The sequence below is a fragment of the Schistocerca cancellata genome, chromosome 3 (assembly GCF_023864275.1).
Source record: "Schistocerca cancellata isolate TAMUIC-IGC-003103 chromosome 3, iqSchCanc2.1, whole genome shotgun sequence".
NCBI lineage: Eukaryota > Metazoa > Arthropoda > Insecta > Orthoptera > Acrididae > Schistocerca > Schistocerca cancellata.
In genome coordinates, this window is record NC_064628.1 from 36,260,757 (window position 1) to 36,368,533 (window position 107,777).

At 39.6% G+C, this 107,777-nt stretch overlaps 1 protein-coding gene across 1 annotated transcript; it reads left to right on the plus strand.

The window, feature by feature from the left end:
• The first annotated feature begins 230 nt into the window (after positions 1-230).
• On the plus strand, positions 231-90,341 carry LOC126176855 (coiled-coil domain-containing protein 18-like). Its single transcript, XM_049924040.1, has 5 exons — positions 231-523; positions 1,144-1,296; positions 36,632-36,771; positions 70,732-70,981; positions 90,100-90,341. Exons 1-5 carry the CDS (start codon positions 455-457, stop codon positions 90,247-90,249), a joined length of 762 nt encoding a protein of 253 aa, XP_049779997.1. The 5' UTR covers positions 231-454; the 3' UTR covers positions 90,250-90,341.
• Positions 90,342-107,777: the final 17,436 nt, after the last annotated feature.

Here is a 107,777-nt window from a genome sequence, read left to right on the forward strand (position 1 = left end):
CAGTAAGTTTTTATTGTTTTTTATGTGCCTGTCAATGACTCAATTCTTCTACTATTTGGTGAGTAGTCTCCTTTATTCCTAAATTATTTACCTTCTATCAGTATTGCCCTTACCATCTTTGCTTATTTTACAAACCATCTGAGTAGTTGTATTCTGTGGCTACTAATCCTTGTTATTTTTGGGGTAAATAGTTTAAATGCTAAACTAAGCACCAGTTCTTAAATACTGAGTTAACTAATAGTGATTGAAAATGCCTTAGATCGTTACTCTATTGCTTAACTAACTGTGGCTATATTACTTCATTGTTTAAACTCATACACAATACAAATTAATTTATGTGACTTATTTTATTTCATATCCTGATCTGAAGTTGCTATATATTTTATTTCATATCCTGTCTCTAATATTGCAGTATCTGAAGACTCAACAGGCTGCTGATGACTTAAGAAGACAAATGGAAGTAAAAGAAACAGAAAGCAACCATATTCACAGTCAAGTTAGCATGGAAATATCACTTGTGCAGGTTTCTGAGCTCTAACATCAACAAACTTTAGATAATCTAAGCTAGCTAAATATACTTAGCTGTTTAGTTAATGATATGAATATAATAGAGGGAAACATTCCATGTGGGAAAAATATTCTAAAAACAAAGAGGATGTGACTTACCAAATGAAAGCGCTGGCACGTCGATAGACACACAAACATACACACAAAATTCTAGCTTTCGCAACCAACGGTTGCTTTGTAAGGAGAGAGGGAAGGAGAGGGAAAGACAAAAGGATGTGGGTTTTAAGGGAGAGGGTAAGGAGTCATTCCAATTCCGGGAGTGGAAAGACTTACCTTGGGGGGAAAAAAGGAGTGTATACCCGTCCTTTTTTCCCCCCAAGGTAAGTCTTTCCACTCCCGGAATTGGAATGACTCCTTACCCTCTCCCTTAAAACCCACATCCTTTCGTCTTTCCCTCTCCTTCCCTCTTTCCTGATGAAGCAACCATTGGTTGCGAAAGCTAGAATTTTGTGTGTATGTTTGTGTTTGTTTGTGTGTCTATCGACGTGCCAGCGCTTTCATTTGGTAAGTCACATCATCTTTGTTTTTAGAATATAGCTGTTTAGTAAGTATGATAACTTCACTTATGTCTTTCAGAATCAATTTCAAGAACAACTGCAGTTATTGTCATCGATACCAGATGCAGTCAACAAACTACAGCTTCAAGTGCAGGAAGAAGAGCAGCAGTGGTGTATGGCCGAATTTCGACGCAGGGAGCTGATGCATGAGCTTTATGATGCTAAACAGCAGGTTAGTATTTTCCTGTAAGCGTTCAGTTTCAGTAATGCAGTTGTAACATTCCCTGGCCTTGTACTAAAAGTGAAAACAAAAATATTAATTGGAATTGCTTCAGAATGCTTGCAAAAATTTTGCAGCATTAGTGTCTTCAAGCAGCAATGTTGCCTTGTATGGAACAATATTTATAGTAACTTATACGTCATGTTGTTTAACAAATTAAGTGGCATTCTGCTTGCCACTTTTGACTGGTTAATCTTTAAATAAAAACTCATACACTTCAGATACGTTTGTTTGCTGATTTAAGTAACTTCCTGACTGTTTTTCTATGAAATAAAAATTACGAATACATGTACTTTACTGGTAGCAGTTCTAAACTGCCATGTACTGTACTCCAATTGATTGCTTTATTCTCTTCCACAACTTACTGGTTCAGTAAGTGCAGCTCCCTGAGCAGAAATATTTTTTAACAATGTGAACCAGCACATGTATTATTGACAGTAAAATTGTAACTTAGTTATAATTACAAATAGTAATTAAAAAATTATCCAAATAAACCATGGTGTACTTATCTCACTATAATTTCCATATCTGGAAACAATAAACTGCATTCCTACACATCAAAACTCATACATCATAAGTGTCTTTAAAAATTAAAATTATGATGTCTTTATTATGGATACGCTTCCTTTTTGCTATCATTTATATCCTAACTCTTTATTATATATTGTCATATTGTGTGTATTACTCTACTTCAAATTACAAAAAAAGACTAAGAATATAGCATTTATTTGTACCATAAACAATGATTTCTGTTTAAAAAATTTGGTGAAGATATTAATAATTAACTTTCCATATCACATAATGAATAATAATCAGAGTCATCAAAAAATAAGAATATTTTCATGAACGTTTACATGCACTACAAGAAGTATAATGGTTTGTTTCTTAAATACATGTATCATGTAGCACTATAAAGGAATCTTAATCTATTTCAGAAGACAGTGCAACAAAGGAACAGGGTACAAATTTGACAAAGATTGAGAATGCTTGCACAGTTTCATCTGATATGCAAACATTTGTTTCCATAGATTTTGCTGATATTTTCTTTTTCTGTACATGTGTACCCTGTAATCCACTGTAACACCTGTAATAATGTGAACATAATATGCCACCATCATTTTCTTTCTACTGATTCCATTTGTAGCCCATAAACAACACATTTGACTGTCACTTTGCTCCATATAAGTGCAAATTTCTTTAATTTTACTGTCATAGGGGTTATGTGAGACTAATGTGGAGGAAGTAATATGTTACTTTACGTGTCTTTCAACATCCACAGTCAGATTTTAAAGGGTAAGTCTTCCTGTGCTATGAAATGGCTTTCTCACAAAGTGGATTCTGCTGAATATTTATAATGCTCTGGCACAGGTTAAAATGAAATAAACTTATAATGAATCATACAACCCTTCGCTAAATCAATCTCTTTTTCTTCTGTTAATCAAACTGCTAGGTGTCTCAGAGTGATGAAAAACGCTCAAGAATCACCTGGATGTCAGTTTTATAATTAACTTACTTCATGGATTGATAACTAAAAATAACATGAACTTCTTCCATAGCAAGACAGATGCAGTGAAATGGCTTATAAATAATAGTGTGTCAAGTACTCCAGGCTTAAAAATACCTAGTACTTGAAAACAAGAGCTACATAAAGAAATGAAACATAATAAAAACCCTGAATTTGTTAACTTGGTTAGATGTTATGAAGTTGTATTTAAAAGTGCTGTTAAAGCTGCCAAAAGAATGTCAAATGGTAAGTTCATTGTAGAACATAAGAATAAATCTAAAGCACTATGGTTATGTGATTAAATCACAATTAAGTACGACAGTTAACCTCCAGGAAATCTCAAAAATCAAACAAAACAACTGTACTATTTCAAACCTTGCTCATAAATAGCTCAATGTTTTAATATGTTTCTCATAAATGTAACAAAATCTGATGTAAATGTGACTACTTATCAAAACAGTGTGATTTCTTTGGCCTGGACCAGAATGGCGACCCCTTGTGACACTTAGTAAAGTTCAGCTGAAGATGTAAAATATACTATTTGGTCCTTAAAAAACTAAAATGCTGCAGGGTGGGATCAAATACCCATCAAAGTAATTAAATTTGTATATGATAAAATAGCATACCCTCTGTCCTTAATAATCAATCAGTCATTTGAGCAAGCCAACTTCCCTGATGTACTTAAGTATGCAGAGGTAAAACCACTACACCAAAAAGGATCAAGAGAGGATATGGGAAGTTTCTGCCCAATCTCTATCCTCCCAGTGCAATCCAAAGTATTTGAAAAAATAGCTGCAGTCCAGATAACAAATTTTATTGTGAGACATAGTGTTATTGTTAAAAACCGATATGGGTTCCAAAAAGGGAAAAGCACAGTGAGTGCTATAATGAATTCAGTGAAAAAATCTGCTCATCACTGGACAGAAGCAACAAAGTAGCAGGTATCTTTGGCAACCTTACAAAGGCATTCAATTCTATGAATCACTCTATGCTGCTTCATAAACTAGACAGGTATGGCTTCAGACATAATGCTCTGCAGTGGCTCACATCTTATATCAGGGTGTATACGACCCGGGGCAACCAGGAGATCTGGGAAAAACCCGGGAATTTTTTCATCCGGGAGAAAACCGAGAAAAACCCGGGATATTTTTAGAATTCCCGGAATTTTTCATTGTTTTAGTTTTCAGTGAATTTTTTTTTTTTTTTTTTACTTTTGACGGGTAAGAACTGATACTCTAAGAAAGGATATTACTGTATCCCACTACTGCAGAATAATACTTCAACAATAAAACATAAACGAGAGGGAAAAAAAAAAACTAAAATAACTTAATTTGCAAAGAAAATGCACCATATACAACAACGACACACAGTGCTCATGCAAGTGTCTGCCAATTAAAAATGTGTCAAAGGCTTTAGGAAGACTATGCAGTGCTTCAGAAGAACAAATTGCCTCCAATGAGCGTGAAGTCGCAACTGTTTACAGTTGATTTGTTTTAGCAGATATGCGCGGGCTCATGCACATGCGCAGTTGAGTCACGTTTGAGTAGTAGATTCTCCCGCTTCTGGCAACAGGAATGTGGCTGTTGGCTGTGCAAGCAACAAGCAGCTAGATGCTACCGGGAAAAGGGGGCGCCAAATTCATATTCTTGAGGAAAAAAACTTGTTTCACAAAGCACCTAGCATCCAGCGCACGTTTGCCTACCGATTATTCATATGATTTTGAAACGCTTCCCTGTTGGTTTTTGAACATTTTTGAACACATTTTGAGTTGATTTCTGAGTGAATCATAAGTTGACTTTTGAATGCATGCATAGTGTACGTGATGTCTCTGTCAGGAGAATCCTCATCGCATCTAGAAATGAACTTTCCGCAGACAAAAGGGGATGGGGCTATACGAGCTGAGGGAGTAAAGCCGAACGGATAAATGCCAATCGCTGCCTGATTATATAGTTGATTGGGTTTGCGAATGATCAGCATTGTTATAATTACGAGCGAAATCCATAGCTTCAGACCACCAGAATGGAAATAAACAATTGACAGGAATAACAGGTGAGAAATATTATGTATTATCTTCTCGGTGTATCCAAGAAAACGAAATTTTGACAGAAAATTTTTGGCCAGATCGCTACACTAGTAAGGACCAGTAGTACAGTCCCTGTCAAGCAGCCACGTAAGTTCTATTCTGGAAGTAACGCAGAAAACGTGTTGTTCGAACACGTAATAACGCCTAACCAGAAAATAATCGCGGGACAAATAAACCTGTGATTCTGGCAGGCTTAGTGAAGTTAATCGGCAAACTAATTTTGACAGTGGCAACAGTAGCTTTAGAATTTGTGATGACAAGAGTGAGTGTTAGAATGAGGAAGAAGAAGAAACGGGAACTTCACACAAATTACGCAAGAATAAGACGATCCCAAATTTATATAAAAATTTCGTAATACTACTTTTCGATCTCATGCTTGAGAAGCTGGTGCGTATGAATGAAATGTGAAACTATTTCCTAACATAATGCTTTTTGCTTGTAGTAGGCCCAATAGGCATTTGATATTGGTACTTATTGGATTATATTCTGTCGTGTTATAAAAATTTATATTTGTGCCAAAACAGTCTCGTATATTTGGTGTGTTACAAAATTGCTGCCATATTAGAAAGCCCTATTTTGTTTTATCTAGCAGACAGCGACAAAATAGACGTAATCAGATCAAGAAACCACACCAGTCTTGGGTATTATTTGTATTAACAGCTTTTTCAGTATTAGATATTGACATTTCGATTTTTCATGTAGCAAAACGTTTGACAAACTTTGATGAGGTAATAGATTCTTTCGCAGAAAGGAAAGCACGCCATGTAAAGCTGTAGCAAGATTAGAGGGAAAAAAATGCTAGGAGAAGAGATGTGTAATTTCTTGTTTATCTCTTGTCAGTATTGGTTTTATATATCCTATTTTTAATTTTATGTCACACAAAACAGCAAGTTATTAACTAATAGGCAATAAAGAGTTCAGATTTTCTGAAGAGTTCTTGTTCTCTTGATTACAAATAATCCCATCCACTATTAATTGCGAGATTTTTTTTTAAAGAGGGGCGGGCTGTAAAACCGGCCAACTGGGAGCAGGAGAGGCACCACAGGACATTTCAATTTCCACTCTCCTGAATATAGTTTGGACGTGCAGTAGAAAAATGGTTTATGAAGAGGTGTGGTGGCACTGCACTTTGGCTTACTTAAGACCAAATAATATGTCTTACATTTCCTTGAATACATATGTTTTATGTTTCAGACTTTTCAGAAAGATGTGCGCTACAAGATGAACCTATTTTGAAAATTCAATTTTTTTTTAGTATTGACCCGGTTTTCAAATGTTGTAGATTCGGGACTGATGCGCAGAGCAGTCTGAGTTATAGTGGGTAGTCTCCATGTGACCCGTATTTACATTTAGTGATTTTATTGTTTCCCCTTCGTTTACTCTCACGTCAAATGAAAACAAAATGGATAATTGTGGCCGGGAGCTATCAAGTGAATTAAAACAAATCAAATAATTACGGAAGGCTGAAATACATCATTAGTTTCAGATTTTATTTCATTTCCACCTTTCTGACAGTCGAGCATTAATCGCCTTGCGGAACAGTGAAGTTATTTTTGTCTGCTAAAGAAATTTGACTTTTGTTAACCTTTTCCGCAGAGGCAGTCAATGTATTTGAAACGAAATGTTTAATTCCACAGTACTGGCTAGTTTCAACTGTTCGCTTCTTTTCAAGTGCACGTTTTCATTTTCTAGCACATATGGCATTATACCATAATAAAGAACCAAACATGATATAATACAGTATTGGTGCTCCAAGAAAATTTACATCCAGGAAACCGCACTGAAAAGCTTAATATCAGGTCGAGGTCTACTTAATTGGGAATCTGGACATAGGAATGTGCCCTTTATCTATGCACTTTAAATGTGCACATTTTAATACGGTTCACGAAATTCCGATGCTCTTGCAGTATCCTCTGATGTCTTCTTTCTTTTATGACATAATTTATGATCTTTCAATGTTTTACACGTACGTACATACGGGCTTCCTACATCATGGTAGCTACCCAAGCGCGGTGTCGCCTGTTATCTGCGCTCTCTGGCAACTGCTAAAACGAACCTGTTTCTAACAGGTCGCAGGAAAATATTGCGAATGGTGATTTGAAAAGCGGTACTTTCAAAGTAAATATCCTTTTACGTAAGTAGAGCTATGTGCAAGAATGTACCATGAATTTATTAAATCACAGAGCATTTGACTCTTATTTAAAAATCAACTCTTTGATGACGAGCCATTTAGAAGAATTTCCAACCCTGAAGATCAGACATTCATGACATCATTAAAAATTTTACTGGCACATTTGTGTGATATATCTTAAAGTCTAACACGTGCAAAAAAGATCAACAGTATATGCGAAAGCTTAGCTCCTCTTGCAGCTGGAGCCTAATATTATATGTGAAAGCTTTTCTTTTCTTGTAGCAACACTATGTATATTAATTTAAACCATTAACTTTCCCTGTTTGTGCGTTCATGCTACTTAACAGTGATGTTGCTGTTGGCTGACTACATCACGTGTCCTATGCTTTGAATATCCGCTGTCGTCGGCTGGCGAGATCACCTGACATGAGCTACGAACGGCTTACAAAAGTGCATTGAAATCTCGATTTCAATGATTCGGAAAGTAACATGCGGTGTTTGGTGGAATTCCAATGTATGCTTTCATAATACGAAAATACGCAGCGTACATGTTGCTGCCCAACAAAGATATTTCCAAAACGTGTCTTTTTCCCCGAGTTTCATTCTCTAAAGTGCCGGGAAATTGTACGCCTGTGTATAAAACCATAACCATTCAAAGGATTGATAAGGGAAAATATACTGTCACCCAGGAGAAAGCGTATTTTTAACTGTGAAATCCGGGATTTTTTTTTTCCTTGTCCACCTATACACCCTGTATATGACAAACAGGAAGCAAAGGGTAATCACAACATCTAACACCACAAATTATGCATCTCAGTTGTATACAATATCACAAGGAGTCCCTGAAGGCTCAATCTTAGGGCCAATATTGTTTCTCTTTTACATAAATGATTTACCTCTTAATGTCAATGCCCAGTCCGTCATGTTTGCTGATAAGTCAGCCCCGGCCAGGGTGGCCGTGCGGTTCTAGACGCTACAGTCTGGAACCGCGTGACCGCTACGGTTGTAGGTTCGAATCCTGCCTCGGGCATGGATGTGTGTGATGTCCTTAGGTTAGCTAGGTTTAAGTAGTTCTAAGTTCTAGGGGACTGATGACCTCAGAAGTTAAGTCCCATAGTGCTCAGAGCCATTTGAACCATTTTGATAAGTCAGCACTCCTTGAAAAAATAAATGAGGAAGAAATTTCGGATGGTGCTATAAACACACTAAGCAACCTAGATACATGGTTTCAACAAAATGGCCTTAAACTTAACTTTTCAAATACCTTGTTTACACAATTTAGAACCAAACAATAAAAAATCAGTGACATCAGTAATTTACATAAAAATCAAGTTATGGATGAAGCTCAGTCCATTAAATTCTTGGGATTAAACTGGGAATAAAATCTAAGCCAGCAAACACATATAGATTATTTAACTACAAAATTAAACAGCCTTTCCTTTGCAATGGATATTCTATCTGGTAAAACATACATAAACTGCAGAAAAGTGGTGTACCACAGCTACTTTGAATCCATAATTAGATATGGTTTAATTTCTTGGGGAAATTCAAACTATATTTCATGAATAATGCTACTTCAAAAAAGAATTATTAGGCAAATGTGTGCTGCCCCTCCAATAACTTCCTGCCAGCCATTATTCAAGAGCCTAAAAATATTACCTATCCCTGCATTGTACGTATTTGAAATTATCTTTTTTTTTACGTAGTAATCCGGAGCTAACGGAAGAAAACCATTTCAAACAAATGTATAACACTAGATACAAAGAAAATTTCATCCTTCCACATCACTTAAAACTCTACCAACAGACACACCAGTACATGGGAATGAAAATTTACAATAAACTCAAGGGTAGGGGTGAACTGAGCATGGAGATAGGTTCACTGAAGAGAAAACTATATGATCGCCTGGTGGAAAAATACTACTATTCAATTAAGGAATTTATGAAGGATGAAGTCATCATTTGAATAGTGTGACTGTTTAATATTATAGCATTTTGTATAATACTGTATTCATATAAATGATTAATGGAAAATCTCATATAAAGATGTGAAACAAATACTAACAAAGAGATAGAGGGGCTGGCCAGTACTTACCTCAGCTCAGTACAGCCGATAGATAAAAAAAACAGAACCGAAAATTTACGTTCCTAGCTTTCGGAAAAAATCTTCCTTCATCAGGGAGGAGAGAGGGGAAAGAAAGGGAAGAAGGGAAAGTGGATTCAGTTACTCAAGACCCAGGTTATGAAGCAACAGGGAAAGGAAAACAGGGAGGGTAGTAAGGATGGAGGCATGGTTGTCAGAGGGAAGCCAAAGATATTCTACTGTAAGTACTGTGCCAGCTTCAAACCAAAGAGGATGCATACAGAAGTAAAGAGGTATATAGTATAAAAATAAACACAACTATGTAGGATGAAAAGATGCGTGAATGGCTAAGGAGGAAAGGGAAAGAGGAGAAGACTGAAGAGTAAATGGGAGTGAGGTTGTTTAACGTAGGTTCAGTCCAGGGGGATTGCGGGATGAAAGGCTGTGTTGGAGTGCAAGTTCCCATCTCCACAGTTCAGAGGGACTGGTGTTGGGTGGGAGAAGCCAAATGGCACATACGGTGTATCAGGTTCCTAGGTCCCTAGAATTATGCTGGAGGGCATGCTCCGCTACTGGGTATTGGGCATCTCCTAGGCGGACAGTTTGTCTGTGTCCATTCATGCGCTCAGCCAGTTTAGTTGTTGTCATACCAATGTAAAAGGCTGTGCAGTGCAGGCATGTCAGCTGATAAATGACGTGTAGTTTCACACATGGCCCTGCCTTGAATTGTGTATGTTTTACCAGTAGCAGGGCGGGAGTAGGTGGTTGTGGGGGGATGCATGGGGCAGGTTTTGCAGCGGATTGGGTAACAGGGGTAGGAACCGCTGGGTAGAGAGGGTAGTCTGGGAATATTGTAGGGTTTAACAAGGAGTTTACGCAGGTTAGGGGGGGACGAAAGGCAACTCTGGGTGGTGTGGGGAGAATTTTGTCAAGGGATGATCTCATTTCAGGGGTTGACTCGAGAAATTCATATCCCTGGTGGAGTAATTTGTTGATGTATTTGAGGCCAGGATAATATTGGGTGACAAGGGGGATGCTTCTGTGTGGTCTGGGGGTAGGAACATTGTTGTTGGACGGGGAGGAATGTATTGCTCGGGAGATCTGTTTATGGTCGAGGTCTGCAGGATAGTTGCGGGAGAGGAAAGCACTGGTCAGGTTATTGGTGTAATTGTTGAGGGATTCGTCACTGGAGCAGAGACGTTTGCCACGAATACCTAGGCTGTAGGGAAGGGAGCGTTTGATGTGGAATGGATGGCAGCTATCAAAGTGAAGGTACTGTTTTTTGTTTGTGGGTTTGATATTGACAGAGGTGTGGATGTGAGCTTCAACAAGATGAAGGTCAACATCCAGGAAGGTAGCTTGGGTTTTGGAGAAGGACCAGGTGAAATTCAGATTCGAAAAAGAGTTGAGGTTATGGAGGAAATTGAGGAGTGTTTCTTTACCATGAGTCCAGACCACAAAGGTGTCATCTATAAACCTATACCAGGCCAGGGGAAGCAGCTGTTGGGTCTTCAGGAAAGCCTCCTCCATGCGGCCCATGAAGAGGTTGGCAAAGGACGGAGCCAACCTGGTTCCCATGGCCGTTCCCCTGATTTGTTTGTAGGTCTGGCCTTCAAAAGTGAAGTAATTATGGGTGAGGATGAATTTGGTAAGTGTGATAAGGAACGAGGTTTGTGGAAGGTCTTCGAGTGGGCGTTAGGAGAGGTAGTGCTCAAGGGCAGAGAGACCATGGGTATGTGGGATGTTTGTGTAAAGGGATGTAGCATCTATGGTGACAAGAAAGGTTTCAGGTGGGAGAGGAGTGGGAATGGATTTGAGGCGTTCTAGGAAGTGGTTTGTGTCTTTGATGTAGGGTGGGAGTCTGCGGGTGATAGGTTGGAGGTGTTGGTCTACCAGAGCTGAGATACGTTCTGTTGGGACTTTGAAGCCTGCTAAATTGGGACAGCCAGGATGGTTCTCTTTGTGGATTTTGGGTAATAGGTAGAAGGTAGGGGTATGTGGCTCAGGTGGAGTGAGTAAGTCTATGGAAGCCGTTGTGAGACCTTGTGAGGGACCTTGGATGTTTAGGATTTTCTGCAGCTCAGTCTGGATGGAGGGAATGGGATCCTGGGTAACAGCTTTGTAGGTTGAGGTGTCGGAGAGTTGACACAGTCCTTCTGCCACATACTCCACACGGTCAAGTACCACAGTTGTGGAGCCTTTATCCGCTGGGAGGATGACAATAGAGCGGTCTGTTTTCAGCTCCTTAATGGCACGGGATTCAGCTGGGGTGATGTTGGGGGTTGTCGGGATGTTCTTCAAGAAGGACTGGGAGGCAACACTGGATGTGAGGAATTCCTGAAATGTCTGCAAAGGATGGTTTTGGGGGAGGGGAGGAGGATCCCTTTGAGAAGGCGGTCGGAACTGTTCTAGTCAGGGTTCAACACTGGGTCTAGTATTTGGGGGCTGTGTTTGGGTAGTGAAGTGATATTTCCAGTTGAGGTTTCGGGTGAATGAGAGGAGATCTTTAACCAGGGCAGTGTGGTTGAATTTAGGCGTGGGGCTAAAGGTTAAGCCTTGTGATAGAACAGATGTCTCTGGAGGAGAGAGGGATCTGGATGAGAGGTTTAGAACTGAATTGGGACTGGTGATGTGTGGCATTTGACTGTGGTTATAGTTGAGATTTGGTCTGTGTGGGGTATGTGCTGGGATGGGGAGATTGAGTAGGGTGGCTAGGCTAGGTTTGTTGGCTATGATGGGGGTTTGTTGAAGGTTCTGTTGTGGTTGGTGTTTATGAGGGATAGGGAGAGGGACCCCACTTCTTAGGGGTTGCACTAGCACTGTGGATAGTTTTTTCAGGTGGTGTGTGGCATGGAACTCAAGTTTGCAGCTGGCTTCTAGGATGATGTTCCTGAGTGTGTTCTCCAAGCAAGGGTTTGAGAGGTGGAGGACTTTGAAGAGATATAGGAGCTGTTGGGAGTGGTGGTTACATGAAGTAGTGTAGAGATTCAGGACAAGTTGGGTAAGGGCTAAGAATTGAAGGTTCTGGAAGTCCAGGAGAGACTGGTGGAAGGAGGAATTGCACCCAGAGATGGGAACTTTTAAGGTAAGTCCTTTAGGGGTAATTCCAAAGGTTAAGCAGGACCGGAGGAAAAGTATGTGGGATTGCAGTTTGGCTACGGTGAATGCATGTTTCCGGAATGAATGTAAATAATGTGGTATAGGATTAGGGTACATAGTGGGTAACTGGTGGGTAGGGAAATTAAATAACTTAAGTTAAAATAGTAATCATAAGAAGGAATAAAACACAGAGGGAAGGATGAGAAAGAATGAAATTTTGTTGGTAATGTTCAATACCAAAGGAAGATCACTAAATAAGAAAAATACGGAAAAGGTTGACCAGACCAAGCAAGTATGTCCAGATCAGGGGAAAAGAACACACGTTGCTCAAAAACAGAGATAGCGAGTGGCGAAAAAAAGATCGCGCATCCCGCAAAAAAGATCATGTTTGCCGCAAAAAAGATCGCAGGTGGCGCAGAAATGTCGCAAAATAATTTTTCTGTGGCAGAGCAAGATAGCCAATGGCCCAAAAATATCGCCAGAAACCCGAAATCGACGGAAATGGATGATACTGGTAAGTGTGGAAGAGATTGTTGGCAGTGATTGTTGGCTGGAAAACAGCGAATAACGAACGTTAAAACTATGGAATGTTGAATAAATAAATCAATAAATAGAAAAAGAGAAGTGGACTACAAACGGAACAAGATAATAGGAGGAAAATATTTATTTATGTATATATAAAACACTGAAGAAGAGAGTGTTTAGATGACAGATGTAGTGATAGCTAACAAAAGGGACAAAACAATGAAAGATGTGGACCATATAGGTGATCTAAATGATTAATGTAAAATCTCATATAAAGATGTGAAACAAATACTAACAAAGAGATAGAGGGGCTGGTCAGTACTTACCTCAGTCAGTACAGCCGATAGATAAAAAAAAAAAAAAAAAAAAAAAAACAGTACCGAAAATTTACATTCCTAGCTTTCGGAACAAATGTTCCTTCATCAGGGAGGAGAGAGAGTAGAAAGAAAGGGAAGAAGGGAAAGTGGATTCAGTTACTCAAAACCCAGGTTATGAAGCACCAGGGAATGGAAAACAGGGAAGGTAGCAAGGATGGAGGCATGGTTGTCAGAGGGAAGCCAAAGATATTCTACTGTAAGTACTGTGCCAGCTTCAAACAAAGAGGATGCATACAGAAGTAAAGAGGTATATAGTATAAAGATAAACACAACTATGTAGGATGAAAAGATGCGTGAATGGCTAAGGAGGAAAGGGAAAGAGGAGGAGACTGAAGAGTAAATGGGAGTGAGGTTGTTTAACGTAGGTTCAGCCCAGGGGGATTGCGGGATGAAAGGATATGTTGGAGTGCAAGTTCCCATCTCCGCATTTCAGAGGGACTGGTGTTGGGTGGGAGAAGCCAAATGGCACATACGGTGTATCAGGTTCCTAGGTCCCCAGAATATGCTGGAGGGCATGCTCCACTACTAGGCGGGCAGTTTTTCTGTGTCCGTTCATGCGCTCAGCCAGTTTAGTTGTTGTCATACCGATGTAAAAGGCTGTGCAGTGCAGGCATGTCAGCTGATAAATGACGTGTAGTTTCACACGTGGCCCTGCCTTGAATTGTGTATGTTTTACCAGTAGCGGGGCTGGAGTAGGTGGTATATAAATATAATGTACTGTTACATCTAAAGAAAAACAATTTAATAATAATACTATGGCTATCATGTGAATAATGTGACTGTTTAATATTATAGCATTGTGTATAATATTGTATTCATATACAAAGATAATGTACTGTTACATCACAAGAAAATCAATGTGGTATATAAGGTGGTATATAAAGATAATGTATTGTTACATAATAAGAAATGCAATTTAATAATAAAACTATGGCTATCACGTGAATAATGTGACTGTTTAATATTATAGCAGTGTGTATAATATTGTATTCATATACAAAGATAATGTACTGTTACATCACAAGAAAATCAATTTAATAACATTACTATGTCCAATGTCATCCTGTACTGGTAAAAAGTAGTGTTAGGGAATTATGTGATTATGTATATCATAAGGCCAAAATTGACATGTCTCTTGTAGAGCATGATCTGTAAAGGGATGTTATGAGACAAATAAAATAGAATACAAATACAAAGCTATTCCACAATATTCTTCCTGTGAATCTGAGTCTTGCACATTCCATCCCCACAATTCAATGTATGTGCTACCTCCTATACTCTCCTCCACCGTAAGTTGATGCCTCAGTGTGTGTCCAATCAACTGGTTCCTTCTTTTAGTGAAGTCATGTTATAAGTTTCTTTTCTCCCCAGTTTGATTCAGAACCTCTTCATTAGTTATCAAATCTACCCATGTAACCTTCAACATTCTTCTGTAGAACCACATTCTGAATATTTCTATTTTCTACTTGTATGTAATGTTTATCGTGTATGTTTCATTTCATTATAAGGTTCATGAATGTTGTTATTTACATTTACTTGTTGGATTTTAGATTGCTCATATTTTCAAAACCCAAATAAATTCATCCCACAAGTAAATACTATCAATTTGACCTCATATTTTAAAAAGGAAAAACCACATTTGCAAGATATCAGCCCCATCAATTGATCCCATTCAAAAATTTTGACCATAATTTGAATAGTGAGCAGTTATGACCTTCTGAAAGCATAACTTTTAAATTGTGTAACTCTACCCCACTGCAGCTGCTTAATGCCAAAGTGCGAAGTATTGTACAGTGGAATGACAGCCACAGCACTCTTATTATTCTTTTTCAAGAAAACACTTTATTCTACATGAAAAATAGTAAATAATAAAAGTATGTAATATGTAAATCTTCTGCACATATATTTTCAATATTACTTTTAAAATTTTTCTCGTATTGATTCTGCAGTTCTCTCCCTCTCTGTATATATATCCTCAAAATCAAAATGAATAAACTTAAGCAACAGAAGAATTGAAGTTAACGAATTTCAATCTACAATTTAATATTGTCATTTGTGTTGAGGAATAACATATCTCCTGCAAATCAACTTCACATTAATGGTGCCAGCTTCAAAATCCAACAAAAATAATGCACAACAGTGATGTTAATAATAAAATAGCACTATACTGTGTATTTAGTGATACACTCCTTCATTTCAGTCACTTATGCTTCATTTGTGAATCACTACATAAAAATGTTCAAAGCAAAGAGATCTTTCGAACTAGGTGCAGGTTGGACACTGTGCATTTTGACATAATAAACAAAGCATGTTACCAATATCAACACAGTATTTCACAAACCTCTTCCTCACACCACTGTACAGCACTTTGAATTCAAGCACTAAGCGGTTTTGCAGTGGGGTGGATTGAGTGACAAACATCCAATGTGTGCGATAATTTAAAAGATGTAGTTTTGGAAGGTCATAACTGCATGCTGTCAAAGTTATGGCACAAATTTTTAAGTGGGATTGATTGCTGAGGGTGATACCTTGGAAATGTGCATTTTTTTGTCGTTAAAATATGAGGCCAAGTTTTTGATGTTTCCTTGTCAGCCAGCTAAGAAGTTGAACAATTTATCTATATATAATCTCTGTTTTGATCAAGCTCACTTCTATTCAGTATGTAAATCATTGGATCAAAAATTAATTTCGAAAATACTGTTGCAGGTGCACTTGTATCATTTAACTCAATTGATCACCACATTGCACCAAAGAGATTACACATATATTTCCAAAAAGCACAATAAATAAAATCCTTTATTCACCTAAAAATATACTCCAACATTTCAAAAAACATCACTCTCTGTTAAAAATATTCTGTGTAAACTTCCTCTGACTTCATACCTCACAAAATTAAAGTATATCATTAAAAAAATTATCATTGTTACATCAATTAGCAGTCCATTACTCTCAGATATTATTTAACCTCACATCAAAGAGCATCACCAACTTCTGCTCAAAATTAACATACATTAACGTCGAAGTTAATCAAACAGATTGTCCTCCTCCCTCTCTCTCTATCCATTTCTTCCTCTTTCCTTCCTCTGTCCATCGACTCCTCCCCCCCTCTGTCTGTCCCCCTCCTCCTCTTCCCTTTCTCTGTTCATTTCCACCTCCCCTCTGTCTTTCCAGCTCTTCCTCCCCCTCACTATGCCCCTCTCTTCCTCCCCCTGTATCTGTCCATCTGCCATTACCCCTTTCTCTATCTATCTCACCCCCCCCCCCCCAAATGTGTTGCCAATCCCTTCTTCCACCTCATTCTCACTGTCTGCCCAATTCCTCCTCCCATCTTTTGTCTCAACGTTATCACCTCCACCCCAGTAAGAGGCTGGCAGCTCCTACCCCCTTCCCCCTCCCCAGTATTTCTTTCAATATTGTAACTGGTGTATGTACCACATTTGGTAGCAACTGTTCCAGGAGTTTAGGACATGTTAAATATATTTCACATACATTTAATATTTTCCACAGTATTTGTACCCTTATTTCACCTGTATCTCTAGCGAATTTCACTCTCCAGTTTCATTTTCACACAGCTCAATTTTTATGGTCCTATGTCTCCTGAACTACATGTCGTACAATGATATAACTTCGCAGATACATCGAGGTGTATATGTGGCTACCATCTGTGAAATTTGTTGTGAGTAGAGTTAATAGTTATGAGGTAACAAATCAAAACATCATGTGTAATGCAGCAATTTTTCATGCGGCTCAATGTTTATGACATCATAGCAGGTGGTTATAATTAAAGTGTAGCTACACATGGAGATAAAGTGTGGGCTGCAATTATTGTATGATACCAAAAGTTGGTAGAGATGCTAATACGTTAATGCAGAATCAATTTACACTGAAAAAAAGTAATTCTAATTTTAACTACCAGCTGCAAATCTGGCTCTGTACAGCACTTCGTCAACATCTCCGGTGCTCTTATTGAACAAAATCATTACACCTGTCTCACTTTTTTACCATTTCTGCCTTTGTCTCATTCCTAATCCATTATATGTGAAAACATTGCATTCACAGTTCCAGATTTGCTCCTAGTGGCCAAAAGTGGAACTAACTTCTTCCCAGAGTAAATCAGTTCAACATTAACTCATTAGAATATCTACCAAGTTTCATTGCCATATGATTATTATAGCCTATGATGGACATCTGTGAGTAGCTGCACTTTCATTATAACCACCTGGTATAAGAGTGTGGTTCAGTTGTTCCAGCCCAAGGTGTTACTGAGTGATGAAGTGATTTCTCCTTTGTAGTTGGTTCTTGGGGGTGGTGAGAGGATTGTAAGTGTGTGGGGAAATGACACAGGAGACTTGTTTGCAGATGGGGTCTGGAGGTAATGCCTGCCTGTGAAGGCCTTATTGAGACCCTCAGGCAAGGGAGTTCTTCTCACTGCAGGTATGCAAAGCACCACTATCCAGCCCCTATCCTACCCACAGCTCTTCCTCCATGTCAACTGCTTGTAGCTCACAGACCCTGCCTAGCTGACATTTTCAATTTGCCACATTCCCCAAAAACTCCCTATCAACACTCCACCAAATCCATAGCTGAAACATTTCTGTAACACTGTTGTTAACCTTTCCACCAAAACCCTCAAAAGTTTCAGTCCTGTCAAAAGGCCTCACTTTTAGCCCTACACCCAAATTTATCCATGTTGGACTGGTCTAAGACCTACTTTCTTTCTCTCAATCCCTGCAATGGAAACATTTCTTTGCTACCAATCTCTCCAATCAAAGCCAACCTAATTCCAATCTTGAACTCTCTCTCCCATTCATACCACCATCCAACCATGATCCTTCTATCCCTCTCACCTATCCACCCCCTTGTCACTTTCCAGGAATTCCTTACCTCCTACTTGGCCTTACCATATTCAGAATACCAATCTTTCAGCAGTGGAAGAAGGGACAGCCATATACAATCCCAAAACAAATCCTAAACTAATTGTCTTACCTGCAGACAAAGGTTCCATCACTGTCATTATGAATTGCACTGACTACCTGGCAGAAGGCCTCTGCTAATTATCTGATTACTCCACTGATAAACTCTGCCACCCTGATCTCATTCCAGAAGTCCAGCATAGCCTTGAATCCCTGCTTAAAGCCTTACCCCCTTCACAGAACCTCTCCCCTGAATCAATTTCCCTCCTCACTGCTATGATACCCTACACACCAACCTTCTACATCCTCCACAAAATCCTCAAACCAAACAATCTTGGATGCCCCATTTTCCCTGGTTATTTTGCCCTCACTGAAAGAATTTTGGTCCTCATTGATGAGCACTTCCAACTAATTGCCCATAATCTAGCCTTCCACATCAGAGATATCAACCTCTTCCTTCAAAAACTCTTCACCATTCCCACACCTATACCTCCTGGACCCCTACCCATCACTGTTGATGCCACTTCCGTATGCACCATTCTACCCCATGCAAATGGTCTCACTGCTTTTGAACACTACCTTTCCCAACCTCCTTCGGACTCCAAACCCAGTACTTCATTCCTCATGCACCTTACTAACTGTATCCTAAATTACAACAGCTTCTCCTTTGAAGGGAATATATACAAACAAATCCATAATATGGCACCCTCCTATGTCAACCTATTTATGGGCCATCTAGAGGAGACTTAGCCTCACAAAATGCCAAACCCCTAAGCTAGTTCAGGTTCAATGATGCTATCTGCATAATCCGAACTCATTCCTTCACAACATCGACGTCTTCTCCCTCATCGACTTTATGTCGTCCTCCTCAGCCCAGTGTCATCTTTGTAAATGTTAACCTCCTCGTCTCTGATCGCTCCATCCATGACTCTGTCCACATCAAACCCACCAACATAATCTGCATTTTGACAGCTGTCATTCCTTCCATGCCAAAAGATCTCTCCCATACAGCCTAGCCACCCGAGGATGGCATATCTGCAGCGACAAGCCTCCCAGTATGCTGAGGGTCTCACTAAGGCCTTCACAGAAGGCACTATGCCCTAGACCTAATCCACAGACAGGTCTCCTGCCATTTCACATACAACCTCAACCCTCCTATGACCCCCAAGTAGCAGCTACATAAGAGTAGCCCCTTCGCATGCAATACCACCCTGGTCTGGAACAACTGAACCACATCCTTCCTCAGGGCTTCAATTATCTGTCATCATGCCCTGAAATGAGGGACATCCTACCCAAGATGCTTCCCACCCCTCCTAAAGTAGTTTTCAGTCACCTACCCAACATCCAGAATATCCTTGTCCATCCCTATGCCAATCCCAATCCCAACCACTTGCCACTGGAATCATATGCTCGTGAAGAAGCAAGTGGAAGACTTGCACAATTCATCCACCCAGCACTTCTTATTCCAGTACTGTCACAGGTTTATCCTACCTCTTCAGAGGCCAGGCCACCGGTGAAAGCAGCCATGTCATACACCAGTTCTGCTACAATCATTGCACAGCCTTTTATATTCTTATTACTACCAACTAGCTGTGAACAGGATGAATGGCTATTACCAAACTGTGCCCAGGAACAAAGTGGACCACCCTGTGGCACAATATGCAGCTGAACATTACATGGTTTATTTCAATGTCTGCTTCACAACCAGACCATCTTGTTTCTCCCCTCCACCACCAGCATTTCTGAACTGCACAAATGGGAATTATCCATACAACACATTATCACAGCCTCAGACTATGGTAACCTACTGCCCCATACCATCTACACAATAGTTTCTGTCCCCTCTGTCCTATCGCCTCCTTCCTATTGTCATTCCCTCACCCTCTTTGTTTACCAATATCTGCCAATGCACCCACCCATCTTTCTCCTTCCCTGTTACGCTCTTATTATGCTCCCTGTGTCCCTCCCTCCCCCCCCTCCCCACCTCCATGCCCCACAGTCTCTTGATGCTGTGTCTGTTGGCAGTTTAGTTGCTGCACACTCTGCCAGACAGTGCCATTCTCTCTCCCCACTTGTATCCTGCTATCCCTTCCCCTTCCCCACTCCCTTCAGATTCCTACTTCTATGTGACAGTTGCGTTCCAGTCCAAGCTGCTGATATGGTGGCCACGTGTCCATAAGATGTGCTTGCTTGTTTGATTGAATGTGTTTATTTCCTTCTCTGAAGGAGGTTTTGGCTGAAAGCTAAATATGTAACTGTCTTTCCATTGTGCCTGTCTGCAACTCAATGTGTCATCTGTATGGTGAACAGAAATCTATCTTTTCCTTATATTGTTGATATTCCAACCTGGAGTTTCCATTGTTTCATCGTTTGATAATTTTTTTCCCCATGATTCATTAATTTCATTGCACATTTTCATCTTGCTAATCGGGAAACTCTTTTGGACAAGTTGCTATTTTTTTTTTTCAAAGTGAGTCAGTAAATAACTCTTCTCCAACATTATCCAAACTGTGCACAAAACACTCCTACTGCTAACTTCCAGATTTGCAACTGAAGGTTAGAAAATTCACTTACAGTTTTGTTCCGTACATTTTCAGTGACTCAGTGTGAGAATCATTAGTACATATAGTAGATTCTGATATTTCATTTGCAACTCCTTTTACTTTTGAACTTCCCTCTGACAACTTAATGAATAACAAGGAACCATCTTCCTCCTCATCCAAAGAAACCATCTTTCAATCCAACAAAATTTACCAACATTTTCATTTTCATTTCTCTTAATTTCACAGTCATCAATAAAATCAATTACATTACAAATACTAATTACATCTTCATCTACTACATGTTTCTCACCCTGCTCTCGTTCCACCACTTCGCTCTCAGAAAATATCTCATTTCAGTTATCATCACTAGTCTATTAAAAATCATCACTAGCCCATTAAAATTTTTCCCCATATTGACATTGTGAATTTTTTTCCAGGTCTCCTTCCTGCAACTCATAATTAAAATTTGTTGTTCTTCTTTTATTGTGGTCTCTAACCCAGTCTTGCCGGAAATTACTCCAAAACTCTTGATCCACACTAATTTTATTAATTTGGTGTCCTTGCGTATTTACCCTTCTCTTGTAGCAACCATTCTGTGTTTGATATCAGTGGCCATTATTGGTCCATAAATTAAATTTATTACTCTTCGCTCTCATATTGTGGACCTTCAACAGAGTTACCATAAGCTTACCAGCTTAGTAATTTTAGTGCCCTGACAGAAATACTGAGGTGGATGTTGACTATGAATCCAGTTACTTTGTTCATATTCCCTGTCACATTGTCTCCCTCTTGTATCAAATTCTCTTGGTGGACCTATTTTGTGGTTTCTGTGATTATTACCTCCATTTCTCCCATGATAATTATTATTTTCTCAGCTCCCATTGTAAACAACCCATACTTTGTCATTTCTGTAAAAATCTCTATACAACTTACCTACCTATTTAAGGAACTGTACAACCAATTTGTCAGGCCCATACACCAACTCTCATTGAACATTCTCAGGTAACCTTCTCATCAGTTCATCAATTTGTGTCAGTTTATCAAAAAGTTGTTTAGATGAACAATACTAACCCTTGTCCTCCATAACCTGGTCCATTGAGGAATTTGCTTTTCATTGTAGCATTTTCTGACTGTGGTCAACATTTATTAAAGAAGCACTTTTAAAAATCTTGATATGTTAAATCCCATGTACAAGTCTAATTTCCCCAAGATAGCGCCTTTACATCCAAATGTCCTTTTGCAAATTAACTCTTAACAGTCAGGTCTGGAATGAAATTGTCTTTATATTATTTCAATAAATGAACAGGATGCAACCTGTCATCCCCAGTAAAACTTTTAATTGACATATTAGACAAAACAAAACGTTACAACCTATGTTTAAAAATTTTTTGCTGCTACACCTTCATGTAAATGATGTCACTGTTTTTGAACCTCAAACAAATTATTCTCCAAGTGTGACACACTATTCTTACATTCACTGTCTCTGTCAAAAATGGTCTTTTCAACACTAACAGCTTTTTCATTTATGTTACAAAATTTCAGCAGTATGATTGTTTGTTTGAGTTATTTTCCTGCCTATAATGTCACTGTTTCTAGCTATTCCACTTCCTAAACCATTTTTAGACTCAGTACTAATATCATCATGTCATTCATAAATTGTTCTGATAATGGTTTGTCTGTTGCCTCTACTGAGTATTCCATATTCTGATTTTGAAGTCCTGAACCTTAATCATCCTCCTCAAATAACGCCTGAACTGAACCATTTATCTCTCTTCTTGGGACCATTTTCAAAGTTTGAACAATAATAGAAGTCTACAAAATTATGTTTCACATGCAGAGGAGAGTTATAACTAATAATGTTTTGTCACTGCACTCTACCTGATAAGATAATTAGATAAGAAAGCTGAAAAAATCTAATTAACTTCCACTGTTGTGTTTCAGTTGCATCCTCTTTCTTATTCAGTCCTATTGTTCACAGATGTTAATTGCCTTTCCATTTTGTGTCCATTCTGTTGACTTTTGCATTCATTATAATTTTTTTCACTTTTAGATTATCTGTTGAATATGTCAGTTATTAATATTTTTTCGTACAAAATTGTTATCCCAGGATGAGGCATCCATGTTTAATGTGCTGATTCAATACTGTATATACAATGATTTGTTCATGGAATGGATGTTTCTCATTGTTCTGAATGGAATTGCATTAAGGTTACATTCACTTTACTGACATATAGTTTTAACTGATTACCTTGAAGATGGCTTTTTTTGTATTCCTTTAGAGGTGTGATAAAGCCACAGGTTTGCTTTGTACAAACAAAACCCACTGATAGAAGGATTCTGAATGTGTGGTGAATCTCTGTCTACTAAATGTAATAAATATCTTTGAGTAATTGTATTTTAATTCTTCAAACATTGGAATAATAGAATGTAATAATCATTAGCTTCTAAGAGCTATCAGTTAAAACTGTATGTCTGTTTTCTATCTTGTCCAAGATGGGGAGTCAGTCACTTTTCTCATCTTTATTCAATGTTTTTAACAGTGTCACTTTTTTAAACTTTTGTCCCTTGCCTTTTTTGCTCCTTTAGGAAAAAATAAGTTATTTACATTTGTTTCCCAGTTCCTGTATACTGTTTGTTCATTAACAATTTGGGATGCCCCAGTAATCAAAGTAGATAAAATCTAAACTGAAATTTGAGATAGATTGTGGCCTTTTTATATTTTGCAATAAATTCCTCTACTAGTTGATAAAACCAGCTTTGCCTGGGTATTCAGTCTGCCAGTTTTCTTTTAGAAACAAAAACAACAATTAGTTGTGTTTGTAGTGTAATATGAGAAAAATTACATTTCCATGTATTTATGAAAACACCTTTGAAATTGTAAAACAGTCATACAAAAAATATGCATAATGTACAACTGTATTAAGTGCAGTACCCAAGTTAAGAAACATAGTATGCAAAATACAATTTCTCTGTAATATTTATTTCTGTATGTTGGGCTCAACTGCTTCACGTGTGCACAACACAATTTTGTAAACATCTCTATGACAACACCTCTTCATAGTGCTATAGATATCTATTGTTTTTGCCAATAGCCATTTGCACTTCACAGTTGAAACCTGTCAAAAGCACTGCCAAGTGTCAGGGATTTCCTTAAGTTGACTTGACTGTAGGAGTGTCTTAGTAGCAGACAACAGATGTATTAAAACTTCATGCTTGATGCAGCATTTTATCATGCAGCTCAGTGTCAGTGACATCATATTGCTTGAACTATGATATATTTATGTGGGTAATTCAGTAGCACATGTAGATACTGCCTCCGAAATGTGTTGTGAATAGAGTTAATAACTAAGAAGTAATAAATTTAAACGTCATGCACAATGTGGAAATTTTTTACCCACCTCAGTGTTCATGATGACATATCTCCTGAACTATGCATGATATAATTTTATAGGTGCATTTAGTGGCATTTGTGGATATTTTCCATGATATTTATTGTGAATAGAGTTAATAACACAGAGATAACAAATTTAAATGTCATGCATGATGTAGCATTTTTTTACAAATCTAATTGTTGATGGCATCATACCTTGTTAGCTGTGGTAGGCAGGTGGTTTTTTTCCCAACAGCAATTATTGCCTGACAGGAATGGATACCAAGTTTGGTTGAAATTGGTCTACTGTTTTAGGAGGAGATGTGGAACATATACACATATGCGCATCCATTTTTATAACGTGTGGGTTACAACTGCTTCTATTTTTGTTCCAGATTCTAATTTTTCTGTAGTAACAAAACTGCTGTAGTGATACTTCATTCGATATTGAGAATAGACTTTTTGAGATGGGAAAATGCAAGTTCCTTAGTGACTGGCTTGAAAAGATATAGTTTTAAATGCAGAGCTGCTGCACGGGAAAAATTTAGTCAAAGAGAAATGTTTTGCAGTGTGTGTTCTTGCTCTATAAGATCAGTACGTGCATAAACAATACATACATTAAATATCAAGGATAGTTCCACCACTGTTGAATTGATTTGCTCAATGAATTCATTGATTACCAAGTACCCTATGGATTCATCAAATGATACTATAACATTCTTAAGATGATGTTCCGTTGGTAGTGTTCCTGAAAAGCTTTCACTCTCATCTAAGAAAATGAGGTACCTAATAACTGATGGACAGTACCATACTTCCAGAAACATATATTAGAAGAAACATGTTCATCATGTTACATATTGAGTTATGGTGAAGCAGCCAATTTTAAAGCTAAAAAAGCATATCAGCAAAGTGAATGATGAAACGTTACATCAGAAATTATGTGAAGCACTTTCTGAAGCCAACTTGTCCCTAAATAAATGCCTTATGCTGGGATTAGACAAACCTAATCTAAATTAAAAATGTTTAGCCCTTTAGATAGTGATGTCCAGGAGGCCCGAGGTAGAGAACTTATAAGCATTGGAGCGTGCAACATCCAATCGATGCTTAATGCCAGTGTAAAGGCTACAGAGTTTGTAAGTGAAGAAGCACCTGAATTTCTAATCAATATTTACCCTGTTCACTGGGAAGAATTTGAAGGAGTTCAGTCTTAACATTCCACATCACAAGTTGTATAGGCATACAGCCAAAAGGTGGCTTGCTTTAGGACCTTCAGCCAACAGGATTTTGGAACAGTGGGATGGCATTCAGTACTACTTTCTTAAGCATATACCTCTAAAAAAATTCTTTTGCAGTCCAAATCCTACAACATCATTATGAATGCTTTAATAAAACTTCAGTCAAAGCAGAACTTAATTTCATAATTTCTTTCTGAAGTTCTCCATAATGAACTCTTGACACTGGACAGTCTGCTTCGTCTTGATCAATGAGTTATTAGCAGGCAAGTAAAAGAAAAGCTTAATAAACTGGAAGAGTGTGACAAGGTGTGGTTTCTGAATAATGCCCCAAAACATTATGTCACAGCTTGCAAACAAGTGATGGAAGAGACATGTCTATCAAGAGTGCCATTGAAAAGTTTTAGGTTTTTAGATCCCAAAGAAAGAACAAAGAGCAAAAGTTACAGTGAGATTTTAAAGACTGAAAAAATAATCACACCTGATGTCAAGTAATATTACTTATTAAATGAATGAAATGTTCTACAGTTTGAAAAAGATGATAACAAAGGTTTTGACAATTACTGGTACAGCAGCACATCTCAAAAAGAGACTCACCTTTCATAGAGTTAAAGGATCCAAATGTTATAAAATTTGTTGAGGCTTCTCAAACATTGTGCCACAGAAATGCAAACATAGAGAGAAGGTATTCCATTTTGAAGCACATATTAGGAGAAATAAGGCATTGAAGACTGAAACATTTTTAAATTGTGTTTTGACTGTGTGGGATGCTTTTGGATAATACACCCTTTTTCTTCTCTGTCTATTGACTCACAGATCGTTAGGTATGGACAGCAAGCTTTTGCAAATTATACTGCTTACAGGGAAGACTGTGAAAGGGAAAGGAACTGGAATTAGAAGGGAAACAAAAAGAGGAATAAAACTAAAGTCATCTTGAAGAGGAGATTTGAAAGATGAAGGATGTGAAAAATTCAGTTGACAATGAGGCAGTTGCTCTCAAAGGAAAAAACCGGCAACTATCTATCAAGATACGAGAACATTTCTCTCAAGCTTCATCTAAATTGAAGGAAGCACTTAAAGAAAATGATTTAAAGGAGGCAAATTGACACAGAGCATGTTTGAGGGTGCACAAATCATGAAACTGGAAGAAAGAGTGCAAAAGTGGAGGTGGAAACCATTCAAAAAAATGTTGATACAAGGAAGTATAGTATGATTCCTCTATTCCTGCCAATATTAAAAAAAAAAAAAAACAGTTATATAAAAATATTTTGTTGATGTTTTCCTAATATTGAGGTGTAGAATATCAATAGTTGTAAAGATATGATTTATATTTTGTTTGTAAATTACAGCTACCAATTACAAATACCAAATTACCAGTGTACCTCCGTATAATAATAAATTTGTATGAAGGAAAACATGGCAATACCTCACCCAGGCTCTTAATAGATACATTTGTTATGGTTGTAACTGTGCTTTTTGGCATGGGTTATCACAAATGAAAACAAGGCATTTGTGCCATATCCATTTAATGAAATAATTTGTCACCTTTTAATCACTTGTATAAAATACTTTTATCACCTTTCAATCATCTATTTCAAATATTTTGTCACCTTTCTCAAATCCATTACTCACAACTTCCTGCAAGTGTTCACAAAGAAGAAGTGCAAAGCTAACATTTGAAGCAAAGGGGTTTGAATCATTGTCAAAGACATTATCTGACAGCTATTTAGCAAAACTTGGTAGATTATAAATAAGATTTCTGTCTTAAATCCTCAAAAGTTGGTGGGGAGGCTTGCGTGCCTCAACAATACAGATAGCCATACCGTAGGTGCAACCACAACAGAGAGGTATCTGTTGGGAGGCCAGACAAATGTGTGGTTCCTGAAGAGGGGCAGCAGCCTTTTCAGTAGTTGCAGGGGCAGCAGTCTGGATGATTGACTGATCTGGCCTTGTAACACTAAACAAAATGGTCTTGTTGTGCTGGTACTGCGAACAGCTGAAAGCAAGGGGAAACTACAGCCGTACTTTTTCCCGAGGGCATGCAGATTTACTGTATGGTTAAATGATGATGGCGTCCTCTTGGGTAAAATATTCTGGAGGTAAAATGGTCCCCTATTCGGATCTCCGGGCGGGGACTACTCAGGAGGACGTTGTTATCAGCAGAAAGAAAACTGGCATTCTACGGGTCAGAGCGTGGAATGTCAGGTCCCTCAATTGGGCAGGTGGGTTAGAAAATTTAAAAAGGGAAATGGATAGGTTAAAGTTAGATATAGTGGGAATTAGAGAAGTTCAGTGGCAGGAGGAACAAGACTTCTGGTCAGGTGAATACAGGGCTATAAATACAAAATCAAATAGGGGTAATGCCGGGGTAGGTATAATAATGAATAATAAACCTAAAAACAAAGATGATTTGACTTACCAAATGAAAGTGCTGGCAGGACGACAGACACACAAATAAAATAGAAATGCAGGTAAGCTACTATAAACAGCATAGTGAACGCATTATTGTGGCCAAGATAGATACAAAACCCATGCCTACCACAGTAGTAAAAGTTTATATGCCAACTAGCTCTGCAGATGATGAAGAGATTGCTGAAATGTATGATGAGATAAAAGAAATTATTCAGATAGTGAAGGGAAATGAAAATTTAATAGTCATGGGTGACTGGAATTCGATAGTAGGAAAAGGAAGAGAAGGAAACGTAGTAGGTGAATATGGAATGGGGGTGAGGAATGAAAGAGGAAGCCGCCTGGTAGATTTGCACAGAGCATAACTTAATCATAGTTAACACTTGGTTCAAGAATCATAAAAGAAGGTTGTACACATGGAAGAAGCCTGGAGATACTGACAGGTTTCAGATAGATTATATAATGGTCAGACAGAGATTTAGGAACCAGGTTTTAAATTGTAAGACATTTCCAGGGGCAGATGTGGACTCTGACCACAATCTATTGGTTATGAACTGTAGATTAAAACTAAAGAAACTGCAAAAAGGTGGGAATTTGAGAAGACGGGACCTGGATAAGCTGACAGAACCAGAGTTTGTAGAGAGTTTCAGGGAGAGCATTAGGGAACGATTGACAAGAATGGGGGAAAGAAATACAATAGAAGAAGAATGGGTAGCTTTGAGAGATGAAATAGTGACCGCAGCAGTGGATCAAGTAGGTGAAAAGACAAGGGCTAATAGAAATCCTTGGGTAACAGAAGACATACTGAATTTAATTGATGAAAGGAGAAAATATAAAAATGCAGTAAATGAAGCAAGCAAAAAGGAATGCGAACGTCTCAAAAATGAGATTGACAGGAAGTGCAAAATGGCTAAGCAAGGATGGCTAGAGGACAAATGTAAGGATGTAGGGGCATATATCACTAGGGGTAAGATAGATACTGCCTACAGGAAAATTAAAGAGACCTTTGGAGAAAAGAGGACGACTTGCATGAATATCAAGAGCACAGATGGAAACCCAGTTCTAAGCAAAGAAGGGAAAGCAGAAAGGTGGAAGGAGTATATAGAGGGTCTATACAAGGGTGATGTACTTGAGGACAAGATTATGGAAGTGGAATAGGATGTAGATGAAGATGAAATGGGAGATATGATACTGTGTGAAGAGTTTGACAGAGCACTGAAAGACCTAAGTCAAAACTAGGCCCCGGGAGTAGACAGCATTCCATTAGAAGTTCTGATAGTCTTGGGAGAGCCAACCCTGACAAAACTCTACCATCTGGTGAGCAAGATGTATGAGACAGGCGAAATGCCCTCAGACTTCAAAAAGAATATAATAATTCCAATCCCAAAGAAAGCAGGGGTTGACAGATGTGAAAATTACAGAACTATCAGTTTAATAAGCCATGACTGCAAAATACTAACTGGAATTCCTTATAGACAAATGGAAAAACTGGTAGAAGCTGACCTCGGGGAAGATCAGTTTGGACTCCGTAGAAATGTTGGAACATGTGAGGCAATATTGACCCTACGACTTATCTTAGAAAATAGATTAAGGAATGGCAAACCTACATTTCTAGCATTTGTAGACTTAGAGAAAGCTTTTGACAATGTTGACTGGAATGCTCTCCTTCAAATTCTGAAGGTGACAGGTGTAAAATACAGGGAGTGAAAGGCTATTTACAATTTGTACAGAAACCAGATGGCAGTTCTAAGAGACAAGGAGCATGAAATGGAAGCAGTGGTTGGGAAGGGAGTGAGACAGGGTTGTGGCCTCTCCCCGATGTTATTCAATCTGTATATTGAGCAAGCAGTAAAGGAAACAAAAGAAAATTTTGGTGTAGGAATTAAAATCCATGGAGAAGAAATAAAAACTTTGAGGTTCGCTGATGACATTGTAATTCCGTCAGAGGCAGCAAAGGACCTGGCAGAGCAGTTGAACGGAATGGACAGTGTCTTGAAAGGAGGGTACAAGATGAACATCAACAAAAACAAAATGAGGATAATGGAATGTAGTAGAATTAAGTCGGGTGATGCTGAGGGTATTAGATTAGGAAATGAGACACTTCAAGTAGTAAAGGAGTTTTGCTATTTGGGGAGCAAAATAACTGATGATGGTCAAAGTAGAGATGATATAAAATGTAGACTGACAATGGCAAGGAAAGTGTTTCTGAAGAAGAGAAATTTGTTAACATCGAGTATAGATTTAAGTGTCAGGAAGTCGTTTCTGAAAGTATTTGTATGGAGTATAGCCATGTATGGAAGTGAAACATGGACGATAAATAGTTTAGACAAAAAGAGAATAGAAGCTTTCGAAATGTGGTGCTACAGAAGAATGCTGAAAGTTAGAGGGGTAGATCACATAACTAATGAGGAGGTATTGAACAGAATTGGAGAGAAAAGAAATTTGTGGCCCAACTTGACTAGAAGAAGGGATCAGTTGGTAGAAAATATTCTGAGGCATTAAGGGATCACCAATTTAGTATTGGAGGGCAGCACAGAGGGTAAAAATCATAGAGGGAGACCAATAGATGAATACACTAAACAGATTCAGAAGGATGTAGGTTGCAGTAGGTACTGGGAGATGAAGAAGCTTGCACAGGATAGAGTAGCATGGAGAGCTGCATCAAACCAGCCAACAATTTCATAAGAACATTTGAATTGAATTGATGAAATGAAATTCCTGATACCAATAGTATCGAAGTGTGAATATGTCTCTGGTTTGATTACATTACATCACAGCATGCACATGCATCCACACACACACACACACACACACACACACACACACACACACACACACACACAAACAAACAAACAGATTGTCAATGTGATGGCACGTGTGTGTACAAAAACAAACAAACACACACACATATTGTCAACATAATGGCACGTGTGTGTGTGTGTGTGTGTGTGTGTGTGTGTGTGTGTGTGTGTGTGTGTGTCTGTTTGTTTTTGTACTTTAGGTTGACAAAGGCTTTATTCTGAAAGCTAGCAAGTATCTTTCTCTTTTGTGTGCACTTGTCAATGACTCAATGCATCTGCCATTTGGTGAGTGGTCTCAGTTACTCCTAAGGTACTTTCATTCAGCCAGAACTTTCCTTATCATATGAATTTGTAACCAGTTTAAGTAACAAAGAACATCAAGCATATACAGAGAAGGAGTATGGAATGTTTCACTAGTGAGAGACTTACAGAAATGCTGCAAAATTCCTACTGGCAGACAAACTAAGAAAGACACTTCATATCCCATGCTCGCTCATAAAATTCCAAGAATCTGCTTTCAGGAAGATTTCTACAAGCATTCTTCAGCCCCTACAATTTGCTTGTACAGATCTTAAAGATAAAAGTAGATTAATAATAGCGTGCATAGAGGAATCCAAGGTGGCATACTTGGCACAATTCATTCTGTGGGTGAAATGGGAAAAAACTGCAAAGTATGCCACCATAACAGTGCCCTCTGCTACTTGTTTTATAGTCATCCATGGAGTATAGATGCTCACCCTGAGAATCATCCCAATAAATAGTAGCCTGGCATTTGTTTTCCACATGTAAGACTGCTGCACTGAGGCACACTCAGTTACATTTGCTTACAATGATTGTGATGATGATGATGATGATGATATGTAATTCTACATCAAAATGCAGGTACCTGACAAGCAGTTAGACACTTGTATGATTACTTATTTAATGAGCACATGATATATTAATTAAGCAAAGAATGGAACTAGACCCTTTGTGTTTTTCAGGTCTTAAAACATGACATTCATTCTATGTACAGCCTCCTGCATCGTATGAATACAGACATTTCATGGTTGTGTTTGCTGAATTCCACACTGATGTAGGATCGGATCCAACTATTCATGATTTTTGTGTTACAAAACGTACCATAGAATTTTTGCAGCAGACTGATGTGAAAGAGGTAAAAGTCATTATTCTTCCTGAAAGCAAGACACATTTATGAAAAAGCCTGTTGTACAGCCACCTACAGTAATGCCAGGATAGCAATGATGGAATCATGTACCCTCACTGAAAATGGCTGAAAAACCATCTATGATGAAAAAGGTATTGCTCTCTCATCTGGCTTCTTTAATCCCATGTTTTCCTAGGAAATAAGGGCAAAGCTGTAATTTCTATTAGGGCAGATTTGGTCCTCCAGGTTTCTCTCTTCAAATTGAGAAATTCACCTGTCATATGAAACTAAAAAGGACATTGATTCCCCCATCTATTTATATGAGCATAATAACAGATTGTAATGAACCTCACATTTTGGATGCAGCCATATGTTATCTCATATTAACTTTGAGAAAAAATACACAGTGTTGCTTTACATTACATAAAGCAACAATCCTGTGGCCTACAATCATACACAAATAGTGCACTACAACTCATTTATTTACAATGATGTCACAATTTACAAATATTTAAAAAGTTTCACTTTTTGTTAATTTTTTTACATAATTTTTCCTTAATGACTATTCACTGTAACAGTAAATACAGTAGCCAAAAATAAGCACTGATTCTTTGAAAGATTTGCAAAGAATCACTTTCACATCATTTTCTGCACTCTGGTCGCACCTGATCAAAGTGTTCCATTGGAAAGAAATTTGAGAGTTTGAATTGTACCTGCAGAGCAATGTAAGTTCTCTGCTTCAAGACTTATTAAAATGGACCTTTGTGGTACATCAGGCAGCTCTAATTCCATACCAGACCAGCCTTGCATCCATTCAATTGTCTGCCTCCTGTCCCATCAGAAGTAGGACTACCTGTGAAAGCAGTCATGTGATCTACAAACTAAGCTGCAATCACTGTGCTGTTTTCTATATGGACATGACAACTAAAAAACTGTCTGTCCCCATAAATGGCCACTGACAAATTGTGACCAAGAGACAGCTGGACCACCCAATTGCTAAATATGCTCTCAACACAACATGCTTCACTTCAGTGATTGCTTTATAACCTCCACCATTTGGATCATTTCTACAAACACCAGCTTTTTTTAATTGTGTGGGTTGGAACTTTCCTTGTGATATATTCTACATTGCCCTAACACCCCTCCCCCCTCTACCCCCCACCCCACCCCCACACCCCCTGGCATCAATCTTTGCAAGTCCCTGACCTCCATTTACCTATCCCATTACCTGCTCCCACATCAGTACAACATAGACTTCCATTCCACCAATGCACCTAGTAGTCTTTTGTCCTTTCAATATCTCTCCTCCCATCCCCCAAACATCCTGACTGCATCTAACAGCCCTACCCTGTCACTAGCATGTCCCTGCACACCGCCATAAACTGTACTATACATTCTCCAACCCACCATGCTATCCCTTCCACCTCCCCACCCCATGCCTCCACCTTGCCCTCACCACCTGATTGCTACAGTTACAACTCAGTTCAGCCATAGCGGCCAGATACAGTGGTCATATGTGTGGGTAGTGCTTGGGTGAATGTGTTGTGTGCTTTATACTTCAGAAGACCTTTTGGCTGAAAGCTAAATTGCATAGCAGTCTTTTTTTTGTGTCTGTCTGCAACTCAACGGCTCCTCTATGTGGTGAGTAGTGATATGTCCATTTCATAATATTGTCACTAGTATCAGTGTATTTTAATTATGTGTTCTGGTGTCAGCAATTTTTTACTCCATTTTTTATAATCTACATTTTTTTTTAGCTAAATAATATCCTCACTGAGAACTTTATAGTGGTGTTACTTTTTTCTTTATAGTATGTATGCATGATATCTCATTTTGTACTGTATCAATAAGTGTGTGCTCCGTGTGTTTACTAAAACATGTCCAGTTGGCAGTTGGTCTATGGAAATTATGTCTGTTCACCACCTCACCACTGTTGCCTTGTCCAGTGGAAATGTTTGGTATGGTTCAGTATGGGCATTTGTATCTTATACTTGTGTCATCAGCAGCAATTGCAGTATATGAATAGTCCTTTTCTACTTTTCAAATATCATAATCAGCAACAGAAATAGTTTGAGTATCATACATCATTTTTTATCATATTTTACATTCTCGTGTTTTACTTTCCCTAGCCTGGGAATGAATTATTCATGGCTCATTCTTTCTTTTGTAATTATTTTCCTGTCCCTATAATAATTATCTGTCCAGTCACTTTCTGTGTTCTATTCTCTGGCCCGCTGTAGACATTCATCCACATTTGCTTATTTTCCGTTAATAAGTTCTGAAAGCTGAATTTTTCTTTGTTTTGGAGGTCGTCATCTATTATACTCATCTTATCTAAGTTTTCCTTCATATTATTGATTCAAATATTTTTCTACTTTTAGTCACTGGAATTATGGAAAATTTGTTTGGTTAATCCACATACTCCAGTTTGTTTCACATCAAGTGGAATGGATACATTCAGTAATTGTTACTATAGCTGAGTTGTGTAAGAAGATCTCTGATAGCTGGCAGCACTCTTGCAAGCATTCAACTATGAAATGTAAACAGCTCCACTTGAAAACTATAGTAGTCTGTGGAATTGCAACAACACTGAGACATTCCCATAGAGTCATTTACAAAACTATGTTATGTGAAGGGTTAAGGTAAGCACACAAAGCTGCCATACCCATCAAACCATAACTGTTAGGGATCTACTAACCTCAACTCGACTATAGACTTCATATATGGCAATGAGACACTGTCTTTTAAGATGGAAACATTTTAAAACTGAAGACCAAAGAGTGATGTTGGAAACTGCACAAATGGATCAGAGGAAAGATTAGAATGAAAGACATAATTGTGACCTTAATGAGGCACATAGCCAGACAAATAGATGGTATATGGACTGATGAAGTTCTTTACTGGATTCCAAAAACTAAAAAGGATCAAGATAACAATGAAATAGAAATCAGGCATTTGATACTTGAAACACTGGTGCACACAGCTGTGTAGACAGCACTGTTTGTAGTCACATTAAAATTTGGGACCATTAGCTTCAATATTTCATGATTCCTGTATCAACTATTACCAGAGAACTGAATCTTCTCTGTCAAGCAGAGCTCTCTCTCATTAGCATGGCCGGCCAGTATGGCCGAGCAGTTCTAGGCACTTCAGTCTGGAACCGCATGACCGCAACGGTCGCAGGTTCGAATCCTGCCTCGGGCATGGATGTGTGTCATGTCTTTAGGTTAGTTAGGTTTAAGTAGTTCTAGGTTCTAGGGGACTGATGACCTCAGCTGTTAAGTCCCATAGTGCTCAGAGCCATTTGAACCATTCATTAGCATGAGAGACTTTACCCCATGTTTTTCTTTTTGTTCCTGTTCAATTTTATTTTGGTTTCTCATTGGAGAAAACAGTAAGATATATGAGTTCTGTTCAAAAAATTCTGGAACTGTGTCCACAGAATTTTTCTGCACTTACCTTTTGCTGATTGTGCATGGTCTCCTTTGAAATTCTCTCCTTTACATTTGATACATTGCTCTCTACACCGTTTCCATTTCTGGAAGCATTCTTGGTATGCCTCTTGCTGGATAGTGTGAAGCACTGTCTTCAATTTTTCTTTTATCTCATCTGTCATTGCAAATCTATGTCCATTAAAGGCGGTTTTCAGTTTTGGATGTAAAAAGAAGTCTGCAGTGGCCATGTCTGGAGAGTACAGAGGATGTCTGGGGAGTAAAGAGGATGACGCATCACAGTGATTTTGTTTTTTGTGCAATAGTCACACATTAACAGAGATGAATATGCAGGTGCATTATCTTGATGCAAGAGACATGAATTTTCTCACTACATTTACATTAATTGTCTCACCACATTTCAGGCTGTCTCCACCTTACATTTTCTTGCAGGCATCACAACATGTCCCAGTTTGACCCAGTGGCACGAATTCACGATGAACTAACATTCAAAGTCAAAGAAAACTATCAGCATAGCTATGGCATTTGACCTTACCTGACAAGCTATTTTTGGTCTTGGAGAACCTTTCCCAAACTATTGTGAAGATTGAACCTTGGTCTCAACATCATAACCATAATCACCAGTTATGATTATTTCAAGGAACATCTCATTCTCATTTGTGTGATCCAAAAGCTCTTCACAGATTGCAAGGTGGAGGACTTTCTGTCCTTGACTCATGAGCCATGGGACGAAAGTAGTGGCCACGATGAATTCCAAGATGCTTTGTCAGGATTTCATGACATGATTCAAATGAAATGTTACATTCTTCTGCAATCTCTTGGACAGTCAGTCCTCAATTGGCACACACAATTTTGTTGATGTTACTGATATGAGTGTCATCGGTAGATGTCGAAGGGCATCGTGAACGAGGGTCAACTCTTAACTTCCATCTGGCCATTTTTAAACTGAACTTCTATCTGGCCATTTTCAAACTGTGTGAACCATATGTAACACCGAGTATGGCTTAAGCACTCATCACTGTAGTTTTCATGCATCATTTGGTGTGTCTCTGTAAAGGTTTTCTAGAGTGTTACGCAAAATTTAATGCAGACGTATTGCTACTCGAACTCTGCCATCTCGAAATTCACAAACTGTGTGACACAATGTTCCCCTCAGTACTGCACTGAACAATGTCTAACAGACATACAACAATGAAACTTCTGCCAGTTACACATTAAATGCTGGTGTGTGCAGGGATACCTACCACATTTTGCTCCAAAACACCATTCGCATGAAATTTCGAATGTTCCAGAAGTTTTTGAACAGAACAGATATACAAAACTACATTTCAGAAAATATTAAATTTATCTTCTGCTTCATTAATATTCAGTGTTCATATTTTAATGGGTAAATATTAACACAGACACAAAACAAAGCATTACGTCACAGGTCAGTAACAGTTAATAGATGAGATCCTGCAATAAAATTTGTGTGTAAAGAATTGCACATTTGATTAACAGTCTGTACTACTAACCATTTCACTTAAATCAAGATTAAAGTACAACAAGCACACTATATATATAGCCTACCAGCTTAAATGTATGAATTATGTAAACTTCATTCATTCTTACTGTTGCAGATGGATTGCTATACAAAAGAAATAAATGAAATTCAAGTAAGGCTACAGGAAAGTAAAGATGAGCAGAAGGAGTTACATAAACAACTAAAGAATTGTGAGAAGGAAAACGAGGAGTTACAAAATGAAGTCTCAGCATTAAAGTAATGTTATTTTTCAGTTTTTGCTCCCATTGTTGTGAAACCCTGATGAATAAGGACTTTTAAGAGATGGAAATTATTTATTTTTTATTTTTAGATGTTTCTTGTTTATATGGTCCATCTTCAGCAATTCTCTTGTACTTGAATGTATTTCTTGTATTACTTCTGCCATTTATTGTTCAGAAACTATTTGTTTTAATGCTTTTTAAAATTTTTTTGCATTTATCTAATGCCATTCAGAGACTGGATACTTTAATATACAGCATGTACATTAAGTCTGGGAACACTTTCGATTATTTATTGCACTAGAACCAAACATTGTACAGATATTATACATATGTCATTTTGAAGAGAAACCCTGAAAGTTTTTTTTCATCTATACCACCACAGCATAGTTTGGTAATTTGCCAATAGTCAGCACTAGTCGCAAACATGGTGAGTTCAGGTGTGGAGTGAGCTTTCTGTGTGTTGGAGTTCAACAAAAACAAGTGTGCTACAGCTGTTCAATGGATGTTTAGAACCAAGTATGGTAAAAAGCCATCAACAAGGAAGGCAATTTATGACTGGCACAACAAATTCGTTACGATGGGTTGCTTGTGCCCAGCAAAGAGAAGTGGATGTCCCAGTGTGAGTGAAGTGAATGTGGAGGGCATATGAGAACATTTATAAGGAATCCAAAGAAATTGGTGTCACTCATGGTTCGCATATTGAATGTTTGTAAAAAATACTTTCAGAGTTTCTCTTCAAAATGCAATATGTATGGCATCTGTACAATGTTTAGTTTTTGTGCAATAAATAATTGAAAGTGTTCCTGGACTTTCTGTACACTGTTTATTAACAATAGAGAGTTAACAGTGTAAATTAGAATTTGAGCACATATTATTTTACAATAGAAACTCATATATGTATAAAAATTAAAACATACACAAAACAAAACTTTATTATTAATTTAATTTACTAGGTGTAGGCACCAGATTTCACTTTCTGTAGCAATGTCTGAGTTTTGATCAAACATAAAAAAGAAAGACTTGTGTACTTTTTGGTTTCACTGTATACATAGTAACTACATTTCTCATGATTTTGTCTTAGTGCTACTATTTCTTTCAGTTTATTGTCCCAAAATATTCCTTAGCAATGTACAAACATGCTGTTTTCATGTACTCTCTTAGTTTTGTTTGGAAGACTGGTAGTGTTTTACATTTTTTTAAATGGCCTGACAGTCATTGTATAATAAGCATCCAGCTGTAGCAGGGCCTTTATCAACCAGCTATAGTTGGATGTTGTTGGTGTCATAATTGTGTTTGACTCCTGTGCTTTACTTGTTGAATTCTCCATGTAGCCTCAATGATCAGTTTAATTTGAGATACATTATAATTTCACGGACATTCATAGAGGGAACTATCAAAATCTTAAAATGTTTCCACAGTACTGTTTACCTTGTATTTTAATTCTACACATTCATCCAGGGAAACATCAAAAATTTTTAAATAATTTTCACAATATTGTTTACCTTGTATTTTAATTCTACACTTTGTTGTCTCTTTTCTGCAAACAATTTTATAGACTGGTTGCATTCAACCTGATACCATATCTATGCAGTTTATCTAACAAATTCGATTGAAAGTTTGCAAAGTAATATTTCAGAGCTAGATCAGAAATGTAAGGACTATGGTATGAAGATTAGCATCTCCAAAACGAAAGTAATGTCAGTGGGAAAGAAATATAAACGGATTGAGTGCCAAATAGGAGGAACAAAGTTAGAACAGGTGGACGGTTTCAAGTACTTAGGATGCATATTCTCACAGTATGGCAACATAGTGAAAGAACTGGAAGCGAGGTGTAGCAAAGCTAATGCAGTGAGCGCTCAGCTATGATCTACTCTCTTCTGCAAGAAGGAAGTCAGTACCAAGACTAAGTTATCTGTGCACCGTTCAATCTTTCGACCAACTTTGTTGTATGGGAGCGAAAGCTGGGTGGATTCAGGTTACCTTATCAACAAGGTTGAGGTTACGGATATGAAAGTAATTAGGATGATTGCAGGTACTAGTAGATGGGAACAATGGCAGGAGGGTGTCCACAATGAGGAAATCAAAGAAAAACTGGGAATGAACTCTATAGATGTAGCAGTCAGGGCGAACAGGCTTAGATGGTGGGGTCATGTTACACGCATGGGAGAAGCAAGGTTACCCAAGAGACTCATAGATTCAGCAGTAGAGGGTAGGAGGAGTCGGGGCAGACCGAGGAGAAGGTAACTGGATTCGGTTAAGAATGATTTTGAAGTAATAGGTATAACATCAGAAGAGGCACCAATGTTAGCACTGAATTAGGGGGTCATGGAGGAACTGTATAAGGGGGGCTATGCTCCAGACTGAACGCTGAAAGGCATAATCAGTCTTAAATGATGATGATGATGATGATATAGTGTAGCACACACAATCAAAGGCTTTTGACAAGTCCAGGAATATGTTACAAAATTTTCATTTTCTTCTAATGCTCTGATTATGTGTGTCTTGAAGCTTGTTTCTGCTGTGTTTGCAGACTTCCCTTTTCTAAATCTGTGGTGTGCTTCAACCAGGGTGTTTTTTTTATGTGAATTTTATAAATCTGTTGTTAATAGTGATTTAATCTGTGAGAAGGTGAGTCAAATCATTATTAGGCCTGTATTTACTTGAATGCCTTTTACCACCAACTTCATAATTTGGTTCTACTTTTCTCTTTTTTAGACATGGTGGGAACAGTTACCATTACCAGTTTACTAGGAATATCTGAGGTATTGCCAGATAGTGTGATGAGTGTTTGATTATAGAACGAAGGCTTTCACGACCGGTTGACATGGCTGTTGACACACTTTCCGGGATGTGAGGTCGTGGTCCAAGAACTTTTCTGCTCCTTACGTTTCGTCCAGGACTGCGCTGGACTTCCTCAGAGGCGCTGCTCCGCTGAGTCTTGCCAACTGACTGGTCGTGGTCAGGTGACACATGATGAGCAGTGATAACCCATAGCAAAGATAAGGTTGACTATCGATTACCACCTTGTCAAAGATAAAAATTGTTAGCAATTTTGTAGAGCCACTGTCCATATATCGCTAAGTTTCATAGCCTCCTCTTTCCTATTAAAATTATTGTGATGTTTATAAATTTCGATAGCTTCTCTATAAAGCCGTGGATAGTAATTCAACGTTGTAGATAAAACTTTGGTATCCGAAAACTTCACTTGGTGGTTGCCTGGTTGAAGAGCATGTTCCGCTACAGCTGACTTTTCTATTTTTCCAAGTCGACAAAGACTTTTATGCTCTTTCAGTCACGTGTTTACACTTCTTTTGGTACCACAGGTACATGGAATTTTATACACACCACATGTCGACAGGGGAGGGCGTTTATCCTTCACAGATCGTAGTACTTGACTTATTTTCTTTGTTGGTTTAAAGATCGGTTTTATGTCATGTTTTCGTAAAATCTTACCGATCCGATCTGATACTTTTTTAATAAAAGGGAGAACTACTGTCGTTGTGGTTCATTCTTATCTTTTGGGTTTCTGTTCCTTGACAAGGTGGTAATCGATAGTCAACCTTATCTTTGCTATGGGTTATCACTGCTCATCACGTGTCACCTGAACCATGCCCCCCTTTCTCACAGTATATAAGTCGCTCTCAGACACCCGACCAGTCAGTCGGCAAGACTCAGCGGAGCAGCGCCTCTGAGGAAGTCCAGCCCAGTCCTGGACGAAACGTAAGGAGCAGAAAAGTTCTTGGACCATGACCTCACATCCCGGAAAGTGTATCAACAGTGTTTGATTACTTTTGCAGATATTCTATTTATGTCATCTGTATTTTTCTTCGAATGGTCTGATTATATTTGTCATTTATGTTTCATTTGATGGAAAAAAGAATAAGCATATTGTTATTTCTGGTACAGTTGTACTCTTTTTACCCCCTTTTCTTCCCATCAGTCTTCTGACTGGCTTGATGCGGCCCGCCACAAATTCCTCTCCTGTGATAACCTCTTCTTCTCAGAGTAGCACTTGCAACCTACATCCTTTATTATTTGCTGCATATATTCCCCTCTTCTTCTCAGAGTAGCACTTGCAACCTACGTCCTTTATTATTTGATGCATATATTCATATCTCTGTTTTCCTCTGCAGTTTTTGACTTCTACAGCTCCCTCTAGTACTGTGGAAGTCATTCCCTGATGTCTTAACAGATGTCCTATCAATCTGTCCCTTCTCCTTATCAGTGTTTTCCATATATTCCTTTCCTCTCTGATTCTGCACAGAACTTCCTCATTCCTTACCTTATCAGTCCACCTAATTTTCAACATTCGTCTATAGCACCACATCTCAGATGCTTCGATTCTCTTCTGTTCCAGTTTTCCCACATCCATGTTTCACCGCTATACAATGCTGTACTCCAGACATACATTCTCAGAAATTTCTTCCTCAAATTAAGGATGATATTCAAAATTAGTAGACTTCTCTTGGCTGGGAATCTCCTTTTTGCCATTGCTAGTCTGCTTTTGATGTACTCCTTGCTCTGTCCATCACTCGTTATTTTACTGCCTAGGTAGAAGAATTCCTTAACTTCATCTACTTTGTGACTATCGATCCTAATGTTAAGTTTCTCACTGTTCTTATTTCTACAACCTCTCATTACCTTCATATTTCACAGCATTTCACTCACAAATTAATAGAACATTATTATTAGAAAATATCACTCGAGTTGCTGCCAATATATGTCACAGATTTAGATTTATGTCACAGCATGCATTACCCACTATTTACTCTCAGTCTATACTCTATACTTATTAGACTGTTCATTCCATTCAGCAGATCATGTAATTCTTCTTAACTTTCACCAAACACTTTTTCCAGGTCGACAAATCCTAGGAACATGTCTTGGTTTTTCTTTAGTCTTGCTTCCATTATTAACCACAATGTCAGAATTGCCTCTTACCTTTCCTCTTACCTTTCCTAAAGCCAAACTGATCGTCATCTAGCGCATCCTCAATTTTCCTTTCCATTCTTCTGCATGTTATTCTTGTCAGCAACTTGGATGCATGAGATGTTAAGCTGATTGTGTGATAATTCTTGCACCTGTCAGCTTTTGCCATCTTTGGAATTGTGTGGTTGATGTTTTTCCAAAAGTCAGATAGTATGTCACCAGACTCATACATTCTACACACCAACATGAATAGTCATTTTGTTGCCACTAACCCCAATGATTTTAGAAATTATGAGGAAATGTTACCTATCCCTTCTGCGTTATTTGATCTTAAGTCCTCCAAAGCTCTTTTAAATTCTGATTCTAATACCGGGTACCCTATCTCTTCTAAATCAACTCTTGTTTCTTCTTCTATCATATCAGCCAAATCTTCTCCCTCATAGAGGCTTTCAATGTATTCCTTCCACCTATCTGCTCTCTTGCCTGCATTTAACAGTGTAATTCCCATTGCACTCTTAATGTTATCAACTTTGCTTTTAATGTCACCAATGGTTGTTTTGATTTTCCTATATGCCGACCATCATTGCTTTTTCGATTTCTTCACATTTTTCATGCAGCCATTTCATCTTAGTTTTCCTCAGTGACTTGTATTTCTGTATTCCTGAGTCTCCTGGAACATTTTTGTACTTCCTCCTTTCATCAATCAATTGAAGTATTTCTTCTGTCACCTGTGGTTTCTTCCCAGTTACCTTCTTGGTACCAATGTTTTCCCAACTTCTGTTATCCCCCTTTTTAGGGATGTCCATTCCTCTTCAACTGTACTGCCTACTGAGCTATTCCTTATTGCTGTATCTATAGCCTTAGAGAACTTCAAGCATATCTCATCATTCCTTAGTGCTTCCATATCCCATTTCTTTGCGTATTGATTCTTCCTGACTAATGTCTTAAACTTTAGCCTACTCTTCATCACTACTATGTTGTGATCTGAGTTTATTTCAGCTCCTAGGTATGCCATACAATCTAGTATCTGATTTCAGAATATCTGTCTGACCCTGATGTAATCTAACTAAAATCTTCCTGTATCATGTGGCCTTTTCCAAGTATACATTCTCTACTTGTGATTCTTGAACAGAGCATCACTATTACTAGCTGACGTTTATTACAGAACTCAATCTTTCTCCTCTCTCATTCCTTGTCCCAAGCCCATATTCTCCTGTAACCTTTTCTTCTACTCCCTTCCCTTACAACTGCATTCCAGTCCCCCATGACTATGAGATTTTCATCTCCCTTTACATACTGTATTATCTTCTCAATATCCCCATACACTTTCTCTATCTCTTCATCTGCAGCTTACGACATCGGCATGTATACCTGATCTATCATTGTCAGTGTTGGTTTGCTGTCAATTCTGATAAGAACAACCCTATCATTGAACTGTTCACAGTAACACACTCTCTGCCCTACCTTCCTATTCATAACAAATTCTACTCACATTACAAGATTTTCTGCTGCTGTTGATATTACCCTATACTTATCTGACCAGACATCCTGTTTTCTTTCCACTTTACCTTACTGACCCCTAGTATATCTAGATTGGGCTTTTGCATTTCCATTTTTCAGGTTATCTAGTTTCCCTACCAGATTCAAACTTCTGACATACCATGCCCCGACTCATAGAATATTATTATTTTCTTGATTATTCAATCTTTTTTTTGGCAGTCCCTTCTCAGAGATTCGAATGGGGTTTATTCCTGAATCTTTTACTAAAGGAGAGATCATCATGACACTTCAATGACAGGCCACATGTCCTGTGGATACACATTACGTGTCTTTAATGCAGTGGTTTCCATTGCCTTCTGAATCCTCATGCCATTGATCATTGCTGATTCTTCTGCCTTTAGGGGCAGCTTCCCACCCCTAGGACAAGAGAGTACCCTGGACCTCTGTCCACTCCTACGCCCTCTTTGTCAAGGTCGTTGGCAGAATGAGGGTGATTTCTTATGCTGGAAGTCTTTGGCTACCAATGCTGATTATTAATCAAAATTTAAACCATGGCAGGATTCGAACCCGGGTCCAAAGACATTTTGATTATGAGTCAAAGATGCTACCCCAAGACCAAAGGTGCCTTTTTGCCCTATGCTTCATTTGTTTCTGTACTGTGTTTACATAATATCAGTTTAAAGTGGAACACATTTCATGTAAGTCAGTTAGTTCTTTCTGTTGTGCAGTAAGTACTGTGTTCCCATTTTGTCTCTTAGTTGATTAATCCCAGTTTGTATTTATGTGTGACCAGACTGTCTTAGAAACATTTGATGAGGTTCTGATTGACATGTATAATATGTAGATTTGCTTCCTTTATCATCATGCTATATTCTTCCTTCTTTTGTCTGTACTTACCACATTCTAATTGACTATTACATTTCTACTATCTTTCATACAAATCTCTTAAATCTTCTCTAGCATTCATAATCTGTGTGATGATCTATTTCTACTATGTCTTAAATTTATCTTTCTACCTAATTTTGGAAATATATGTTTAAGTCTCTGTATGTCTATCCCTTTAAAAATAATCGTGGGACTTGGCTGTTCGATAGAGGATGTCAAATTAAGTACCTTTCAGCCATCAATTTTCAACCTTATTTTATTTGGCAACCAGTTTCAGCATTTCACTACACCATCTTCAGGCCCCGGACCGACGTGCAGGAAGAATTTACCTCAGTTGTGTTTATGTGGGGACATAAGCTTGAACTGAAAGTTTCCCAGCTTTCTTCCACATCAGTATGTTCAGATTTCTATCATTTGCCAGCTTCCACTCTACAATTACGTTTCGAGTTTGAGTTTTCTTATTCTGTGGCTCAGTTAACTGACCATGGTGATCTGAAACGACTGCATTAATTGCATGTATTTTCAGATTATTTAAAGGTACGTTTGTCTGATGATTCAGTGCTACTGCTGGGCTATTTATATGAAGCTTCATATTATATGTTTTTACAATATTATGAAAACATTTTTGTACCGCCACTCTGCTTCAGTATGTTTATATTTAGATCACCAGATACTGTTGAATATGGAAATTATTTAATAGCTTTGTCAAGTAGTACTTCAAGTTCTGTTGGGAAATCTTTTATCCTTGAGCTTTGAGGCCAATATATCCCTAAAACTAGACATTTGCTCTCCTCAAAATTTGTTTGTACTTTTATTTTCTAAATACATATATGACCTGGCAGGCAGGGTGAGCATCAATCTGCACCTGTTTGCTGATGGTGCTGCGGTGTATAAGGAGGTGAAAATTTCTAGTTGGTGTGATGAATGGCAGGTAGCTCCAAATGTAGAAAAAATGTAAGCTAATGCAGATTATTAGGGAAAAAAGTCCCATAATGTTTGAACACAGCATTAGCACTGTGCTGATTGACAGCTACAGTGATTAAATAATTAGGAATAATGTTGCAAAGCGATATGAAATGGAACGTGGTTGTAAGGATTGTTTAAGGAAAGACAAATGGTCAATTTAAGTTTATTGAAGGAATTTTTGGAAAGAGTAGTTTGTATGAAGAGGAAACCATGTATGGACCATTAGTATGACCCATTCTTGAGTACTGCTCAAGTGTTTGGAATCCCTCTAAGCTCGGATTAAAGGAAGGCATCAAAGCAATTCAGAGGTGGGCTGCTAGGTTCATTACTGGTAGGTTTGAACAACATGCGTGTATGATGGAGATGCTTTGATAGCTCAAATGGGAAACGCTACATGGAAGGTGACATTCTTTTTGAGGAACACTACTGAGAACTTTTAGAGAACCAGCATTTGAACCTGATTGCAGAGTGGATTCTACTGCTCCCAAGGTACTTTTCACATAAGGACACAAGAGAGAAGGTTAGTACAGAGGCACATAGACAGTTTTTTTCCCTCACTCTATTTTGAGTGGAACAGATAAGGAAATGACTAGTAGTGGTACAGGGTACCCTCTGTCATGCACTGTGCAGTTGCTTGTGGAATATTTATGTAGACACAGATGTAAATGTGATGTGATCTCTCAGGTTTCCTTGGCATGATTTACTAATGGTGTTCTTCCAGGTGTTCTGCTGAGTATTTTGATGATTGACTCCGTCATCTCTCAGGTGCTGCAAGTTTTGCTGTTACTTGTACTTGCTGTCTGTACTTGACCAGACTGTGAGCTGTTGTTATAGCCGAGTTCCACTCACAGTACTTGCTGTGCCGTTTGATGCTCAGTCCTAAAGACTCTGGTTCACAGAGATCAAATACTTTCACAAAAGGAGAGCTTTACTGAAGAATTACAACACCAACAAATAGTGTTCCATAGTAATGTATACTTAGCTTTTACTGTGGTGGGACACTAGACACTTTAGAAGAAAGACAAGTGAATGTCAGAATGTATTATTTATGTTTCTGCCACTTGTATTTCCAAAAAAATATGTAACTGAAAGACAGTTCTGAAGATAGCACAGCAAGCTCACACCATTAATTTCTCAATTATATGCCTTCAGTGTCATCCAGATAGCATAGCAAGCTCACACTGTCAATTTCTCGATTATACATCTTCAGTGTCATCCTTAACTTTTTTCAGGAATGTGCATAGCCTATGATATAAGCTGGTGAAGTTTGAAACATTGCTTATCTCCCTAAATTATGTGCATGCCACGTATACATGACAGACTTCATATGCAGCAATGTCAATGTTCCTTTTTCCTTACATGTTTTTCTGAAACCAGATATGTAGTCACTCAAAGAAATAGTTCCTTTTTTTGTTTTCAATTAGGTACTTACTTCATCCTGGACATTAACCTCACTATTTATGTTTCAGTATAAGACCAGTACATGGGCAGAATACTTGTAAATGATTGTTTTTAGCATTTAGTGGAAGATTATTTAGAGAAGAAGAATGATTTCTGTGTTTAAGGATGAAATTGACATCCAGAATTTGTCTGTAGATTCAGAAGAGCACAAGTATAATACATGGAAAGTAAAATACAAGAAAAGTCACATACTACACTCAAAATGTGTCAATGGACCTCATGAAGACAATAAAAATAAATGCTTGTTGTGCATTTACAACAATGAAGTAGAGCTTCCACATTTACCTGACATGGTGTTCCCCAAGAATGTGATGGTGCTACAGAACGATTATGGTTGTGGAATAGAGTTCAATGCCTTGGATGCTCTGTGAAGAGTCAGTAACGGAAATTTATCTGTGAAAGTTGCCTGTTCTGAGGAATGGAAGGAATCAAGACAGGAGCATACTCAGATCGTCTAATTGAGCAAACAATGCAGTCAGAATCATGAACACCTAAAATACAGATTGAGACTGAGACTGAGGATGAGAAGCCAAAATTACTTATCTACCTTGTGCTGGCCCAGTATCTGGAGAGTTTGGTAGACTCGTAGGGAAACAGGTCATCCAGTGTATTTCATCCTCTTCAAGTGAACTAAAAAGTTTACTTTATAATGTTGAAGATGATCTAGGTGTCCAAAACATGAGTGTGATCACAGTCCATGCAAATGTGGCATGTCATATGTAAGGCAGACTGTCAAAACAGTCCAGGAAAGATGCAAGAAACAACAGTTACATGCTCAAACAACACAACCAACCAAATCAGCTGTTGCCGTCACTGTCTCGAATAAATCATGAAATAATATATGTATTTCACGTGGGAAAAATATATCTAAAAACAAAGATGATGTAACTTACCAAACGAAAGCGTTGGTATGTTGATAGACACACAAATAAACACACACACAAAATTCAAGCTTTCGCAACCCACGGTTGCTTCATCAGGAGAGAGGGAAGGAGAGGGAAAGACAAAAGGATGTGGGTTTTAAGGGAGAGGGTAAGGAGTCATTCCAATCCCGGGAGTGGAAAGACTTACCTTAGGGGAAAAAAGGACAGGTATACACTCGCACACACACACCTATCCATCCGCACATATACAGACACAAGCAGCCATTTGTAAAGGCAAAGAGTTTGGGCAGAGATGTCAGTCAAGGTGGAAGTACAGAGGCAAAGATGTTGTTGAATGACAGGTGAGGTATGAGTGGCGGCAACTTGAAATCAGCGGAAGTTGAGGCCTGGTGGGTAACGGGAAGAGAGGAATTACTGAAGGGCAAGTTCCCATCTCCGGAGTTCTGACAGGTTGGTGTTAGTGGGAAGTATCCAGATCACCCAGATGGTGTAACACTGTGCCAAGATGTGCTGGCCGTGCACCAAGGCATGTTTAGCCACAGGGTGATCCTCATTACCAACAAACACTGTCTGCCTGTGTCCGTTCATGCGAATGGACAGTTTGTTGCTGGTCATTCCCACATAGAAGGCTTCACAGTATAGGCAGGTCAGTTGGTAAATCACGTGGGTGCTTTCACACGTGGCTCTGCCTTTGATCGTGTACACCTTCTGGGTTACAGGACTGGAGTAGGTGGTGGTGGGAGGGTGCATGGGACAGGTTTTACACTGGGGGCAGTTACAAGGGTAGGAGGCAGAGGGTAGAGAAGGTGGTTTGGGGATTTCATAGGGATGAACCAAGAGGTTACGAAGGTTAGGTGGACAGCGGAAAGACACTCTTGGTGGAGTGGGGAGGATTTCATGAAGGATGGATCTCATTTCAGGGCAGGATTTGAGGAGGTTGTATCCCTGCTGGAGATCCACATTCAGAGTCTGATCCAGTCCCGGAAAGTATCCTGTCACAAGTGGGGCACTTTTGTGGTTCTTCTGTGGGAGGTTCTGGGCTTGAGAGGATGAGGAAGTGGCTCTGGTTATTTGCTTCTGTACCAGGTCGGGAGGGTAGTTGCAGGATGCGAAAGCTGTTTTCAGGTTGTTGGTGTAATGGTTCAGGGATTCGGGACTGGAGCAGATTCGTTTGCCACGAAGACCTAAGCTGTAGGGAAGGGACTGTTTGATATGGAATGGGTGGGCAGCTGGCATTATGGAGGTACTGTTGCTTGTTGGTGGGTTTGATGTGGACGGACGTGTGAAGCTGGCCATTGGACAGATGGAGGAGGAAGGTGGCATGGGATTTGGAGTAGGTCCTGGTGAACCTGATGGATCCAAAGGAGTTGAGGTTGGAGAGGAAATTCTGGAGTTCTTCTTCTCTGTGAGTCCAGATCATGAAGATATCATTAATAAATCTGTACCAAACTTTGCAGGCCTGGGTAACCAAGAAGGCTTCCTCTAAGCGACCCATGAATAGGTTGGCGTACGAGGGGGCCATCCTGGTACCCATGGCTGTTCCCTTTAATTGTTGGTATGTCTGGCCTTCAAAAGTGAAGAAGTTGTGAGTTAGGATGAAGCTGGCTAAGGTAATGAGGAAAGAGGTTTTAGGTAGGGTGGTAGGTGATCGACATGAAAGGAAGTGCTCCATCACAGCAAGACCCTGGACGTGTGGGATATTTGTGTATAGGGAAGTGGCATCAATGGTTACAAGGATGGTTTCTGGGGGTAACAGATTGGGTAAGGATTCCAGGCATTAGAGAAAGTGGTTGGTGTCTTTGATGAAGGATGGGAGACGGCATCTAATGTGTTGGAGGTGTTGATCTATGTAGGCAGAGATACGTTCTGTGGGGGCTTGGTAACCAGCTACAATGGGGCGGCCGGGATGTTTGGGTTTGTGAATTTTAGGAAGTAGGTAGAGGGTAGGAGTGTGGGGTGTCGCTGGGGTCAGGAGGTTGAAGGAGTCAGGTGAAAGGTTTTGTAGGGGGCCTAAGGTTCTGAAGATTCCTTGAAGCTCCACCTGGACATGAGGAATGGGATTACCTTGGCAAACTTTGTATGTAGTGCTGTCTCAAAGCTGACGCAGTCCCTCAGCTCTCTCCCTTAAAACCCACATCCTTTTGTCTTTCCCTCTCCTTCCCTCTTTCCTGATGCAGCAACCTTGGGTTGCGAAAGCTTGAAATTTGTGTGTGGTATGTGTGTTTTTTATTGTGTCTACCTACCAGCACTTTCCCGTCACAGCATCTTTGTTTTTTATATATATTTTTCCTACGTGGAATTTTTCCCAAAATTTAGCTGTCTAAATTATAACCATCATTTATTTCTTCTAAAAAATTTTTTGTTCTTTAATCATAAAAAACATTTCTGATTAAATTATAAAATTGTCAGCAGTGAAGGTAGCATGAAGCTACTTCACTGAAAAAATGAAGTGCTGCAGTTTTTGTAGAATTTTTGCCATGATGACTGATATCTACTAATAATTTTAATTTCGTGTATTAAAATCTCAGAAAGCCTTTAAGTGACTGGAATGGGGGACAAAAGTTTGTCAGCAAAACCTATGACACGGATGTGGCCCAGCTCCTTTGACCTAAGAGGAAATGCTCTTTATATTGTTACAGATTGGGTACTGTCACCTAATGCATAAATTACTTTTCCAGTAAGATGTCCACCAGTGCATGATGCAGCTATCTGCATGCCACCCCAAGAAGAGTTTTCTCATGAAATGGAAGTCCAGGCAATCACTGCATTTTGCTGGAAGTTGAAGACTTTGTGGTTTTCCCCATCTACAACTGCGCTATACATTTACAGACTCACAGAGCTTTCGACATTATCCACTAGGTCATTTATACGTATTGTGGACAATAATGTCCCTATAACACTCCCTTGCAACACCCTTAAAGCTATGTTCACATCTGTAATTTCACTCAGTAATGAACAAATGCTGAATTCTGTCTGCATGGCCTATTATAGATTTGGTCTCATGAACAGTATTCTCATATTTTTCAGTAAAAAAAACTTTGCAGAACTGTATAGGATACCTTCTGAAAGTCAAGGAAGATGGCAGCAATGTGATAGCCAATGTGTACACAGCTCTGGTTTTCATGGTTGAACTAAGTGAGTTGAGTTCCGCAAGGTGTCTGTGGTATCCATGTCTGTCTTTAATACAGATGCTTTTTGTTCTCCAAATGGGTCAAAATGCATGAGTATCAAACATGCTCCATAGTTCCAACAGATTGGCTTCACTGATACAGTCATGTAATTATGGACATCTGTTGGATGACCCTTATTGAAAATGAGAATAATCTGCATTTTTTTCCCAATCACTTCACACTCTTCATTCCTTCAGCTATCTACAATAATCTGGCGCTAGAAGGACAACAAGTTCTTTTACATAACCTCTACTAAATTTGGCCCACATGCCTTTACATTAGTGAATGATACAGCTGATTTCTATTCTGTGCTCATTAATCTCAATACCTGCCAAGTTGACATTTGTGCAGTGACTGAAGGGAGGAACGATACGACAATCTTCTGCACTGAAACAATTTTGGAAGACCAAATTCAGTATATCATTCTGCTCTCCTGTCATCTTTCACTTTGGTGCCAGAATGGTCACTGAGCAACTGAACAGATGATCTTGATCAGCATGCTTACTTTATGTAAGACCAGCACTTCTTAAAATTCTGCAATAGATCAGTTTTACTTTCACATTCATTGAATGACTCTCACATTGCTCTCCTTATTTTCATTTTCACTTTGTTCAGATTTTTGTCTGTAAACAATGTTTGGACTTAATTTACAAATGTGATGATGCACTTTGCTTTTATGGCATTTTTGTAATATGGCTACTGAACAATGGCCCATCTCTCAAAGCCTTGCTCAGCACATAACTGTCGAAAGGATATTGTATGACACTTTCGAATTTTATCCATTGATACCTTGCATTTTCCTCATTTTTTGATGTTGACTTGTCAGGTAATCTGCTGGTTGTTCCCTATCCCACTTCAGACTTCATAAGACTATATCTTCTACATTTATGCAGATAGAAAGCTGAGATAAATTTTAACGTACCCATCAAACTTAAAAATTTATGTCGGCATCAATTATAAGCTGTAATGCCTAATGTGCATTGAGTTGAGACCGTGGTATCACAACAATGAAAGACATTTCGCATTCTCTGTACAGCAGGTGCAATTTAATTACAGCTTTGTGGCATGATTTTCATCAAGAGTATGGTACTGCACTTCGACAGATCAAAGCAATCAACAATACCATTAGCAGTTTCCAAACACTGCTTATGTATGTGAATGTAAATCCACAGGGCACCCCTGTGTGCTTGTTGGAGACATGGAGTGCAATCAACAGAGTTTTCATCCAGTCCACAGAAGTTTACTCATCAAGACGGCCAATAATTAGCCATAAGTTGTGTCTGATGTTTTCAGGGCTAAAATCTCTGTTTCAAACCATACAGTACGCTGCAGTAGCTGCAGCTGGTATGTTACATCACAGCTGTTCAAGAGACACTTGATGTTATGTTGATTATTTTTAAGCTCAGCCACAAAACTGAATTTTAACAATGTAAATAACAAACATATGTTTTGACTGTGACCCAAATGTACACTTTTGACAAGATGTACCAGATAATTGAAAATGGGTAAACAATTAAAACTCCACTGTAGTGAAAAAGACAAAAGGATATTCTGAACTGTGACAGTCAGTGTTGCAGTTATTATAATTCAAAAAATCAGGATTCAGTCACTACAAATGCTTCTTGATGGAGATGGCAACTAGGTATAGAGTGGAACTGGGGATACAACCTGCCCGCTTGGCAGCTCACAGTCTGTGTGGGCAGGCCCATGTCTATGAGAGCGCAGCTTGCATGTAGCCAGTCAGTGTCATGGGAATAGCTTCCTATCAATTACAGCTGTCTTGTTTATTACAAGTGGAAAACATATATCTGTGTCAGCCTACAGATTTAGACCACTCAGTTTTGAAACATTTTTAATAGATTGGTGGTCACAAATAACTCATACACACAATGTAATAAGCAAAGAACATACAAATATTTCATATACTCTAAAACAGAAGTGCAAAAGGGTGGAGTAGGTTTATGTCTAAAAAAGAAAGAAACATTATTTTTCAGCATTCAACATTTTTTTTAAATATCAGAAAATGAAGATAAGTGAGGCTACTCCCAAGCTTTGATTTTATTACTGAAAAATGCTTTCTCAAATGTATTTTTTTGTATTGTATTTATTTATTTATCCTGTGGATCACATACTGTACAAAGTACACATGATATAGGACAAGTCATTTTTCTTAACAAATATCATTTAAAAAAATGTACACAAAATTGTTCATTGATGAATATAGTAACTTCACATACAGAGAATACAGACAATTTACATGGGGAACTAAGAAACATGTAGGCAATGTAGTGCTACTTTAAATTTACACAAATAATCACTGAGATTACAGAATAGTGAAAATGTCAACTGGAAACACATCAGAAGGACAATGTCATTTAAAAACTACATTAAACATGAAATTAACATTGAGATTTCACAGACAATTAAGTTTTAATACTAATAGAATGTGTACTTGTATATTCAAAAAGCGAGTTGAAAAATTTTGGGAAGTGAAACTGAAACATAGTTGTGTATAGTAGAAATTAGGTTATTATTTTGCCTACAGAATGTTTTACTCTAATCACAGTATTTTACAAAGGAACTTTATAATTTTTCATTTCCAGGAATTCTTGTACTGAATAGAAACAGTGCTTTGTCAGAAATGCCTTTCGTTTATTTTTAAATATTGGATCTGGAACAGTTTTTATTTGTTCTGGAATTTTATTGTGTAATACGACACCCAGATGAGTTACATATTTTTGGTATGGTGATGTCCTTGAAAAAAATTGATGGATATTAGATTTCCCTCTGGTATAATGAGCGTGTATATCATTGTTTTGGATTAATTTGCCTGTTCTTGAGAGGTATTCCCTGGTGAATAGGATTGTTTCTTGAATGAATAGGGATGGGATGCTTAGAACATTAAGTTTTATAAATTGACATTTACAGGATTCCAGCTTTTTGAGGCCACAGATTTTCCTCAGTGCTCTTTTTTGTAGTTTAAATATATTTGTGCTGTGAGTTGAATTTCCCCAAAAGATGATTCCATAGCGGAGCAATGAGTGGAACTGCGCATGGTATGCTTGCATTAGTGTGTATTTACTTTTAGTAGATTTTAGTATTCTTAGTCCATAGCACAATGATGAGAGTTTCTTTGATAAGTTGATTATATGTGTGTCCCATTTTAAATTTTGTTGGACCCATAGACCCAAAAATTTTGTTGCATTTACATTTTCAATTTTATCATTATTTAACTTTACTTGGATAGTTTTTTGACTGGATGTGGGAATTAGATGGAAGTTGATACATACAGTTTTCCCACTATTAACAATTAGGCCATTTTTGTTAAACCACTCAGAAAGTTTTTTCATAGAGTTATCAGATATTGTCTGAAGGGATTCAGGGCTAGATCCAGTCAACACTATGCTTGTATCATCAGCAAACAGGATAGTTTTTTGTGGGCTCATACGTTCAACAAGATCATCTATGTAAATGAGGAAAAGTAATGGCTCTAGAACAGAACCCTGGGGAACACCATATCTTATTGTTCTTTCCTCCGAGAGGAAAACTGTGTTATTTATTTTATTCTGTACATTAATATCGTATTGAAGTGATACCTTCTGTCTGCGGTTTTGTAGGTAAGAGCATATTATGTTGGTCACTTGATTTCGGTATGCGGTCCAACAGTTCAAAAATTGCTGTCTGGGTGGATAAAGATTAACTAAAACCATGTTGTTGAATGCTGATTGGTGCGTGGTTTTTTATGAAATTTATAAGCCTGTCATAAAAAAGTTTTTCCAGGATTTTTGAAAAGATGCTTAATATGGATAATGGTCTATAATTGGATACTAAATCAGGGGAACCTTTCTTTAGTAATGGTGAGACTTTAGCTATTTTGAGAGCATCTGGAAAAATGCCAGTTTTTAATGATTGGTTGTAGATGGTTGATAATGGCTTTACTATATGGGGAGCACACACCTTTAATATGAGGTCAGGTACTTCATCATAGCCACTAGGAATTTTATTGCGTAACAATTTTATTATGTTCATAATTTCATCAGGGTTTGTTTCATAAACAAACATTGTAGCATTAGTGCTGTTTGACGTATTGGTGGAATTGAAGAAAGATGCCTTGCAGTTTGCCTGAATGAGATCTTCTGCTAGTGAGGTGAAATATTCATTGAACTTGTTTACAATTGTGTATGGATCTGTGACCTTAGAGTCATTAAGTGTTAGAGAAATGTTTTCCTTTTTAGGTGTTGAACTACAAGTTTCTTTTTTAATAACTTTCCACATAGCTTTCATTTTGTTTGAAGAGTTTCTTATGAATTGTCATTCCATAAAAGTTTTGCCTGTCTAATCACTCTAAGATAAGTTTTTTTGTAGGCTTTACAATAGTCAGAAAATTCTTCAGTGACTCTGTATTTTTTGGAGCAATATTGGAGAAATCTGTTTCTCTCACTAGAAATTTTGATTCCTTTTGTTACCCACGACTTTCTATTTTGATTGCTTGAAGTTTTTGTTTCAAAAGGAAATGCTGTATTAAAGTAATAAAGGAAGGTGTTATGGAAGCTTAAGAACATATTATCAACAGTTGTTTGCATGTAAACACTGTCCCAATTTTCCTTAGCTAATAGGAAGTTAAAAATCCTAATATTGCCATCTGAAAAGTTTCTTCTTTGAAATACTTTTTTGGGGCTGATTTTACTATTTTCCATGTCAACGCTCAGTAGCTGAGCATCATGGTCACTGTATCCCATGCTCAGTACTTCACCAGTGAATTTGTAACAAGTATCAGTTATGAAGATTTGATCAATTATTGAATCAGTATGCTCTGTTGATCTTGTTGGAGAGTGTATTGTGGGGATCATATTAAAGGATTTGGTCATGTTTAACAAATCAAGTTTAGCATTACTGTTTTTTGATAAATCAATGTTAAAATCGCCACAAAGTATTATTCTCATATTTAATGAGCTGACACTATTCAGCAGAACTTCTAATTTGGTCATAAAATTTGGAATATTACTACTTGGTGCTCTGTATACATTTATAATTATATAGTTTAGTTCAGGCAGCTTAACCATAGAAAGCTCAAATTCCTTATCTTCAGATAATGCAATCTGTTCATTTAGGCCTACCTCACTGAATTTTATCTGGTCCTTTATAAATATAGCAGTACCGCCATGTGTGGAGAAATTCCTACAATAGAAGCTTGTTAATGAGTCCCTTGGAATAGAGGTTGACTGAATTTCTTCTTTGGACAGCCAGTGTTCGGTAATACATATTACATCTGGATTTATTTGAGACTGAAGTAACACTTCCAGCATTTGAATCTTATTTCTGAATGACTGGACATTATGGTGTAATACAAGAAATGATGGACTTTGTGACTTTTCAGTTAAGGGTTTAATTGATTTCTTTTCTAAAGGTATTTCTGACACAGCACTTACCCTAAAAAATTTGCCGAGATTTTATTTTTGTGTGTGGCTTCTTGCACGCTATTTTCAGTAGCAGAGATGGTTTTGAGTGGTTGACACAGTTCTGCTTCCATCAAAGCTTCTGTTTTTGGCCTAAACCATTTTGTAATTTGTGGTTGTTTGGCGATCTCGATACTTGGGGCTGATTTCTTCAGGATATGATTTCGGAGTTTTTCTACTATTTGGTCTTTTCCTAACATATTTAAATGTAGTCCATGAGTTGTATGAAATCTTCTTCCTAAATTGTATGTATCAATCATCTCTATGTTATGAAATGTAGAACATATTTCTGATATCAGTTTGTTTGCAATGCAAATTTCTTGGTTGACACAGGACGAGGAAGGCAAATCATAACGATGAGGAATGTTAACGAGTACATTTGTATGTAATAGGTTGTTTAAGCATTCCTTCATTTCTTTTGCAAACCCTTTTGTTTCATTCATATATATATATCATTTGAACCACCTAGAAGCACGACAAAATCACAATTACTTAAGTGAGATACATCAGTAGAGTTTGTTAGTTTATTTACCTCACAAAACTGCGCTCCTGGCTTCACAAATCCTGTTACCATTAAATTACATTTATCTTTCAATAGTGCTGAAATTCCACGTCCATGACTGTCACAAAGCACACAAATTTTTTTGTTCATCACAGTTTTGGGGCTAGAAGGTTTTGAAACGTGTTTTTGCTGTGTAGATATATTCTGTTTTTGCACATTCAGTAACCTTTTTTTGATAACTATGAACCTGTGTTAACTTTGCAGTCTTGGGAGAAAATTTATTGTATGCAGCAGAAGTTTGTTTTTCACAATGACCATCGTTTTGTAGTAGGATATCGAATTTGTTTTTTTGAGCTATTACTGAAGAAGAAACACTATTTATGATATCTGCACACTTTATTTTACACGGACTCTGTTGTGTAGGTTCCACATTTTGCTTAATAACAGGCTTTTCTTTCAGATGGTGCACAATTTGATCTTTTGTAGATAGGCCTACCGTTTTTTGGAGCGCGGCAGGAGAATTTATTACTAAAGACGACGAAATGATTGCGCTATGGTTAGCGTTACCGGTACACCCAGAATGTGTTGGAAAACTTGAAATGGCGATGGAATCATCGGTTACTGTGTACACTTTATTTCTGTCGAATTCACTTACGCCCTGCTCAGCGGTTTTTAGTTTTCCATTATCATTTTCAAGACATTTGAGTCTATCAGCTAACACTCTGTTTTCTGCCAAGGATCTGTGCACAATTTCTTGCAATGAATTAATAGTTTCAGCTAGTTTTGCTTTGTCAGGATGGACTTCACATGTTACACACTTACATTTTGATTTGGATGATTTTTCACTGCAGGTTTTTTGCGTGGCACTAGACTTGAAACTTTGCGAAGCACTTTTGTTGATCATCTTCTTGCTATTGATGCTGGATAACATTTGAAAATTCGAAATAACTGGAGGCACAAATTCACTAAACTTGTATTTCATTCTGAACATACTAGAGAATTGAGTAGCTATTTTTAAAAACTGCAGAAGATGTGTATGAGGAGATTCTCATAAAAGATTTCCAGATTTTTTGCAGTGTGAAATATTTTCCTTTCCAAATGACTGCAGTGAAAGTCAGTGAGATGCAATAGTATTTCAGAAGACACCTTTCCAATTTTCACTGAAAAATTAGGTGCAAGAACATCACTATCAAATTCAAACTGATTTAACTTGCTAAGTCCAATGTCATAGTTTTCTCGCACTCCCTGTTGCACTGTAATGAGTCCATAAAAAATTTTTTTCAGCATCTGTCACCATATCTTTTTTCTGTTTACAATTAGTTTGTCAAGACTGGTTTGATGCAGCTGCCCATGCTAGCTAATTTAGTGCGAGCCTCCTCATCTCTATATAGCTACCACAACCTACATCCATTTGAACCAGCTTACTGTATTCAGCTTGGTCTCCCTCTACAATTTTTAACCTCATCCACCACCTCTTCCTTCAATTTGCAGATTGATGATTCCTTCACACCTCAGGAAGTGTCCTACCAACTGATTCATTTTTTTGAACTTTAAATTTGTTTTTACCCCAATTCAGTTCAGGACCTCCTCATTTGTTATTCAGTCCACATATCTAGTCTTCAACATTATTCTGTATCACTCCATTTCAAAAGCTTTTCTTCTTTGTGAACTGCTTACTGTCCACCATTCAGTCCCATACAAGACTGCACTCACGACAGATACCTTGGGGAAAAACATCCTAACACCTAAGTTTATGTTTAATGTTAAAAAATTTAACTTCTTCTGAAATGCTTTTCCTGCTGTTCCCTGTCTACTTTTTATATCCTCCCAATCTTGTCTGTCATCACTTATTTTGCTGTTCAGGTAGCAAAACCAGTTTAAACTTAATAGCAAAATTCATCTACTACTATTAGTGTCTCATTTCTTAAAAAATTCCCTCAAAAATAAAATGCAGATTGAATAACATCAGAGGTAGACTACATCCTCTCTCACTCTTTTCTCAAGCATTGCTTCAATTTCATGTACTTTGACTCTTATAACTACAGTCTTGTTATTGTACAAGTTTTAAATAACTTTGCCACTTTCAAAATTTCAAAAAGTGCATTCCAGTCAACATCACCAAAATTTTTCTCTAAATCTACAGATGCTATATATGTAGGTTTGATTTTCTTCGGCATTAATATTGCCATACATATGTCTACAATTGTCCATAACACAGACTGATCTTCCCCAAGGTCAGCTTCTACCAGTTATTCCATTCCTCTGTATATTATTGGTGTCAATATTTTGGAACCATGACTTACATATTAAACTGTGAATTCAGTATATTCTTATCTGTCAACATCTGCCTTCTTTCAAATTGGAATTATTATATTCTTTCTGATGTTTTATGGTATTTCCTATGTCTCATATATCTTGCACACCAGGTGGAATAATTTTGTTATGGCTGTTTTTGCCCAAGATCCCAATAATTCTAAGGGAATGTCATCTACTCTAGGGGCCTTGTTTCCACTTATGTTTTTTAATGCTGTGTCGAGGAGATAATGGGACCAGAGGGCTGGGGGAACCGAAATAGAGAAGGAAAATTGTTGCTGGAATTCTGCAAGAGGAATGGGCTGACGATCGCAAATTCCTGGTACAAGAAGAGAAGTAGTCACAAAATAACTTGGTACAGTGGGGACTGGTCCCAAACTTCAGTAGTAGACTATGTACTAGTGGATAGGCAGATGATGAGCAGCCTCACAGATGTTAAGGTCGTTCCATCTGAGGCCTTAGACAGTGACCATCGGCTGTTGGTAGCCACCCTGAGAGAGAAAAAAGATAGGAGGGCAACAGATATACAGGAGAAAAGGTTGAAGACATGGATGCTGAAAGAGGATGAACGGAGGACCCAGTACCAGACACTGATCAGGAAGAAGCTGCCAAAGGAAGATCAGAGAACAGTGGAAGAAGAATGGGGAGATTTTAAGAGGGCCCTAGTTGAGGCAGCTGAGATTGTGTGCGGAAGAACTAGCTCAAAGAGGGGAAGTAAGGAAACCCCATGGTGGAACAACATATGTAAAGAGGCAGTACTTCGAAAGAACAAAGCCTTCAGAGAATGGTTCCAGACCCGAACAGAGGAAGCTAGGGTAAAATATAAGGAAAGCAAGAAAGCGGCACAGACCATAGTAAGGGCGGAGAAGAAGAAGTGGATGGAAAAATGGACAAGAATGTTAGAAGAGGACAGTGAAGGGAACAAAAAAGTACTTTACACCATGGTAAGAAATAAGAGGAAGGACAGAAGCGAGTGCCTGAGGATCATGGATAATAATGGAAGAGTTGTGGAGGAAATGCATGAGCTCAAAAAGATTTGGAAGGAGTACTTTGAAGATCTGTTGAATGTCGCCAAGCGGGTAACTAACAGCGATGGAGAGCCTAAGGCAGCAGACGATGATAATAGTGGGGAAATTGATGATCTAACTTGGAATGAAGTGGAAGAAGCCATAAAGAGGATGAAAGGGGGCAAGGCACCAGGTTGGGACGAAGTAACAGTGGATATGATACGAGCAGCAGGAGAAGTAGGAACCCAGTGGCTATACAGAGTGCTGAGGGTGGTGTGGAAGGAGAACAGAATTCCTGAGGATTGGAAGAAAGGAATTATAGTCCCGATCTTCAAGAAAGGGGATAAAAGGAGATGTGAGAACTACAGAGGAATCACCCTGCTATGCCACTGTGGAAAAATCTATGAAAAGATCCTGGAGAAGAGAATAAGAAGCAGTATTGAAAGTAGACTGCAAGAGGAGCAGTATGGTTTCAGACCGGGAAGATCAACAACGGACCTCATATTTGCGGTAAGGTAACTGCAGGAAAGGCACTATGAGTACGGGAAGGACTTAATCATGGCCTTTTTAGATATTGAGAAGGCGTATGACAGTATCTGTAGGGACAAGCTCTGGGATGTGCTGAACGCAAAAGGGATAGATGAAGAGATAACACGAAAAGTCAGAAAAATGTATGAGGGAAGTGAGAGTTGTGTGAAAGTGGGGAGGGAATGTACTGCATGGTTCAAGCTGGAAAATGGGCTGCGACAGGGAAGAGCACTTTCGCCTTTATTGTTTATTATTGTTATGGATGAAATCGTACAGCAAGTGTCAGATGCAATTGGAGATCATAAAATGAAAGCAGTGCTTTTTGCCGATGACCTGATGTTATGGGGAAATTGCGAGAAGGAGGTGCAAGAGCAGTTAGATGCATGGGAGGCAACGGCAGCACAATATGGAATGCATTTCTCTGCAAAGAAAAGTGAAATAATTGTCACAACAAGGAAGACGAATAGGCCAAATGTGGATATAACTTGTGGAGGGGAAAAACTACAAGTGGTAGAGAACTTCAAGTACCTGGGAAGCGTGATTGAAAGTAAGGGGGGAAACGCAATGGAAATAAATGAAAGGTGCAGAAAAGCAGGGCAGTTCTACAAATGCATTAGGGGGCTTATTTGGAGCAAGGAGGTGCCACAGAAATCCAAGGGAATTATATACCGAACCTACTTTGTCCCCATATTGGCATACGGAAGTGAGACATGGGTAATGCACAAAAGCGACAAAAGTAGAATACAGGCTAGCGAAATGAAGTTCCAGAGGAGCAGGTTGGGTGTAACAAGATGAGACAGATTGCGAAATGTGTATGTGAGGGAAAGACTAAAGGAGGAACCAGTACAGGACAGGATAGAAAAATCAAGACTGCAGTGGTATGGACACATGAAGAGAATGGATGAGGGAAGAATTCCAAAGAGGATGTTTGATCTGCAACTGGAGGGGAAGAGGCCCAGAGGAAGACCAAGAGATAGATGGGTGAAGGGAGTGAAGGAATGTGTGACGAGAAGAGGAGAGAACTGGACAAAGGTGGAAGAGGGGGAATGGTGGAAAGACAGAACACGATGGAGAGGCTTGTGTTCCCGACAGACCCAGCCAGTGGCTGGAAACTGTCCAAGATGATGATGAATGCTGTGTCAAAATTTTCTCTCAGTATCATATCTCCCATCTCATTTTTACCTACTTCCTCTTCTGTTTGTGTAAATGGTCTTCAAGTTTGTTTTCCTTAGGTAGATGCTCTATGTCCTGCCTTTCAGTTTTCCCTTCTTTGCGTAGAACTGGCTTGTCATCAGAGCTCTTGAGCACTCTCCATCAATCTTTTATTTTAGACATTTCTACTCCCTTTCACCTGTTTCATTTGCTGCATTTTATCCAATGATTTCTACTAGATCTTGTCTTTTTACCTATGTGATTCTTTGCTGCCTTCCCTATTTCATCTGTTAAAGCTAACCATTGATTTTCTGTTGTGTTCACTTACCTGTTTCACTCTACCATTGCCTAATGCACCATCTTAAATTCTCAACTACCTCTGGTTCCTTCAGTTTATGCAGGTATGATCTACTTAATTTCCTAGCTTTTTGCAGTTTCTTCAGTTTTAATAAGCAGTTCATAACCAATAAATTATGGTCAGAGCCTACATTTGTCCTTAGATATGTTTTACAGTTTCAAACTGTCTTACGATTATATAATCTGTCTGAAAACTTCCAGCATCGTCAGGTCTCTTCTAAATACACAACCTCCTTACATGATTCTTAAACCATGTATTAGCAATGATTAACTTAATCCCTAAGCAAAATTCAACCAGGTGGCTTCTGCTTTCCTTCACTTCCATTTCCTGCTACAAAATTCCATTCCCCCATCGCAGTTAAATTTTCATCCCCCTTAACAATCTGAATAATTTTCTTTATCTCATCATACATTCTTTCAAGCCTATCATCATCTGCAGAACTAGTGTGTGATGTTTGTCTGTTTTATTTGTTCGTTGATAGTCTCAGTGTCGACATACTGCATTGTTGTTGTTGTTGTGGTCTTCAGTCCTGAGACTGGTTTGATGCAGTTCTCCATGCTACTCTATCCTGTGCGAGCTTCTTCATCTCCCAGTACCTACTGCTACCTACATCCTTCTGAATATGCTTGGTGTATTCATCTCTTGGTCCCTCCCTACGATTTTTACACTCCATGCTGCCCTCCAATACTAAATTGGTGATCCCTTGATGCCTCAGAACATGTCCTACCAACCGATCACTTCTTCTCGTCAAGTTATGCCACAAACTTCTCTTCTCCCCAATCCTATTCAACACCTCCTCATTAGTTATGTGATCTACCCATCTAATCTTCAGCAATCTTCTGTAGCACCACATTTCGAAAGCTTCTATTCTCTTCTTGTCCAAACTACTTACCGTCCATGCTACACTTCCATACATGGCTACACTCCATACAAATACTTTCATAAACGACTTCCTGACACTTAAATCTATACTCGATGTTAACAAATTTCTCTTCTTCAGAATCACTTTCCTTCCCATTGCCAGTCTACATTTTATATCCTCTCTACTTTGACCATCATCAGTTATTTTGCTCCCCAAATAGCAAAACTCCTTTACCACTTTAAGTGTCTCATTTCCTAATCTAATACCCTCAGCATCACTCGACTTAATTCGACTACATTCCATTACCCTCGTACCTCAAAGTTTTTATTACTTCTCTGAGTACTGTAAATGATGTATCCGACAGTTACACAACTGTGTTTCACAGTTCTCTATGTTCACTGTTCATAACCCTCAAATACTACACAATCATATGGCCAGTTCACTATTGGTAAATGTTGATAAGCCTCATTAATAGGTTGCAGGCAACATCAGCATACTGCTACAATAGTTTACTGTTGAACACCTGCAAGCAGTAAAAACCTAACCACACAGTTCACAGTCTTTCAAATAAATTTAACAGACACTGTCACTGGTTTAACAAACGACCTGTTGGTGTAACACTTATTTCACTGTTAAGTTGATGCATTGTTGTTGTTCTAACCAACACAGGTTTCTTGTCTGAAACTTGGCCATGGATTGACTCTCTCAGAACCAAAAATCGGGCCTTTATATATCCTCACAATAATAGGCACTGAAACTATACATTGTTGTTGTTGTTGTGGTCTTCAGTCCTGAGACTGGTTTGATGCAGCTCTCCATGCTACTCTATCCTGTGCAAGCTTCTTCATCTCCCAGTACCTACTGCAGCCTACATCCTTCTGAATCTGCTTAGTGTATTCATCTCTCGGTTTCCCTCTATGATTTTTACCCTCCACGCTGCCCTCCAATACTAAATTGGTGATCCCTTGATGCCTCAGAACATATCCTACCAACTGATCCCTTCTTCCAGTCAAGTTGTACCACAAACTTCTCCCCAATCCTATTCAATACCTCCTCATTAGTTATGTGATCTACCCATCTAATCTTCAGCATTCTTCTGTAGCACCACATTTCGAAAGCTTCTATTCTCTTCTTGTCCAAACTATTTATTGTCCATGTTTCACTTCCATACATGACTACACTCCATACAAATACTTTCAGAAACGACTTCCTGACACTTAAATCTATACTTGATGTTAACAAATTTTTCTTCTTCAGAAACGCTTTCCTTGCCATTGCCAGTCTACATTTTATATCCTCTCTACTTCGACCATCATCAGTTATTTTGCTCCCCAAATAGCAAAACTCCCTTACTACTTTAAGTGTCTCATTTCCTAATCTAATTCCCTCAGCGTCTCCCGACTTAATTCGACTACATTCCGTTATCCTTGTTTTGCTTTTGTTGATGTTCATCTTATATCCTCCTTTCAACACACTGTCCATTCCACTCAACTGCTCTTCCAAGTCCTTTGCTGTCTCTGACAGATTTACAATGTCATCGGTGAACCTCAAAGTTTTTATTTCTTCTCCATGGATTTTAATACCTACTCCGAACTTTTCTTTTTTTTCCTTTATTGCTTGCTCAATATACAGATTGAATAACATCGGGGATAGGCTACAACCCTGTCTTACTCCCTTCCCAACCACTGCTTCCCTTTCGTGTCCCTCGACTCTTATAACTGCCATCTGCTTTCTGTACAAATTGTAAATAGTCTTTTGCTCTCATTATTTTACTTCTGCCACCTTCAGAATTTGAAAGAGAGTATTCCAGTTAACATTAACAGCTTTCAGCTGTTTGCTGTACCAGCACAGCAAGGTCATGTCAGGTAATTTTACAAGACAAGGTCAGTCAGTCATCCAGATTGTTGCCCACACAATTGCCTAATACACACTGAGAGTCATTGAACTCATTTTATAGGCTTTTCTTCATATCCAGGAATAGCATAATGCCATTGACCTTGACAAAAATACATTATGTTCAACCAGCATACTTCAGAAAAAGAATGTGCTTTACAGTCTTGTTCTTCCAAGAAGGATGTAACCTGTCAGTACTCAAACTGCATGACCTGACTATATTATTTGTTATTTTCTGTTGTAAATTTTACTAGAAGATTAATGTGATAAAGAATTCACTGTATTGCTGGTATTTTCTGAAGTATACCTACTTCTTTCAATATTTTTCTCACCAAAGCAATGACATCATACTTGTGGGTAACCACTGCAGGAGCTCCATCCATTATGATCAACTGAAGTTTTTCCCAACAAAGGTCAAGCTTGTATATTATGTTTTGTAAGCAAGAAAATCTGTTATTGGCCAACCCTTGAGTCTTGTATTTCAACTGCTCTTCCAAGTTATTCACAATATATTCAAAAGATTGCAAACTATTCTCATTGAGATAGGGAGTATTTTGGAAAGAGAAATTTCCACTAGGCGTAAAATGTATGAGCAGATACAAAGTATTATTTCACAAACTCTCCATCATTGACAGAACATTTTTGTGTTCATGATTGGAGGGAGTGGGGAACTGCAATGAGGTGGCCATTGTGTAGATGCATAAGGAAAAGCCCCAGCATGCTGTGACAAAAGTTAAAAACCAATGTAATAAACACTAGAGCAGCCACAGTAAGCGTTACCAAATATGTATTTTGCTATGCCAGAAGGTGAATGACAAATGATGGAAATTTTTTGAAGACTCTGTCTTTATTTCTCATAGGGAGAAGACATATTCCTGTGAGAAGTGTGTAGTAGACATTGTGTTATCTGGATAATAATTTTTATGGAAGTATGAAGTGTGAGAGTTCTTTTTAGTGCAAAACCACAAAAGTTTTTTTTTTTTTTTTTTTTTTTTTTTTTTTTTTTTTTTTTTTTTTTTTTTTTTTTTTTTTTTTTGCTTCCGTGCATTATGCTAATGTCACATCACTGTAGCTGCCTGCATCTGAAGAGGAAGTCCGATAAAAATCAGCATTGTATTCACAGTCGATAATGAGAAGTACTTATGGCGGAAGAAGAAATATATACATAACAAATTTACGGAAATCTCAGTGGCATAGAGAATGCAAAAATCTACGTAAGTTCACACTACTACTGAATTACAGTGTACAAGAGTTGTAAATTAAGCAGGTACTATGACAGAATGCTAACCAAAGAAGAACGAATAGCTGTTGTTTCTGCTCTCTTTGTGAAATGACATATGAACAGGTGTGGACAGACTTTGCCTGTCCATTCTGGAAAACAAGCCCCATCAGGCTTGCTAACAAGACCCTAGTCAATAAATTCCAGAGTACTGGTAGTGTTGCAGATGACGAACATCCAGGGAGGCCAGCCATAGTGCCAGACACTATGCAAAGTGTGCAGGATGTGATAACACATAGCCCTTCTGCATCTACCAGGAGACTTAGTAGGGAGCTTGGTATTCCTCAAACAACTGTATGGAGAGTTCTTCGTTACAAGCTGCACAAATGTGCATACCATATCCAGGTTGTACATAAGCTTGAAGCAGAGGACTACGCAGCCAGATGAGCTGTGTGTCATGACCTGCTACAAGCTGTGGAAAATGATAATTTGATGCAAAATGTCTTGTTCAGTGAAGAAGCTACATTTCATACCTGTGGACATGTGAACAGACACAACTGCAGGATCTAGGCAGACAAACAACCAAGTGTGCTGCAGGAGTGGTAATGGGACATAGCCAAAATGAATGTGTGGTTAGGGATAATGAGGTCAACAGTGTACGGGTCCTGGTCCTCCTCCTTCCCAGAACAAACCATTACTGGAACCACATACCTGGATATGTTGGAACAGTTTTTGGGGCCCCAGTTGATATCTGATGGGATTATGGGTACCGTTGTTTTTCAACAGGATGGTGCACCACCCCATTCTGCCCTCGTTGTTCGGGATTATCTGAATCAAGCATTTCCCGGCAGATGGATTGGTCATGCCTCTCCATGAATGTGGTCACGCCGCTCTCCTGACTTGACACCCTTAGACTTTTTTGCATTGGGGTTTATCAAGTCTAAGGTATACCAGGCAAAGATCTGCAGCACTGAACACTTAACACAGCAGATTCAAGCTGCAGCTGCTGAGATTACACCAGATATGCTTGGCCAGGTTTTTCGGTCTACATTGGAGTGCTGGGGGGGGGGGGGGGGGTGTGTACCTAGACATGCAAGGTGGTAACATTGAAGTGTACTGAAATTATGTCCCATTATAACATAAGTTGCAGGGCCATTACATATTGGTTAATAAAATTTGTTTAAGTACAAAATGTACAGTGACTTTAGAATCACCCTGTATATAAATATTTGCACAACAGGTAGCAGATAACAAATTAACTTTTATTTGCACTAATGAACTGAATTACAATAACACAGGTGCAGTCTTTGAAGCTATGGTTGACCTAGAGCAGGAGGACACTCGAAGACAGTATTAGCAGAAGTCCAGTGATGTGGAAGCCATGGACAATTGGAGATGGTGTCCAGTAAGGCAGGAGCTGTGGACTGTCGGAGATGCATCCAGCATGGCAGTAGCACCAGGCAGTTGGAGATGTGTCCAGCAAGACAAGCAGTCCTGAATGGCTGGTTGGCTGGATGATTTGGGGGAGGGAACCAAATAGCAAGGTCATCTGTCCCATCAGATTTGGGAAGGATGGTGAAGGAAGTCAGCCATACCCTTTCACAGGAACCATCCCAGCATTTGCCAGAAGCAATTTAGGGAAGTCATAGAAAACCTAAATCAGGATGGCCGGATGGGGAGTTTGAACCTTTATCCTCCCTAATGTGAATCCAGTGTGCTAACTACTGAATCACCTCACTCAGTAATCTTGAATGGTCAGAGATGTGTTTTTTTGAAATGGCACTCCAGAATGGCCAGAGAGTGATGTCCAAAGCGACGAGGACACTGGATGTTCATAGATGATATCCAGTGGTGCGAGAGTCCTGGATGGTCAGTACCAAGCAAGATAGTGCAGAGGAGGCACTCAGTGATGGCCTGATGACTTGAACATGGCAGTGATTGATCCATCACCAGTTCAGCAATGTACAGGATAAGGGGATGCTAGCACACTGTCAAGCAGTGGCCAGTCCTAAAATACCTGCCTGGCAGAAGAATACAAGTGTGCCTACAACAGTCATATTATTTTGCAGATGGGAAAAGGTGCTCGTGATTGCAGTACTGTGTACTGTGACCTGCATGCCACTAGTGGCGTGGTTGGTCCCACCTGATGCAATGATGATAGCAGGAAGATTGGTCAAAAAAAGCTGTCCTGTTTCCATTATTATCAGGCTGTTTGGATACAATCTCTTGTGGTAGTGTTGCTCGCAGATTGTGTATGTTGACAACCCTCAATCCATACCCATATTTTCTTTCAAAAAGAAAATGACATGGAGATACTAAAAAAGACATCATCAATTGTTCATGAAATTTAACTTTGTATATAAAACTTTCCTGGCACTGAGACTGATAAAGGTCTGAAATAGAGATAATATACTCATAAACTAATAAAGTTGAATACCCTGTATTCAGCAGAACACCTCAGAAAAATACCCCATTGCACAATGTCAGGCAACAATGCTAGTGTATTTTGTATTTGTAATTCTCTGCATTACAGAAATATTTTCTGTGTAAAGCACCTAAAGTAAATTTATTTATTTATTTACATTTTTTGCATGTAGACCATCAAGCTGATGTCTTTTGCAAACGTCATACATAGGCTGAGTAGATTACTATAGATAGCACTTACATACAGTGATAGTACATACATTTGTCTTAGTATTCTAATCTTATTACATGCTTCAAGAGAGGGGATTAGAATTCACTAAGTTACTATAAGCATTTATTTACTAAGAAGGCTTTTAATTTCCTTTGGAACAGCTGTGGTTCACAAGTTTCCAAAGCTTGTGGCAGCTTGTTGAACCATATCTGCCCATTAATATAAGGACTATTGTCAGTTATTTTTAATTTTGTCCTCTGCCTGAAGTAGTTCTCCTTATTTCTAGTATCATTATTATGTGTTTTTACTATTTAAAAAATAAGTATATATAAGGAATATACTGTTAGATATTTATGATGGACAAGGGTTTCACAACAGGACTCTCTGGACTTTATTCCATGTAACACATATTCTGTTCAGGTGCAGATTTGCCACACAGTTAACCAAAATTAAGAAATGGATAAACTGTTCCACAGTAAATAATTTTTGGTGTCTGGATTGGCACTATTTTTGCCAACTGTTTCATAAGATACAGGCTACTGCCAATTTTCTCACACACAGAAGCTTTGGTCTGGAAACAACTGAGTTGAAAGTTACAAAACCAAATATGTTACGGGACAACTTTTCCAATAAAATATGAGTATCCAAATCATTTGTCATACACTGTAATGTATTTATTTGCTTTTGTTGAGCAAGTGGAAGGCTTACATTATGAAAGGTGAGGACAATAAACATCACCAATGCACTACGGAAGCCCTGATCTTTGTGCACATATGTGCTTCTAACTTGCATTTTGAGTCGGTCATTCCAACAGTATGTTGTTTTAATCTGGCTTGTAATGTAACATGTTCCATACCTTTGTAAAAATGATGACTAGATAAATATAACAATAATAATAATATTTTTGCAAGCTCCATAGCTGTAATATGTTTAAAGAAAGACATGTTTATATACACCACCATCTACTGTATCAAAATAGCAGCTAATGTTGTGTATAAACATGTCTTTCATTAAACAGTAATAATGGTACTTTTCTCCTTCCAGAAGGATTCACATAGCTATATTACACTTTTACCATATCCTCAGTGGATTACAAAAACAATAAACATTTGAAACACAACTCACATTTTTGCCACATAACATACAGAGAAAAAAATCCAATGTGTGATATTACAAGAATGTGCAGATCAGTTTAAGGGTCCATTGCATCCAATCCGGCATCCTGTAAATGTTCGATTCAGTTTTCTGAACTCCAATGACCAGTGAAGTGGAGCACCACCTTGTTAAAAGCAAAGGTTTGGTTGCATGTTGTTGACGTGGGGAAAAACAAAGATCTCTAACATGTCTAGGTTCATCTTACCTGTGGTAGTCACCTCAGCAAAAAAGACTGGATCAATTATCTTACTGCACATGAGGCCATACCAAACATTCACTTTAAGGTGGCCTTGCACTTTTCCCCTAATGGATTTTATGATCCCCAAATCCAAATGTTATGCTTATTCACAAATCTGCAGACATGGATTGTGGCCTCATGGGAGAACATTATACTTGGGGAAAAAAAAGAAAGTAGGACTCTGTCAATCCGGTTAAACACTTCACATGCAAAATGCATCACCATTGCATGTCATCAGGCTTTACAGCTTGCAGAAACTGTAACTTGTATGAATACAAATGCAACCGCTTTTGCAGAATCTTATGAATAGCTTCATGTGGCATATGATTTTTTTTTCTACACCACAACAATGGATTTAAAATCTGCTTACCAAAGCACAGTTTGTGCCTTCTTCTGAACTGCTTGGGCTGACAATAGGGAAACAATGAAAATGTGTCAAACATTGGCAAAAATTAGGCACCTATTTTAGGTCCTTCTGCACCCAACAGACAAGTCGGACCAGAAACAAAGAAATATTTACAATTTTTAAACTTCCCCAGAAAATTAGAGCAGTTTGGTGTGGACTCCTACATATCACTCCTGTAGGTATCAGTGTGCAGTGTGCACAGAGGCATTTAAACAGTCATTCTTCCCATGCTCTGTACATGAATTTCATGGGAAAAAGCCCTAATAGCCGTGGGACATACCCTTTGCCATGCACTTCACAGTGGTTTGCAGTATACAGATGTAGATGTGGATATGATTACTATCTGAAATGCTTACCTAATCATAATGAAATTTTTTTAATTTGCTTGGACTAAACTTATAATGCTATTTCATGCTAAAAACGATTTAATTTGCAGAAGCAACACAGAAATCATGTTATCAGAGTATGAGATGGCTGAGAAGAACACCAAAGAAAAAATAAATGAAATAACACAATTGTCAAAAAAACTTGAAACATATTCCGATGACTTTGCTCATGAGCTGTCACATGCCAAAAATCAAAATGAAAAAACCAGGATAGCACTGCAAATTAAAATCTCACAGCTTGATGATGATCTTTTGCAGCTTCGCACATTTGCGAAAGTTATGGAAAAAGACAGAGACCAAGTAAGTGTTTAAATAGAGGTATGTTAACTAATTACTTTTTATTTTGACAACACCTAACTCACTGCTGTTTTTATATTACAGTTGCATGCCCTGGTGCCTCACTTTGCAGGTTTCATAGTAGAAATTTAAAATTACAAGTGTGTTCAGCTGTCATTTAAGTGACTTTTGATGAATATTGTCCTTAGAACTGATTCAATTATTTTTTTTAATTTGAGAAATGATCCAGAATGCCCCAATGAAAAATGAACTTTCTTGTTTCATCGGATATATAATTGATCAGTTTTCGTCTGTATGGATTGCTGTTTGCTCATTTTTTTCTAGTCAAATCGGTGAAGTTTAACTTGAAATCATGTTCTTGAATCAGATCTGTAAATTCTGTTAACACATTGGATTTAAATTTTACATTATTTTTTCATTTTAAAATCAGCTGCTACTATAATCCTTGTGTTTTTCAGTTTATCAAAAGACTCCAGCGCTTGAATACAAATACTTTAGATTTTTCTTTGCCTGAAATTCGTTGTATTGAAGTACAGAATTTTGTACCTTTAATTCTACATATCATCTTTCGACCATGCACCCTTCATTTTGCCATTTTGTATGCAGGTTTCAGTGAAATATTACACATATCTCTCTCTCTCTCTCTCTCTCTCTCTCTCTCTCTCTCTCTCTCTCTCTCTCTCTTTCTCTCTGGCTCTCTCATTTTCCCATTTGAGCATCTGCCAGTTGAGATTTTTTAACATTTATATTACATCCATAGTTGATCCAAGTAGTCTGTGACCATTTATCCTGCCATTCTTTGCATACACTCAACAGCCCCTCTTGGTCTAACCTATGGACCCCACACACTAGAGCAGAGCTAGTACAGGCTACACATTTGTCTTCTAAGCAATTTCTAACTACAGATCAGTTGATGCAGCTAAGGCAGTGGACTCACATTTGGGATGAACAGGGTTCAAATCCCTTCCAGTCTTCCATATTTAAATTTTGTGTGGTTTCCCTAAATGTGTTAAGGTGAATGCCAAGATGATTTCTTTGAGACGGACTGTTCCATTTCCCTCTCCAACCTTATCTTCACTTGTACTCCATCTCTAACAACCTTATTATCAGTGGAAAATTGAAATCTGACCTTCCTTCTTCCATGTTATTCGTAGATGAAATTCAGGTTCTCAGTGCAAGAAGTGGTAACATGTACCAAAACAAGACAAAGACGCCCAGAAAACAAGGGCATTGAAATGCATACTTTAGAGTTATGAGCACTTGTTTATCATTGCATTGTGAAACTCTTCTCATGTACAGCAAGCTCTTTACTGTTAAGAATGATCTGTGGAATGCAGTAAACAAATGAGGACATGTTTCTCTCTTATTGTACATGGATACAACATCAGTGGTGATGAAGAGTTCAGCATCTAAGATTGGATGAGTGAGGGTGACAGGCTCATGCGAGAGAGTCTCTCAGGGCCTGTAAGGCTGTGCGCATTGGTTCCATCCACAGAACGGGGCACGTCCCTGAAGTTTGCTTGCCAGCGAGGGCATCAGTGAGGGCAGCCTGGGTGTTGGCTGTTGCAGGCAAATGATGACGGTAGCAATTTATTGTTCCCAGGAACTGATGGAGCTCTTTGTATGTGGTAGGGAGTGGCATGGATAAGATTGATTGCACATTTGATTCCAGGGGGTGTATACCGGCAGCCAAGACTGTGTACCCCGAGAATTGGATAGATTTGTGGCGCAGTTGCAGTTTGTCGGTGTTGATCTTGACTCCGTTTGATGAGAGAGTGTCCTTTACTATTGTGATGCGGCATTTGTGATCTTGCTCAGATTTGCTGAAGATCAGGATATTGTCAACATATACGGAACAGAAGTTGAATTGGAGCAAGAGAGAGTCAATAAAGTGTTGCCACATCTGGGCAGCTTTTTTTTAACCCAAATGGCATGAAATGGTACTCTTACAACCTGATGGGGGTGATAATCGTGTTTGCAATCTGGTAGGCTGAAAATTGTATCTCCCAGGAGAAGGTGAGAGAAGTCATAAATCTTTGGTATAAGATAATTGTCCATCACAGTTCTAGTGTTCGAGAATCTGTAATCGCCACACACATGACTGGAGCCATCCTGTTTAGCGGTGAGGTGTATGTCTGGCAACCAGTTACTATCAGAAGTATGCTGATGTTGACCGAGAGATCCACACTGGTACTGAGCAGCAGCCGCCAAGTACCAGCACTGCACAACGTCAAAAGTATTGACCTGCGTGATACCCACTACTAACAAAGCCTACCTTGCATGTCCTGTCACAGGCAGCAAGAAAACCACTACTGCTCTTACAACCCAACTCAACTATCACAGAGGTTTTTTCCCCTTGGCTCTTGCCTTGGCACTTTTCCCCTCTGCCCTTCAAACTGCTACCCTTCGTTCAACTTTTGACCTAATCTATCTCCAGATGAGCATGTATTAATGGTTAACCAGACGCACACAAACATTGCAGTACCCACATCCTGTGAGACCTCACTCTTGTAAAAACTAACCCTTTTGCAGAGATGGCAGTAGACCTTTTGTGTTGGCCATCAGGCTGGTGTGTGCGTAGAGGGCTCCACCTCTATTAAAAATTGGAGGGCTGTAAAATTCCTGCCTCAGGAAGTTCCTGATGACAACACGCGGGCGGGGCATTGTGATGGTTGATTTATTGATTTATTAGGGGTGCCTGGCTTGGAAGGAGCGTAGTTGGCTGCTTGAGAGGGGAATGGCAGCAAAAGAGTCAACATGTGTTATGTTTAACCCGATGTGGATGGCAGTTTGCAAGTGTTGAGCATAAGATGGGCACAAGCAGTGTGGATAGAGGCTGTCTATTGTCTGTAGTGCACGAGAGAAGCATGCTCAGTGGTGGTGGCTCTGCTGGCATGTGTGGAGCTGTGGAGTGAGCTGTCCAAGGAGCCACAAAAGGGGGAATGTTTATCAACATACTGGGAAACAGGTGAAAGAGACATTGAGCAGAACACACTTGATGGGTGTGGGGGAGGTGGGCGTAACACTGTGTGGTTGAGACTGGAGTCACACGAGATAGGTGTGGTGTTGCTAACATGTTTGCTGTTATCGACGGAGCTTTCAGGTGTGGCAGATGAAGGCTCAGGTATCAGTGCTGCTGAGTGGTGTGAATTGATGTGAGTGCTCAAGCTCGTCCTCGGCGTGTGCAACGCAACATTTCAAAACAGCATCCTCACAGCGGAGGGCACATGTCTTGGCACTTTCCACCAGGACGTAATTCACAGTTGCACAAGTCCTTCTCATGAGAGCTGTGCACTGTGCACTAAGCAGTTATGGCGTTTACACTCAGAGCAAGTGGCAGAGCACAATCACACGGAATGTGAGAGTTAGAGGTGTGGTGAAACAGAGAACCTCGAACGATGTTTGGAGATAGGTGGTGGCATGAGAAAAAGTTGATTCCCAGGATTGGATCTGTGATGTCCACCATGTGGAAGATCCAGGGGAGGGAGAGGCTGTTAGAGATGTGGAGTTGAAGCTCGATGGAGATACAGGTCTGGAGTGTAAATGAGTTCATGGCTCACAGGAGGCAGCATGTGCCTGATGGCGGCATGTGACCATCAATTTAGGTATGACTAAGATGTCTGAACCAGTGTCCATGAGGCAATTTGGAATCAAAGAATAGTCTTTGATGAAAAGGTGACCATTCAACAGGATGGAGGCATGGAGGGAATGTAGCGTGGGTTGGCGTTTATTGGACGATTGGCTTTTCGGATGCTTGCGTCATGGGGGGCAGCATTTTTTTGTGTTATTGCTGAATATGGTGTGGTACCATCAGTGAGGGTACATTGGGAGAGGAGGTGGCTGATCATCCTCTGTGTGTTCAGGTTCGTACACCGGGGTGTTCGGCACAGGCGCGATATGCGGTGGCTAGTGGCTTGGTGGGCAGAAAGTACATGTGCTGGGAGCCAGGTGGCGCAGCAGTTTTTTTTTTGGGAGTCGAGGGGGGAGGGGGGGTGGAGCACGGCCTGCCCTGCCTGCGGCAAGTGAGCTACTGGTGCAGGTGTGCCAACCTGTTGCATGAGCTCCTGCTGATGGTGGTGGCATGTAAGCAAATAGACCTGATCAGCCATCCACAGATGCAAACCGATGGATTCCAGTGCGTGGAGGAGGAAATGAACCTGGAGATCTGTAGGCAGTTTTGATAACCACACCGACCACAGGATTTCATCTAGCATCATCTGCTCGCTGACCAGGAGGCACAGCCGGGATCAAAGTTGGGACGGGGTGTAGTCACTGAGATGTTCCTTGTAAAGTGTTTGCAGACTAACCTCTTGTGGGGAATGTGAAAGGCGCTTGATGATAATCTGTTCTGCAGAATCGTACTTCAAAGTTAGCAGCTGCATCAGAAGTAGGTCACAGATCAGGTCTGTGTGCCTGTGCAGTTGAGTCGTGAGGCGCAGGAATTTTGAATTGCCGTTGGTCATGCAGTACAGTTCAATCAAGTTCTCCACCAGTGCAAACCACGTTGCTGGGTTGTCCTCGGATAGCAGGGGCAGTGTTGGTAAGCAGCCTGGTGGTGGTGATGAAGGCACAGCTAGTTTTGTATCTGAGTCCCTCATATCACTTGTATGATGTGGATGCTGGACCAGCGCTGTTGACGCACACAGCACTGCATAGGGTGCGAGCGAGCAGTCTTGTCAGGGTGGATGAGAACGGCACTGAAGCACTAGGAAATGATGCTGTAGGACTGTCCAATGCAATGTTTGTGGTGTGGAAGTCTGATGCAGAAGGCATTGCTGGTGCCATGTGAAAAGCGAAAAGCGAACAGATGAACAACTGCAGCAGCCTAAACCCCTGCAAGATTACTTGCGGTGGCATGGCAGGGTTTGGAGGGGGGGGGAGTGGACTTGTGCGGAGCAGCACAGTAAAATGGTAAAATGTTGCCACTGGGCTATCAACATGATACACCACACTGTTCACATCAGGTGGGGATCCGTTAAGTTCACGTAGGGGCCAAATGGTCACTGGGGGCAGAAACTGGCCTGGAAATATCCATGATATACACAGGACATTGTCCACTTTGTAAACAGATGAAGTGGTAAAGCACTCAGGTGTCACAGGAGCACAATCGGTACACGTGGTCTGTCCTAACAAAGGTGAGGTTACACACGGCACTGTTGTAATAGTCACCTGGGCATCCAGCATCTGATACATAATTTGTGCACAAAATGCAGAATCCACATGATGAAATGCAGGAACCTTGCTCTCTTCGTTATTATTTTCAAAATGCACGTGTCAATGCACACTCGCTGGAGAGGCAAAGCCTGAGTCTGCAGTCACATGTTGCACTGTTGAGTGGTAAACGTGTTGAGCTGACAAAACTGCAGGAAGGATACATGGCCAAGTGGAATGAATGAAGGCGTAAACAAAGCCGGTGCAGTAGACACAAAAATACTTGCACTATGAGGAAACAGCATATGGCATATAAATTCTTACTTGGGGATTTCTGTTGGGTTGTAGCCCAAGAGCATACACTCATTTCTGTAAGACTCAGTATATTTCATTACAGATGTCCACATTACAACAAGTCATACAGCCAACTGAACCAGCAAGATGGTATGGGCCATTAAGTTACAGAGTCAAGGAACTCGTGATGGTGAGGATATGTCATTCATACCTGTTGATGCCACATGTCCAAAATATTTAATCTCTTTTTCCAAAACTGTTTCGCAGAAGAAGATCACACTATAGTTCTTCCTTTAAATCATAGCATGAATGACAAAATGACAGATGTTGAGGTAAGTGATTAAGGGATAGGAAAGTAACTGAAATTGTGTAACAAAGGAAAGGCCACTGGACCTGACGGGGTATCAATTTGTTTATATGTCGAGCATGTGAAAGAATTTGGCCTTCTAGAAATAGTGTAGCATAGGTCTCTGAAGCAGAAAAGTGTTCCTAATAATTAGAAAAAAGCACAGGTCATTTCCGTTTTCAAAATGAGTCAATGAACAGGCACACAGAACTTCATGCCTTTATCTCTGTTTTCAGTCTTTTAGTCCATTGTAGAATTTTGGAACTTGTTTTACCTTTGCATATTATGAGATTTGTGCAGACTGAAAAGTCCCTCTTTAGGAGTTAACATGAGTTCTGAAAACAAGAACTGTATGATACCCAGCTTGCTATGTTCATCCATGAGACTGAGATGGAAGATGTTCAATACAGTTCCGCTTTGCCGCCTAGTGAACAAAATATGTATGTGCACAATATCAGACCAACTGTGTGAGTGGATTGAAGGGTTTCCAGCAAACAGAGCACAGCACATCATTCTCAACCAAGAGAAGTCATTAGACATAAATCTTACTTTGGGCATACCCCAGCAGAGTGTTATAAGACCATTACTTTTCACAATGTATATAAATGACATAGGAGATAATGTCAGAAGTTCCAGGAGGTTTTTTGTGGATGGTGGTGTTGCATACAGAGAAGTCGTAATGCTAGAACATTGTAGCAAAATGCAGGAAGACCTTTGGAGGTTCAAAACTTGGTGCAGGGAGTGGTAATTGACCCTCAACATAAACGAATGCAGTGTATTGCAAATACAAAGAAAGATCCTTTATTCAATGATTACATGATGGCAGAACAATCAATGGGAGCAGTTACCTCCATAAAATATACAGGAGTGTGTGTACAGAGCAGTTTAAAGTGGGATGAGCCCATAAAATGAGTCCATCAACAGAGGATGTAGCTTACAGAACACTTGTTTGACCAATGTTTGAATATAGCTCATTAGTGTGGGATCTGTACCAATTGGATCAATAGTTGAGGAAGAGAAGATGCAAAGAAGAGCAGCAAGTTTCATTACAGGTGGAAACTGTTTGGCCAAAAAATCCAGCATGTCTTGTACTGGAACCCTCATAAAAAGTGAGACAACGTCCAGACTAACCTGTACATAGTTTCGAATGATTAGTGTTTCAGCAAATGTCTGTGAGTTTACAACATGGTGTTCACAATATTCCAGTTTTGGCACTAACAAGCCTACAAGAAGTTTTGCCAGTCAGTAGATGGTCGAGCTGATTGCAATAACAACGGGCCTAGAGGGACATTTTCCTTATGTATCTTCATGGGAAGTCTGGCAGCATGAGGCATTAATTTGTTACACTACTTTGTCTGGTACACCAAAGTCCTTTAATAACATCACTGTCTTCCTGACATCAGCCTGTGTGAGTTCATGACTGAGCTTCTGGTATGTATTATATTCTAACAAATACAGCACCTTCAGATGGTTGTCTTCTCTGTTCAGAATAACAATGGCTTTTCCTTTGTTGGCTGGTAAGACACAGAAGTCTTTCCTCTCACACAGTAATCATGGCCACGTCATTCCTCCCTGCTAATATATTAAATGTTAGTGGCTTAGCTTTTGCCAGTATATTTCTGGTTCTTAGTCTGACATCCTCAGCTGTGTTGTGTGACAGATGCTGAATGCAGTGTTCTACTCCACTAATATCCAAAATTGGTATATGTCACAGGACTGGTGAAAAATAAAGGCCTTTACTCAGTGCTGCCACAGAACTGTCATCCAGTTCCTGGTTAGAGGGATTAACAAATATTCTGTGGGCCTTATCATTCTCCATGTCAGTTTTTCCATGAATTAAGCAGTCAAACTTGTTACATTACATAGACATCATCTTGCATAAAATTGCTTACTGTTGTGCTGCCGTGGCTATGTGCTTTACATCCTCAGAGTCTTTCATGGTGGTGTGTGTGAATAAAATCTTCTCGGTTTTCAAGTTGCATCAGTTCGAATAAAATTCTTGAGGTTTCAGTGGCCTTCTCCGCCATCGTCATTAGGGTTAAAACCATTGACTGCTAGGGCTGGCATGGTTTTCTGCTTATATAGCCATGATTGCAGCTTCTGGCGCCAATGAGACAGGGTCGAAATGAAGTAAGTGTGGAAGTTATTGGACAACTCATAGCACCTTCTGCCTGCCACAGAACTCAGTCAGTCAGGTGGTGCAAGGCACCAGCACCATGTCTGAAACTCCAACTCCGACATATACATGCGTCAAGCATTCATTATTGCTTCCTTTCGACATCCAAAGCCTGCCCCCATGCCCCACGCAATGTGTACCCCTGGCCTCTGTTAAAACAAAGGGAGCTTCACAAGCTGGCCATAGCTGAGTGTTGCCAGGGAAATGGACACAAAATACTGTTTAAAAACACAATTTTGGCTTATGCATCAACATACTGGGATTCCTTTATAAAAGAGGCAGCTGAGATTAGAATGAACAGCAACAGTTTTAACAGAGACCTTGGGTACACACTCAGTAGGGTGTGGAGATGGGCTTTGGATGTCGAAAGGAAGCAACAATGAATGCCTGACACTTGTAGGGAGGTGGGAACAGCAGTTTCAAACATGATGCCAACCCCTTGCACCACTTGATGTCACTCAGTCCAATGGCGGGCCAGAGCTGCTGTACCAATGGCGGGCCAGAGCTGCTGTGAGCTGCCTAATCACCTTCCATGCTTGCTTCATTTCAGCTCTCTCTGATTGGTACCAGAGCCACAATCATGACTATGTAAGCAGAAAACCATGCCCGCCTCAGCAGTCATTTATTTGAATCGATGCACCTTGAAAACCAAGAAGATCTTACTCAGACATGCTGCCACGGAAGACCCCATGGCCACAGTGCCTGTTCCTTCAGGCATGCATGCATACGTGAAGGAACACTGCATCATTCTTCTTAACAAGACAGATACTGCAATATCGTTATAATGTATGTGTTACACACTAACAGATGTTACCTGCATGCTGCACCCATGGAGAATAACAGAAGAATATGTCTTCACTTTCTTTCTGTATTCTTTAGACCACTGGTAATAGCAAAGAGCTTGCAGCAGAAGAGACGTATTCACAGTAGTGAAAATGAAGATCTTGATCTTGATCTTAAGATATGCATTTTAGAGCCCATATTTATTGGATATTTTTGTCTTGTTTTGGTACATAGTTCCACCTCTGATGCCAAATGCAAAATTTTGGCCTACATGGAGTGTAAAAATACTATAGCCTTCGATTACACAATTAATTAACCACAGCTGGAGTTAGTCCTACAAATACCTGAGCATAACAATGGGTATCAATATGAAGTGGAAGCATCACATAAGATCACTTTTTTATATATTATTTTTCCTGATCACATCTTGTGTCTTTACTGGGTCAGCATGTTATTCTGGACTTCTTAATGTTACTTGTAGATGCCTTTCCTGTTTCCATGCCACCATGCTAACTGAGACTCTGTTTGAATGTTAGTGTCTCACCATAAAGTACACACATCAAAAAAAGTTTTGCATCGCCCCAGTTCCCAGAACTCCTGAAGACAAATGTTGATTGTGGATATTGTATCACAGACACAGCCCCTTTAACTGTTCAGAGATGTTACTAAACCCACCCAAAGATGTAAACAACCATGCATGAGCAGTGCTTATTAGATGGAGGGGGTTCTAACAGTGATTCCAACAGGAAGGAGGTACACGGCTCATGCTGTCTGTAGTTCTACCATGCCTAGACAGTCAATACCACTGTTCGACTGTGTCCACATTGTTACTTTGTGCCAGGAAGGGCTCTCACCAAGGGAAGTGTCCAGGCATCTCAGAGTGAACCAAAATGATGTTGTTCAGACATGGAGGAGATACAGAGAGACAGGAACTGTCAATGACATGCCTCACTCAGGCCGCCCAAGGGCTTCTACTGCAGTAGATGACCGCTACCTACGGATTATGGCTCGGAGGAACCCCGACAGCAACACCACCATGTTGAATAATGCTTTTCGTCCAGCCACAGGATGTCATGTTATGACTCAAACTGTGTGCAATAGGCTGCAGGATGCGCAACTTCACTCCTGACGTCCATGGTGAGGTCTATCTTTGCAACCACAACACCATGCAGTGCAGTACAGATGGGCCCAACAACATGCCAAATGGAGCGCTCAGGATTGGCATCACGTTCTCTTCACCTATGAGTGTCACATATGTGCTTAACCTGGTCAGACTGAACGCCTTAGACACACTGTCCAGTGAGTACAGCAAGGTGGAAGTTCCCTGCTGTTTTGGGGTGGCATTATGTGGCGTCGACATACACCACTGGTGGTCATGGAAGGCACCGTAACGGCTGTATGATACGTGAATGCCATCCTCTGACCAATAGTGTTACCATATTGGCGGCATATTGTTGAGGGGCATTCGTCTGTTGTCGAGGCATCCGTCTTCATGGACAACAATTTGTGCCCACATTGTGCACATCTTGAGAATTACTTCCTTCAGAATAACAACATCACTCGACTAGAGTGGCCAGCATGTTCTCCAGATGTGAACCCTATTGAACATGCCTGGGATAGATTGAAAAGGACTGTTTATAGACGACGTGACCCAGAAACCACTCTGAGGGATCTATGCTAAATTGCTGTTGAGGAGTGGGACACTCTGGACCAACAGTGCCTTAATGAACTTGTGGATAGTATGCCACAATGAATACAGGCATGCATCAATGCAAGAGGATGTGCTATAGGATATCAGAGGTACTGGTGTGTACAGCAATCTGGACCACCACCTCTGAAGGTCTCGCTGTATGGTGGTGCAACATGTAATGTGTGGTTTCCATGAGCAATAAAAAGGGCAGAAATGATTTTTTTTTATGAGTACATTCCCACTAGCAAAGTGTGCAGATCATCCTTAAATGCCACGAGGACACCAAAGAGCACCACAGAAGATCCTCAGTCCATTTGCTCCTGTGGCACATGAGGGCTGTCTTCGTAGTACAGTGCCATTGTTCCACCATGCTGTTACTCTGTGGATGGTGTTGTGTGGTACAGTGGTGGGAGGTACCAGAGAAGTTTCAGAGAGTGGTGAAGAGTACAGGTTCGAATTGGCAATGCTGATCCACTGTGGTGGTATCTGAGCAATCAAAATGTGATAACCAAGCTGCTATGAAGGCCTTGGCAATGGATTCAACCATATCGTCACTTGGCAGGATTCCTTTGACCCATCACAAAACTCAGTCTATCATGGAGAGGAGGTTTTTGTATCCTTCTGTCTCTGGCAGAGGTTCAACAAAGTCTAGGTGAACATTGCAGAAACACACATAAAGCATTTTGAATTAGCCAAGAGGAGTTTGCACATGTTTGATGCATGTTTGCATCCATTCATGGCAGTTGCTTCTGACACCCAGCCCAACAAAGTACTCAGTGACAAGATGGGTAACTGGTCGAGCTCCCCATTGCTATGATGAGGGTGAAATCAGTTGGATACTGTGCTGTGAGATGTCACAAAGGACGATGACCTCTAAAGCCAGAAATGATTGCCATTCGATTTTTAGGTTTGAAGAACTATCATTAAGGAATGCTGGAATAGTCAGGTCCCACTCTTTTTATCATCAGGTGTGCTGTAATTAAGCATAAAGGTAATTAATTGCATTTTCAAAAGGTAGTCCATGAAAATTTTATCCACCCTGTGCAAGTGTCAGACATCACTAGAGTATTGGGCAATCAGGTAGAGATAATGGAATTGTCGTGATTTGACTGTTGTTGACAGGTGTCGTGTGGAGTCTGCCAGTGGTTTGTGATTGGTGTAAATGATGGCAAGGCATCCCTCTTTGTCTTCCTGGAAGTAGTGTACAACCTCATATAAAGCTACAATTCATGCTCAAAAGCTGACCATTTTGTTTGGGATGCTGTTAACTTCCTGAAACAATGTGAGAGGCCGAGTGTGACCTGTGACTTATTGCTGGAGAACCATCCCAATAGCTGTGTCACTGGCAGCTGTGGTAATGGTCATCTAACCATCCAGTATAGAGAGTGCTAGTTAAACTGCTGTTATAAGACTTTCCTTACAGCAGTCGTATGCCATTTGCAAGTTTGTGTTCCATATAGTTTTCATTTTCTTTTGTGTGTGTGTGTGTGTGTGTGTGTGTGTGTGTGTGTGTGTGAGTGTGTGTGTGCACGCACACCATGTTTTTGATTCTGTCTAGTATTGGCGGAATGCAGTAACGGTGGCTGTCTTAGCGATATCATATTGGCGCATAGTATTCTGAAAATAAGATTTCCAGCTGGCAATCACAACTAAAAGTCTTAGGTGCCATGAGCAAATGTGTGAAATCTTGAATGTTGGGTATGGGTTATCTGTCATGAATCATGTCAGAATTAATCCTTTAACTGCTCTGGACGTGTTAATGCGCGCATTTGTACCTGTCCCTGTGTGCTCTGAATGTGCTTACGCATGCCACCAATCCTTCTACCTGGTACTCTGAATGTGTAGACATATTCAGAGTACCAGGTAGAAGGATTGTTGGCACGTGTAAAAATGTTCAGAGCACACACGGACAGGTACAAAGGTGCGCGTGTTAACACGTCCAGAGCAGTTAAAGGGTTAGTTCCCCACAGAGTCTTATAAAGAGACCAATGGCCTTTGTAGTCTGGCCCCTTCAATCCCCACAAACCAACCAACCAACCAAGCAAAAAGAGTCTTATAGAACCGTCTATTTTGAGCATTGATTTTATGGATGACACCCAAGTATTGTCTGCTTCCAACATTTTCTACACCACTACCTTGACTGCCTGGAAGATGGCAGCTGAAAGGTGCCACATATAATAGCGAATGAGTGGACTCTTATGTTGCATTGAGGTGGTGTGTTGTACCATTTCTGATACCATACTGATAAAGTGTAACTCACACCCTGTCATGTGAGGGTCAGCATACATTTATTGATGTGGAATGGACAAGGCAGATAATACTGTACTGACCTGTTTACTTTATCGGTGAGTTGTGTCACATGTTGCAGTGTCAGTGGACTGCACCAGTGGGGAGGGGCCATCCAGCAGGGGCATGGCACCATGCCTCAGTGTCACTAGGGTGTGTGACATTCATCACAGCTGATTATGTGCACATGCAAGTGAAAGGGGCTGCTTATATACTCATCAATGCAGGGCATCGTTCATTAAGCAAAGTCCTTGTGAATTGATGCAAGTCTGATAATAAGCTTTTCAGCAGGCAGTCACACTAGAAGTCTTATCTACCACAAGCAAATGTGTAGAGTTGTCATATTGGGTGTATTGTTTGTAAGGCCATAATAGACTCATACTATGACATAGGTTGAAGACAGATATGAGAATTTATTTGTGGCCTGAGGTGAGGTCAGCACAAAAAGACTCAGGATGGACTGTCACAAGATGTGGTGGAGTAAAGCACCAAGGTAGATGTCAGGTGAGAGGCTGAATTTTTAAAGGAAGTCAATGCGTACCGCAGACTCAGCAACATAATCTACATAAAAGGTCCAATTGTAATGTGGTTTGTCCGTAATCTGTAGACATAGGTCCAGTGTACCATGTAAACCATTAGTTGCATGTAATTTTAGTCTGGAGTTTTCAGTGTGCAGTTTAAACTGTAGGCAGGGTATTGTGTACAAATCTGAGCCTGTGTGTATTTAAGGAAGCATATGTCCATGGATTTATCCTGGATTTATAGACATACTTCATGAAAAGTCACTGTGGTAGAAGAGACATGACTCCACGTGGCATGGGCCAATGTACCTATTGCAACCTGCAGTTGTTATTTGGGATGAGCAGGTCTGCTGACAGTTACAGGCAGCTGCACCATACTGCACATGATACCAACAATGTTCTAGTTGAGTGAAGGCATGGTCAACTGGCATGACATTTTCTGCTGGCAGTGTGGTACTGTGTGTAACCAGTGACTCACACTTGGTGAGACACCCATGATACCAGCTTCAGATGAGGTCAGGCAGTGTAGAGATAGCTCGGACGTGCCAGCCATCCAGGTGATGGAAGCAGGGGTGTCCAAATTGATGTGCTGCCTGTGCTGTATCACTGAATGTAATCTGTCCACTAGAGGAAGATTTTTATCTAATGGTTCCAACTCATGCACAGTCATTGCAAGCTGTGACTGAAGTGGAAGTTTGATGCTCCATAATGTCCAGAGATTCAGGTCTGGCATTGACATAGGATCCATTAGAGAACATAAATGGCACCTTAATTGTGAAGGAGATCCCTCAGCAAACTGCTATTCATAAAGCACCTGTCACATACGTTGCTCAGGGATGTGTGCAGTCTATTGTAGCAATGTTGTTTCTGCTGCATTGTACTTATTGGGAGCTGAAGGGGATATGATAATGTCACTGATTAAGCTCACATGTTCTGCAGGTTGACACATTAACATTGCAAATTTTGAGCTTTTGTTTACATGCCCTCCTGTGAACTGCTATAATAGCTGTACTACCACAGCTTAATAGTAAGGCATGACCAGTTGCTACTTCAGTGTCCCCACAAATGTGAGCTCCCTGACAGTATTTTGAGTCTTCAGTAATAAATCCTATGGTGCCTTTACCCCACAGTTTGAATCCCAAATAAGCCCTACTTTTACATTTTGTAACCATTTTCTCTTTTAACTTCATGTTTATTTAAAAACACTATAGGTTTTCCACAGGAATAGACATAACTGTCATTTGATTAGTAACTCTTGTCATTAATGCTACTGTTAAATCATGATTACATATTTTTCTAATCAGAAGCAAATACATCAACATCAAACACTATATGAAAATAAAGTCATTCCAGTTAATTACAAATTATTTACAAAAGTAATTTACACATTGTTCCCACCAGTCAAGCTGTAGTGTGTACCAAATTTGTGTAGCCTTTCCCAAGCTGATTTCTTGCATACAGTAGAATTAAAATAACTTTCCACTTTTAATTTCAAGATTTCATTTCCCTCAGGATCAGCTGATGAATGAGAGGGAACTAGCTAATGTCTCTATCTTTCCTTGAACTTTTTGTTCAGTTAAATCATTCATATGTTTCTCCATGTTATGAAGGTGGAACATGAGACAGCTGTTTCATCCACATCTTCACCTTGTTCTAAAACAAGTTCCTGGAATTCTCATTTATGTACTTTGCCAATTTCCTATTCAGTTTTCTCTCTAATTTCTTTTACATCTCTGATTATTTTGTTGAATTGATCATGTACCTCATTCCGAACTAAATCACAATGCTTAGTTAATTAAAAATGTAGTTCAGCTTTTAGATTTAGTTATTCAGCAATACATTCTTCTAACTTATTGGTTTGTTGGTCTGTATTTTCTTTAATTGTATCTAATCTGCATTCAGTTCAGCAGTCAACTGTTCTACATCAGCATTTGTCTTAGCAGCATTAACATTGATTTGTCCTATTACTGCTTTCAGCTCAGTATCTTAAGTGAGAAACAGCTCATAAAATTTACTTGAAATTCTCTTCCATACTTCTTGTTAATCTTGGCATACAGTTTACATAATAATACTTGAACGCCACTTCCTTAATTCACAATAGTTATCCACACACATTTAGGAACTTATTATTTAAAAGACTAACACATTACACATCAAAATAGAAAAAATAAAATTGTTCTGGTTTTCCTACAGCTCACTCTGCTTTGCTTTGTAACATGCCACATTGCAATTTGGACTGCACTGCACCACCTAAACTCTCAGTGATGTTGTGGAATGACTGTACAACTATCTCTCACTCTGCAAATCACTGCATATTCGCTGGTCATCCATCATAATTAAGTCACTGTCCACCAGAGAAATCAACAGTTGTTCTTCCATTCCACCATCTTAAAAAATCTTTGTCAGATCCAATGCTGTGACTTTTAATCACTTATAATCAGCAACAAATTTACTTGTAATAACTGCTTTTTAGTGTGCCAATTAACATGCACACTTTCTGTCTTTCTTTAATCAGATATATATTTGGTTGCCAGGAGAAACTTCACAATTTCATGATAATTCTTTATATAAAATAGATTTCTCTTTCTAAATATTTTCTTCTCATAACCTTCTACTGAACTGATCTACATTAACTGCCAATAGGGTGGATGTGTCCCATTGTGTAGCAACATCCAACATAATAAGAGAGATCAGGAGGGAAGCCCTCCTTATATGTCCTCTGTTACAATAGGGACTTATTCCAGTGACAGGTCACAATGGTATCAAAATATAATCATAAAAGGGAAAAAGAGGAGCTGCGTGTGTGTGAAATCTTATGAGACTTGACTGCTAAGGTCATCAGCCCCTAAGCTTACACACTACTTAACCTAAATTATCCTAAGGACAAACACACACACACAAGCCCGAGGGAGGATCGAACCTCCGCCGGGACCAGCCGCACAGTCCATGACTGCAGAGGAGCTGTGATCAATTGTTCTCTTTCTATATGTCAAATAGACTTCAGAGATTACAAGTTGCCTCAGACCTGTTAGGAGGCTTCTGAATGGGACATTGTTAATTTATATTTCCACATTTCTGCATGAAGTTGAACTTCTGAATTCAAAGATTTTTGGGCAGGATTCAGTGGTAACTGAACTGCACAAAACACTTTAACTCTAACTATGGGTTAAAGTCAGGTTAGAATGTAATAAACAAGAATCCTTAGAATGAACAGGAAGATGACAGAATTTTGGAAGTGTGAAATATAATAGTGAATGTGTAATAGTGCTGCAAACACCCCTACCCTCCCTCATCATTTGTTCTAATGTTGAATTTGGTAATTTTACTTGAATAAATTAAGGCTGGATTTATTTCCTTAAACAAAATCTATATATACCAAAACATTTATTGTTTATCAAGTGCCAAAAATTTTGGCTTATAATATCAGTTGAAATTGTGACTAAACATCACATGAGACAGGTCACAATATTTGACTCCCAGGTGTTTGCATCATCTTTTGAGACCAACATAAAGCATGAAACAGGGCCTGTTGATTTTATAAAAATGAGAAGGAGATCAAGAGATAAAATTCATGAAATGCAGAGGCTAGTAACAAATATTAATGTCTGCAACCACTGTTCTTCACTACACCCTTTGCATCTGCAGTGAGAATGCCCATAACTTTCAAGTGTGTCTGCACAGATGGCTACAACAAATGTATCAACAACAATATGTTTGCACAGAACTCAAGCAACCTTTTCTGAAACAACTATGTCTGCCACAAAGCCTGTCATCTCCATCAAGGCTACTGCAGAACAAAAAATGATCACAGTGACTATCACATATGAAAAGAAATTATTACATCCAGTGCTCCTGCAGCCTAACACCCATCTCCACAGAGTGAAATGCATAAAAGAAGCACAAAGGGAGTAAAACAGCAGCCAAGCCATTCTGAGTCTGATTTGCCAAGCTGCTGATGTATACAATCTAGTCTTCAGGGCCTCTGCAAAGAGGATCGATCCTTTTGGTTGAATGGGGTATGTCACCCTCCAGTCAGAGACAAGTGCTCAGCTCTGCAGTGGTTCAAATCCTGATCAACTGTAGAGAGCCTCACTGGTTTCAGATAGTTAGAACCAAAAGTCACTGAATTACAAAGGAGAGCCAGCAAAGATTGTGGCATGTATTCCCAAATACTATACTTAATTCCACAAAATTTATATGAATACAGGACACTATCAGGAGGCCTGCAGAATTGTCTGTGAAAGGAGATCTCTGACAGATGGCAGCACTGTTTCCAGCTTTCAGCTACAAAGCGCAGATGGATGCAGGTGAAAACAGTAGTTTTCTACAGAGCTGCAACAACACTGAGGTGTTGCCATAGAGACATGGACAAAATTGTGTTACATGATCGGTTGAGGGAGATGCAAGAAGCAACCACACCAAACCCACTGCAACTGTCAGGGATCTTCTTTTACTGACTCTGCTATAGATGGGAGATGGTCATTTGCCAGTTTAATGAGATGGTCATTTGCCAGTTTAATGAGCAATGGAAGTCTTCAGACCATATCAAAAACCATAGCCCAGACAGAGATGAAACCCTTCATAGAAGTGATAACCATTGCCAGCCAGGTTATTGCCCCCAATTGGTGAGAATGCTTGTGACATGGCACAATAAGATGCATAACACCATATTTTGATACTGCACAAGGGTTACAAAAGAAATCCTCATCCTATTCACAACTGAATCTGGGACAGAAAAATTCTTTGACATTTTGAAGAAGGCCATCTTAAATCCTCTTTTTGAACCAGGGGAGAAGTTTATTTATCCAAGTGGACACATAGTGTTGCCCTCACGAACTGTGAAGTAAGGAGCTTGAAATAAACATCTGGGCTCACAAATCCAGAAATATAAGTAGTAGCTTCCATTGTGCGTTCAGGAGGTATAAATACATCAGTGATGGCTTGGCCCTGCTGTAGGTGGCTTTACTACAGTCTTTTCTATTTAAGAAACACCTGTTGGGTGTCCTTTTCAATCTTGTGAAGGCATACAGTGCCTTTAGGACGTATATCTTTGGACAACTCTATTAATAAGGTTTCTGGCAGTAATTGGCCATCTTTATACAGTCCTTTCTCTCTCGACACTATTTTTCATACTGAGATTATCATGAAGTTTCCTGAAAGGTATAATATTTTCTGTTGAAATTAATAACATAACATCCCCAGTAAGGAGACCAGTTCAGTGCTCTTCATTTGTGAGCAACTTTGTACCTTCTCAAATCTTGCAGCTGTTGCTCACCAGCTGCACCAATAGGAGGTTAGAGGAGTGATTGATGTTGATAGGCATCACATCTTCTCTAGCATTGTCTGTTCGTGTTATGCTTCCTGTTCAAGAGTTTTCTAGTGTCTACCTATATTACAAGTCAGAGAGTCAGTTTGGAGCATAATTAATATCAGTTAGGTTTCCATTATATCTGATAATAAACTTACATGGCTACCCTACCTAAGGAATTGTTAGTGAGAGGTTATAGTACTTTAGGTATCTCAAATGTATTTTTCAGAACAGTACACCCAGTTAAAGTTGCTTGTAACTACACATCATCAGCCTAGGCAGTTTTCAGTAGAGCGCAGCTGATGATCAACTCCCACAGTGTGTCAAAACAGGTTTTGCAGTAGGTTATATTTTCACGTTGATAAAGAACTCTTCCCTCCCATCCTCTATAGATGCCTGTGTCCAGTGGTATTTTGCAGCAGAGAGAGATTTCTCAGCTACTATTCATCTTCAAGAATAAATAATTTTTATTGTCATTCAGATTTCATACACTCATATGAAAGTATATGTATTACACTTATAACTATTTGTTCATGGAATTATATTTATTATTGTTTTCTCCATAGGTCAAGATGGATCTTCAAACTCATATAAACTGGCTAACTGAAAAGAATGATGAAGCTGCAGCTATAATACACAATCTTGAAACACAACTGAATAATTCTCACAGCAGTGACAACACTTTCCATACCACTTATATCTCAATGGCCAATTAGTGGTTAAAGGGCTACACACAGAGTGCAAAACTGTAAAAGATAAAGCTGAGGACATGCAGCAGAACTCTACACTGTAAAACTAAGATGAATTGTTTTTGTAAGTGTATGTGTGTATGTATGAATAGATCAAATTTTGTAATTTGTTGTGAAGTAAAAATTTAAGTTTGTCAAAACACTTATAACATATGTTATTTTGATGTTAAAAATTAAATATGCTTTTCTGGTAGGGAGGGCTCTTTTCCTTTGACATGTACTTCAATATCCTTATCTTTCCTTCCATAAAAACTGAACCTGAGGGGTAGGTGAAAAATTCTCAGCTTGGTAACAAAATATCATTATTTAAAGGAAATTTGCTACTCACCATATAGCGGAGATTCAGATAGGCACAACAAAAAGACTCTCACAATTAAAGATTTCAGCCATTAAGGCCTTTGTCAACAATCAACAGTTGCCTGAGACTGCAGTTGTGTGTGTGTGTACGTTGCATTTGTGTGTGTGTGTGTGTGTGTGTGTGTGTGTGTGTGTGTGTGTGTCTGTGTGTGTGTGTGTGTGTGTGTGTGTGTGTCTGTGTGTGTGTTGACAAAGGCCTTAACGGCTGAAAGCTTTAATTGTGAAAGTCTTTTTGTTGTGCCTATCTGTGTTTCAGCATCTTCGCTGTATGGTGAGTAGCAACTTACCTTCTCATAATATTGTTACATTCCATCTTGGATTTTCCATTGTTAATATCATTATTTAACTATACCATTTGTGAACTTCACTCTTGTGGAACTTCATCCAGCTATCCCTAAAATGTGATTCTGGAATGCCTGCAAAAAATGTTCATCAACAGCTGCCATAACTATTTTGTTGGATTAAAATTGTTTTCCAGCCAAAAATTTCTCAGTGGAAGTCACAAGATGGCAATTTTTGAGTATTTCAAAGTTGCGTACTTCAGATCAGGCAGTTTTCCAATTGCCAAAGTTCTTATGGACAGATGCTCTGTCATGACAGAAGGATGCCTCCCCTCCATCCTCTTTTCCTAATCCATACTTCTATGCAATACTGTCCTCCTGAAGGCTTGTGTAGTATTAGCTAGTTATTGTTTTATTCCTCAGAACACAATCAAAAAGAATAATTCATTTCACATCCCAGAAACTGTAAGGGCCAAGTCATGTGGGTTACAGAAGAATCAAAAATTGTCCAAGTTCAGCTATTAGCAATAAGCCATGTAACTTAGACTGAGAAATACAACAGCAGGAGACAACACAAGTCACTTTTGCCAGCTCGGTATGTGGTCATACACATTGAAAACCCACTGATGTCACACTCACTGATTGTGAATTAAACACAATAGAAGGTGCAGTCACATGCCATCTGTAAGTAGACAAGCCAAAATGCAATAAATAGTGGCCATCAGTTAAAAAGTAAAGGAGAGTTCCAGCCAGCAGCATAGTTTGACCTTGGTGTACATTGAAACCAGCACCTCAGATGACTACCAGCCCTTAGCAGAAACTACGTGAGTGATAAAACTTTTTCTCAGTTAAGTATGTACAATAAAAAGGACTTTTAAAACTTGCCTGACTGTACCTCTACACTGTGGTTGCATGTTTTGTCTGTACATCTGCCTACATGTACCTATTTCTGGTCGTCATTGTCATTATAACATATAGCTGAACTTAAGGGTTTGATTACAGCAATAATAACTGGCTCCTTTCATGAGTCATTGTTTGAATTCCATCTTTGGACATTACTTACGTGTACCCTAAACATAATAAATGGTTAGGCTGGTGTGGTCATCTGTCTTTGTAATTGCTTTAGCATCTAGTAATAGTGTGAGGTTATCAACCTTGTCTTTTAGATTTATGTTCCGATGTGTCTGCCACTGGCAGGCACAAGTAAACAGGCCAAATTTAGAGAACAAACAAAAGTTTATTGAACACAATTTCCACAGAAATGTTCTCCACAGTGAAACAAAAGAAAAGATGGTTCTTCAACAAGGGAAACAAAATGGATGCTAGTCCTTCAGTAAGTAAAACAAAATAAATGATGGTTCTTAAACAACAAAGCCACATAGACTTCTGGATTCACAAAGTAAATAAATAAGTTTTGTGATACTTGAAAGAGATTGTGCTTCAGTGAGCACAATCTTGAAGTCTTAGAATATTTACATTAAAAACAGTGAATTGAGTTTCCTATAGTTAACCACTCTATAATGAGCAGAGTCTTGAAGTCCTAGTAACTTATGGTTAAAATAGAAAAGTAAGTTTCTCACATCATGTTTAAAACCAAAGTCCAAATTCAAGGTTCAGCAAGAAGCATAAACAAATAACTCTTATGGTGTTCTTCACTGAAGAATTTTTGAGAGCCAATAATAATGAAATATCTTAAGTCTGACAAGGATAAAAAGTTCCAGTCTGACATAATCTTGTCAGCTAGAAGAACAACAGCACAATTTACCAAGTCTCAACAAGCATGTCATTGATCACTGGTCTCAGTTGAGGAGGTAGTGTGCAGTCCCAAAGTCAGTGGCTCAGTCCTTGGCACGGCACAGTGGAGATCAGGTTGCTGGCTGCAACAGAACTGCTCTCCGGAGCTCATGCACCTGCCTTAGTAGCTGCCTCATGAATGGATATGTGCAGGCCTATTTTTGAGAAGTGACATGGCAAATACATGAAGAGGTGCGGTTTGGCAACAATGTCTGCTGCTACTGTGTGTGCCTCCTGGTGACCTGGCATGAATGCTGTTGACGCCCTATGTTCCAGGGTTGTGAAATTCCATGTCATCTGCACTGTAGGGGGTCAGCTTGCAGCAATCTGCATGATGAATAAATTAATCATGTCTTCACATCTGATATCTAGGGTTCCATGGCACATTAAGTAGGCCCCAGTACTCAAGTTACAAACCAACGTCTGTTCTCTTTGGCATGTATGTGTAAACAGGTGTAGAAGTGTTAAAAAGCAGACCTAAAGCCAAAACAAAGTCTTATTTCCATATTAACATCATATCTACCTCCTTAACCTGACATTCAAGGTCATTTTGCACTGTCTCACATCACAGATATCTAAAAAGCCTCAGCTTGACCTTTATCACCGTCTCAACCCCCCTGCCGCCGTTGGATAAGCAGCTGCAGCAGCAAGTCGTATACTCCTAGCTCACTCATTTGTTACATAGTTTAATTCTTAATTTCTTTGCGTGTTTTTGGTACTTGCATTGTTTAATTCATAAATTTTGGGCGTATTATAGTATTTGAGAGTTGTAGCATCGCGTTTTAGTACCTGAATAGTGTAAATTCGCGTAGTCGTCTGTGTTCTGTTTTTGTTTTGAACGGCCAGTGTCGGTTGGTCAGAGTCAGTGTGCTCCCTGCCGCCATTGGATAAGCAGCTGCAGCAGCAAGTCGTATACTCCTAGCTCACTCATTTGTCACATAGTTTAATTCTTAATTTCTTTGCGTGTTTTTGGTACTTGCATTGTTTAATTCATAAATTTCGGGCGTATTATAGTATTTGAGAGTTGTAGCATCGCGTTTTAATACCTGAATAGTGTAAAATCACGTAGTCTCCTTCCGCCGCCGAGCAGTGTGTCCGCAGTGCGCAAGTAGCAGCATTACTGCTTTTACTAGGCAATCTTGTATTTTAATAACCATTTAAATTTTGTGTTGATTTGTTTGCGCTCTCTGAAGATTAGTTCAGACATTCTTTGCACAACAGTTTTTAGCATGGATAGGGACTGCAACTGCTGTGTTTGGATGCAGGCTGAGTTGGCATCCCTTCGCTCCCAGCTTCAGGCAGTGTTGGCTTCGGTCACACAGCTTGAGGCTGTTGCCAATGGGCATCACTGTGGGGGTCCTGATGGGGGTTTGTCAGGGATGGCCAGCTCGTCCCACGCATCCCCCGATCGGACTATGACTGTGGTTGCCCAGGATACTGCCCGCATTGAGGCTGATCCCTCACCTGTGGTAGAGTGGGAGGTCGTCTCAAGATGTGGCAGGGGGCGAAAGACATTCCGGAGGGCTGAACGGAAGGCCTCTCCAGTTTGTCTGACGAACCAGTTTCAGGCTCTGTCTCAGGCTGATACTGATCTTCGGCCTGACATGGCTGCTTGTCCTGTTCCAGAGGTTGCCCCTCAGTCTGCAAGATCCAGGCAGTCGCAGAGGGTGGGCTTACTGGTAGTTGGGAGCTCCAACGTCAGGCGCGTAATGGGGCCCCTTAGGGATATGGCAGCAAGAGAGGGGAAGAAAACCAATGTGCACTCCGTGTGCATACCGGGGGGAGTCATTCCAGATGTGGAAAGGGTCCTTCCGGATGCCATGAAGGGTACAGGGTGCACCCATCTGCAGGTGGTCGCTCATGTCGGCACCAATGATGTGTGTCGCTATGGATCGGAGGAAATCCTCTCTGGCTTCTGGCGGCTATCTGATTTGGTGAAGACTGCCAGTCTCGCTAGCGGGATGAAAGCAGAGCTCACCATCTGCAGCATCGTCGACAGGACTGACTGCGGACCTTTGGTACAGAGCCGAGTGGAGGGTCTGAATCAGAGGCTGAGACGGTTCTGCGACCATGTGGGCTGCAGATTCCTCGACCTGCGCCATAGGGTGGTGGGGTTTCGGGTTCCGCTGGATAGGTCAGGAGTCCACTACATGCAACAAGTGGCTACACGGGTAGCAGGGGTTGTGTGGCGTGGGCTGGGCGGTTTTTTAGGTTAGATGGCCTTGGGCAAGTACAGAAAGGGCAACAGCCTCAATGGGTGCGGGGCAAAGTCAGGACATGCGGGGACCAAGCAGCAATCGGTGTTGTAATTGTAAACTGTCGAAGCTGCGTTGGTAAAGTACCGGAACTTCAAGTGCTGGTAGAAAGCACCGAAGCTGAAATCGTTATAGGTACAGAAAGCTGGCTGAAGCCAGAGATAAATTCTGCTGAAATTTTTACAAAGGCACAGACTGTGTTTAGAAAGGATAGGTTGCATGCAACCGGTGGTGGAGTGTTCATTGCTGTTAGTAGTAGTTTATCCTGTAGTGAAGTAGAAGTGGATAGTTCCTGTGAATTATTATGGGTGGAGGTTACACTCAACAACCGAGCTAGGTTAATAATTGGCTCCTTTTACCGACCTCCCGACTCAGCAGCATTAGTGGCAGAACAACTGAGAGAAAATTTGGAATACATTTCACATAAATTTTCTCAGCATGTTATAGTCTTAGGTGGAGATTTCAATTTACCAGATATAGACTGGGACACTCAGATGTTTAGGACGGGTGGTAGGGACAGAGCATCGAGTGACATTATACTGAGTGCACTATCCGAAAATTACCTCGAGCAATTAAACAGAGAACCGACTCGTGGAGATAACATCTTGGACCTACTGATAACAAACAGACCCGAACTTTTCAACTCTGTATGTGCAGAACAGGGAATCAGTGATCATAAGGCTGTTGCAGCATCCCTGAATATGGAAGTTAATAGGAATATAAAAAAAGGGATGAAGGTTTATCTGTTTAGCAAGAGTAATAGAAGGCAGATTTCAGACTACCTAACAGATCAAAACGAAAATTTCTGTTCCGACACTGACAATGTTGAGTGTTTATGGAAAAAGTTCAAGGCAATCGTAAAATGCGTTTTAGACAGGTACGTGCCGAGTAAAACTGTGAGGGACGGGAAAAACCCACCGTGGTACAACAACAAAGTTAGGAAACTACTGCGAAAGCAAAGAGAGCTTCACTCCAAGTGTAAACGCAGCCAAAACCTCTCAGACAAACAGAAGCTAAACAATGTCAAAGTTAGCGTAAGGAGCGCTATGCGTGAAGCGTTCAGTGAATTCGAAAGTAAAATTCTATGTACCGACTTAACAGAAAATCCTAGGAAAAAATCGAAACAGCATATCCAGACACTCCGGGATGATGAAGGCATTGAAACAGAGGATGACCCGCGTAAAGCTGAAATACTAAACACTTTTTTCCAAAGCTGTTTCACAGAGGAGGACCGCACTGCAGTTCCTTCTCAGAAATCCTCGCACAAACGAAAAAATGGCTGACATCGAAATAAGTGTCCAAGGAATAGAAAAGCAACTGGAATCACTCAACAGAGGAAAGTCCACTGGACCTGACGGGATACCAATTCGATTCTACACAGAGTACGCGAAAGAACTTGCCCCCCTTCTAACAGCCGTGTACCGCAAGTCTCTAGAGGAACGGAAGGTTCCAAATGATTGGAAAAGAGCACAGGTAGTCCCAGTCTTCAAGAAGGGTCATCAAGCAGATGCGCAAAACTATAGACCTATATCTCTGACGTCGATCTGTTGTAGAATCTTAGAACATGTTTTTTGCTCGAGTATCATGTCGTTTTTGGAAACCCAGAATCTACTATGCAGGAATCAACATGGATTCTGGAAACAGCGATCGTGTGAGACCCAACTCGCTTTATTTGTTCATGACACCCAGAAAATGTTAGATACAGGCTCCCAGGTAGATGCTATTTTTCTTGACTTCCGATTCGATACAGTTCCGCACTGTCGCCTGATAAACAAAATAAGAGGCTACGGAATATCAGACCAGCTGTGTGGCTGGATTGAAGAGTTTTTAGCAAACAGAACACAGCATGTTGTTATCAATGGAGAGACGTCTACAGACGTTAAAGTAACCTCTGGCGTGCCACAGGGGAGTGTTATGGGACCATTGCTTTTCACAATATATATAAATGACCTAGTAGATAGTGTCGGAAGTTCCATGCGGCTTTTCGCGGATGATGCTGTAGTATACAGAGAAGTTGCAGCATTAGAAAATTGTAGCGAAATGCAGGAAGATCTGCAGCGGACAGGCACTTGGTGCAGGGAGTGGCAACTGACCCTTAACACAGACAAATGCAATGTATTGCGAATACATAGAAAGAAGGATCCTTTATTGTATGATTATATGATAGCGGAACAGTTACTTCTGTAAAATATCTGGGAGTATGCGTGCAGAACGATTTGAAGTGGAATGATCATATCAAATTAATTGTTGGTAAGGCGGGTACCAGGTTGAGATTCATTGGGAGAGTCCTTAGAAAATGTAGTCCATCAACAAAGGAGGTGGCTTACAAAACACTCGTTCGACCTATACGTGAGTATTGCTCATCAGTGTGGGATCCGTACCAGATCGGGTTGACGGAGGAGATAGAGAAGATCCAAAGAAGAGCGGCGCATTTTGTCACAGGGTTATTTGGTAACCGTGATAGCGTTACGGAGATGTTTAACAAACTCAAGTGGCAGACTCTGCAAGAGAGGCGCTCTGCATCGCGGTGTAGCTTGCTTGTCAGGTTTCGAGAGGGTGCGTTTCTGGATGAGGTATCGAATATATTGCTTCCCCCTACTTATACCTCCAGAGGAGATCACGAATGTAAAATTAGAGAGATTAGAGCACGCACAGAGGCTTTCAGACAGTCATTCTTCCCGCGAACCATATGCGACTGGAACAGGAAAGGGAGGTAATGACAGTGGCACGTAAAGTGCCCTCCGCCACACACTGTTGGGTGGCTTGTGGAGTATAAATGTAGATGTAGAAATAGGTGCTCACATGCTAAATACAGATAACCTAAAATCCCACATTATCTTCAACCCATGCCACCTCCAGTCTGATTCTGGAATTAAAAATAAGCATGTTGTGATGTATGTCAACTTATGACATATAAACTGGTGTCACATTTGGGGTTCAGGCTTCAGTACCTGGCTGACTACCTTAACTAAGAAGTAGGATGCCTCATAGTACAAAAGATGGGACTTTCTCTGAGGAGACCTAGCAAGTCTAGTCTTAGGACAAATTGGCTTGAGTTTTTTTAAGTAGATCAGGTAGAGTGAACAGACAAAAGATTCCTTTCTGGTGTACAGCAGGAAGGAAGACTATGGTGTCGGGAGATCATCTGCCATCCCATTTCACAGAGTTATGAGAGAGCCACTAGTAGCGTGCAGCACTGAGCAGAGGATGCATGCTTTCACAGCAGTATGCCAGAAGATAGTGGTCACCAGCAACTGAGTAAGCTGCACTTGTGTGATGATAACATTATGTTTCAGTGTTACACCTTTAGGGGGTGCCAAAACAACCCACCTGACCAACAAATGTAGTGAGTGAGTCACAACATAGAATGGAAACCTATTCTGGAGCTTTGAGAAAGGACAAAAAAATCCCCTAATATGAATGAAGAGGTAAGTGAAGCCTCCACCCAGCACACAGTCTTATGTGATGGATTTAAATTGATACCTAGAGCATTTAATGGGAATTAAGATGGATTTAGAGAGTTCTTAGACAGTTGCCACTAAAGATTCAAACTCATGCCAAGCCATAGTCATAGTGTGCCACTGAAATTTGTTATCACTAGGATTGTGGAATGGACTGTAACTAGACTGACTACATCACGTTCTATGTACCAAGTGTAATACCTGATACAGGATGTTTGATCATGCATTTTGCGCTCTCCTTTTTTAATAGTCATAAGTTTTGTAAATATTTCTTGTAAAAAGTTGTCTTGCTTATTTTAATGAATGTAAATGTCAGAGAGTTATGGAAGCAGGAGAAATTTAATGATCTTTGACCAATGTGGTTATTATCTTTGTATTTAACAAACTATGGATTATCAATTGGTAAAATAAGAAGTTGCTGTGGAGTAGTTGGTCGAGACAAGTTGTGTATGGCCACATGTGCTCAAAGTTGGTTGAGCGTTGCCCATTACGGATAAATAACAATGCTCAAAAGTATCCTTTTGTATCTGTGAACTTCAAAAATAAAGTGTTATTTAAAATTTGTAAAATGATTTCAAGAAGATATCAACAAAGTGAAAACTTAAACATGTTCATTGTTTTGATTAGAACTGATGCAACAAGATCAAGCCTGTGAACTTCTGCAAATCCAAATATTTTGTCAATATTCTACAGGAAAGCAAGAAAGGAGAGCCCTACCGTGAACCACAAGAAACAATGAGGAACAATTTTACCAGCTAATTACCAATTATTTTGATCAGTTAACATTTCTGGACTTTCCACCTTGCTTACTCAGTGTATTGTTATAAAGGACAAAGTACATGTCCTGAAAATCAGCAGACACAGAATTTAATCAATTCATTTGAATCAGTAATTATAGGGTGTGGGTCAGACTATGAGGATTCTAGTCTGGATAAACTGAAAATAATGTATATATGAATAATAAAACAATACTTTTCAGGCTGTATTATTGTTGATACTCTTTCTGGATAATACCACAAAAAATATGTCAACTTAATTTGAGGTTTGAAAACCAAGAAAGATTAACTGGAATTAACAATCATGAGCAGCGTTATAGAAGACAACAGCAAGTTGAGTACAAAAGTAAATTTATTTACTTTTTTTTTATCTTTTTTTGCTTTGTAGTGAACAGAAATAAAATTGATCATTTTAGGGCCCAAAGAAAATTCAGAACAGAGGGGCAGTGAATTGCATAACAATGGGGACAGTGAAGTGTTTAGTAACTGGGACCTAAGTGGAACAGTGAAGCACGAAAATTATCATTTGTGGAACTCGACTTTGTTGAGAAAGATCATGTAATGGAGAGAGATGAACAACTGGGAGACGACTATAGTAAGATAGCCAATTTAAAGCAGTTAACGCTAGATATAGGCAGGTCGCTGAAACTGAACAATCAAAAGAGAGACCATAAAAATGGACAATGAATCAAAAGTTAATGAGAGATCTACTAAATTGGACAAGGCTGAGGTATGGGTGGGAGCCCTGGAGACAGGAGTTGTAGTAGCGGCCCCTTATTATTACAGGGCCCACACAACTGACACGCAAGATGGGTTACTGACCCCCTTTCAGGAGCACAGAGAGAAACATCGCTAGCGGACAGAAAAAATAACAAACTTTCAAAATAAACATGGAACTACTTTGCCAGACAACATGTGACAGTGTTCCACCAATCAGAACTCACTCATGTAGCACTCCGCCGACTTGGCTTTGTAAGCATGCCTCGGCAGTGTTTACCAACCACTAGGGACAGCTCCAGCCAGTATTTATGTGGGCCCTTGCATTGTATTCATTCACCATAGCATTGTAGTAGCACATTATATTTTGTAGAGTAGATTTTGGTCAGTATTTCCTTTCATTGTTTTGTCTTCCTTATCTGGTTTGCCACTACAAGAGATGTGGGTACTTTTTCTGCTTGTTCTTGTGTTTAAACACTTAGTGTATGCCAAGAAGGCATTTTTGTTTAATTATAATGAAGTGTGTTCAAATTGACTGTTAGTTCTTTCCTGCTGATTGCAGGACACTACAGTTATTATTGATGATGATGGGATTTTCATTTTCGAATGGAATGACCTCCACCAAGGAGCTTCTTCAGTCCTTGGTGGAAACTCTACAGCAGATTCAGGCAATGCTCATGCCTTCTGAAATTCACTCTCACCCTCCGGAGTTGCAAGAGGTAGCTCATAGAGTTGATTCTATCACAGGTAAATTGAACACTTTGCACGTGGCCCCACTGATGATTCCAGCTTTCGATAGGTCTGTCGAACCGTGTTCAAATTATGTCAAATGGTTGGAATAACATTTACTGGCACGTGGGATCCACAACGAAAATCAAAGTCAGGCTTGATGTGATGTTTACAGCTTTCCCGGCATACACGTACTGATTGTTCCATAAAAACACAGGAGAACTGCCGGATATCAGTAACTTCCTGCCACGATATTTCGGCGCAGAGTATTCTGGCCATCTTCAGGTGAATGCCACTGTAGTAGTACTGGCGAGTACGCGCTGAGCTCCGCTATTTAAAGCCTTCTGAGGTGACATTGCGCATGCGCTGCTCAGCATCGCGTTCATAACGGCTCCGTGCACTGCGCCTCGCGCCCTCCACTGTGAAAGCCTGGCGTATCAGGTCGATTTCCATTTTTATGCAGATAACTACGTCGACTACGAAGTTTCTCTATAACAGGATTCCAAGCAGAGTTCAGCTGATAACCGCTATCTCGATTGATGAGAGTCTCGTTGTCAGACAATGTTATTTCCACAGATTCATTGATAATCGAGCTCCAAAAGTTTGATGTATGGGCCAAAATTTTTGTGTCGTCGTAATTCATGGAATGGTCTGTGGAAATACAATGTTCAGTGATTGCGGACTTGGTGGATTGGAGAAGGCGAGTATGCCATTGGTGTTCCACAATGGGTTCCTGCACAGTTCGTGTTGTTTGTCCTATATATGATTTGCCGCATTCACAGGGAATTTTGTAAACACCTGGTTTACGAAGGCCCAGGTCGTCTTTAACGGATCCCACCAGTGATGAAATTTTGGAAGGAGGGCGAAAGACGACTCTCACTTGATACTTTCTCAATATTCTGCCTATCTGTGAAGAAATATTCCCAATAAATGGTAGATAAACAGTCGACCTGAAGGCCTCTTCCTCTTCCTTGTTCCGTCGTTTGTAGGTCTTCATCACTCTGTTCACTTGCCTAGGTGAAAAGCCATTCTTCAAAAATACTTTTTGCAGGTGTTCCAGTTCCGCTTGAAGACTGCCGGTGTCAGAGATAGTATGGGCACAGTGGACTGAGGTTTTGAGAATGCCCATTATTTGTGCTGGATGGTGGCAACTAGTAGCTTGTAGATACAGTTCTGTATGAGTGGGCTTTCTGTACACCGAGTGACCAAGTGTGCCGTCACTCTTCCGTCGCACCAAGACGTCTAAAAATGGCAGACAACCATCTCTCTCTATCTCCATGGTAAACTTCATGTTTTCATGTATGGAGTTCATGTGACGTAAAAATTCTTGGAGACGGTCCAGACCATGAGGCCACACTATAAAAGTGTCGTCAATGTACCGCCAAAATACTGTCGGTTTAAAAGTGGCAGAGTCGAGTGCTCTCTCCTCAAAATCCTCCATAAAAAGATTGGCCACCAGGGGAGACAAAGGACTCCCCATGGCGACACCATCAGATTGTTTGTAAAATTCATTGTTAAATATAAAATATGTAGAGGAGAGAGTGTGCTCAAACAACGCTGTAATGTCCGCACCAAACATATTGCCAATGAGGTGTTGTGAGTCCACCAGAGGCACCTTTGTGAACAGTGAAACCACATCAACACTGACCAATAAATCCCTGCTTTGCAGTTGTAGTGACTGAAGTCGACTGATAAAATCACCAGAATTCTTTATGTGATGTGCACACTTGCCTATCATTGGTTTGAGCAAAGATGCCAAGAATTTTGGTAGGTCGTAGGTGGCTGCTCCAATGTTACTCACAATTGGACGTAATGGCACATTTCCCTTGTGGATCTTAGGCAGTCCATATAGCCTAGGTGGAACTGAACTGTTTGGTTTCAGTCTCTTGATGACCTCCTTCGGTAGAGAACTTTTTGATAAAAGTTCTGCAGTTTTTCGCACTACTCGGCTCGTAGGATCCTTATCAATTTTGCGATATGTTGAATCACATAATAAAACATTGATCTTATTAATATAGTCATCCCTTGGTATGAGGACAGTAGCGTTTCCTTTGTCAGATTTTAAGACTACTGTACCCACATCTGCTCGTAAGTTACGGAGGGCTATCCTCTCCATGGGCGAGATGTTATTCTTCATTGGTGCACCCCTGGTCAATAAACGGCAAGACTCTTGACGAACTTCCTCTGCTTCATCTGTAGCGAGACAGTGAACAGCTTCTTTGATGGCACTGATGAAATCCACTAGTGGCAGTGAAACAGGTGTGGGAGCAAAATTCAGTCCTTTTGCTAGCACAGACACAGTCGCGTCATCTAAAGTTTTCTCTGTCAAATTAACCACAGATCATTGAGTTGGAACTTCCTGCTGCATCTGTTTAGAAAGTCTGTCAATCTTGGCAGTTTGCCTCATCACAGCTTTATCATGGCTCCAGTTTGCTTTAGCCCATGTCACACCATCCACCCAGTCCCACGGCAGAGAAGATAGTCTTGCTGACAGGGGAAACGCTACTGTCCTCATACCAAGGGATGACTACATTAATAAGATCAATGTTTTATTATGTGATTCAACATATCGCAAAATTGATAAGGATCCTACGAGCCGAGTAGTGCGAAAAACTGCAGAACTTTTATCAAATAGTTCTCTACCGAAGGAGGTCATCAAGAGACTGAAACCAAACAGTTCAGTTCCACCTAGGCTATATGGACTGCCTAAGATCCACAAGGAAAATGTGCACCAAGTTCATGATAATGTACGCCCCCATATCGCAAATTTCGTAACACAGAAATTACGCCAACTCAAGTGGGTGACATTCGAGCACCTGCCTTATAGTCCTGATCTTTCCCTATGTGACCATCATGCCATTGATACCTTAAAAAAGGCCCTGATGGCTTGGTGGTTCTTGTCAGACGTGGATGTGTAGCATTCAGTTATAGACTATTTCATGCAGCAGGACACAATGTCTTCCCAAGCGAGTCTCTTCAACCTGGTGCATCAGTGGGACGATTGCCTCAATGCTCACAGTGATTTTACCAGATTTTCACACCCAATCTGCAGTGTACAGCCTTTGAACTGAAACTTTCTGATCACACATTACAGCTTAAAATCACAAACTGTGCAGTTGTTTTGTTAATGTTTGTGCATTTAAGCTAGTATGGATGGACACTGCAGGACTTCTAGGTGTAATGGCAAAAGCGACTTTACTATGCCTCACAGTATCTGCTTGCTGGCTTAGCAGTATTCTATGCTGCAGTATGCCAGCTTGAAGTAGTGAAATGTGCCAGCAAATAATAAGGCACACCATGACAATATATCAAAGTTTACAGATTCCAGCACATAGCTGCAGTGGTGAAGAAGTCCACATTAATAAAACCTACAAGGTCTCTTTGAACATTATTTTAAAATGGAGCAGTTCAGAACTTAACACTAACAGTGATCATAATCTGAATATAAGCTTCACTCACAGAAATCCAAGTCAAGGTACACTTCAACTTCAGGTTTCAGGTTTTGGGGATAGATTTATAGCTTGAGGAGCTGTTTCATGGGATTGTGAGTGTAAGGTTTGTATGCACAGGTGTCGAAAAGTTGGTGGAGACTCTCAGCCACATAGTCATTATGATTCATGACCCCTGTGGTCTGTGGGAAGCATGATAAGGCCTAGATTGGTTTTCAGGTTACGTACACTGTGTGTTCCATATGAGTGATACTGAACTCACTGGGAAGAGATTTAGGAAAGGAACATGAGACCTGGTTATAAGTGAAGATTTCCTGAAAGGTTACCAGGAGATGACTCTGTGGAAGGGAAGGAAGATCACTATTTGTGGGTAGGTTGGAAATGTTTTAAACAAGATCCTACGTGCGGTTTTGTTATCAGTGGGGAGTGTGACAAAGAAATGTTTCCAATGTACAGTGTGAGTAAAAGAAAGAAGGTCTTTTATAACATCAGCATTGTTGAACTTAGGTCGGGCATAAGGTGAGGCCTTTCAAAACTACTGAAATGTCTGCATTCTACAGGGTTAAACTTTTTGGCAGAAAGGTCGACAACAGTGTTACGCAATGGGTGGTCGGGAGTAGTGTGTTTTTCATGAAGCGTGGGGGAAGTGAAAGGGGGAATAAGTCAGCAAAGAAGCTATTACAAGGTTTAACAGGAAACAGTGTGTGTGTGTGGGGGGGGGGGGGGGGGGGAGGTTGGATCAGAGTGATCGTAGGCTCTTTCTTGGCTAGAGGTAATCCCATGTGGGCATGGAACAGGAGTATCTACATCTACATAGATACTCCGTAATCCACCATACAGCACAGGGCGGAGGATACCCCATACCCCCATACCACTACCAGTCATTCCTTTGCTGTTCCACTCACAAATAGAGAAAGCAAAAAATGTTATCAGTGGGGAGTGTGACAAAGAAATGTTTCCAATGTACAGTGTGAGCAAAAGAAAGAAGGTCTTTTATAACATCTACATGCCTCCATATGGGCCCTAATGTCTCGTATCTTTTCTTCATGATCCTTGTGCGCAATGTATGTTGGAGGCAACAGAATCTTTCTGCAGTCAGCTACAAATGCCAGTTCTCTAAATTTTCTCAACAGTGTTCCTCAAAGAAAACATTGCCTTCCCTGCAGGTATTCCCATTTGAGTTCCATAACATGCACATGTTGTTCAAACCAACCAGTAACAAATCTAGCAGCTGGCCTCTAAATTGCTTCAATGTCTTCCTTTAATCTGACTTGATATGGATACCAAACACTCAAGTAGTACTCAAGAATAGGTTGCACTAGTGTCCTATATGAAGTCTCACAATAAACTGAAGTCAACCATTTGCTTTTCCAGCCACAATCCTCACATGCTCATTCCATTTCATATCCCTCTGCGATGTTACATCCGGATATTTAAATGATGTGACTGTTTCAAGCATAACACTACTAATGCTGTATCTGGACACTATAGGTTTGTTTTCCTACTCATCAGCATTAACTTACATTTTTCTACATTTAGAGCTAGTTGGCATTCATCAAACAAACAAGAAATTTTGTCTAAGTTATCTTGTATCCTACAGTCACTCGACTTCAACACCTTAGTGTTGAAATATGGCATCCCGGCTACAGTCCCCAGTTGAAATATGTTTTCCCGGCTACGACACAAGTTGAAAATATGAACACTATTTTTTATTTACTTAAATTTGCCATATTTCGTGACAGTACCTTTTCCGTTAGACGTTTGCAAGGCGATATTAGTCTTGGCTTCAATTGTCTAAGTATGATTCCACAATGCATCGTTGTCGGCTGCAGAAAAGACGTGGTTCAACGTGTTTCTCTCATTTTGGTGTTTCAAATACAGTTTCTTCAAATGTAGTTTCTTCTTTTTAGTTAATACAAAAATAATAGTAACATAATTCAAAATTATTTATGACGGCAACCTTCACATTGTTCTTCCGTCAACACACACCAAGAGTTAGCTGCCGACTGACTATAGTCAAAGACGACTCCAACGTCAAAGATATTTTACACAATTCACAAGTTTCCACTTGTAATCAGTCTCTTTGCTATTCTTCGACACATTTACTAATAGTAATCAATATGCTTTTACTCTCAAAAACAGAAGTAAATTAACTTATAATAAGACAAATTATAATAAATCCTGACAAAAATATAAGAAAACATTTACAATTCGGTATCGACAAATACGGTAAAAAAATTACATCTCCCAGATCCATTACAGTGTGCACCACAGCATCATCACCAAACAACTGCAAATTGCTGCCTCCAAATTGTTGACATATATAAAGAATAATAGTGGTCCTATTACACTTTTCTGGGGCACTTCTGATGATACATGTTTCTCTGATGAACGATTGCCATTGAGGACAACATTCTGGGTTCTATAAATTGAGGACAACAGTCTGGGGTCAATAATTTAAGAAGAATCTGCTACAGTGTCATCAGATTATGTTAAAAATGCTGTTTCAACAGTTGAAGGCAAGAGTTCCTATTGCAGTGATAACAATCTGGAATATGTGGTCACAGAGTAAAAGGATTTTGTGAACGAAGCAGAGGCTGTCACGTATGGTTTGAGCTTGGATGGTACGATTATAAAAGACAGATTGGTGAGGTTGAGGGACTGATGTGGAACGGTAAAGGTAAAGTTTCTTGCAGAAGGACGTGCGATAGTATGAGATGCCAATTTTAAGGGCAAGTCCATTAGATGGGATATCTTATGTCAGACCAGATTTCAGAAAGAGAATGTGTGATTGGCGTTTTGCTAGGACAAAGGAGAGTTTTCGGAATTGGTAGAGGTAGAATGAGCTGGAATCCATGGTTGACGGTCAGAAGACAAAAGGAGTGGACTCAAAAACTATGTAAAAAAGATTGAAAATAATAAGGTGAAAACTCATTGTTGAAGTGTTATAATGGAAATAAATTGTAAGTACTACATAGAGAGCTATGTAGAAAGTTATAGGGAAGGTCAAGAAATGTTTTAAAGAAGCAGATAGTAGTAGGCATGCTCATAAAAAAAGGTAGTTCAATCGAAATTGACCCACATGACTTTAAATAAACATGCGCAACCATGCAATGTGATCATAAATAAGCACATCTAACAGTCAAGATGAGCAGCACAAGTGGAGAATGTGTTAAAAACAGCACTGTAATTAAATGTTTGGAAGGAGGCTATCATCTCAAGATCAGGGAGTTGTAATACAGCTCTTATTAGCATGGTAGGCTGTTGCAAGATCAGGCATACTGATTGCACAACATGGGGTGGCTGGTGTGTTTTGAAAGCAGGTACTGTATAGGAGAAGAAACTATATTCCCACCTGCATAGTTCAGAGGAACTAGTGCCAGAAACTAGAATGCTGCACAGTAATTGCAGCTTAGATGATATATAAAATGGCTGCTTTCACATATGGCCCTGCCTTCCATTGGGTAGGAAATGCCGGTAACTGGATTACGGTTAGAGGTGGTGGATAGGGGTACGGAGCATGTCTTGCATCTGGATAGACCACAAGAGAATGACCCATGGGCTGCAGGATCAGGAGGAGGATAGACAAGGATATGCTGTAGATTGGATGAGCAGCGGAACACTACATTTGGTGATGTGGGCAGGATTTTGGGTAGAATATCCCTCATATCAGGGC

What these genes read in the sequence shown, in the direction of transcription:
- LOC126176855 (XM_049924040.1), top strand. Translation starts at nt 455, where the DNA reads ATGGAAGTAAAAGAAACAGAAAGCAACCATATTCACAGTCAAGTTAGC. An exon ending in AATGAAGTCTCAGCATTAAA is followed by an intron (nt 36,772 to 70,731) that starts GTAATGTTATTT and finishes TTTAATTTGCAG; the next exon opens with AAGCAACACAGAAATCATGT. An exon ending in TGGAAAAAGACAGAGACCAA is followed by an intron (nt 70,982 to 90,099) that starts GTAAGTGTTTAA and finishes TTTTCTCCATAG; the next exon opens with GTCAAGATGGATCTTCAAAC.